This window comes from Trematomus bernacchii, unplaced genomic scaffold (assembly GCF_902827165.1).
Source record: "Trematomus bernacchii unplaced genomic scaffold, fTreBer1.1, whole genome shotgun sequence".
NCBI classification, from domain to species: domain Eukaryota; kingdom Metazoa; phylum Chordata; class Actinopteri; order Perciformes; family Nototheniidae; genus Trematomus; species Trematomus bernacchii.
This window is the reverse complement of record NW_022987689.1, coordinates 2,873,938-3,011,358: the sequence shown is the minus strand read 5'-3', so window position 1 is coordinate 3,011,358 and position 137,421 is coordinate 2,873,938. Positions and strand designations below refer to the sequence as shown.

General features: G+C 40.3%; 5 protein-coding genes across 7 annotated transcripts; 2 read left to right on the top strand and 3 right to left on the bottom strand.

The window, feature by feature from the left end:
* Positions 1–48,904: 48,904 nt before the first annotated feature.
* dsc2l (desmocollin 2 like) lies at positions 48,905–56,922 on the bottom strand. Of its 2 annotated transcripts, none has more exons than XM_034137302.1 (16): positions 56,643–56,922; positions 56,354–56,444; positions 56,010–56,218; positions 55,820–55,924; positions 55,381–55,536; positions 54,997–55,141; positions 54,758–54,912; positions 54,493–54,627; positions 54,119–54,304; positions 53,735–53,982; positions 53,384–53,526; positions 52,656–52,877; positions 51,741–51,962; positions 51,313–51,428; positions 50,885–51,199; positions 48,905–50,484 (listed from the first exon to the last, which is right to left on the bottom strand). In XM_034137302.1, exons 1-16 carry the CDS (start codon positions 56,679–56,681, stop codon positions 50,287–50,289), a joined length of 2,685 nt encoding a protein of 894 aa, XP_033993193.1. In that variant the 5' UTR covers positions 56,682–56,922; the 3' UTR covers positions 48,905–50,286. The 2 variants fall into 2 exon arrangements, with proteins under 2 accessions (XP_033993193.1, XP_033993194.1); XM_034137303.1 differs by having other exon boundaries at positions 55,820–55,921.
* A 3,338-nt stretch (positions 56,923–60,260) lies between these two features.
* Positions 60,261–69,980, top strand: dsg2l (desmoglein 2 like). Its single transcript, XM_034137850.1, has 15 exons — positions 60,261–60,462; positions 61,143–61,265; positions 63,289–63,444; positions 63,553–63,694; positions 63,786–63,949; positions 64,134–64,268; positions 64,363–64,548; positions 64,658–65,010; positions 65,119–65,261; positions 65,343–65,564; positions 65,962–66,192; positions 66,474–66,601; positions 66,721–66,968; positions 67,044–67,101; positions 67,220–69,980. Exons 1-15 carry the CDS (start codon positions 60,409–60,411, stop codon positions 68,237–68,239), a joined length of 3,363 nt encoding a protein of 1,120 aa, XP_033993741.1. The 5' UTR covers positions 60,261–60,408; the 3' UTR covers positions 68,240–69,980.
* Positions 69,981–72,865: 2,885 nt separating this feature from the next.
* LOC117488270 (tubulin beta-2A chain) lies at positions 72,866–77,356 on the bottom strand. 2 transcript variants are annotated; one of them, XM_034137082.1, is made up of 5 exons: positions 77,143–77,356; positions 76,649–76,757; positions 76,382–76,390; positions 75,322–75,432; positions 72,866–74,319 (listed from the first exon to the last, which is right to left on the bottom strand). In XM_034137082.1, exons 1-5 carry the CDS (start codon positions 77,197–77,199, stop codon positions 73,235–73,237), a joined length of 1,371 nt encoding a protein of 456 aa, XP_033992973.1. In that variant the 5' UTR covers positions 77,200–77,356; the 3' UTR covers positions 72,866–73,234. The 2 variants fall into 2 exon arrangements, with proteins under 2 accessions (XP_033992973.1, XP_033992974.1); XM_034137083.1 differs by lacking the exon at positions 76,382–76,390.
* A 1,327-nt stretch (positions 77,357–78,683) lies between these two features.
* Positions 78,684–112,634, bottom strand: LOC117488480 (solute carrier family 22 member 23-like). Its single transcript, XM_034137409.1, has 10 exons — positions 111,696–112,634; positions 105,294–105,397; positions 105,003–105,157; positions 91,079–91,247; positions 89,284–89,411; positions 87,402–87,504; positions 86,466–86,701; positions 85,417–85,449; positions 83,985–84,108; positions 78,684–83,190 (listed from the first exon to the last, which is right to left on the bottom strand). Exons 1-10 carry the CDS (start codon positions 112,131–112,133, stop codon positions 81,639–81,641), a joined length of 3,042 nt encoding a protein of 1,013 aa, XP_033993300.1. The 5' UTR covers positions 112,134–112,634; the 3' UTR covers positions 78,684–81,638.
* Positions 112,635–120,199: 7,565 nt separating this feature from the next.
* Positions 120,200–136,501, top strand: LOC117489015 (desmoplakin-like). The gene is made up of 24 exons (XM_034138239.1): positions 120,200–120,560; positions 121,500–121,587; positions 121,771–121,889; positions 122,185–122,332; positions 124,326–124,451; positions 124,583–124,642; positions 124,727–124,894; positions 125,009–125,113; positions 125,197–125,292; positions 125,387–125,512; positions 125,787–125,939; positions 126,065–126,219; positions 126,531–126,657; positions 127,139–127,313; positions 127,433–127,647; positions 127,794–127,975; positions 128,123–128,261; positions 128,738–128,931; positions 129,069–129,231; positions 129,588–129,671; positions 129,769–129,876; positions 130,108–130,206; positions 130,379–132,193; positions 132,738–136,501. Exons 1-24 carry the CDS (start codon positions 120,325–120,327, stop codon positions 135,954–135,956), a joined length of 8,100 nt encoding a protein of 2,699 aa, XP_033994130.1. The 5' UTR covers positions 120,200–120,324; the 3' UTR covers positions 135,957–136,501.
* Positions 136,502–137,421: the final 920 nt, after the last annotated feature.

Below are 137,421 nucleotides of genomic sequence, written 5' to 3'. Positions count from 1 at the left end.
GAACAGAGCTCTGTGCATTTAACTGGTAAATATCACATTTTTCAATACATACTTTAGGATGTGCCCACTTAGAAACTGCAATCTGTGTCCTTGCATTATAAGTAAAGTGTGAAGCCTCTTATGAGAGGGTAACATATGTTCTGTACTGCTTTATATCGTTGCACCAAACACCATCCATGATTGATGTGGCAGCTTCTCTGGAGCCATTACTAAAAGGACTACAAAGGCTCTATCTGTGTTTCCATCCCGTCCCCCGAGGCAGTGCTTTGTGGATGAACTGAAGAATTATCACTGTGAGCAAAGATGGACACCTGCCTTCACTACCATGATGTCATTGTGTTTTTTTTTAGTATGCCAGTATTTATCCGCTTGAAAAAAGGATATAGAACAAATAATAAATAACCCATTTCTCACATCCTTGAGAGCCTTTTCACATATGGATAATAAGGTTGAAACTAACCCTATACTCTAACCGACACAAACATGGAGGCTGAAAGGATTCTGCATATGTTTTCACACTTGTTTGCCTTTTTTATTTATTATAACACCTTTAAAAGTCTATAGATTATGATGAAAGTGCAAAGATACTCTTGCGTTTTTATAGATTGTAAATTAAACCAGGCTTTTCATGGGACTGATAAATCAGAGGATCAGATGTGGCATTATAAAGGCTAATATTACCAGTCAAAGCTAAGATCTTTTTTCCTCGAGGCAAAAGAAAAAAGAATTTGTTTCATATGAACACTGCTAAAAACATTTTCCTCTGTGTCACGATGATGAAGGCTGACAACCCGGAGCAGATGGATTTCTACTGTTACTGAGTGATGACAAGCACATCTCCAGTCAAATCTTATTTTTGGCAAAATCTTTCATTTCCCTCTGCCCAATCCCTGAAATCAAAGGAAGAACGAATCGGAGAGAAAACATCTGAGCTCTCCTGGCTGAGCCCCCTAATTGTTCTTATGCTGAAGTGACAGAACTGCAGCACCGCGGTCACTGCACAGGTATCAGGGAAACACCTGAAAACACCTAAGAAAATGTGAAACAGGGATTTTGCCAGATTCTTCTTTGAGTAAAAATACTAGTTAGAATAGACACAGACCTGGCAATTTCCTGTCTTTCAATCAAGAGGTGAAACACATCTGCAGCACTTGAGCTGTGGCGCTGATATCTGAAGAGGGCCTTGGAGGAAACACTCCTCTCAATAACAAATTAATATACGAAATAAATTATGCAAATAAATGAATCATTCCCTCTTCATTTAGAGTTGGACTAGCCATCATAAGCAATTCATTTTGAGTGGAAAGCTTCAGAGGTGATACTGTTGCTTATGGAAAGTCATAATGGTGAGCTAATGAGCAGGGATAATATGCTGTTTTGTCTTTTTCAACCATCTGCTCAATATTGTTTTTATGCCACAAAACACAACTTTCTCCCGTTTTATACCCCAACTTTGTTGTTGTTTTTCTTTGAAAGCCATTTATTTGCTGCATTAATGTAGTTAATGAAACGTAAAATGCCAATTTTAATGCAATTTCATGATGGATGACTTTTAACAGTCAACATATTGTGAGTGTAACTGCTGAACTAAAACAGACCAGGTTTCTATACATGGCGATAAAGGAAGGCCAATTACTGTTTTCTCGTTATACACATTGCCTTGTAAATTTCTCCTCAGCATCTTTAGACAAACAGGATTAAACTTTAACAATCCCCGCAGGGAAATTGAGAACATGTTGCATAATGTGGCCTTAATACTTTTTTTTCTACACACACAATTGAGTTTTTATATTAAGATGCGGGGGAAATGAAGTTGTAATCTTGAGAAAATGGATAAACCAAATGCGTAACAAACAGATACACTCGGGTTGTAAAATCCAGAAATGGTACTAATTGTTAGAACAACCTTATAGTAGACAGATGTCATTCTGATAGCTGGATTTTAAAGTGTGATTAAATGCATTTATTGTTTGGTTGTGTCTTAATTGTCTGAACAAAATCATTTTATCAGCATTATTTATAAAGGTTAATATTGCAATCTCTATTGTTCTTTCTATAGATACCGTTAAGAAGTTATTTTCACTTCACTCCGCAATAACTGTGCCTTGAAAGGAACGTTATTTTAAAGCAGGGAGCAATAAAACATCACTAAGACAACAGAAACAACATTAAACATGGACAAACACTGGAAACCTGCCGCTGGTCACTATGAGCACCAGCAGCAGGTTGACGTGAGCCAAACCTAACCCAATATATGAGCCAATGGTGTCTGCGAGATCATTTACCTTTTGTTACTACTTGAAATTCCCCCAAGAGAGAAAACACATCTCACGTTTCTAAAAATAAAATCCATTCCCAGGGGCTTTTGAAAGTCTGAAAGGCATTCTGATTTGAGATTTTAGTCTGTTTTTGGCTATTTTCATCTGTCTAAAAATACAGGCAAATGCAGTTTTATTCCACAAATGTAGCAAAATATGTTTTCATGTCAGCAAGCACAACCTGTTTTGGTGCACATAGAACACATAGTTATTCAATCATAGTTATTATATTCTCTTGTCTTTTGCCAGCGTGTGGTTGGCAGAACAATGGCTAGGAAACACAATTAAGGGAATATTTTCAAGGAGATGGAAATGATGTACGCCTCGGGGCGCTCACACACCGAGCTGTAAAACCCCCCCGTTTGTCCTGTTTTAGCTGCATATGTTTTCATACCCACCATGTCAAGATAATTACAAGAAGTACATGAAAAATTAAAACATTACACTGTTATTCGTGCGGCGTGCGCTGTATGATAATGGTCAACATCCTTGTAATGAATAGGAAATCTGCATATGTGTGTAAGTAGGCAGACTTAAATGTGAAAATAGCGCATCTTAATGTGTTGCCAGATGTCTGTAGTTTTCTTACACCTGTTGTATTCTGGTTACTTCTATCTCTATGCAATAATTAAATGCAACCCAATTCCTCCCCCAAAACTCTGCCTTCAGTAGAGATTGGTTTTACATTTCCTTCAGTGAGTCAACACCCACAATATACTTTTATGTAATGTGTGTTTCTTTTGGCTTTTGTGTGTGGAATAATTGATGGAAAAAATATATTATTTACCCCCTTGACACATGTAATGATATCAACCTTTCTTCTTTTAACCGGCACTCCCTGGCAGTGTTGTCTAAGTCGCTTTATTCTCTGGAAACACTGTCAAATCCAGTTCCCTTAGCTGGCTGTGATTTGTCTAGAGACTTTTATCCATCGACCCAACAATCGGTTGTTTTGATTGGTAGTAGGCCAACGGCACTGTCAGACTCAGGGATATAAAAGAGAATCAGATATCATTATCCCATTTGTACAAGATTTTAAGTTTTGGAAAGTCCTGGTGATTCTTTAAACTTCCCTCAAACGCCTCAGTGTATGCAGAGTATGCTGGGCCTCTTGAGCACAGGGGTTTATGAGCCTGTTATTTGATGTGTTGTTTTGCATATACAAGTAAGCAAGTACAAAGTTCAGGGCCGAGTCAGTTTAAATTAACGCTTTTTTAAGCTTGAGAAGAGCCTTTTAAATTGAGTGCTTCGTCGAAGGAAAGTCATCGGAGAGTGCATCGGTAATGAAAGTGTAATTCTGCCAAAGGTTGTTTTGGTGAACTTTTAATTATTGATATTCAGCATCTGACACTCAACACAATGAAAGCAAGGACAGCCGCAGAGTTTTGGTAAATGTAAAGTGCACAGAGAGGCATCAGCCCTAATCCAAATTGTTCTTCTCTGTGTTTTGTTCAGAGGTTTGGACGCTGATTCCCCCAGTCTCATGCTGCAGAAGACTACAAAGCCTTGGTGGTGAGTAGGAGTACATCAAAGTTTCTTTTATATTTATACATAAAAACACATCAATGGTAATAATACATTTGCCATCTATTGAGTATTACAACATTCATGGACACTTTTTTATTAAAAGAAAAACATCTAACAGAGATATGGTTGGATAGAATAACTGCATGTTATTACTTAAACATATGAACATGGCCTAGATAGCAACATGTCTCCTTCCCTACTATGCAGAAAGTGAGACATATATTCCACTCGCTCACATTTGTAGCAATATGTCAGAGCCAGCGTTTGGACATGGCTTGCCAAGCTCCGCAGATAGGAAATATGAGGACAGTGATTTTATTTAACAGCTCATTTAGCATTCACGTGTAGTACCTTTAGCCCAGGTTCCTAATGGTCTCTATCCCCCAGGATTTATCAGAAGATGTATGAAAATGCAAATATTTCAGCAGGATGTGCACCCAGCTGTCTCTGCATGGAGACAGATTTGATAAAATAGCAGCAAAAACTGTGGCTCAAGAGGGGAGCCTTTAGCTGGTTTTAAGCACTGAACTGTTGTGCAACCATTCATTTGGAGGGGTGTGCATATGGCTGCCATAACACTGTCATAACAATGTCAGGACAACTGACAAGAGCATAAATTAAGCTTTATGAACGTTAAGAAAGAGTCATTTGGTTAATAAGGTCATTTTCATTTAGTCGATTTCTCTGTGACCGATCTGTTATGACATTCGGATGTTTAAGTCTATCATAGCAGGCTTCACTAATAAATATAATACAGTGTTACACATTATCGTGATTGTGTCAGTGCATTTTTTAATTACTTTAATTCATCAACTGTGAAAGCTTTTTAGATGTATAAAAACATGATTGCGAAATGTATCAACAGTGGTACTACAGTGTAATAAAATAACACATGTTTTCACTCTTGAATATTGATTGAAGTAGGTTGAAATGTAATGCCTAAAATAAGGAGTGATTAAAGGATGCAGACTTGGACCTAGTTTACTGTTTAGTGTCTTTAGACTGGTTTTATGACATGGGACAGACCTGTGTGCACTTCCTCAGACTGCTCAATGACCGACTGTACTACTGGGAAGGAATAAAGATTTCGTGTGGGTTTAGGAAAGACATATATTTACCACTGTTAAACATCTGGCTAGCATGTGTTTCAAACAACCTCCAGAGATAGATTTCAATCTGCATGTAATTCTTTTTTGTTGCACTGTATACATTTATTCTTAGTGTAATCTAAACCTGCAGACATGTATAAGAAAGTTTATGCTTAATTTTCTTGGTATTAAAGTATATTTTCATCTCCACATGCATGGTATTACACGCTATAGATGCCACAGTGGGAAATATTTACCGTCAGTTTGTAAACTGGTGACACCTACATTGAGTTAATATCTGTCCATGACCCTCAGAATTCTTACTTTCATATTTAACGTTGAACTCTTTTGAATGCGCTTCTGCTGCTATTTAAGAGCAGTCACTTTCAGTCTAGCGAATGTTCTCTGACTAAATATTGAATACAAATGTTTCTTACAAATTATAGTTTTTGATTTGAGCAATCCCGGCGATGATAATCTTTCAGAAAATGAACTAAATGCGTGTATGCCGAACGCTGGGAAAACGCCGGTAACAACTCCTTCTGGGGAAAGCCTAACACTCCCATTCAGAAACAGTGAATAAATCAACAAAAGTAACAATAAATGTCTCATCCACATTGTGAATCTATATTAATCTATTTAATTACATCTCTATGTCTCCAGAATCTCCGACCAACTGGTGGAGTATTTGGTCCATAGCTATCCATTGGCTGTGTAATGTTGGCTGCACACACATGGACATGGGAAATGAAAAAACTCAGCCAATCCCATTAGGAGTGAACTCCTCCAGGGCATCGCCCTCTATCAGACAATTAGTTACCAATGGCTCCTAATGGGTTTACCACAATGTATCATCTGGCACCATCCTACACTGGCTGCCCACCACAGCTCTAACCTGAAATAAACCACATTGGTTTCCTTTGGACAGTTAAAACTGAGGGTGGAAAAACTCCTGAGCCTTATCAGGTGCTGCAAAGTGCCTTCAGGAAGTGTTGCTGTGTAATGTGTGGAAGTCCGGTGTCAGCTCCAGTCTCTTTGTCAGCAGATGTCTGCTGGATCCCTGCCAAGCAGACCTCCACAAGTGTTTTTCCATTTCATGTCAATGTTACTGTACAGAGCAGCAGCACTGTAGTTGTGCTCCTTCTGTTATTCAACCAACGTCTCGGCTTTTGAAGGCCCACCAATGTAATAGCCTTTGTTTCAGGCCAGTGGTGCATATCACCATATTACAGCAGTTTGAGTTAGTGTCTATGGCTTTCCATTGGATTATTTGTGTTAACTTTCAGCATTGGCAGTGCAATATCGTTGACGCAGCCAACTTACTCTGTATGACACAGCTCAAAAAGAATATATTTAATATATTCCTGAGAGGTAATTTGACACAGTAAGAGTGAAAATACACTTTGAGCCCAGTGCTTGACCCAATTGCAGAGGTTCCCACGGTTCTCAATAGCTGTCTGATAAATGAGAGCACATCGTGGGAGGTATATTAATCACCAACGCGTAGTATTGCAACACAAGGACACACAATCCTTCTTTGCTTTTAAACTGAGCCCACCTGGCTAGTTTTTACAGGATTAAGGGTCAGCCTTTAGTAACACAAGGCAGAGGTTTTTTTTATTGATACAGTGCTCAAAGGATGAGTGGAGATTTGTTTCTGTGTGTGTGTGTGTGTGTGTGCGCTCGTCTTTGTGTTTAAAGTTCAGGCTGCGCCTCAGGTTTGTGAGTTTAAACCTTTTTTCCTTCTTGTGCACTCACTGGCAAAATCCCTTGTAAGATAAACACCTTCCTGCCTGACAGATCCCACACATTCTGTACCACACCTTCAGTTCTTGAAGTGAGACTTTCCTAGGCGAGATGAGCAGTGCGATAGTGTTAAACAGCTCATTTAGCATTCATGTAAAGGACAGTTTACTCTGAAGTTATGCTGCTCTAGGGACAGAACAGATCCACCCACCCCTGGCCAACAATTTTCCATTTGAATACAACACTGCTGTGCTGTTAACAAGGCCGTTTAACTTCTCACCACAGAAACGAATCTATGCCCTCATCATGTTTCATGACTCCTTATATGGTTATGAGCGCTCAGATGCTGACTCCAGCACAGTCAAAACGGACAACTTTCTGTTGCAGTATAAAATGTTCACAGCTGTAAGGGCTGATCTAAAAATAACCCTCTCTTTTTTTCTCCTCCACTTGTTTTGTCAAGTGGGAGGACCCTCTTACTTTTTTTCCTCCGATGCCTGAGCATGGCCTCTGAGTTTGGAGCTTGCTCAACTTGATCCGCTTTTTTCATTCCCACCCGCTTGCCAATTTTCCTGACAACTGAAGCAGAATGCAGACAGAGGGAGAGAAAGTGGGTTCGGGGCTGACACAAAAGCATGACAGTCCGTCTGTGCCCTTTGTAATGGCTGTGCTCACCCTTTAAGCATCCCCCCCAGTCCTCCCCCCCGACCCATCCCCCCCCCCCCCCCTGTATTCCTCCCTCAAGCCTTACCGGAACAGGCTTTATCATCTGTGATAAAGTACCCATGGTCTGGGAGGAATCAACCCTGGATGTTTATTACATTAGGTCAGCACATACTAATGGAGAACCTCCTACGGACCGTGTCATCGCCACAGGGCAACAGGGTAGCGGATACAGAACAGTATTACTTCTTCCTCCCCTTCCCTCTCTGTGGCTCCTTTCTTTTTCACACACACACCCCCACACAGGAGAGGTCATACTCAAAATAGAAAGCTCATTACAATCTTTAGCAAATGCAATTTATTTGACTCTATGTTATTTGAAAAGTAAATAAACAATTCTATATTATTCTTGCTGCTCGTTTATGCAGTTTTGTCAGGTTGCATTTATTTGGCAGCAGCAGAAGATTTGTTGACAACATGTTTTAAATGGTGGTCAGTGAATGCTATTATGTCTATGTGTATGTGTGTGTGACATGAGGATACACCTGCACGTGAGGAGGGGGAGATAGATATTTTCAAGCGCTAAGCCCCTACATTTAGTTTGCAAAGTAGAGGGAATTTAACCCAACCTTCTTCCACTGTACCACTTCAATAAAGGATAAAACATTAACATAATTACGTTATATAAGCGTATGTTTTGTCAGTTTCTCAGTTTACTCCCTATACATTTAGAGATACTCTATTTGTTTTTTGTAAGGTATTAAACATGTTATAATTCCCATATAGAAATAGTTTCGGGTTTAAGATTATACAATCTTAAAATAAGTCATAGGAACTCATTTTGCTGTAGACTGACTCATTTAAAGCTGGTTTATGAGTTTTACTCCGGTACTCTGATAACGACTTTACTTGGGCTCGCGTTGTTCAGGTATCTGAGAAGGCATCAGCTGCCAACTCACCTGAGGCCCACAATTAGCGTCAAGCAGCTGCTGAGCTTTCTGTGCCATAACAATTCACACTCTGTGGACACAGACTGTCAGCCTTGCAAGATCAGCCACACAGAGCAGTAAGCCTGTCGTCTTCCCTTCCCCATCTTTCACACATTGTCCTGGTTTTGTAAATGCATGCAAAGAGACAACATACCTTCTAGTTGGATACAAGATGCTAGCAGTCACCCCTTGTTATTAGAGCAAGCCACATATTAAAGCGACTCTCATTTATATTCATCAATGTGCCATTGGAAGGAAACGGTACTCAAGGTCTCAACTGCTTGTTGACCCCCCGCAGTAAGCAGGCAGGCGAGCGCCTATAGGTAACCCCGGCCAGTGAAACATCAATAGCCATGGTGGCACCATTAATGAGGGACACTCGCTGTGTGTGATGGGAATCATAGAGAGGCTACAGCATCCCTGTGCTGTTCAACGAAAACTGTGTTTGAATGATTATTAGGGAAAGTCGGTGAAGGCTTGAACAGATGGTTTCTCTTGAGGCATTACTGTTAGAAGCAACTGTCACGAGCAAAACCCTTTACCTTAAATTATCTGTTCTACTCTAATCACCCACACAGTTGTCATCGTTATAAAAATGTACAGAATGGAAGATTGGGAGGGTAGATATATTATCTTCTTGCTAAATGCAAATGTTGCCTTTTTAATATATCTGACGTTCTTCTGGGAAATCCATTTGAAGTTAATACATGTTCTGTCCAACCCCGTGGATTAACTGTCAGCAGGGTCACTACTCTTCTGGGATAAGACTTGTCCATATTTTCAGCCAATCATTTCCCAGTTAAAGCTAGTCTCTGTGATATAAATGTAATTTAATATACATTGTTGGAACATAAAATGTATGGTTTTGGTTTGAGGTGTTTTTACAGAAAGCATAATCAGCTTGTTGAGTTATACCCGTGCAGGTTGACAATGCCAATAAAGTCTGCTCAAAACAGCCAGTACACTGAAAGTGACACCTTTCAAAACCCATTTATCTTCTCCTGCATCAAAATAAGCTGCTTGGGCGAAGTAATATCACGCTTTGCTAGCTGGTGCGTCTTTCTTTTTTGAATGGAATAAACGGCCTCCACAAGAAATACTCTCAACAATTCAAACATTGTTTTAATCACTTGTTGTCACAGGAGAAGGTGGAAAGCATAACAATGGAAACATGTTTTAGTGCAAGATCCTGCTTTATTCAGAGTGCATATGGTTAGCACAATACGACAATGATATTCTGTGTGAACATGAATGTACATAAGGGAAACTAGCACATCGGCAAGACATGAACGTCGAGCATATTCACTCACACCTTGCTTGCATGTGTGAACACACCTGACACAATCTAACACATTCACAAACACCGACACATAATAATGTAATAACTTCCAGTGCCACAATCTTACATGAGAACTCTGAGCAGGATGTATCAGTCTTGGAAACTTGTCGGCTCGAGGAGGGGCGGGGGATCGACAGCAGAGTGAATTATTTGTTCTGTTTTTGATCAACGCAACTGACAACTTTTTGCAGTACGCCAGCAGCAACATGTGCTGAGGGTAGCACAACAAGCCGATTTGCATGCGAGTCAGTAACACAATGGCGAGTGCAAATGAAACACCATTGCTGAAAGACCTGTCTGCAGGTATTTGGACGCAAACACATTTCACAAGCAGACACATATTCAGAGGCATCACAATGAAATGCCGATCTCCAGGACGAGGAAATAAAGGAAAGCAATTCGCATTTACAGGGGCATATAGCCAAGGGGATCTGACTTCATTTAAAGACTCCTCGTAATGCACAGGTTTGATTTTGTACCATTCTATTTAGTAGGACTTTTGATTTCATAGCATATTGGCTGCTTTTCGGGTTGATAGCCTATTTTTGTGACCTGTTTCATTTATGGGAAAGGCTTTGTTCAGTGTAGCAGCAGATTGTGTCAATCTTTGACAATCTTTACTGATTGACACCAGGCGTGTAAGAGTGCGGTATTACTCTTATTAAAAAAAAATAAGATTATGGTTTTGTAAGCAGAAAGAGAAATAGGACTCCATCAGTAGCTGCATCCTACTAAGGAAACATGTTTTATTCTTTATACTTTCAATGCAAAAATGGTGCCTTTGCCATGGATGCACTGAATGCACTTTCCTTTCTTTATTCAAGGGCTGGGGGGGGGGGCGTAACCCCAGACCCCCCTGGGGGGTTCACCTCTTGTTACCTTTTCACCCCTGGTGTGTTTGCATGCATGATGCATAAGTCCAGTTGTGCTGTATAATCCTACAGCAGGTGTTACAGTGTACAGAGCTCACATAAATAAAGGTGTGGGGGTGCGTTCAAAGCAGAGCAAGTAAAGAAACACTAAATGTGTTATGTACTGTATCTGCCAGTGAAGAATCATTCCTGGAAGCAGTGCAGGTTCCCGCTTCAGCGCCTCTTTTCTTCTCTTTCTGTGAAAATTGTGTTTTTCTTTCGAGAGAGCGAAGGTTCATATCTGCACAGAAAAAAGAAACATGTTGCTACTGTACCAAAACAAACAGGATAAATCTCACCAGCAGAGGCGGTGGAGCAGAGACGAGCCTGACAACAGCCGCGGGGCCCTGCGATGCTGCACTCTGCCTAATCAAGCAGTCTTTTGAAAACGCTGTCACTTTTATCCAGGCAAAAAGGAGGAGGGGGAGAGGAGGGTTGCAGGTAGCATCGGAATACTTTTTTTTTCATGTAGCCAAGGTAGTCGTTTTTGAGGTGTTGTGCAAAAGGATGTAGCAAAGGAACAAAGCAGAGAAATGCATAGGAAGAGTGCAGGCGGGTTTGCCGACTTGATTTATGGCTCTGGGCATTCTAAGCAGCCACTAATGTTTAATTTCTACTGTGTGGTTTGGCTCTGCTCAACTCACTGTTGTTCCCAGGTGTTTTCTCTATTTCATTTTTCCACACCCTCAATAGAGGCAGGACTCTCTTACATAATTATCAATTACCATATAAAAGAGTCGTGACATTATCTTCAAGGTGAAAATCGCTGAAATCTTTCATCTGCTTTTTGCACTACATTTGTGTTGTAGATTCGGTTCAGGGTACAGACTGGTTTTGCGGGCTGCAATTTGTTTACAATCCCAGTCAGGTGAATACATTTATGTTGCTTTTGATTGTAGTTGGCTCTTTTGAAATTGGTGGTTTCTGCAGGATATCCCAAATCTAGTGATGCTCCTTTCTGACCAATCAGTGGTCTGCAGTGTTTTGACTCCACCTTCTAGTGTCTGCACATTTGCTTGGATCAAGGTGTTACCAAATAAAGAATTGAGATATATTTATTAATATACTATTTACATCTTCTGCTGTGGAGCCGTGCTCTGTATACTGTGAGTGCTCCCACCTAAAAATGTGCTGTTTTCATTTCGTAAGAGCCTTTATTTAGATATTTTAATAAAAATCTCTGAATATGGTCATACAGGCACTGAATTTCAGGTAATTAACATTTTCTCCATCTGACCTTGGCAATGAAAATTGGTCCCTTAAGTAGCTTAGTTAGGATGGACTTACCACCCACCGTATTAAATCTTAAGTGGTGAGAAATCAGCAGCGAAGTACTGTGTGAAAAGTCATAAGCAAACTTGGGTGGCCAATTATCCTCTAAAATCTGACATGCTTTTTTTTCAACAAATGCTTGTAATCATTATATTTTAGATACTACCTAACAATCAATATCAACACATTCCTGTTTCACTTTATACATGTACTGTATTATTGCTATTCTATACTTAAGTCGTCTTAATAGACCATTCTTAAGATTTATTCAGTCCCTTTCTTCAATGGCAGTAAGGCAGAGAATGACCTTCTACTCTTACTCTTTTTTTTCTCTCCGTATCAAGTTAAGGACCTCGTAATTACTGTTCTCAACTGCCACTGCATTTCAATGACTTTCTTCCAAATCAAAAATAATTTGAGGTCCAAGGTCAAGAATTTATTATAAATAATTACATTAGAACCGTTTTCTGTGTGTTTCGCTTTAATTACATTCATTTACAGGAAATGTGTTGAAAGTATTTGAATAACCTGATAAGAGTAGAACTTGAATGTGTTTTTGCGATGGCATTTTCAACGTTTAAAACAACCTCAGATTTGTCCTACTGGGTTGTGCCAGTGTTCTGTCTTTGGAGAATATGGAAAATATTCAGGGTGCAGTACCTCAAACCACATGTTCTTTCATTTAAAAAACAATCCATGTGAATCAAGATGTCATTCTCCTCTTTATAGCATTAGTTATCCAAGTTTCAGATCATAACATAAACCAGCAGCATCTTGCAACGTTTTAAAAATAGAACAGGCAACATGCAAACTTTCAAAAGACACATAACATGAGGGCTAATATACTGCAAGAACAACTTAACTTAGAAATCATACATTTATCTTTTGGCTAAACAAATTGTGATTTTCATGCACAACTTACTTAAAGGGGACCTATCATGCAAAATGCACTTTTGTACGTCTTTTATACATGAATATGTGTCCCCGGTGTTCCAGGGAACTCACCAAGTGTCAGAAAACACAACCCTCTCTATTTTCCTCCATACCCAAATCTCTAAAAAAGGGGCTGCAACGGATCTGATAAAAACTGATCCAGATTTGAACACTTTCCTGACGTCAGGACAGTGGCGCTACGGCTATTGGGCCAACTCCACCAATCAGGAGGAGACAGCCACGGACATTGCCGTTCGAAAGCACTGGAGACGCTGTAGTACATATGCCAGGCCTGTAGATGGTGCTGTTCTGCCCTTATCTGCCCTTACAAACACAGAGCTAAAAAATGTCAAATTGAGCGAAATGAGGCATGGCTAAAATGCATGATCTGTTTGGTATTTTGCAAAAAAAAAAGTATAAATATGCCTTATATAGGTATGGTCCTACACTATATTATTCAAATATAGCATGATAGGTCCACTTTAAGGTGAAACAATGTGTGTTTAATTTACACTTTATTTTCCATTTATTGTCCACTTCCCTTTCGCAACCTTGTGCGTTATAACACCAAAATTACTTTAAATAGCTTTTAACAGTCATCAGCAATCAGCTAGGAAGTAATCCAAAGGAAACACTTGTGTTAGAATAACAGGGACTTTGAGCGAAAGTGTGACATGTGTAAATGAGTTTGCCAAAGCTGAGGACTTAATGGAGGCTATGTTTATAGGTCCCAGCCTCTAGTCTCTGTGGTATCAATGTCTTCATCAGTACAGAGAGGCTGAAGCAAAGACCTTTCCAGCCTCTACAGCCAATCCTTCAATCTCAGCAAGCTTTCCTAAGCAAATGAAACAATGTTCAAATTTAGCCTCTCCTCCCTCCAGCGAGAGAAAGTTTACTTTTCTTCTTTCTCACCGGTGCAAAATGTAGAGTAACAAACTTGCTGTAAAAAAATAAAAATAAGGTTCGTGTGAGGAGATGAAAGAAAAACTTTGGAACATCTGGCAAGCAGACGCTGGCAGGTTAAGGTAAACAGAGTGTCCTTTTATGGTAGTACTCCTACCCTCCACAGAATCAGAGGTATGATGTGGAACACCTTCAAAGGAGTGAGGGGCCAGCACATCTTGTTTCAATTTATCCTCTCACTGGCAGACATGTTCTCCGGCCATAATATACTCCCACAAAGAGGAGACTAGGCATATGCTCGCACAATTGAACAATAATAGTGAGCCATGCTTGGAAAACGGGCGCATTCTCAGACACAAAAGCTTTTGTTAAGATATGCATTTCATACCAGACACACACACACACATACTCAGACATTGAGATATTCACAAACTCACATCTTTTTTGTGTGACCTTCTGTGAAACCAGGGCGGGAGTAGATTAATTAGTTCACGGCCAGCCCTGAAAACTAGCCTCGTGCCAGACCTGCATGTCAGCGTGTACAACATCTGGCAGGGGGCATCTGGTGCCATACATCAAACTAGCTCCTCCACGTTCCACGCCCCGCACACTGAATGTCGGCCTGATCAAACCAACTTCTAAAACTAACATTTGCTTTACAGGGGGAAAAGAGGACAGTGAGTTCCAGAGGCAGAATTGGATCTTGTACCTGCATTTTCAAAAAGGTCACTGCCAGTCCAAGAACCTTTTGGTTGTAGGTGAAATGTAGTAAGAGGGTGGTAAAAGAAAGCCTCTTCAGACATTTTATGCCTGTGTATGCAACCGATTCCAACTTCACATCCCGTATACCCCCCACTGCTCCCAGCATCCCCACCTTGCCGGAGCCTTTGATGTGACTAGCAGAAAAGTCGCGATCCTACAAGCACTCCGACTGCTTAGAAACTTCTAATGAACAGATAAAAACACAACCCCTAAATCAATGAGCAGGCAACGGCAACCCTGTAGCTGTCACACTGATATCACAGCGCCTCTGCCCTCCATGCTGAAGCTGCAGGAGGAAAAGCGGCTTCCCCTGTGATAATAGGTAGCAGGCTTTAGGCTGTTAAACTGGGTCACTTAGTGCTACATGTATCTGTGGAGCTCCCTAAATAATTCCTCATCTCCTCTCCTCTTACATCCTTTGTCTCTTTTCTTCTCTCTTACACACTCATCACCCCGTAGATCTTATTTTAAATGCTTACCCTCCAACAGAGCACCCCCAGTACTCCTCTCTTGCCCTGCCACCCACTCTCCCCCCACCCTGATAACAGTAACTACATTCCTCTCCAGTGATACCACCAAGGATTTACTTGCTGCTGGTTGTAAAGCACATTGTCGAACTGGCTTGTTTGAACGCTCATAAAGCAGCACGGCAGACCTGTTTTTGAATAAAGCGGCCTATCTGTCTGCTCGTGTGTCTGGTATTACATGATCCTGTTCCTTTGAGTTCCAGCTCTCTCCTTCTGTAATGACAGAAAGATATTGTTACCTTTACCACCTCTCCCTGTGTGCATGGGGCCATGCTCGCTGGTGGAGTATAATTGAATGATTTTGTGAGGGATCAATGAGATTAGGGATTGTGTTTATTCCTCTGTCGCTCTGGATTAGCAGTCCTTTTATTTCTGCCTTGAAGAATAACACATACAGTACACGCTCAACACCAACACACACCATGCCGGATACATGGAGAAATGAGCGGATAGCATAGCAAGGTGGTAAGAATGCATCAGTGAAATGTTGAAGCTGTACTGTACTGTGCTCTACAAAACAGCCAGGTTTTTGTATTTTGGGAATTGAGTCATCTTCATGGTTATGTAAAAACATACGGTTTATATACACCTCTAATGTCTTTGTGTTTCCATGCTCGTGTGTATCCTGTATGTGTGTTATCCTTCGCTCAGGTAAGCGAAGCAGCTTCAGTGGAGATTGCTGGGGGGACATTTTTCTCATGGATTCCAAAAGTGGGGGTAGGCTCAGACGTTTGTTATGTAGGGAAAGCCCGCAGGCCTGCCTATCTGCCGTCGTGCGGGTAAAAGGAGAGTTTGCTATTATTAACCTTGCTATGAATTCCGTCCTTCTACCAATCCACCAGTAATCCTAATAATCCAAGCTTGCACCCCCATCCCACCATGATGAGTGCCAGATGCTGATAGAACAGATAAACACCAAACCTGTGTTTTTATCCAAGACAAATAAAGCAGAGAGGCCCACTGGAATCCACATGCTGTGATGAAAGAATGTGAAAACAGTGGTACACATAAGCGGGGAAAATCTCTCAAGCGAACAGATTCGTTTTAGAGCAGCACGTAGAAGTGATTTAAGATAATTCGCGGCATTTTCTAGTACTTGTACATTTCATTGTCTAAATGAAAAAAATATTGTAAGTGGTCCAGACCTGTGGTAGCAGCCATGTACGAAAAGCCTGCCTTTCTACCCACACCCCGAGGACAAACACAATAATAAGAATTGAAAATAAAACACCTCTGAAATACCTCGGCATGTTCTCCCATTTATAATTTTGACAAATAAACTACTTGAATAGGGCCAGAATGAAAATGTTGAACATGTCAGAATATCTTTCAGAAGAGAATGTGAAGTCATCATAAAGGCGAGAAAAAGACAGACAAATACATACAGCGATGTACATTTCTGACAGTTCAAAGGCATTGCTGGCGGCTGCTGTATATGAAGTGTTATACATACACACCCAAAGCTCTCTGGGCCTCACAGAGAGCACTGGAGCATTGTTCAGCCTGATCTCCTCGGGCATTTATGGGCTGTACAGATTGCTTCCACAATTCCTCGGAGGCAGGACAGTGATGCTGGAAGTCCAAAGAGATGAGATCATAGCAGGGGGGGGGGTTACATCAAAATATGAGAGGTTTATCTGTTCATATAACCAACCAAGAGCCAATGAATCCCCTTGCAAGCCACCATTTGATGGTAGCGCTTGAATGCCAAGACAAAGTCATTCTTTTGATGTACAGTGAAAGATAGCGGCAGGAATGTAGTGTTGGGTGCTTTTGTCAGGAGCCTACAAGTGATGCTATTCAAGTTACCGGCTAATTAAAAAATAATTCTCAGAACTAGCACTTATTGTAGTTATCTCAATAGATGTTTCTGAATGCTTTCTTTTGTGACTCCTGACTGTGATTCATTTTTATTGGTTAGGGTGAGTCTGGCTGACCCAGTTGTAGGAATGCTTTGTTTCCTCTTTCCTTTCAGCGGAACAATACGCTGCCCTTGACTAATACTCCTGCACAATACCTTGCCTTTAAGGCTTTTACACGGTCCATGCATGGGCACTATTCAACGCTGTATTGTTATCCTTGTGACATACCAACAATGAGTTGCGGCGGCTTATATCCTTAACCAATTGAAGGTTCAGCTGTAAGTGGAAATGTGCTGATTTCTTCACTGTGGAAAGTATGGCACAATATAGAGAGATTAGCAAAGATATTTCAAAATGAGCTGAAGGCGACTTTTGATGGTAATGATGAGGAGGGTAATGATGATGACAGCGCTGATGAAGATGAAATACGGACACTATAATAGTCTCGATGCCATTTTTATAGCAAATGTATACCACAGAGAGATGACGGTGTGTTTAAGCAGAAACTTGTTCTCCATCTCCCAGTCTATCAGCAGTCTTTAGAGACAGGCAAATAAGAACGCCAATGCTAAGGAGGAATCGATCACAGTAATGTTTTGTTCCCCTGTGGAGAGGAATCCAGTGTAGGTGACATAACCACCCCCATCATACCCAGCACGGCACTCATCACCTCTGACGGTCTGAACTAGGGCTGTGCGATTATGGCAAAAATCCTAATCACGATTATTTTGGTCAATAATTGATATCACGATTATTTAAAACGATTATCCCTTTACTTTGAAAACATCCATTTATTGAAACAAAAATGTGAACAGTATGTTTTTAACAGTTGATTACCCTGAACTTTAAGTATAATTCAACTGAAAAACCAAAAAATAAAAAATAAATAATTAAATTTTTTTTTTTTTTAATACAAATAATAATCGTTTTATTTCGATTACGTTGTTTTCGTAATCGTTGTAAGCCAAAATCGTAATCGAGATTAAAATACGATTAATTTCACAGCCCTAGACTCTGAACTACTAGTGGCTCTTTACTTTATCTCCCTAACCAACCGCTCTGCTCCTCATCCTCTCCTCTCAACCAATGTATATTCTGGCCCCTCACTTTAACCAGTCCCCAGTCCTTTTATCATCCCAAACGGTCAAATTAATAGACACTACTTTTCACATGTGACATATCAGAGGATTTGGCCAGGCAAGAGGGACAAAGACGTGCTCCCTGCTGCTTTGCTTTAATACCTTTATGCAAACTAGCTCCACCACTCCACTTTCAAATCAAATCAAATGAAGTTTTATTTATATAGCACATTTTAAAAACGATTTTTGGTCGAGCCAAAGTGCTGTACATGCAATAAAAACACTTTACTTTGTATCACTTTCAATTTTAAATATGTGAAAAATCCTTCATTTACTTTCTCTTTGTAATCCTATGCGTCACATTATTGCTCATTTAAAACCTGAAATGGTCGTTCATCCCTTTCTCACACATGCCTGATGCTGCTCACTCATGCTAACAAGCTGCAATTAAGATTTTCATACTTCCCGTCATTGGGGGGAAAAGTGTTTTGTTTTCTAAATAAAGAAGTGTTGTGTGAAAGGATGACACAGTGTCTGAAAAGACAACTCTGCTCCTGGTGTGTCTCACCCTTCTTTTCATGTCAAATAATGGTGGCCCCCATTAGACAGACATGCGTAATTGCATGAGTCATGAACGTTAAACAGCTTCTTTTTGTCTCTCTTTGTCAGTCTGCACGTCACACTGCTGAATAAGGGTCGGGGCAGTCTGCCAGCTCCAACTCCTAAATGCTGATTTACTTCATCCGGTGTGAGTGTTTGTGTGTGTGTCTCCCTAATTGTGCGTATATGTGCTAATTTCATGCCCATTTCTTATTTATTGATTTTTTGGTCTCATTATTCGTCTATTTGTCTTCAGTCCATTACAGCATTATTGCCATGATTGCCCTTTGGAGTAAATCATGCAGAAGGCTCCTTAGCGGGCAGCCCACATACTGTACAATGAGAAAAATCTCCGATACATAATGACTAAATTGTGATGCTTTATTAACGCAATAACGATAATTGTTATCGGTAATAGACCACATAGCTACAACTAAATAAGTTAAAATGGCTTCACAAATACTCACGGCAAGCTGAGATGATTTCTGTAAGCAGCAGTGAGAGTTACTTTGCAATGGGAAACAAATGAGCTCATTTGTGCTCCAAAGCATCACTTCAATATTACAAATTGCTAGAGGACAAATAGCACTTATTCATGCATTTACCCCACATGGAGAGGCAATATACATTTACAAACAGCAAGTGGATGAGATGTGTTGCATATAGTTTTTATAAATTATTTAGCATTTCATTTGAATAAAATCGAATCAGCCAATAGAGGCAATTATGACTATCATTAGCCGCTTGTATTATTGTATTAAATCGTATTATGAACCATTATGTTCAGATCTTTGCCATTTGCTGAACATCATTACATATTCGTCAGTTTTCTTTCTCCAAACAAAAGTCTCTAAAGACCATAAGTTACTCTTCACTTTATCTCTAAGTGACAATTCGAATAATAATCAATGTCACTCAAAGGCAAAATGTTTTCACACTTTTTTTGCGAATGTTTTCGCACCATTATTAATCATAAGCGATCTAAACAGGTAGCCTGCACACCTGCCTGGGGGCTCAGCTGTTCCCTACCGATCTGACAGATCAGTCAACAAAGCGGGATCAAACTTGGTCAACAATAATATTCTCTTTCAAAATCTCTCTGCAGTTTATCATGTTACATCCTTTTCTGTCTGTACTGTCAGCAGGTAATAAACGGGTTATATTTTAGGAACCCAGACAGTCATTGAGAGGGTGGTGATATTAAAGGTCCCCTATTATGCTGTTTTTCATCAATATATTATAGGTCTCAGATATATGGTTACACAAGCCAAAAAATCATTATGACATCAGAAAGTGGCCAAAATCTGATTTATATAAATAGATCAGGAAAAGTGAGCGAATCTTTTTTCCTGAAACTTTCAGAATCTCTTTACACGGAGGGGACACATGTTTATGTAAAAGACATGAAAAAGTGGATTTTGCATAATAGGTGACCTTTAAAGGGTCTTTTTGACCCATGGCTGGCTGTCACCCCCCAATACCTATTGATCTATCTAATACACAAAATCACATTCTTCTGTTATCCACCACCACTAATATCCTGAATGCTACCATACCTATCCATTAGGCAACCCTCCAAGTGAGGACAGGTATGACGGAAGTCCCATGCAGTTGGTCCCTCAGCTGAAATAAAAAAAAATTCTCTGTTGTTGCTCATACATTATTAATGTGACGGCATTCCTCACTTTTGTTCTTGATTCTCTCCCTTTTTGGGGCATAATTATAATCTCAGGAGCCCTCTGACTGTGCTGGAGATTAATCTCCCATGGCACATCTCCATCTGCAGCCTGGGGGGGGGGGGGGGTGCACACTTGGGAAAGAAAGGGGAGAGGAGAGAGAGCATAACATGAAAAAGAAGGAGGTGTGTGTTCAAGGGGAGGTGTGTGTTGTGAGTTGGGGGGGTTAAGAGCAGCGATAAATCTTAATATTCCACATCAATTTTTTTTTGCAGAGCTGATTTGAGCCTCATTTTCCCTCAAATGGCCTTTTCCACTGAGATCTGATTGATACTAATAGCTTCTCCAGCGGTTACATTTAGGGAGGGTTAGAGTCTTCTTTATTGGTGCAGTCAGTTGTTAGTGTGGCACCAAGTAAGATTGTAAATTTGCCTCTCTTTCACATAATGTGACTCTTGAGGGTGGTAAGGCTGAGAGCTTCTGATACACGACCACTGTCCATCTTCACTTGCCCTGTGCATGGCAAAAACTAATGAGATGAGTCGTTTCTTAAACCCCGTAAACAGACACATAGTTAAGGTAATGTTGCTAGTGTGCTTGACAGGTGGCCAAAATATAGTCATTTAAACATAGTCATTCCCATAAACTTTGCTGCAGTGTAATTTAGTTTTTGGGGTTTATGATAGTTAGACACCAAAAAGCAGTGCATTCAGCAATGACAATGTGCTGAATATGGTACACTCGGAGAGAAGAGTGTTCTGCAACCATTCAGCATACCTAAATGAGCAATGCAATATGACAGCAGTCCGTCCCACACACCCATGGGTTTATAACTCTCCCGGGCTTTGGGTTGGAAACTGTCCTGCAAAAACGAAACAGCCAAGTATTTGGCCGCCTCGCAGTCCAGCCGATTTAACGGGCCCTGGCTTCCAGCATGCAAGATATGGTTGATCCAATTTAGGCCATGCTCAATCAACCTAATTCTACTGGGGACACGCAGGCTGGGTACTGCAGTGTGTGCAAGAATGGATTGCTCAACAAAGCAGCTTTTAAAGGTCATGTTTTCGCTGCCTCCGTGCCTACAAGATCCTTATAGAGGGCACCGTTTGCAAACACTGTATGTAAATTCATCACAAACCTCCAACTTAACAGTGATTTATGTTCTTAACCTGAGGGGCCTCAATTTTGGCTCAACATTGGAGTGTAAAATGCCTCTCCAAAGCCCTGTTCGTAGTATCTGTACTTTTGAATAAGTTGAGATGTCACTTAAAATTAGGCTGATATTACATGTATCCGAAATGTTTTGGAGTTATTCAGTACAGCCATTCGAACTCTTGTTTAACGGTTTACTCTTGCTTCCTTCTTGTTGTAGGCGCACAGTAATTACGTGCTAACACTGTAACTTGTCACAGATGTATGCATGTGCCCACGTCAACAAGGTTTTGCTACTCCTCAATTTCCTCGTCTTCCTCATGGGGAGCACGGTGTCATGCTTTTGCTTCTGCCATACAAGGAGCCAATTATATTATCAGCATGGGACCTCCGCTTGACATCGCATGTCCTGATGGTATAATGAAATAAAAGAGGTTTCACACACGTGCTCCCACTGTGTCCCTGACGTGCGAGAATGTCTACTTTGCAATTTCCGTAATTTGGGTGAGAGGTATATTTTCGAAGATACCATAGTGCTGAACGTTCTCTACGGGGGATAGGCAACCCTGCCTTCCATTTTAAGGGTTTGACTCTTTAAGGGAAATAGAGAATGCAACAAAGGGTGTTGTGACCTGGCTCAAGGCGCTACAACTAAAGGGAGACACGCAAGGAGTAACAGTTGGCAAAGAATATTTAATTAAATCTAATTAAACCAATTAAAATATTCACAACAGGGGATGTGGAAAATAGTATAGTCAGTGGTCTGTGATGTGTGCAGGAGGTTTGTGTGGGGTTGGAAGGTGCAAAACAAAGCATAAATATTAACTAAGGCAACATATTCAAAACAAAATCTAGTCCCAGCAAACAGAAATACAGGTCAGTCCGAAATACCAGATAAAGCTCTTTTATGCAATTTTTTCTGTACTAACTTTCAATCAAAAGAATCACTGTGGTCGAGAGGAATACTAATACAGGTTGTCCTACAGACAATTGAAGGATGGTTACAGTTTATTACTACATGACTCCTATATTAAGAGTTTTGTTCATCAGTCCCTTTCGTAATAAAACAGCCACTTAGTGAATTGCTGTGATCTAGAAATATGGCATTTTGAATAATCCTTTCAAATATCAGCAAAGGTGGTAATCAAAATGATTATCCTATTCAAAATATACATGAGACACATTACATACCAGCTTCTTGGTTCAACGTTGATCTACCTACTTACCTTCCTTGGGAAAAGTGTGACAACATTTGCACTGGGCACACTTCCCTCACCTATTTTACATTTGTATTGTCCATTTTCGTAATGGCCAACTGGAAACTGTACAACTGCAATGTCAGTCAGTTGTGAAGCAAAACAGCCAAACATTATGCGACTCCAGCTTGTCCAATAGGAGGATTTGCTACTGGTCTTTGCTTTGTTTCCCCCAGAAATGGTATATCATCTGAATAACAATTAATCAATCCACTAATTAGAAAGAAAATCGATAATGAAAATAATTAAGCGCTTGTAGTGTAATTACAGATCCAGTGTGCGATTTAAGGCTGATATATTCTCAAAAATGTTATATTTCATAAATTGAAATACAGTGTCTGGGGAAAATTACAAACATTTTGCCTGAGTGATACAACATGGAGGAAAGGTTGACACAGAGGCTGTGGAGCGTAATCGGCAGCTCTGATGAAGATTTTACTGACTGTTGATATTCATCATGTTTTACATGCAAACTTTTACAGCAGTCAGGAATGTTGGTTGTAAATGCTCTACACGATGCAATAAAATGTTCCAAGCCGTGCTTTATGCTGGGGTTTAAAAGAGCCTTGTTATAATGAGATCTCCCACCAACAAACAGATGTGGTGAACCAGCATTCTGTGAAGTTAACATCTGTAGATAATTGGATGGTGTAGCTATTGTGGAAAACACATAGTGGGTCCCTGTTTCTCAGTGAGAAGTCATTATCAGTGTTTATGTTAATAGCCTTGCCATACCAAGGCTGCATGTGTTCTTGGACTTAAGGGGAATTGGCTGACTGTTTCTGCTTTCCACTTCTTGGCCATGGGTGCTTTGCTACTCTGATTTTCAAGAGTCTTGAATATCTGAACAATCTGTTGTACATTTCCAAACGTAGTGCTGTTGTAAACACGGACTGATGCTCTTCATGTGCTGATTTGCCGCTAGTCACCTGTGGGTTTAACCATAAGCTGTATGGTAACAGAGGGGATGTTGTCCCACCCATAACTTCTGTATGAGACATAAAGCTCAATGTGGGTGTCCGGACATAGCCATATGGACAGTTTTGTCTCTGACTAACTCCTCGCTATTCCGAAAATGGGCTAAGTTGATCCTCGGCAGCCACAACCTTGATTATGAATATATTTTAAACGGGTGGGTTATTAAAAAACTCGCCCTGATGCAGTTGTGGGAAGATAAGCCATAAACACCAAAAGTTGTCTTGTACCAGGCTGTTACATGTTTCTTCCTGCTGTAATGTTTGGCATTTTTAAATGGTGGAAGACAGCATCAAATGGAAATTCGAGTAACTGCCATTTTTGGCTTAGTTATTCAGCACCGTGGTAGCCACTTTGGTTAAACTTCAACATTAACATAATCTTGCTGTGTGTCTGCTTCTGCAGTAGGTTATGTGTAAAATAAATGTATTTTCACATCATATTAACCAACAATAACGTGTTTTTTAAACATATTTGTCTTTATTCGCATTTCTGTAACTTTGACTGTTTGCTTGCATTGGAATAATCTGACATTGTAAACAAGAATTTCATGAAGTATTTAGTTGTCAGTGTTGCTCGATGAAACATGGATGATTTGGTGGATTTTCCTTTTACGTTGCGTAACAACAGATGACCTGCTCGTATTTAGTATTCTCTGAAAACTGTTGAATCATTTGAAACCTACTCTGAATCAAGATGTGCTCTCTGTGTCTGTGTGTGTTTCCCTGGCTAGGTTTTTCCTTGATTGCAATTTCATCGCATTTGAAATTCACATTTAGTCTCGTGGCAATCCAATACATAATTTATACATTTTTGAAATAAGCATACATAAGGACAAGCCAGGTGATGATAAATGTATCATGATGGGCAATTAAAAATGTCTCTCTGTACTGAGCTTTGGATGTTGGTAATTTAGTGTCTTAATCAATGTAAATGACGTGAAGCGATGAAGATTGCAGTAGCTGCTATTTGTTTTCAGTCTCCTTCTCAACACAAGGGACTCCAGTCTGTCACTTCCTTATAAATAAAGCATAAAGCTTGCAGACTTGGTTTGGCCTGTACATTTGCTGCTTCACTAAATGTTAAAATAGGCAAGATGTGATCCACTGTAAGCGATTCGAACTTGGCATGTTGACATGTGGCTGATATGCCTCCAGCATCTCAGAAACCTTGTGACCACAAACACCCCTGGGATTCTTATGCATTATGCTTCTAGGAGTTTACAGAGAAAGAGGCGTTAAAAAACATCCAGTCGGCAGCAATCCTGCTTTAGTGTAAGAGAAGTCAAAGGAAAACGTCAAAAGCTATTCAAGCTAAATGTAGGCCGCAAATAAACAGGAGACGGCAACCTAATCCAACAGGGAGGTTCAGAAAGAGCACGGTTGTGAACTCAGAACAGAATGTCAGCATGTTATTGTACTTCCTCCCTCTCCCCAATTACAAGATGTAGACTCAAAATCGGACTGAATTGCTGTTTTGTTTTACTTCAGTCATCCAGTTTGATATTGACTTACTGTAAAGGTGTCCTATCATGCAAAATGCACTTTGTGATGTCTTTTATACATACATATGTGTCCCCGGTGTGTCAGGGAACTCACAAAGTGTCAGAAAATAAAACCCTGTTTGGTATTTTGAGCATAACACATCATAGACATGTTTTTTTATATATTTGTATATATCTGAGACCCATAATATGCCTAAAAATAGAGAGATATTTAATGAAAGCTTAATGTAAGGGGTGTGTTTTGTTTTCTGCTGCTATCCCATCAGTAGCAAGTGACACCTGACAGCCTGTTTTTTTCCTAAACATTTTTAAGCGACCATAGTGTCTATGGGGCTGTGTAAATGTAGAACCATTATGTCTGTGTTCAAAATGTTAAAATACAGTATATGTACTTTGTTAGGATAATGTGCTATGTTATCTAAAGGGTTTAATTGCCTTATTGCAGTGACTTTGGTGACTCCCATGGCTGACTCTGCACAATCTCAAGCCAACAGCGAACATTTGGATGTAAGCATTAATCAATGCCCGAAAACAATTTGGGCTCTTTTGTAGACAAATGTGTAATAAATAGGAATATGAATAAAATTAAGCTCAAAACTGACATATTTCAAGTTGTGAAAGTTATTCCCATCAAAGTAAATCAACCAATCCAGTCAAATTGAAATTAGAACAGTAGATCCCTTCTTTCACAGGAGGAGCTTCATCATAGCCAGAATTCAAGAGTATGCCAAAGTAGGCTCCATTAAGTCTGATTTAATTACGAGACATGCTTTTAACCACATCCTGTTATACACTCGGACATTAATATTGCCAATTGATGGATTCATGATCAAATAAAACAACACCGAAAAACAACAACAAAATACAAAACTCCCATTAACAAAGGAATTTAGTTGCTTGTAAAAGGTTATAATACTCAGAGGCAGTTCAATGTCACAAGTAACAAATCTCGATGAAAGCAATCTATGAAAGACGTAGCGTTTGCATAACTTATCACTAGTCTGCACATCAGCGACAGGTTCATGTTCAGGTAATAAGATGTGTTTTGGCTGCGTTTCAAGTCAAATGTTTTACTGCTCTGACACCCTTTTTATTACTTTTTGAGCAGAGGTGATATTGAGTTGGCTTGGCAGGTTCACACACACTGCAAGATAACAAATTGATCATGAATTAATAAGGTCACCGCTAATCAAAAAGTCCCATGCTTGAGTCTGGATGTATTAGCAGGATCAGACGACATGTGTTCAGAATCAGGAGTGTTGGCAAAGGCTCCCGACGAATACCAGAGAGACAGCAGGTCAGAAGGTCAAAGGTTAAGTAGGAGAAAGACCAGAAATGTCCGGAGACGTTAAATTGATCACATTCTTGTATTAGTGTTTACTTAAATAAATGGGTTTCTGACACACACATTCTAATTTGTACTAATTTCTACCATCATTTGTTACAGATTTATATATAGAAGGAGGTTCATAGTCAGATATTCAGCATAATATAATTTAGTATAATCTGTCTGGTGTCTCAAAAAGATCCACATACTGGTTTGAAATTCACAAGACAAACCACTGTGCTTTTATTAACAGTTTAGAATGAATCATGTTTGCTCCTGCAGTGACACACATGGAGCTCTCCACATTTTCTAAACAGGCAAATTGTTTATCCTTCTCAACATAACTGATATTGATTGAAGTAGCTGAAGAAGTGTTGTGTACACGCAATGGAGTGCTATGGCATGTAATTATCTCCTACTGTCTTATGCTGATAAGAAGAAAAAATGCCGTGTCTAAAAATGTTAATCCTGGTATTAGACAAGAGAAGATGCATGTCAGGGAATTCATTTGTCAATGCTTTCATTAGAGCCGTGTTATTGAAATAACTTCTTATGCTGAAAAAGTTTTGTAAGACTTACACTTTGCTTTAATAACAAATGACTAGGCAGTGATTTTGTACCGTACTATAACTGCATAGTTGCTGAAAATCGTTCCGACTGCAAATGGAGAGTGCAGCTTTTTTATATTAACAGGCCTTGGTGATTGCTATCATTGGAATATCTGAGAAAATGTAGCTGTTATCTATGAAAGCTTTTAAGCTATTGTCCAAATGCAGAATGTAATGGTCAAATGGAACTGGAAGAACTAATCCACAGATTATTAACATTTTGCAAAAATAAAGCCATAACTCTGCTTTTGTGCTATCACTGTTCATCATGTTACTGTTAAATAATCTCAATGAGGCAATATAAAGTACTTCTCCTAACAAAGAAATAAAAGCTGTACTAACCTTAAGTACAGTTCAAGCGGAACTTCATTTTATTTCACTTACTGAATCTCCTCTCTACACAGTTTCCCCAATGTTCAAACTAATTGAATATGATTATGTTTCTATGTATTTTGGCTACATTAGAATAATAAAAAACATGTTGTCACGTGTACATATTGACAGGCCTTCTCCATTAGAAACGTTTTGACATGTAACAGAAGTATTAAACAGATGCAAACAATTACATTTAGCTGCTTTTGTTTCAGGGTCCAGATGTCTAAAAGGAGGCCTTGTTTTGCTGGTTTGTCGAACACAAATCAAATGTTTACCTGGCCTTGCGTTGATCCACAAAAGGTCAACTAAACTTGAGAAATATATGACAGCCAAGCTCAAATCTGGATGACTTCCTTAAGGCGTGCTCCCATCACAAAGTGCCTTATCAGATTTAAAATATAGTTCTTAAAGCTCAGTGACGTAGGTGTGGCTAAAAGGTAAACTGCTGCAGCTAGATGCTAACACCAGCAGGAAAAGTGGTAGTGCCATGCGGTCACATAGCTCCCTAAAATGTTATCTATACTGGTCTGTTTACTTGCCCTGGCATTTCCCAGGGTCATGCGTCATTTAATTCCATAAGTCAGTGCTCAAGCAAATGCCAGCCTACCTGCTCAGGAGTTGACCTACTAACCCGGCAGTGAGTCTTTGACCCTTGACTCCCTCTTTGGACAGAACCCCGGGCCCTTCTTGAACTTGTTAACAGCTTTCCCATGTCCCTGGGCTGGGCAGTGGTGATTTATTCTCAGTGTCCACACTACTAGGGGCACCGCAGGGTTGAAAGATGATTGTCCTCCTGAGCAGGGGAATAAACTGTGGCATGATGGTGTCAGGAACCCCAGCTGGAGCCAGGAGCAAACTCTATCACCGGCTCAAAGGAGGGAGATGCCCTTTAATCAAAGCAGAGCTGTACATATCGCAGCTGTCATATGAAAACCCTGTTACTCAAATTCTGGGGATTATTATTTGGTCTTTTTTTGAACGTGTGATCTTTTGAAGACATTATTCATGAATGAGGGGCATTTGATTTAAATCCTGACAAAATGACTGGAAAACCACAATTCTCACCTTCTCTATTATTTATAACGGTAAATATATTTCTTGTCAAGGCGACTCTTTTATATATAGCATCTATTTTTATACCAAATAAAAGTAATTTAAAAAATCCTTTTCATGGTTTTAATTGAATTAAAAAAATTGTAAGAGAAATTTAAATTAAAATAAACGAAATGCACAAGTTATTAAAACAATGTTATGGTTTCAGTTTACATGAACAAATATGTGAATATCTAAAATAATTCCAACAATTATATCTGTTACTGAAGCCCTGCTAGTGACCCCTAGAGGCTGCAATGTCCATTGCACCTCACATTGTCTTTGTCTACCACTAACCACTGACATTAACATCAAAGTACAAATAATAATAATTCCAGACATTGTTAAGAAGACAAGAACATATTTAGAAATACAAGAAAAACAATGACACTATTAACAAACCCCTTTTTAAAGATTTAAGAGTTCAAGAAGTCATGATGAGCTGCTTTGTGCTTAATAACAGCTTAACACAAGTCTAAATAAAGACTATTTGAGGATATACTGTCTTTAACTAGACCTTAAGAATTGTCTACTACCTGCAGTGCCATCGTGTCTCACTGCGGTAAGCTTCAGTGTTTTAAATCATGTCCGCCCACACGCACTACATCAACTCGCCCACGCCCACCGCCCACTGACGAATCTGTTACGGCCGCTATCAATGCGATCCATTCGCATTGGTGGAGGAGCAGTAGTCAGTCTTATGTTAATGTAGCATAAGCAGTAGTGTGTGTGTGTGTGCAAGGGTGTCTGTGAGTGTGAGAAAGGAAATGAGCATGCATACATATGCGCGTGTATGTCAAAGACACAGAAAGAGCAATGAATCTGTGTTAGCGTGACACCATAAATCCTCTTTGCTATTTTGATTGCCTGAATTTAATCTAATTTTCTAAATACAGGCCATTTGATTAAATTAAAAGAGAAGGGAGTGACTGAAAAGCATGTGTTTTCCACTACGGTCCATCATCCATCTATGTACTATAATTATATTCCATTGAAGAGCACCGTGGGGTGCCACCAGCCCTTGTACACTTAGTGGAGATGAACAGAGGCTGAAGTCATTATCCACTGATGTCTCTTTTCAATGCTGCGGTCCTTCTGATGTGTACTCAGCGCCCACGCTATCTCACCCCAACTCCTCACTTGCACCACTTCTCTCAACCCCTTCCTCAATTGACTTAATGCTGATAAATTAGAACGTTCTTACCCGTAGTATTTCTCATTCTGAGTGGCTCAGCTGGATTTACTGGTGCTTACTTCACACAATATTTTTCTCCGTGAAAATGGTCAGAAGGACAAAAAGCTTCTGGCAGTGTAATGTTCGTGAAAGTCATCCACTGTAGAACTAACATGTAAGTTGGCAGACCCAAAGGTGCCACTTTTACTTTTGTTTACACCTACACGAAAACAAATGTAGAGATATTTAATGTGAAATGCTCTTCTGCTTTTATTTAATGTCATGCTAACTGTATGCTGTTTTTCAGAAAACCTTCAGAAATGTCAAAAGGAAAAACATTGGGACTTTTTATTGCTTTTAGCGAGGAACACTAGAGCTGCTAATTCGGAGACTTAAAGTCTTTAAAGCATTGCCATTGATGTAAATTAACATTATTATTCTCCCAGTGGTTTTCCTGAACATTACTATAATTACCATAATTATATACCGTAAAAAACAAATTTGCTGAACAACTGGAGCAATATCTCACTGTTTAGTGTACGCTAGCACATTTTTCTTCAGACGCACTAAGTCTTTTAGCAAGTCTCTTATTCTTATTACCCTGGAGAGCATTTTCTATGGCTGGGCAAAATAAAAGAAATTAAACGAGGGAAAGAGGACAAACGGTGAAAGAAAATAACTGTGTGAGAGAGGTGTCGAGCTTTACTGATATTACTGGCTGCTGTGTGTGGCGCCGGGATGCCAGATCTGGGTCAGGCCTCCCAGCCCGTGATTCTCCAGGTAGTGCTCTTTAACGTCAACATGGGTGAGAAAGAGATGGATTTTGAGGAGTATCTTGTTCCGCAGGTGTGGTGTGGTAGATAAAACCCTCCCTGCTAGGACAGCCGAGCAGAGATCCATCAGCAGCACAGTGGGCCTAAAGCATTCACCGCCAGCTGGTGCCGCTCTCACAGCTGTGATGCCACAGAATTACACTTAAGGTCTCACAACTTGTCCCTACCTGTGTCTGGGTTTTCCACTGACATAAACCAGTGTTGAAAAGTAATGGCAAAAAGTACTCCCTTTAGGTGGGAAGTAGTAGAGTACAAATACTTCGTTACTGTAAGTAAATTATTCTGGTATCAGTACTTTACTCCACTACGACGACTTTTTACTTTTACTTCTTACTTTTTTAACACAAATACCTGTACTTTCTACTTCTTACATTTTCAAAATAGGTTTGTTACTTTAGTTTTAATCTGTGTTTGGTGGCGTGATCATTATTATTAAGAGTCATTGCGTGCCTATTGATTTGAACACGATCCGTGTATCCATCATTTCCTGGTCTTCTCTAAAGAAGATGGACCAATGAGAACTTTGTCATTTTGCCGTTGTTCAGCATCGAAACATTCATTAGCTAACAATGACATTATTGTTCTATTAATATAAAGTGAGGTCAGTTACTCTTTAAAACAGATGGTAGTTATGGGTACTTTTTACTTAAGTACATTTTGAAGCCCATACTTCTTAAGTATAGTAGAGTACTTGTATATAGACTCTCCTTGCACTATTTCTATTCTATTTTATTTTATCTGTTTTATTGTTGCACTGTTGGAGGAGGCTGTGACTTAAGATTTTCATTGATATATCTAAACTGTAGCTATGTACAAATGACGATAAAATCCTTGCAACTTTACTTTTACTTGAGTAAAGACGTTTAGTCAGTACTTCTACTTTTACCAGAGTATTTTTAAACACGAGTATCTGTGCTTCTACTTGAGTAAAGAATGTGTGTACTGTTGCCATCTCTGCCCTTTACCCACTCCACCCAGCCATGCCCTTGTGGTACCGCGGGCCTCTGGGGTGCCGGCCTGTTGATGTGCATAGTTTAATCAAACTGGCAGGACAGGGTGTGTTATCTGAGCACATTGTTCTCTGTAGCTGGCCGTCCCACTCTCTGCCTGCCTTATTATTGGAGTCAGTGATCAGCGCTACACAGAACATCAATCGCAGCTTACACAATACTCCTACGCACCCATTGTCTCAGAGCTCAAAGACTCTGAGGGTGTTGAATGAACTGGTGATTTGTTCATTATTCAATTATTTATTGTGATTAATGGCGATAAGTAAGTGTGTCTTCTTCTGAATATCAGGCATGTAGTTGGTAGATATGACCAGGTTTGGAAATGTAGACGAATCACACACCCCCTTTGATTATTGTCTTACATGAGACATCACATGAGACCAAACTACTATTCCTTCAAAAGGAAAGCTTCAGGTTCCTGAAAGCAAATATTCTCAGTGGTACAGATTTTAAGCTTAACAAAAACAGCCTGACATCATTCAGCACAATATAAAGCAATATAAAAATCCCCCACATTTGTACCAAAGGGAAAAAAATACTTTTCCTAGGGTTTGCTCCTCTTTCATTTAAAAAAAAGCTGACAAAATACTGTACAAATGGCTGGTATGCATACAACCAGAGTTTTTCCTCATCTGATTTTACAGCTTAAGTGCCTCGCTGGCATGTTAAAGCATGTGGCTGGCAACACCATGTGTCAATGAGGCCGCCTCTCAGCCCAGCACAACAGCAGTGACAAGTACTGCAGTTTATAGGCGATTAAGATTCCAAAAAATAGAAAGAATGCAACAGAAAAATAAATTCTACACCCGCAGTTTTAGCACTGTAGCCTTTCATGCCGATCACTAATTGCAGAACTCTGTTTTTGACCTTGCCAAACAAAATATGAATACAAAGAAAGATATCTGAGAATGTCGGAGAATGCTGTTCTTTGCTTTTTGAACCAACGAATGTGTGTGGGAATCTTTTCTTCTAAGTTATGTAGCCTTCACATTTCTCTGCACTTTTGAGACAGCCCTGTATGAATTTAGCAAAGTCTTAGTTGTAAACTGGCCAGGAGGTCTGATGGGACTTGGCTCAATGTGCGCATGCTGGTTTGTTTTGTGGATGAGGATGAACAGCCATTTTCTCCCCCTCCCGTTTCAGGATTTCCAGCCGACTGCACGATAAAAGATTCCCTGACAGTTATACTACCAATGCATGTTTTGAATAGAGCTCTGTTTCCAGATCCACAAAAACAAATATTTCCCAACCGTCACTTTCATAATACAAAGAATGTAATAAACACTTAGGCTATTGACAGTTTAACCTTTTAAACAGTCTTTTGATAAACAGGGTTTTGCGAGCGGTTCTTAAAAGCTGATAACTTGCAGCCTCTTTTCTTTTGTCCTTCCTTGTGCTGCACTGAATGCCAGGTCAGAGGAGTTTGTTTCAATATGATGAGGAAAAAATGTGTTTTTTAGTATTTGTACAATGAGCCTAAACAAACCACAGAGAGATTATACAAAGATAGTACATTGCAATTATAATATCACGTTTCTTTGAATCTAAATGTGCCTTGTTTCTGTATGTTCACAACCTAATTTGCATATAAGGATTGTTTTCTATGGCTCCACAACGCTGCCCTCCTTTTTTGGGATCACTCTGGTGGCTAATCTAAAGGTTGGATAGATAGGCTTTGCTTATCTTTCTATTTTAAGCTAACCTCTTTACCGTTGTGCTGTTTTCATTGGCCAGACTATTAGTCCTGCAATGACTGCTAAGTCCGTTTTAACTTGTTTCTTCCTGTTCAGATCATGAGTCACACGGCGTGATCAATGAATCCTCATACCGAGCAGAGCACAATGATTCCAATCAGAGTCAGAAGGCTGAAGGGTTGAGTACAGAGCAGAAAATCAGCTCACCACCACCCACCATGTTGGCCCTATAGATAGCCTCTGAATGCTGGTAAATGGGCATGAGCGTGGTCATCCACAATGTGAGTCAGTCTAATAAGCTCTGCTAGTGAGCAGTCAGGTCATCTCAGCAGGGTCTCAATCATTTGTCTGTACCATCCAACACCTTTTATCTCTGTGTCTCCACAGGGACACTGACAACAGCATTAGCGCAAGGTTTAGTCACTGTCAATTGTAACAGAGCAAAAATGGCAAACAATAAAAAGCAGGTGATAGGAGTAGAGCGTGACCCTGAAAAGAGAGGAAAACATGTATTGTTTTCTATGTCTGGACTAGGGAAAATATTCAGACTGAAGAAATCTTAAATCAATCCTAAATTGGTTTTGCGTTGTCCAATTTAAAAGAAGTAGCAGTTGAATCAATACGAAACTCAATCACTAAATATCTAATAAGTGTCTTCTTATTGCAATCTCCCCCATGCTCTTTTTCTCTCCCTATCTTCCTCCACGGGTACGGAGATGCACACATGCATGCATGCTCGCTCATCCCTGTTCTCCAGGACTAATTACTTTAAGTGAAAAAGGCTCTCCTTTGGGGCACCGATTTCACCCAGTGTCTGATGAGCAGAAATTACATGTCTAATGGAATGGAGTTGCGCAAATTGAAGAAATGAAACACACTTTTTTTAAATCTTGCCTACCTTAAATTAGATTTTAATTTGGACCACACCCACACATAATGGAGTGCAGTAAGCCTTCTTTGGCACCCTTCCTAATTGCCTGTGGCTTTCTTATTTCTGCAGGTTGCCCGCTGTATCCATTATCAACTCCACTGACCGCCATTTTAAGCGAGGTTTCCTTGTGAGGCAGAAACGTGATGTCAAGACAGCTATAGTGTTAATGCTTAGCCGCTTTTTGGTTTCCAAGCCCTTTTTAGGAAATAAAACTTTAGCTAAAACTGTAAAAGAATCAGTATTCATGTCCTGTTGCTCTGCCTCTGGAAGAACGACCTGCTGACCAGGCAGAGTTGCCTTACATGGCGGTAATATTCTGGAAAAACATCTTGCCAAGCAGGCATCTTCCTGCAGCATGGTAGATATATGGCTTGGTTTATGGACCTTCCTACCAGGTGGAATCCCCCGCATGCCAAAGGTCTCGCCCTGCCTCTTTGCAAAATGACCTGCCAACCAGAGCTGTGTTTCTCTGCCTCTGGCTAAACCATCAGCCAGCCAATCCTTCCTCCTTCCTCCTTATCAAGTAGACTGACTTTCCACAGAGAGAGTGAGATTTCAGCTTTGCAGGGTGATACTTCCTGTTCAACTGGTTGCTTGACAGAAATAGGGCAAGCAAATGGGTGCTTTATATTAGTATTACAACTGTATTCTATTGAATCAAGTATTATAATAACTTCATGAATACCACAATAGATGGTATCCCTACCAAAAACCTAAAATGTATTCAACGAACAGATCAGACAAAACAGGGGAAATACTTACAAATAACTATTAGCATGAGGGGGAAACAAAGAATAAACTTGATTAATAAAGTATACTTTCCATCAACTGTACACTGTTGGGAAGAAGTCCCAACAGTGCTAACAGGCTTTATATTTTGTTCATTTATTGTTTGAAGTAAACAACGCATGCTAGATTACAAAAGGAGCTAATACTGTTGACTGTAGCTCACGTTTCAAAGTTACTTGTTACATTACTGCGCTAAGGAAGTAACTTGTTAATTAGAATGTTACCTTCTGACAAAGTGACTTTTGTGTTACCAAAACAGAAAAAACCTCTTTGCGATTCCTTGCACATCCAATCAAATCCAATGTTGGTTTTATTGTCCAGAGAGCTTACTAGCTCTACGATAGCACTGCATATCCTCGTCTACAGAATCTATACTCTTAAGAAAGGAGTGACAGTCGCAATCTCCCCTTTTGTTATGCCGAAGTAGCTTGTTTATTTCAGTTTCCTCCATGGTACGTGTCATAGGGATTGTTTTTGTGATCTAACGAAAAGACAGTGGATATTTGTAACATGTCCTCCACCATTCCCCTCGGCGTGAGTGCAAAAATCAAAGCTACCATTTGCTGTTTTTAAACTGTAGATCTGGCATCCTTCTCCTCCACGATGGGCCTTGCCACCATTGCTGTTGAGTTCGTTTTTTCTTTAAATTGGAAGTAGGGTTCTTTGCAGCTGACGCTCATCCCCCAGACACAATTTGCATTTCCCCTTTGATGTTTTAAAGTAAAATGACTCATTTGTAAACGTAATAAAATAAGTGATTTATTGAATGGCTAACTAAAGTGTTGAGTTTCTCGGGAAAACAAATAAGTAACAAACGGACAGATTCTTTGCTTTGTAGTTAGATAACAACCTTCAACCCCAGCACAACCACCAGTACCGCACACGAGCACAAGGCCATTATAATTTACAGGTTTTTCTGTTCTTCCGGGGGAGGAGTGCATTAAGCTGAGGAATGTTTGTTTTGCCCAAGTTTCAAGAAAGAGTGAAAGAAAAGACAAGAAGAAGCAGCTGCTGGAGTTAAAAATAAACAGAAACTGCTACCCAGCGGCCCAGAGGTGTGTGTGTGTGTGTGTGTGTGTGTGTGTGTGTGTGTGTGTGTGTGTGTGTGTGTGTGTGTGTGTGTGTGTGTGTGTGTGTGTGTGTGTGTGTGTGTGTGTGTGTGTGTGTGTGTGTGTGTGTGTGTGTGTGTGTGTGTGTGTGTGTGTGTGTGTGTGTGTGTGTGTGTGTGTGTGTGTGTGTGTGTGTGTGTGTGTGTGTGTGTGTGTGTGTGTGTGTGTGTGTGTGTGTGTGTGTGTGTGTGTGTGTGTGTGTGTGTGTGTGAGAGAGAGGGAGACTTTCTTTGGAAGGTCTCAGAGAATTGTTCAAGTCCTGCACAAACTTTCCTGTTTCAAAAGGCTTCAGAAGATATAAGAGAAGGAAATAAAATATATAATAGAATGACATTTGGGCTCAATTGTGCTGACTTGGTCAAAATACAAACTTTTGGATATTCCAATTTACTTGACATTGTGTGTTACTGAAAAATGGTGAAAGCAGAGATTTAACTTTCTTTAAAAAAAACATCATTTATTCATTCTTATCTCAAGGTGATGGGAGTCTGGCCCTACCATGCCAACTAAGATTCCATGATAATGAAAACATGTCTTTATCTAGTCTTATTAGGATTGTGCAGCGGCCCAATTGGTGCTGATGTAAAACCAAAAAAGAAAACGCTTTCATGTTGCACATAAGGGTGTTCTGTCAGCTGTCAAGATACCGCCATGATAATGTAAGGCAGAGAGACAAGGCAGATATGTTGAAAGAATTGCAGTAAGAATAGTAACTTATCACAACCCCAACCCCTGCTCTAGGACTCCAGACAGGGCTTTTCAAGTGGATTTGCCACTACTATTACTGCACAGCTGAGTCACTGTCCCCGCCTCCCTGTGCCCCCCCATCCCACCCCCTTTACCTCCTCCAGCTGAAGAAACCTGAACACACACACACGGTCCTGCATGTCCCTATTACTGTATGTCATGAATAACTGACTGATTATTAATACTATTAATTATGCCCTATTCCACTTTTTTGCTAATGAAAACAACAGCTGTGAGTGTTATAGTGAAGCAAGTGTGTGTGTGACCTGTAGTCCTTTTATAACTTTGGGAGTATGTGTAAAAAAGAAATTAATGATTGATGTTTACATGAAAGTCATCATTTTTACTTTTGATATCCTTTAAAATCCAATATGCTGCAGAATAGAGCTAATTACTTTTTTTTAAGTGACTTTTGGGGAAGGGGGGGGACAAACTGTCGTGTTTTTCTGATATCAAAGTTCACTTTAGCGCTAAAAATATGTTGCTGTTAGACCCATGATTGGCAGCTTATGAGTAAACTAGAGCAAAGGTTAACATGTTGTTTGATGTCCTATTCACCTTTATTCCTCATTCATATTTGAAAGTAAATTACTATAAGAACTGTCTGCATCCAACATAACATCTTAACCCCACAACAAACTACTTTGTGCGAGATAATATTCAAAGCTTAACCCGCAAAATAATTCGCCATTACAGACAAGTTTTTCCTGTAATAAGGGATTATACCGCAGCTTACTCTACAGGCTTTTAAAAGCCATAAGCTGAAATAGCTCAAAGTTCTCTGAAAAGGAGAATTACTACTATTACTTTGGTGTAATAGAAGCATTGATAGAAAAACTTCTCCACTACCAGCAACAGTTTCATTGCGATTGTGGCTTGGATGGAAAAAAGAGGCATTAAAATATTGCTTTGTTTCAGATTTACATAAGCACTTCCAACAGCGTTATCAGTAAAATGGGTTCTTTAAAAAAAAAAAAGAACGTTGGCTTTAGCTAGTGCAGATTATTTCTATGTGCTTTATTATGAGAGTTATTTTTCACGATTTACCAACATTACCTATAAGGCCAATTAACCCGTACGCTTTCTGCCTAACTGCATCATTTTTCTCAGCACATTGGGAAACTGCTGGCATCTTTAGAGACACAATGTTTGCAGGATGAATACTGATGCTGCTCTAAACTAGGCGGTCAAGGGACAAAAGAAGAAATGCATTACATTTAACGATATAGCGTGGAGTGTGTTGCATGGAGAATTACCTGCAATAAATGAAAGCACAGGCAGGAGAGGCAGATAAAGTGAGCGGCTAAAAATTGCCCATCGTTTGCAGATTTGTTGTGTCGGCCATTATCTGGACAACCAGGAAGGTTTAGCACAGCGCGAGGAATGCTAAGGTGTGTGTAATTAACAGATAAAACTGTTGGTTCATTAAATGCATATGCAGTGTTATGCATTCACTATGCTAGTATTGATTGCAGGGACATCTCTACGCACCTCCCTGCTCACCGGACTTCTGACACACTACATCCATCACGCCACCTTCCTCCACCATATTTATAGAATTCTAATTAGTTTTGAGCCCAAGCCAACATCATTAGATTTCTTTTTTTTTCTTCCAGTAAACAGTCACGTATGGTAATAAATGTGTTCTCAGACAGAAGCAGTGGGTACTTGTATCAAGGACACAGCTAGAGAGAAAGAGAGAATGCAGGACAAAAAGGTTGACAGTTTTAAATGACAATGAAAAATTGAAGCAGTGGAAGAAAAAACGGAAAAACATGTGGAATGCGGACAGTAATGTCACCTTGGAATATTTTCAGTATGATTAAATGAATAGCTACAGCTATGTATTTGTGATGACAGTATCTGAAAAGAGTCAATATAACAGAATTCCAAAAACGTGGGTGTAAAGTGTTATGCCTCAAACATGGCCACACGTGTGAAAACACTGGACACAAAAACACAAAGGAGAACTTTTTTCCACAATACTAAGGTATGCGTGGCACATGCTGAATACTGTTTACAGAAACTGTTGAGCTGGACTCTTATAATAAAAGAAAATACTCAAACTTGTACCCAGGTATCTGATGGCCGTTTGTTATCTGAACGGACTGTTCTTTAACTGGAGTCACACAGGAGTTAGTCAGAAAACAAACAATATGAAGATAAGCTCAAATGTTCCATTACTAGCGATAAGATGAGAAAGTAAAACCCAAAACACCGCATTACAATACAGCAGTGTCTCAGCAGCCATACACTAAAGTGCTTTTATGCTCAGCTGTGGGGATATTGTAATCATGAGGCCTTTAGAAAAGACAGAGAGTGATGTTGAGGCGTCGCAGACAACAAACAAGGATCAAAAACCTGGCATATAAAGACCCCTCTATTTTTCATGTAAACACCATTTCCCAAAACTGGAATTGACTCTAGGGGTGTGTATGTAAACACACTCATTGCACAAGTATGTTCGACTAGATTTGCTCTCGGCTGAGTGGAGAGGGACTTTTCCGCAGTCCAGTGTGTTCACCCTGGGCTTGAACCTCCTCGGTTTGTTTGGAGATTGCATTCTCACACACACGTTCACTCCCGGGCAAACACACACTTACACTAGCACACATTACTCACTTAAGAGTGACCTAATTAAGCCTGAGGGTAGGTGTAATTACATGCAACCTTCAACTGCCCTACTCTCCATTGTTATGGCTACTTGCTGCCTATGGACTGAGTCACTGTGTGCCTATGCTGCTGTCGCCCAGGGACTTCTCAATCCATTAGCTGGATAACTCCGCAGAGACACAACCATCATTTATAAAGTTCTAAAGAAATACACGTACATGCTGCCTTAATTTACTTTTTCATGGAATTCTATATAAGCTCACATTAAGGCATCCTCACATGGCTCGATAATGGCATCTTTATAATATAGTTATTCAGATGAATAATTGAGGTTGTCTGTTTAGATGAGCAACATTTTCAAGTGCATCTATACAGCATGTGGTTGTGCACTATGCGCTATTCTCATTAAATACAAGAGTGTTGTTTTCAGGTATATAATCTAAATGTGTTTTTTAAAACGAATTTCATTCTGTCTGAGGGCTGAAAGCAAGGGAGCTACTGTATAGGGCTTTATCTATTTTTCTGCTGGCAACAGCCTTGGCCATTAGTCTCCACGACGTTATTAATGGGAAATGTTTTACCTCATAAATATACCGTCTACTACTGGGAACACAATGTAATGTTTTTCACCACATAACACTCGAGCTGTATTAATAGGAGCACTTTCCACTGAAATGTTGATTATAAACCAGCTTTACTTCTTCAATATGCCAACTATGATCGAGTTGACAACTTTACAAAATGGTTTTGTTGATATTTAATGCTGATACATTCTCTTTTGAATAACATATAGATAATGTATTAAGCTAGTTTCAGTTATGTTGAAATGAAAAGCAAAAGTTGTTAAGGTGTGAGTTTATGTGCATACTTTGTGTTAATATAGATTTGTTGGTTGCTTTACTTCACTGACATGCAGGCGACCTTTAGTTCATGTTGTGCGGACAAACTTTGCTCTCCCCCACTGAACATATTTTAAAAGTCTAGTGTCTAAAGATACTACAGATGTAAGGCTTAAATAATACATGAGAAAACTATCACTTTTTGAACTTACCTCACTATAAATACTAACCCTTCAGTGTTATATATTTTAAAACGATCTCTGTGTGAACCAGAGGTGGGAAAAGTAAGAGTAGAAGTACTAGAGTGTAGGAATACGCTGATACAAGTGAAAGTCCTGCATTCAAAAGGTTACTCAAGTAGAAGTACAAATGTATTAGCATCAAAATACACTTAGGGTACCAAAAGTAAAAGTACTTATTATGCAAATTGATCCATTTCAGAATAATATATATCTCGTGTTTTGATTATGATTAGTGATGCATTAAAGTGTTATCAAAGCTGGTAAAGGCACAGCTAGTTTTAATGAGTTTGTATACTGCAGGGTAGCTTATGAATGTTACTCCAGGTGGAATTAAAGTCTTATTTAAGTGTTGAATATATTTCATATTATTAATCTAAATCTGTAAAGTTACTAAAGATATTACATAAATGTAGTGGAGTAAAGTACATGATTTACCTCTGAATGTAGTGGAGTAGAAGTATAAAGTAGCATCAAATAGAAATACTCAAGTAAATTACAAGTATCTCAAGTGCAGTGCAGTTCATTGAGTAGATGTACTTAGTTACTTCCCACCTTAACTTAAGCATATCAAGTATTTGACTTCACCACTGACTTTGTAATGTAGTTTCACTTTTAACATTATGGACATTTTCCCACAAACTCATTTTAGTTGCTGAACATCAACCTTAACTTAACATGATGTTGTCATGACTAAAACCGTTTCCTAATATAAAATCAGATTTTATGCCTAAACCTCACCATACTTAAGTCAGACACAGAAAAAACCCTTCACAGTTATTTAGGAATGCACAATAAAACATTCACATTTAAGGTACAAAGACTAAGATTACATTCTCTTCCATTTCATGAAATAATGCACTAAAATTGCCATCTTAGGTTTCATCATTATATGTAAAGGTTAAAGCCACTCTACTCATCTACCACCGTTTTCCAAAAGGATCTCCGTCCATACTGTACGTCATGTTTCCTTTATAAAATGTTATTCTTTTAATTTGTATGTATCTTGTACCCCTAACTGTTCAATATGCAGTGAAAATAAAGGTTACAATTCTTCTCATGGATTCAATCATTTAGCAACAATGGCTCCATTAATGCCCTCCGTGAAAGAAAGGCTAAATCAGCGGTGTGTGATCCTCTGTGTTATGGAAGGGGTGATGGAGGTGGCTGATAAGAAATGTTATCACACAAGCTGTCATCTGTGGCGGTAATTTGCTGTGGGCCCTGATAGTAATTAATCACAGGCGCCTGGTAATGCATTAATTTGATCTCAGAGGGATTCATGGTGCAGGACAGTGACCCTTGACAGGTCAATGCCCCCCCGAGTGTTGGTCATTCCTGTATTTGCCCGATGCATGGGAGGCTCCTCCAGTCAATACCAGTTAATCACTATGCACATATTAAATGAATCTGTGCCAAGATTGAATTAAAATGTGTTCCCTTAATGTGCAGAGGTAATTTCACCTTGCCGATAAATTATGTGTCCAAAAATACATCGCAATAAATATTCAGTTAGATATTTGACAGCATAAAGAATGTGAGGAATTCACAAGTCGAAATGCTGAAAGAGCCCATCATGAAAGGACATTGTGATTCTCCAATTCTGTAAGAAGGCCACATGAGGTCCTCTTTATTGTCTCGATACATCTTACACTATTGAGTGGATTTCTTTTAAACATGCAACAATTCATTCCACATCTTTAGAATCGCTGATGATGGGGCTCTGATTTGACCTCTCGGTGGAGAGGATGAAAGGTTAGAGGAAAGCAAAGACTGCCAAATGTACTTGCATCGATTTATCCTCCTCCGTCATTCCGTGGCCTGCCACTCACAATAGATGGAGTGATTTCTGGGATGTTGGTGTGGCAATCGATGAGAGAAGAAGAAGAAGAAGAAGTGGTTGCAATGGTGGGTGAAAGACCAGGGGGAAAAAGGAACATGGGGAAATGCATGGTGCGAAGTTGGTCACAGGCAGAGAGATCATACCAGCAGGCAGCATGACAGAAAGGGAACAGTTGATCCTGCATGCAAAGCAAATAGGTCAAGGCCGCCTGTTTGCTGAATGAGGCGTGTGTTGTGAGCAGGTGTTAAAAATCAAACATTATGGCAACATGAGCATGAAGGCTGTGCTATGACTGACAATAGCACTGTGACAAACAGCCCTTTCATTTATTTCAGTGAAACCCATGATGATTCTGACTCAACCTTTGCTCAGCAAAATGCAACATTGTGTTAGCATGCACTCTATTGGCCAATGAAATATGCATTGTTCTTGTAGATAACCTTTTGGAAAGTTAACATGGAAGATCAAATGACTAACCATAGCTTTCTGGGTTTTATTTGATCTTCTAAGTACCGAAAATATATGCACAAACCATTGCATGTATCGCCCCATCTTTTTTAAAGGTTTACTTGCAGTAATACGCTTATTCCCTGTTCTGGCAGCGTTAGATGAGAAGATGGATATCACTCTCATCTCTGTCCAGTAAATACAAGGCTAAGCCAGCAGCCAGATACTGTCCAACAGTTACAAATCACATGATATCTTGTTTGTTTGTCAGTATACAATTTGAAGTATATAAATGACCACCCGCAGTTTTACAAAGGGTAATGTCCCAAAGTATTTCTTGACTCCAGGAAGGAGTAACTAACATAGGCCGATTCCAAATGGCCATTTTTTTAAAAAACACTTTCATTTAAGTACAGACCAAACAAAGAGATGCTGGTATTCAGATTGTGTTACCTTTGGAAAGAGCCATGCTAGCTGTTTCCCAGTATTTCCTGTCGGTGTGATAAGCTAAGCTCACCGGCCGACTGTAGCCTAAACAGACAGATATGAGTGGTATCAATCTTCTCATCTCACTATGTGTCGGATAGAGAATCGGCATCTTTCACGAAATGATAACTTCAATATATTGTCAAATTTGGTATAAATGCCCGCTAAGGTTGTTGAATCCACAGCTTTATGATATGGAGCCCAAGATAGAGACAGTGTGCTGCTGTGATTCATTTTTATGTATTGATCATCTGATTTACTAACTCAGTTAAATCAAGTCTATACTGACATATATCACCCGGCTGCCAATTGTCTGGGAATGAAAACCTAGTCAACTCAATGGAAGCGCTGCAGATGTGTGTGATGTTGCTTCTTTTGAGCCGTCTGTGTGAGATATGGGGTCAACCCTGTGTTTTCAAGTATCCACATATAATTTGCTGGTCTATTTGTGCTGTGCTCGCCTGTCAGCGGCTGTGTTGTTATGTACCAAGCCTCCTGATAGGCTCGCGTTGATCCAAGTCTGACAGCAAATCAATACGTTGTATTCCCTTAGCATCACTGTTGGTGGATATAAAAAATGTCTTTTGAGCCCAGTGTTAGAACATGAAACGGATCAACATGTAAGGAATGTCGGTGCGGTTTAACTTCTCCAGACTTTTGTATAAATAAACAACAAAGTGGTCACAGGGCTTAGTAGGAGATTTGCTTCTGTGCATTATTGGATTTTTTCCAACCCCCATGTCTGTATTTATTCAAAGATAATGAATTTGTATTCTTGTATGACTTTTTATGCATGCGGTGTGTGAATTTTTTGACGTTCCTCCCACTTGCTGATGCAGATCCTTTGTGACAGCTGGGCTTTGCCATGTTATGTTATGAGTAAGTACATATTTTACCAAAAATGCTGCAGAAAATTGAGCTTTCCTAAAAAAAAGTGATGTTAACTTTAAGTCCAATAATCCTTTTGGAATTGTAATGTTTACTCATAGCTCAAAAACTCACCAATTAACCTCATCAATATGCTAATGTGTTGTTATGGCCATTGAGCTCAGAGGGCTGAAGGGGCCGAGATTTTGTTGCTTTGCGTCCACCGCTTCAACCTTTGGCTCGTCTTGTTTTGACACTGTAGGTGTCAAAACATTCCCTGAAGTCAAATGTGCAGCGGGCCAATTAAATTCCTCACTAAGACTGTGTGGTTATCAGGGCATAACCCCTGTGTGAGACGGCGTTTTGTAGTCTGCTGAAGCCTCTGTCCACCAAGAGACTGGCAGTGAGGCAAAAGCAGCAGCTCACACAGAAGGTGGTCTGATCAGCCGTATAGATCTTCACTACGGGGGTTACACTCTAAGAGCCAGAGTCTTAATGCTCAACATCAGTCCCCAAAATCAAGCCACAAACACCCACCTGAAAAACCTCTTGGTGTTTGTGTATGTCAGGCACTCTGCCTCTCGTCTCTATGCTCTTAATCTACCTGTTTATCCCCCCCCTCCTCAGCCTGTCTAACCCCGTCTATCTCTTTCTTTCTACTCCGGCAACTCGCACTCTGCTGATCCTTGCGTGTTCAGCTGTTAAATCCTAGCAGTTTGTGAAACATGACAGTAAGATTTTGCAGAGGGCTCACTTTGATTACGACTCCTACAGAGAAAAACACTTTGTCAGGTCCTTTTGTTTTTCTTCTGTTTCCGTCAGATAAATGTAATGGGGCCACTGTGCTAATATGTGGTGCAGCAACGTCACACTGAAGTCAGACAGAAACTCTTGTAACAAATGTTCTTCTTTTTTTTTTCTGGCATCCACAGCGTCCTTTTGAGATTGCAGGAATCTGTAATAATTTTGTTTGCAGCTGCTCCTTTTTTGTTTTTGTTTTATACGGGTGTATTCATTAAACAGACTGTGCTCTGCAGTACTTCGACGTACAGTACAGTGGTTGCAGAAGTGTGTTTCAACCTCACACCAGCCAAGAATAGCTGTGAACGTCTCTCAGAACATTGTTCAAAGCCTAACCTCCAAACCCGGAGTGTGGTGTTGTAAGACTCGGCTGGATGAACAATAATGAACGGGGGTCGTCCTTTACGCTTTTTGCTTGTACTGCATCTGCTGCTGCACCCTGACGTCTAGAGCATTGCACTTCATTACTTCTGTCGAGACAAATATAAGCAGATATCTCAACCACACAACTAAACCGTCTTTTTGATGTGGTTCAGAGGTGTGACTGCAGAGATGAATGGACTCAGTCGTGGTCAACCTCAGCAATTCATTCGATACAGTAATGAGTCTGAGGCTTTTCTTCCTCGCGGCTGTAACCGTGGTGGACACTCGATGATTTCAGCAGAATGTTTCTCCCCCTCCAATGTGATGTCATGAGATGAAAGTAGAGCTTTCTTCTTGCCATGTTTGTTACTTTCCCTTTAAATGTTGTTGCCATTCACTGGAAGGAAGAGATGTCAACACAAACATAGTTTCAAATAAATGGTGTGTTTTTTCTCTATATTCTCCATACGCTTTTACCACTCATGTCCTTGTGTTCACTGAGTATTACAGCTTACAAAAAGACCTTTGTTGGGTAATTTCCAGATGGACTTGTCATTTAAATCCAAGGAGAATAATGGCTTACTTATTCAGAAAGCGTTTACCAGGGTCAGTCCACTCATTAGCCTTTTAGAGATAAAATGGAATCTCTGATCTATGAGATAATGATCGGATGTCAATGGTGGAAAAACTCACCACAAATCATAAGTTAGGAAAGCAGTAAATCGTTTTTTAAGAAAAAAGATATAAATGTAGAATTTATATTCAGACTGCATGTTGATATTTTCCTGTTCATCGTGGTGAATGTAATTGAATGAGATAATTTAGCATTTTAAAACCTATTCTTTAGTCTGTTTATCACTTGAATCCTTTTGACTAATTAAGACCCAGATGTCTCACTGAGGCTTTCCGCTGCCAAACAGATTTATCTAATTAATATGTAAGCCGCCACATTTCGATTGAGAGTGAGAGATATGGACGGAAGAAACACAATACCTTCAACAAACGGTGTAACAAGTCGCTTAAGCTCTTGCATAGTTATTGTAAAGCCAAATTGTCTGTTATTGTAGGTGTTTTGATGATATTAAAATAGAAATAGGAAAAATCTGTCACCTTTTTCCTCTTAATTATATTCCATATCTACAAGCTATTTATACCAGAATTACCAGAAATCCCATATCAAGATAATGTTAACAGCCTTCACTGTGAAATTGTTATCTTTGCAATCGCTATGGAGGTGCTGGTCAGCTCCATTCTCACTTCAGTCATAATGAGCATGAAGGTGCAATGAGAAGCCTAGTGTTGTTGGATAAGTGACACCAAATTTCAGCAAAGGTGACTTCAAACATGCGATAACTGTAAAGTCGGGCAGATGCCACGTCGCAGAACAGTGAGGCTCCTGCCACAAATGGTCTCATCACTTCACTTTAAGAGTGCTGTCGGGACTTCTCAGCTTAATTGGAGTGATTTCAGGTGTTTGGTTACACATGTGACTGACAGATGAAGTGTCTTGACTGAAATCAGCCACCTTTTTTAAAATATTCCCCCCTGAGCCATCTCCAAACTCAGACAAGAGGTAACTCTGACACCTAGTGGCAGTGACAACAATAACATCTTGTATTCATTCAACAGCCTTTTAAGAGGAAAATGCAAATGAATCATGTTTGATTAGTGACACATAAATAATGTAATTGTCGTCGCTTTCATGAATGTATCAAAAATGATTTGACCTGTTGAATGTACACACACATATTTTGCAATTTAATTAATCACAAACCAACCTAAATTCCTTATAATCATGGCCTGGTTTGTGTTTTTTTCCCCAGGCACACGATGAAGAAATTACTGTCGTGTGCATTCACAGCAAGTCAAATATCTTGCAGATCTCATTTAAAACTATAAATCCTGAGGCCCGAGTCAACAGGGGGTTAAGAAGTTTCTGCGCTCTTGGCAGCTGAAGGCTCCACTCCATATTGAGCTCAGATGGAGCCAAGTGTCCTCAGATTCTCTGGTGGGAGGCGAAAACACCCTATCTAGAGAGATTGTTTTCACAGTATGCCGAAAACTAATTACTAGCAATAAATTAATTTCACGCTACTGCTTTAGAATTAATTGCATCTTTACAGAAGTGACTGGAAGTGATGGCTCAAGCAGCTCTGATAAGAGTGGACACACAAAGTGGTCTATTGAATTATGTTGCTTATCAGTGCCATTGCTTCAAATAGGAACGCACTTGATAATCCTCAAAGAAATGATCCAAATTTGTTGTTTTAATTGCCGCAAAGGTGTTTTTGTCATGAGGCTCCCATGGCACACACACACACCATATGTTATAACAGCTGAGCATGTTGTGTTGTGCAGTAAGCCTCTACGAAAATGCTTCAATTTTGCTAAGTACAATTTGTGTGAAATGCAAGTAAGTGGGTTAAAGAGTGAGGCCAAAAGAGGCATCTTATTACGTGAGATCTGCTACCAGCATGTCAAACGTCTTCCTCCTCGGTGCTCAGTTTGAACTTCCATGATACATTTCACAGCCTCATGACACATCTCTGTAAATAAACTGTGTGTCAAATGATGTATGCTGTTTAACTCTCAAGTCCAAACGCTGTGTCATTACTGTCACCAGATTGTTAGTAACAACACAGCAGAGAGCAGGATCCGTCATACATGGTAAATATCTGGCTCTGTGTAAAATGGTGGTAGGGAGTTCAAGAATGTATTTCCAAATATTGCTAGGAAATTCAAATCCCTGCAGAATAGCAGTTTTGCACAAAAGCGTTTTATTTCTGCAGAGGGCATTAATTAAAAAAAGAAGAAAAGACTGTTTACTAGTAAAATAGGGCTAATAGAGCTCCCGTCTGTGCTTGGAGTGCCTTCTTTAGATATTTGGGTTAACTGCTTATTTTCATTATTTTGAGTTAAGTGACTTTTCAAGATTCTACTAATTGGCCCCGGTGGGATTTTGAGCAAAAAGCCTTGATGTTCCCATCTCGTTCACATCCTCCTGTAATTGTGACAGTATTCTTGTAATCAGCGCAGATAATATTGTTGTATTTTTAACAAGATTCCAGTGTTTGATGGTAGTGAGACGAGTTTCATTCCATGATTTAATTTCCCTTTCCCCCCCACCCCCCCTGCTCTCTGCTGTCATCCGTAATACTCATCAACACAATCACATGACAGATGGTCCTTTCTGGACCCTCTAATTATATTTCCAGCTTCACATGTGTAATTCATCACACTGATGCATGATCTGCATGACATCTAAATAATAGTTGGTGAATTGTTTACGAGGACCAATGCTTTTTTTACATTATCTATAAATTAATAATCCATAGTAAGCCAAAGCTTAATAGCATTGAGAACTCATGGGGGATTTCAATTTGGGTTTCAATACATTTGTAATATGTTATTATTTATTCATGGAGGTCTGTGCATAATGTAGCTAAGCTTGTTATCTGCAGAATTATATCACTATTTTAAATATGAATAAATGAAAAGGGACATTAATTGGACCATGCCGTTCCTTTCCTGTTAATGGAAAATCAGTTTTAAAGATGACAGAATTCAACTGTAAAAAGACGACAGAAGTAAAAAAGCATGGTGCAAACTGTGGGGCAACAGGTACAGTCAGTAGGCATGGAGGAAATAGCTTTATTACAGGGAAAAGCACAATTACATTTACGTGTACTGACTTGATCTGCAGAAAACTGCTGGTAAATATTAGCCAGGCGGTGATAAGCTTTGCAGACAAACTGCACTTTCCATTGTGCGGGTTCAGAGTGCCACACCCAGTAAATCATTCACCAGAGCACACAGAGACCGGGCACAAAGAAACTCTGTTCCTGCTTTTACAGCCTGTCAGACCTTCTGCCAAAGTACAGAGGCCAAACTGTACGAGAAAGCCTCTTTTATTTAATGTTCTAAGTTAATTCTAATATAAAACACACTGTAACATTGGTATGCAGTCTTTAGGGCATATTGTTGAGTTACAGATAACTTTAAAAAACAATTGAAATCTTAAAATTCTATTCAAATAAATTGATATAATCTTTGCTACTGTAGCACCAAGAGAAACATTATTTAATGGCCATGCACAATTACAACTTAATATACACATATGTCAAGATTCCTTTATATTAGCAGGTTCAACGACATTTTTCTGATCTGTATAGCTTTACTTGTCATTAGTCATTCATGTATTTACAGAGTAGCATGCAGTGACAGTAACATCTCACTCATCACATTCACGCCCTTATGCTGACTTTCACAGGATTACCATCGGTATGTTGAACCATCCTCAATGACACACAGGGCTGAACTACGCCCAATGAACAGTCAAGAGCCAGAACAATGTGTTTAGTCAGAAAATTACTAGTATGATTTGGAAAAGCAGTTAATGACAAATCAAACTGATTAATAACTCGGAAAATGTTATTTGAAAGGAAGTATGCGTGTGAAGTAATAAAGAGGTGAGTTAAAGTATTGTCTTATTTCATTTAGTTATTTATTGGTTTTCTTTTTCTTTAAAAAAACATATCAAAACTACATAATTTTGCAAGCAATTTAAAGTCAGCCACTCAAATGCAACTTAGTGTCATAGACAGTGAACAGAGATTATTTACAAATCCAAAATAGCCAAAGTTAGGACTCATTCAACAGATAGAAAAACCCATCAGCCCTGCGCTGCATACATCAATACAATTACCATTATGACCCTGCAAAAGAAGCCCCCCTCCCGCGACCTTTCACAAGGAGAAGCAGGCTAAGCTTATGGATATATGGACAGCACATAACAAACACAAAATATGTACAACTGACTGCATTTGCATAGTTTTCAGTGCAACAATATTTTTCTCCCAAAAAGCCAAACTAACAACAAAAAGCGATAGCATAGCACACAGTGACGCTGCCAGATTGTTCTTTTTCTCATTCATGTTCAGGGGCATACCAAGCGCTCAGGCCTCTCTACATCCTGTAGAGTGAGGCATTAACACCATTCGTTTTTGCGTTCCATTGTTCATGTCTTTCTACAGACCTCTGACAGAGTTTTGAACTTTGGTCCGAGCGTGTTGACGAAGTCGAGGTTATCGTTGTCGCCAAAGTCACTGCAGCATCCCACAGAGCCAGCTGCAGAGCCCACCCCCTCAAACCCGTAGGAGTGGATGACGTCGTCTGCGTACCGCCCGTCCTCCTCTGTTCCAAAGAAGTCCAGTTTCTACAAGACAAAGGGGGAGGAAGAGGAAGCGTGTTATTTGTCAGTGTGAGCGATAGAAGGGGGAGATATTACACCATGTGATAACACAAGTCTGCTCAGGATATGACTGGCAGTCAGATATTACGAAGAGAAATAATATCTCTCGCCAGGAAGTTGAGAAATATTAAAGTTTACTGAGGATACTATCCTGGCTTAGAGAACAAGATTATATAACACAGGGGAGTTTCCTAAGCTCTTACAGATAACACAGAAGTTATTAAACCTGAGGGAAGAAGAAAAGGTGGTCACATCTGGACATATTTAATTCTGCTCCCACTTTCTGTGCTTCCTGACACCTCTTTTTCATATAATAAATATATAATGAACATTTTCACTTAAAAAAACTATGAAACTTTATTACCTGGTCTAGATAGCGGCCATTTGTTTGCCAGTTGTGGAGAAAGGTGGAGTCCTGGGTGTGGAGTCTGCTGTCAAAGGCCATTCCACTACCCTGACCACTACCAAGACCACTACCAAGACCTTGCTGTTGACCGTACTGCTCATACCGGGTGGTATAGAAATCTTGCATATCGCCTTGGACATTTTTCGTATATATCGCCTCCTCTTGCAAGCCTCCGTTCCCTGTCCATGCTCCTCCTGCAGTCCCAAAATCCTGCTGATATGAGCCCTTTGTAACTTCCCCCCCGTTGATGGGGATAGTGATGAGACTTGAATCCTGTAAAAGAAAACATTTGAATGAGTCATTGGAATTTAACTATATGAATGAAGTTTAAAACTTTTTTAACAAGGGTTTGAGCCCAGGCAATGCTTTCATAATGACTTTCTTACCACTTCTTCCCCTGGGGCCTCCGTGTTTGATTTGATCAGGATTCCTCCACTGTTTCCTTCATCTTCCAGTTCTATATTCTTTCTCTTTGTCGTGCAGAAAATGGCGAGCAGCAAGCCTGCGATAACAAAGGAAACATGTTAGAAATGAATGCACAAAGGAATGCATGTTATAACAAACAGGGCTTCCTGTGTGGAAGGCATCACAGGAGTGAGCACACTGTCACATTACCTTGTATTAAACTACCTCACATCATCGCACTGTGCCCAATATACCATGCATAATTCAGTAAAAGAACCTTGAACTTTCTAGTACTCTTTTTGACACTTTTACAAATGCATGAGCACAATTTCCTGTTTCATTATCTACACAGTGTAGCTTCACAATTGTGCTGGCAGGAGCAGAGCGGGGGGGGGGGGGGGCGACTCACCGAGCAGCAGGAGGAGCAACAGAGGCAGCAGCAGAGCCAGTATTCCCAAAGGGCCTAAAGACACAGAGTGGTCCTTGTCCAAGCAGGCTCCATTCTTGCACTCGCAGATCCTCACCTGAGCCACCTGAGTTTTACCAGAGCCCTGCAGATCTGTAACGTGCAGTGGGACTTCATATATCCCTGTAGGCAGGTCTTTCACATGCTTCAACGTAGCTGCCGTGTCTGGGGACCAAAATGTGGAAAATAAGATGGAGATTCTACACATTTGTCGTAGAAATAGCAACGTAGCATACTGCGGATCATTTTGAACATCAAGTGAAGTTTTCAGAGGGTAAAGAATATGTTTTTAACAAAGATACTTCACGTAAAGATCAATTTATATATGCAAACACATACTATAGCACAACTGCTCAAACGTTTAATATGATTAAATATCAGTTTATCATACACATATTGTGTGACCGCTTATGTCGGCTTATTATAAATTGCATTACAGAAGATATCTTTGAACGATTTAGAAAGAGCGTCAGCATTATAAGTTAAGTTCGCAAGATAAATTGTTCAACTATAAAATGTCAGCTATAGTTATATATAAAATGATATATAGCAACTTAGACTTTTATAACTATAAGTACATGTTTTAATGCAGGACTTGCAGTGGCTTATATTTTTATAGTATTGCTAGTTTTACTTCTCTAAAAAAATCAAAGTCCTCTTCCACCTTATATTGGGATCAGCCTCAGAAATCAGTGAAGCTGTCAATAATCAACATTATGCCTGACTCTCACTCCTTCACTAATACTCTGTTGGATTCTGTGTAATAGATTATTCTGACACCTCTCACAAAAATGAAATGTGTTTTAGAGAAGATTTTAATACAATAAAATACAATAAAATCAAAGTACAACCACTTACCATTATATTTAGTCAAAGACCATTTGCCGTCGTTATCCTTTGGCAGACTGAAGCTGAAGGGGGAGGAAAAGGGAGACTGGTCGTGGTCTTCAGCCACAACCAGCACAGAGCCCAGCTGCCCGACCTGCTCACAGACCACCATCTCGCTGGTGGGAAACGTCGGCATGTGGTCGTTGACATCCTCCACCACAATAATGACTGTTCCTATTCCTGTCTTTAAGCCTGAGAAAAGTGTTACGTTAATATTTATTTAAAAGATTAAATGGGGCATGTCGATGCATGAACAAAGAAAATTAGATGGACCAAGTTGGCTGCATTTTGGCTTAGTGTGAGTTTCTATTCAGGTTTTGTTTGGTGGGAAAAAAACAATTCTGACAAGCATCTGGGATATGAGCCCAATTTTCACCATCACATCAGAGAACTGTGAGTCATTGTAGATGACATGTCCCATCACACCTAGTTACAAGTGTTACAGGTGTTCTCAGGATGTGCTGTTTGTTTGGACAGATACTTAGGGTGGAGCTGGTGTTCCTAATAACTTTCGGCTGGTGTGACACTACAAGCAAAAGACATGAAGCCTGACATGATTTGAAATTAAACTGGTACGATACGAGTAAGGAAGTTATTTTTGTTGTGTTATAAAAACAGTTTGGCCTCTGTAAAAAGTCCATGACTCATACTGTAGAAATCAATGACAAGGAAATGTGCGGCATTCACAAGCAACTTACTAGCATCAACAGCCTTCACGGTGATGTTGTAAATTCCATCATGGACATAGTGTGACTCTCTGTCAATTGTGTTCGCCACCCTCAGCTCTCCGTTATCTCTGTCGACGTTGATCCATGAAGCTGGGTCTGTGGTCTTGTAATACCTGAGAGAGGGGGGGGGGGAAAGTCATTGTTTATTAGGAGCACATTATTCCGTTCAGCAGTGAAAGTCTGCCCTCCAGTGTTTAAATTAAGAAACACACACATAAAGTTGGGGTCTTAATCATTGGCTGGAATTGTGTCTATTATGAGTCATCCTTCACTGCAGTAAAGTTAATTTCTCCCAGAAAAATATGAAGTAAGATTGCTTACTTGATGCCGTTGCTGCTCTTGGTCTCAGGATCGCGAGCAATGTAACTTCCTATCAGTGTGCCGTTGGCTGTGTTCTCTTTGACATTGTAGCGGACAGTAGGAGCCGTGAAGGCCGGACCCTCATCTTCATTGACGACTGTGACATCCACAGGGATGGACACCCATGTGGATGTGGTGCCAGCCAGGTCAGCTACATTACGTGCCATAATCTCAAGCTTCACATTTTTGTTCTGCTCGTAATCTAAGGGCTGGAAAAACAGGAAGGGAAGTATTGTAAACAAAAATCAGTTGTCTCTTCACAGGTTACAGGCTTTCCATGTGCAGTAAGTCTATTATTTATTATTACTATCACAACTACATCTTATAATAGGAGATCTCACTCACCTTTGAGACATACAGAAGCCCCTCGTTTGTGTTGGGGTCAGTGTCAATCCTGAAATTTCCTTGTTCATTTCCTTCGGCTATGACAAATTTGGAAATCCAGTTTGGTGTGTTTATTAAATCTTTATCTTCAATGGGAATTCTGAGGATAAGTGTTTCCTTTCCGTTTTCTGGGACAGTGACTGCATACTGAAAGGAAACAAAAAGTGTGTTACTTAAATTAGACAACCAATGTTTTAGTAAGGTTCCAAACACTGACTTTATATAAAACACACCTGTGGTGTTTGATTGTACTGTCACTGTCAAAACATTACGAGTTTGTTTTAAGAACTGAAATATTCAGATTTATTTGTATTATGTATTGGCTTATCACTTACAGAAGTTTCTGTGAAAGTTGGCGGGTTGTCGTTGATATCAGCGAGAGTAATGGTTGCTGTTCCTGTGTTGGACATACCTGTAGTTGCACCGTCCATGTCTTTGATTTTTACTATCACCAAATACTTGTCTTTTACCTAATAAACAGGTGAGAAAATGACATGAGAAAAAGGTAAATAACATGTTATGTTGAGGAAAGAAACTACCAAGATAAAGCATTTGTAGTAGTTCAGTCTAAATATAAAATAGAATGGTGCTTGTGTTCACCTCTCTATCCAGGGTGTTAGTGGTTGTGGTGATGACACCAGTGACTGGGTGAATGGCAAACCGGTTTAATCCATCCTCAAGAGTGTACTTGATCTTGACGTGGAGGCTTCCCCCTTGGTCTATGTCGTCAGCATCCACCTTCCCCACAATTGACCCTGTAGTGTAAAACAGAATCATCCAGTTTATTATCTCCCACACTGAAGACCAGAATTAACTGCTGTGTTGTTCATGTTCCTCACCTGCGGGGCTGAGCTCAAGCACTGTGAATTGTAGTGGGTCTTTGAATGTTGGAGCGTTGTCATTCACATCATCTACTTCTATTTGAATGGGCAAAGGCAGGTCTGTCTCCTCGTTAGTTATTTTGTTGAAAACTCTGGTCGTTAACTGTAACAAAAAAAAAGTGAAGTGCAAGTTAGAAGTGCAAAGTATGTTATAGGATTTCATTTATTTTCAATGTCAGATTAGCCTTTTAAAGTGTGACCGAATGCAATGTGAAATTTGAATTATTTAAATTAAGGGTTGAATCTAAATGTTTGACTTTGGGATCAATTGTTTTTTAAGATGATCTCCAGATGAATCCACCAAGACATGTATCATATGTTGCAGCCCAATTTTACACTTACTTTAAACCTTGGGAATTCCTCACGATCAACAGGTTTGTGTATAGTCAACATCCCAGTTTCCCTGTTAAGAGAAAACACTCCTACTGGATGCTGATTGACACCCGGTCCACTGATGGTGTAGTACACGTCATGCTGGGCTTCAGAGTCCGACACAATCTAAAACAGAAACCCAAAATGATAACACAATTAAATATGTTTCAAGAGACAATTTCGTTATGTCTAGAGGAATAAATCACTGCATAAAGACAGCTGGAAGTAATGTGATAATAGACTTTTCTAGGTTGGGGGGAGGGGAGTGAAAAGGGGCAGGTAGAGGAAAACAAAGGAAAACAAAGTGAATACTTGGACATGTATTGAAAATGCGGCCATAAAGACTTGAGAGGCAGTGTTTAAGCTTATAAACACTACAATGCAAATTATATTATATTTTCAAGATTACCTTTTCAATGGCTTTTGGATAAGGTCCCTTATCATTCTCCAATATGTTGAAGGGTGGTGGACTCCAACGTCTCTTGACTCGCTTCAGATAGTTTGAGGGACTCTGCTGTAACACAAACAGGTAAATCACGTTAATGTATACATGTTGTATAAAAGGATACACAAACTCGGAAAGTCTTGCAACAGCTTACCTTTTTTCCCTGTATTGCACTGTGCACAAGGTGGACAACCATCTCACTTTCCGGTCCATTGTTGTCCCGGGCCCACACAGAAAATGTCCGCCCTGTTCCCGACACTGAAACAGGCCTTACAGCTTCTATTGCTCCATTCTGTCTTATTTGGAAATTGGGGTCGCTCAAAGTAAAGATCATAGAGTTGGTGTCGCAGTCGGCAACTTCAACTAAAAAAAGCGAGAGAGTGAATGGGTAAATGTGAAGGGCGGCTACTAAACAGACAGGCAATACTGGAGGATATTATTCGAGCTGAAATTGATATAAGGTGTTCTATAAAGAATTTGTGGAGAAGCAAAAAGTACCTGTAGTGATCTTTCGCCCGGTCTGAATTGTTCGTGGCACAATTATGTACAGAGAGTCCGGAATAAAACATGACTCCACACCGGACAGCACCTGAAGTACAGTAGAAAGTCGGTCCTAAAGTGAATTTCTAAATATCGAACCAAATACCGGTGACAATCCCTTTGATAGCAAGTAATTACATTATAACAACATTCTCGTAAATATAGTCGCTTAACACGATAGTCCTACGTCACATGTGTATCGATAAAATTGTTCGGAGAGGAATTAAAAATAAACTGGATCACTTACCAACGCCAAACAGAGGTTGAAAATTAAAACATTCGCCATTTTTTAGACGTTCAATGCACTTTGCCGTAAAGCGGAACTCGTCCGGCAGTTGACCGTCTAAAGACTGACAGAGGATATATTTCTCACAGCGTTAAAAGAAGAAGAAACTCGTCTGATCCTGCACTTGTTGTCTGAATGGGACGTGCAGACTTTAGTCTAAGCCCTGGTATCTGACAGTGAGTCAACACACAGACACACCTTGGCTGCCACACCCAGACTAAGATCCTCCCTGGTGAGATCCGCAGGCGAGGCGAATGCACCTTGTTGCTAGGAGCACACGTCAACTTGTAAAAAAGTTTGCCCTTAAACATAGTTTTTTTCTGCCAGCAGGGGGAAACATTGCTCAAATAGTCTGCCAACTAATGTCATTCTGTAATAAATTATACAACGTTGCAAGACATGCAAACAAATCTAAACACTATAATATCAAATGGAATGATATTAGTGTAGGCCTACCATATGTGGCATAAGTGCATATAAAATCACTGTAATGTTTTGCAGGTACATTTCATGATTAATATTGATGCTGAGCAGGTGGTTTTAGTGGTGTTAGCTTTAAAGTGAATGTCAAAGTGTAAAACATTAAAACCTTCTCTAAAACACTTCTTTTTTTAGCCATTCTTGGGAAAATGACTTTTTGTTTGCTTGTTTTTCTGGTCTGAGAAAGCTGTCACAGGTCTCCTCGGAGAGTGACCTCTGCGTGCCCCTCCTCTCCACTGGAGCATTCTGGTAGGAGGAACTGAATTGCACTCCTCACTTAACGCCACAGGAATGTGAGCTGAATGAAGCCTGGTGTGGGGGAGGCTCTCTTCCCACAGTGAAGCGTTCACTATCTGTATAAACTGCTGATAAAATTGAGAGTGGTCATAGCCAGCAATATGTGTAATGGGGTAGGGAGACTTGTTTAAAAGTGCATAGGGAAGTCAGGTTACGTAGGAGTTGCAACAGGAAAGGTGAGAAAAATGTCAGGAAGACTGCTCTGTTGTGACTCATGGGCGTAGACATAATGAAAGGGCTTGGTGCTGTGTGTCTTAATATGCAAAACAGACTCAGCAAAATACCCTCTTGTGTCACTCCCAAGCTAAAATGAAAGTGAGTTATAGTTGCACTCAGGCTTCTGTGTGTGTATCGAGTACAAATCTTACATATGTTTGGACAAATCTACTGATTTTGTCTCTGCTTATTCTATTGGTGACAGGATGTCTGACCTCTCACTCCGACACTCTCCACTCATTGTGATATACTGTGGTAAAACCAGGTGTATTAGGTTCTTTACATAACCAAAGCAATACTGAATAATGGACTTTCGGCTAATTAGTACAGATCAATAAAAGCTAAAGATGATACATTTTTCAGCAGTCTCCATTTTGAACTTTAAAAGATAGCAGGGGTTGTTATGTCTTTTGAACACATCTGTTTGGTACTTTGATTAGCTTCCCAGGTATGACACCTGTATCAATAAGATGTTGTGAAACCTAGTTTGGCAAAAACCGCCTGCATGACGAAAGAAATCGTGTGTGCTGCCAGGAATCATTGTGTACTCATATGTACGCTTCATAATGTGTTCAGGCACATTGACGTAATTAAAGGCTAAGACAGATCCAATTTTTTTATTTATGATAGTGACATATTTGTGCTGCAATCAAAACATTTGTTACAATGCAACTGCTCCACCCTTTTCACCACTCCTGTTGGGTGGGTGCCAGTGAGAGGCAGGGTGGGAGCGTTCACGTCAAATATGATGGTTAGTATTTGGGTGAGACAAGTTGGTCACTGATGATTCTAGACGTACAGTATACGTGACTAACAACTGTCTGATTATTAGTGTGTCATTGTCACATTGAAATGCATGAAACTTTGTAATCAACCATAAAATAATTGTGCTTGCCAGAAACCACTTATGTTAGCAGATTATTAGAGCCAGGCACACCCATCTGAAACATCTACAGCTATTGTTTTCACCTCATGAGTCTGTGTTGGTAATTTGTAAACTTAATAGCCTCCCAACCGTTAGAGATGAAGTCACCAAACTTTACAGGTGTGTTGATGGGATCAAAATAAAGGCTGAGTTCGAAGTTGGATGTGACCCGAGCAATGGAGTCAAAATGCCACCTACCCCCCCACAGGCCACCGCTTGGCCCCCTCTCCACTTAAAGTCCCTGACCCTATTTGGCATCACAGCTTGTGATCCCATTACAAAATGTTCTCTCATGCTCAAACTGTTTTGGAAATGTTTCACTCAACTTCATGGTAATGTTTACTATTGAATTGTACTGAGATATGCTAAGAGATGTTTACATATGTTGTATACCCTTATAAATGATGGTTGAATCAACTCCTCTCTTTAAGAGTTTCAACAAAAAACTAACTTTTTGAAGGTATGATGTAATATAAAGCTGCCATTAGTTGTGAGGTGTACCTACAGGGGAAAAAACTGCAGTATAGTGTTATCTTTCCAAATATGAAAATATGACATACATTATATTATAATTCAGCTCGCAAGATAATGTGCATGTGTCTTCTGAAAATTGTTACACTGTTTATTTTTGACATATTACATTGCATTAGTGCAACTAATGCGTAGATTATAGCCTTACTGATAGCAAATATACCATAAAAATAGCCATATTCACAAACAGGAATGTGTTTTGTTGGGGGCAATTTAGGCAGAATGTAATAAATGTGGTTTGGTCACTCAATCTGGACAGGCATGAAACGCAATACTTTTAAATTATGATTAAGGAAATTGATATCTACAATCTCACACAGTGCAAGAATGTGCAAAAATGTTTTTCTGAGGTGCAACATTTTTTTATGTATTTGACTCATATCATATTTAACTGTCAAAACCACCCATTCACCTTTGTGCCTATGTTTCTGTTAGAAGCTGATAAAGATGAAGCCAATGAATAAAAAAGTTTATTGCTCCAAAAGCAATCACTCTCTCACTACCATCAGACAAATTCATCAGAATTTAGTTGTAGAAACGATTGGCCTAATCAGGCAAGATAATAGCCTACCGATACTGTTTCTTCTCTCCCACACACCGTTGACCATGAGGATTCAATGTTTCATGTATCCTGGCAACAACAACTTTTTTCCCTCTGTGTTTCCCTGTTAAACAAACTCACCAACGCCTAGATCCACACACATTTACACAGTCCAGTGTGCAGCTCACCGTTTATGAGTGCTGCACTCTGGGAATTTCACAGGCACAGGTGATGTTTAACAGATGAGTGGGAAAGTTGGTCTCTGAGGAATCCAATACTTTTTAAATATACTAAATCACCATCAAAATCAGAAATATGAAAAAGTAGATTTAATCACATGATAATCCCACACTGCAAAGTCAAGGTGGACATTTATTGTATATGATTGTTTTTATAAAACAAGCATTATCTAAAAAATAACCACTTCAGATTCACATATATGGACACATATTTTTCCGATTCTGGAAGGATTTCCTCTCAGTCCACTCTTTTGTTCTGAAGACAATAGACTGCACATGCATATTACAGCTCACCGTGGATTGAACCTCCTCCTTTCTCCGCCTGTTATCAGCAACTGTGAGCAATCAAACGGAGAGGAACCGCCTCTCGCTGTAAAAGTTCTTCCTCCCCTCCGGAGGGTCAAAGTCTGTACGAAACCAACGCCAGACCACGGAGAGTCAGATTGACAAGATTTCACTTCGAGGAGAGGATTAACGGAGTTTATATTTCTGAAGGCGATGGCTACACTGCTGAAATGCAGCATTTGTATTCTGCTGGTGTTCTTCCTGACTGTAAGTAAACAATTTAATAGGCGCTTTACATTGTTCACATATCCATTATCGGGTGTGTACCGGGTTTAAAACAGGTATGGGTGTTCTCTGGTGGGACTTAAACGTTTAGATACAGTTGTTCAGGTAGTTAAAGTAAAAACAACGGCTTTGCTGTTAAAATGCGCTTTCTCCATGGACACTGGTGAACAATGCTGGGAGTTCACGGAACCGTTCTTTTTTATTTCCTACAATAACTAACCATAACTTGGTCTGGCAAATACGGTAGGCTATTGATCAAGACGTTGTCGCACATCGATTACCCCTGATGATTTTTTTTACGTACAAGAGCCCTTGAGGCAAATAAGATGTTGATTTTTTTTTAAAGGATATTACCATGTCCCTATTATGTTGTGTAAAGTTATGCAGTTTTCCTAAGAGACGATGACATACTGTATAGTTAACATGATGATTGACAGACCATATTTCTGTTGACAATGAAAGAATCAATTTGCTGTGAGGATACATCTTGGTGTTTTCTTTAAGAACCCTAATGAGCCTAACCTCTCAAGATAATACATTATTTGTAAGTTAATGCCATATGTGTAAAGGCCAGGAGCAACAATAATATGCAGTTTTGACTTTTTTTAAATGTATTTTGTACACATTAATCACGTTTTTCCTCCCTGTTTGTTTACCTGCAGCTTGTTCCTGTGTCAGCCGAAGGAAAAGGGCAGGAATTACGCAGACACAAAAGAGAATGGATCATAGCTCCCAGACAGTTGAAGGAGAACCATGATTACACCGGCCTGCAGAGTATTGCTAGAGTGTGTAACCTATTTTTTTATTAATTTCTAAATAATTATACTAAAACTAAATATCCCAATGAGGTATTTATGATTGTTCAAACATGTTTTCACAGCCCTGCAGCTATTGAATGTAGTCACAGCAACTTTACATGTCTTACAATAACTATTGTCAGTCATGGTATTTCCCACATTAGTTTTACCTTCATGTCACCTTTGTATGCGCTAAGCCTAGTTTAATCTCTGAGTGTGTGTGACAACAGTACTCCCATGGTCATGAGTCATTATAGGACACACAATAGGCGCGTTCACACCGGAGTACTTTTACCCGTACTTTTCCCGTTTAGTTCCGATAGTGCCTGGAATTTTGCGTTCACACCAAAAAGAGTACTTAGTTCCGAGAACTTTTACCCCCATTTTTAGTGCCTGCTAGAGAGGTGGTACTATCCTGGGGAGAAAAAAGTACCAATTTCGATTGGCTGGGCGAGTTGCAAACCACGCCCCGTAAAACTCTGAAAGGTTTTGTGAAGCCGCCATTGTATTTGCTGGCATTAGCATTATTAGCATTAGCCCTGCGCACCAACGGAGAGAGAATAACTTATGGCAACACAAAAAAAAACATGGGAGCGGTGGAGTGATGAGGAGGTGTTGGCGTTCTGGCGACACATGGGAGCAGGCATTTTTAGTGCCTGCTAGAGAGGTGGTACTATCCTGGGGAGAAAAAAGTACCAATTTCGATTGGCTGGGCGAGTTGCAAACCACGCCCCGTAAAACTCTGAAAAGTTTTGTGAAGCCGCCATTGTATTTGCTGGCATTAGCATTATTAGCATTAGCATTAGCCCCGCGCACCAACGGAGAGAGAATAACTTATGGCAACACAATAAAAAACATGCAGTGGAGTGATGAGGAGGTGTCGGCGTTCTGGCGATCAACTCCGGGGACTTCCGGCCGGGAACTTCGGGTGGCAGTATACGCCGTGAAGTGGTTTGCGGCCTGCCAGTAAACCCAAAGCAGAAGAAAAAAAACTGACGTCAGAGGCTTAATTTGCGTAATCTTCCCTCAGGGAATTTATTCCGGTGTGAACACGATCTGTACTTAGTTCCATGGGGTACTAAGTGCTGGCACTAAGTGCAAAGTACTTGGTGTGAAAGCGGCTAATGAGACTATAGGCGCATTCACACCGCAGTACTTTTCCCACAAAGGTTCATGAGAACTCTTTAGTTCTCATGAACTAAGTACAGATCGTGTTCACACCGGAATAAGTTCCTGGGGAAGGATTAGGCAAATGAAGCCGCTGACGTCACTTCTTCTTCTTCTGCTTTGGGTTTACTGGCAGGCCGCAAACAACTTCACGGTGTATACTGCCACCCGAAGTCCCCGACTGGAAGTCCCCGGGGTTGGGGACTGGCTTCAGTAGAAGCTGCTGGGATTCCCAGCAGCTTCTACTGAAGCCTTCCGAGTAAATCGCCAGAACGCCGACACCTCCTCATCTCCACCGCTCCCATGTTTTATTTTGTGTTGCCATAAGTTAGTCTCTCTGCGTTTGTGTGCTGGGCTAATGCTAATACTAATAATGCTAATGCGAGGATAATAAAATGGCGGCTTCACAAAACCTTTTGGGAGTTTTACGGGGTGTGGTGTGCATTCCACCCAGCCAATCAGACATAGGAACATTTTTCTCCCACGAAAGTACCTGCTCTCTAGCAGGGGGTAAAAAGGGTTCTGATGAACTCATTTTAGTTCCGGCTCTTTTTGGTGTGAACGCGACATTTCGGAAATATATCGGAACTAAAGTGGGAAAAGTACTGCGGTGTGAACGCGGCTATTGAGTACATCTTTGTCTAATGTTTAGACAAACACTCACCTGTCGTCTAAAGACTGTCTAGTTTCATTAATAAATTCTTAGATCTCTTTGTATTCGCTGATCATATGTAAAATCTTAATTAAAAAAATGAACTAGAACATTGTTCACAACAGCATATCATAAGGTCTAAGATTTCAAGTTAAGTTGGATTCATTTTGTGTTTGTGTATTTCTTTTTCAGATTCGATCCGATAAGGAGAACTACACAAGGATAATGTATTATCTATCAGGGCCTGGAGTTGACCAGCCACCTGTTGGTGTATTTGGTGTGGACCGCAACACTGGCTTTGTGAAAATCTTTTCTGTTCTGGACCGAGAGGAGACCCCCTTTTTTCATGTAAAAGCCCTTAAAAATCCTATTTGTAAAATGTAAAGAGTTTACCGTCATAATATCAAGTTGTACATTGCGCAAATGGTAAACCAGTTCTAATGTTCCTTTTTATAGTTGAAAGGTGTGGCGAAATACGCTGACGGGACCTTAGCTGAAAAGGATATTGACCTTAACATTACTGTTTTGGATGAAAATGACTGCCCACCGATCATCAAAGTACAACAAGTTGGATATGTCAATGAATCGAGCGCAATAGGTAGTCATCTACAGTATTTTTGTAGAGGCAACTTTCTTTAACCTGCACTCAATGATGTGATACTTAATTGATTTCCTTTGGTGATTCCTAGGTACTGTTGTGATGAAAGTAATTGCTACGGATGCTGATCAGAAGAACACAATCCACTCCAGGATGTTCTACAGTATTGTGGAGCAGAGCAGCTCAGCTGGGATGTTCTTCATCAACTCTCAGACTGGAGAGGTCATGGTTCAACAGAACAGTCTGGATAGGGAGGTGAGGCTTTTTACTGACTTGAAATTCTTCTTTAGTTGTCTAGTACAAACAATTGTTTTCTATGGAAGAGCTTTCAAGTTGTAAAGCAGTAGTAGGAGATGAACCGTTTATATCTTTCACCATAAACATAATTCAACAAGTTTTAATGAAAACTATAATATGTGACTTGGTGCATTTTCTTTAGAGACAAGATACATATACATTGACTATACAGGCTACAGACATGAATGGACAAGCTGGAGGAAACATTGGAAGTGAACAAATTTCGGTCAAAATTCTGGACATAAATGACAATATTCCAACCCTTGAAAAAGAATCGGTAGGTGTGAATAATTTATCAATACATTAATACATTTTATTGTCTTTTCCTAATAATGTTCTAAAGCAACAGTTTGCATGTATTTTATTTGCAGTATGAAGGGAGTGTGCAGGAGAACAAGGTCAATATGGAAGTGATGAGGGTGAAAGCCCTTGACATGGATCTAATTAACACTGCAAACTGGGAAGCTATGTACACAATCATTTCAGGGAATGAGGCTGGCTATTTCAGTATCACTACTGATTCCAAGACCAATGAAGGAATTATCATGATCAATAAGGTAAGAGAGTAATTTGTAAACAGTTTCATTTGACCTAGTAGGAGTATACTGTACTTAACTATACAAGATAATCTCACCAACAAACTGTGTAATATCCTCAAATCTGCAGGCTTTGGACTATGAGGAGATTAAGTCGCTTAACTTGGAAGTAGCTGTTTCCAACAAAGCAGCGTACAGTTTTGGCAGTGGTTCTGCGACAGGGGCTGGGGGTTCTGCGACAGGGGCTGGGTCTGGATCTGGGTCTGGATCTGGGTCTGGATCTGGGTCTGGATCTGGGTCTGTAGTCTCAAAAGCCTACCCCGTTAAAATCAATGTGGTCAATGAGAAGGAAGGTCCCCGATTTCAACCAAGTGTCAAAGTGGTGACTCTCTCTGAGGACCAAACTTCCGTCTCCATCAACAAAATCATCGGAAACTATGCTGCTATTGACAGTGATACCCTACAGACAGCCACCAACGTAAGGTATGGCCACAAAGTGAAAGACGAACAGATGTAAAGATATCTCTAAATGTATGGGTTTTACATGAATAGCTTGTTTTTCTGTCCTCACATATATGGTTTTTCGTATAGGTATGCTAAAATCAAAGATGATGACAACTGGTTGATTATTGATGAAAAGACAGCAGATATCCGGCTGAATAAACTGCCTGACCGAGAGTCCACTTTCTTGATCAATGGGACATATTATGCCAAAATTATATGCATCACCGATGGTTAGTTCTTCAAAATGTAACACTATTCTCCAGTGGTATGTTGCAAATGTAATATTAATCTCTCTTTCCATTGGATTTCAGATAATCCCTCAAAAACAGCCACGGGGACCATAGCAATTCAGGTGGAGGACTTTAATGATCATTGTCCAACACTGATCGCTACAACGCAAACAATGTGCCTCGAGCATAAAGTGATCTACGTCACAGCCGTAGACCAAGACGAATTCCCCAATTCTGCCCCATTTGAGTTCACTGTGATTGGGGGGAGCAGCGAGGGGAAATGGACTGTGGAGAGTCTTAATGGTAAGATTACGATTACGACTTCTAAAGTAAATATGTAAAATAGGTATTTGGCTTTAGTGTTCTTTAATAATTACATAAAAGGGACATGTTTACACCATATTCCATATTCAGCTATAGTTTTCGGCTTCAAAATGTTAGAATTCTATAGACTTTCCAGCATATGATCATTTCAATGCTGTATAGTTCTTTGATTTGTTCATTTCCTCTACTAAACAGACAATTGGCAAGCATTTTTTTTTCTAGTTTTGGGGCATTGTTTTTTACAGCCATGACAAGTTCATGTCAGTTGTTAAAAAATGGTCCATCTTTCTTTATAAAGAAATGAATCCATTACTGTAGACACAAGCAAACACACTCATGCAGTACATTTTAAAATGTGAGTTTCCTTTTTCTTCAGCAACGACATCCATTCTGCGAGACCATGCCAACTTGTGGCCTGGCACTTACAAAGTGGCAGTGGAGGTCAAAGACCAGCAGGGAAAGTCCTGTGCTGATGTGGAGATTGTGGATGTAGAGGTGTGCAGTTGCAAAGACCAAACCAAAACCTGTAGGGAGCGTACTCCAAAGACAGCCGATTTTGGAGCTCCCGGTATCCTGCTTATGCTCCTAGGCCTGCTGCTTCTGTTGTGTGAGTATTTCTTGTTTACTTTCTTTTTCTGGCTGGTTATTTTGATAACAATCATTAACTTTACTCTACAAGTTTGCCATACCTAACTAGATAGCGTGGCAGATCAATAATCTACCATGCATTTCACAATTATTTGTTATGTCTATACATGAGTTAAAGCCCTCTGTTAAAAAGTAAATAAATGATAATTGGTTGGACCTTATTTGAACTTACTACTTTACCTTACTACTTCTTTTTTTTACCAATTTCTGTTGACATGGTGTAAAACGTTTATTTTTCAGTGCTGCCCCTGTTGCTGCTGTTCTGCCTGTGCGGAGGTGCAGCAGCTATTGGAGATTTCAAGGCTATACCATATGATACAAAACAACAGCTCATCTCATATCACACTGAGGGACAAGGAGAAGACAAGGTGCTTTGATTAATATACAATACTTAAACAATGTTTAGATATATTTAGTTTAACAAAATGTGTCAACCAAATTTGCCTAAATGTTGCATCTCTAACAAGATCTCAATTATTTCTTGCAGGAAGTTCCGCTTCTGCTTGCACCATTGGATCATGGTGGAAGCCATGTGAATATCAAGGACATCAACAACTTTGGGGATAACATGTACATATCTGGGGTGACTGGTGGAGGAGGTTTAGGCGCTGGTCACACCTTGACATCCGAGAACATGCAGAAGAACATGTACAACCGTTATAATAGCGGAATGGACTACGTTGATGGTGGGATGATGACAGGACAAGAACATAGTTTCTCTCGTTACGGGGCTGGGGCTGGGGCTGGGGCTGGGGCTGGGGCTGGGGCTGGGGCTTGGGCTGGGTCTGGGGCCGGGGCTTGGGCTGGGTCTGGGGCCTTTGATGGGATGGCTCTGTCTAACCAATACCTGGAGGAGTATTATTCAAGTGTGAGTACATAAAACCCCAGCCCAAAACATAGAAAATACCATTTAAAATATACAACTTTAAATTTGATTTTTGTTGTTATAACGAAAACTTATGATATGCTTATCTTCTTATTTGCAGAAATACAACCATGCTGCTCAACAATCCCAGGGGAAGGACGCTCTGCTCGCCTATAACTATGAGGGTCAGGGGTCCCTGGCGGGTTCTGTAGGTTGCTGCAGCCTTCTTGAGAATGACGATGACCTTGCGTTCCTCAATGACCTTGGGCCTAAATTTAAAACCCTGGCTGAGGTTTGTCATGGGTCAACCTTTGTGAGCAAGTCAGTGGATGCAGGGGTTTCTGTCTCTCCACCCAGACCAGTTTCTCCTGTTTGGCCCTCCCCCTCCACCCACACACATGTAAGCACTCACTCAGAAACAATCAGGGACAGGGACCACGTCAACATCAGCACTCTCAACACCTCTAATTTAGCATCTGAATCCTCCACTTTTGTGCAGGAGGAGCGAGTCACTGAGATAGCCCAGGGTTCAGCATCTGTTCCCACTGTACATGTCCAAGACAAGATAATGATTCCCAGTCAGACGATGCTCATACAGCAGCCCACTATGTACTATGCCGCCACGCCCATGTATGTAGTTGAGTCCAATCCCCAAATGCTGCTTGTGACAGGGGGAACCCACAGGGCAGTGGGTCAAGTAGGACAAGTTGGGTTAGGTCAGGGGCTGATGCAAGTTGGTGGTCTACAAGGTTCTCAGGGTATGGTCCTTGTGGATAGACAAGTAGGAATGGGTGGAATGGCAGGGCAAGTAGTACAAGGCATTTCACAAGGAACTCTCTCCAGGTCCAGACAAATGTTGGTGGTGGAGAATGCGTCCTCAGGTGGAGAGCAAGGAGCACACATAGCCCAGGGCTTTATTCAGACAGGACATGGGTCTGCAGGGCAGGGTTTGGAGGTCAGAGGGCAAGGTTTGCAGTTTCAAACTCAGAGAATTTCTTCAAATTCTCACGGCTCTACAGGGTCAAATGAGGAGACTGCTCTGAAAGCCACACCCAAAACAAAGGGAAGCCAGAAAGTGGTTGTGCAACGTAAGAAGATCTCAGTCACTGAGAGAAATATTGAATCGAATACAAGAGCTTAAAGCAGCCAATATTTTATTTGAGCATATCCACTAATTTCATGCTTCTTTTTAAATATACTCCGGTACATTTTAGTAAACTGAACTATACCGGGGTATATGTACATACAGATGGACAAATTGTGGTAAATCTGGTAAAATAATAGTTTACTCTACTTGACCAAAAGTGCAATACTGTATGTCCTCATCTAGTGATAACACTGCTGCTCAGTATAGCTAACTTGACTACATGACAGTGTTAGCTATAAAATATATTTGTCCATACTAAAACTATTAAAATGATATTTATTGTTGCCAAAAAGTTAATCGATTTATTGTATGCTACCTGCTAAAATTAGGCTCTGTCAACATTAGTGTAAAGTATAGAATTTGGCAAACCCTCTGACATTTGGAGGCTCTGTCTTCACTTCTGTACTTTCAACCCGGCAGAGGAAAAACCTTGGCAAGTGTGATAACTCTCTTAACTTGGTCTCAACAATGACCATTTAGGCACCAAAGAACAGCCATAAACGCAATGTTTATATTTCAGGTGCAAAACTAAATAGCTTCAGGGCAGCAACAGCCAAGTATATAAAATGGAGCAGTGTTTGACCTATCTCCTATTGCAGTTAAATGTCAATTCCCTGGTTTGTCCTCCTCAAGTCTCACAAGGTTATTATTAAAATCCAAATATCTCAGCATCTGACAAAAAGTTATGTACAGTAATTGGTACAGTTATACTATGATTACTATCTACTGTGGGACAGTTAAAATCTAAACTGTTTAACTTATTCTTGAGTATAACAAGACAGAAAGTTAATAGAATCCTAAACTTTAGTCGCTTACTGAAAGTTGAAATGACTATAATTAAACCGTAAGTTGTTAGCATTTAGCGGTACAACTACTGAGAGAAGGACTAAGGCAGAGGTAAAACAAAGTTTTGTAGCTACTGTAATTTTTCATGTTTCTATATATGCTTTGAACACTAGATTCCGTTCTCTAAGATCTGTATTTTGATTATGTGTTGTAATTCTAAAGATGCTATAGTTACATTTTGTAATAGTTTAGCTTTAGCTATGCCTGATGCGTCGCTGACCTTTTACAAATTGTTGAAGTTATTTATATTAACTAATCTACAAATACTATATGGGTGGCCTCTGTTTGGGAGATAGATAAGGCTGTGCTTATTGTAGACCGGAGAAAAGTGTGTGAATGATGTAATGTAAAGAGAGCAGACTGTTTTTAACATTAGACAACACACAGAAGTCAACACAGACTATACACCAAAGAGAATACTGCACACATTCTCTATTTTATCGTTGCACTATTTGTATTATTTCTACAGAGCATGTGGTTTTTCTAAATTGTAAAGACCCAAAATATTTTTGTGCCAAATCTTAACAAAAATAATGTGTACAATAGCTGATGGACCTATTTTAACAAATGTATATTGTGCCATACTTACTTAACTAAGACAGGCTTTTGATTGTTTTCATTTGTTGTTGTGTGCTGTTGTGTGTGAAAGGGACAGGGTGTTGGGTGTGTAGATAGGTAACGTGGATGAGCTTGCCAAGCACTGAAAACATTTGGTTAAATTACGCTGTTTGATATTGCTGTTCTTGCTATAGATTTGCAAATGCCATAGATGCTATAGTTTCATCAAAGCAGTATTGGTCATGATAATGAGGATGTTTCTTCTTTTTTTTTTTTAAGTTTTGCACCTTCTGTCGTAATAAAATTGTATTAAAAAAAGCCATTGTATTGACCTGTTTGTGTGTGTTGTAACAAGTGCAGGGAAACTGCACATTACATTACTCAGTGCCTTAGTTAAGGGACATTATTTTACTGTTGAAATGTTCCCGTCATTAAGCTTTTAACAGGAACGGCATCATTAATACAAATTGAGTTTGGATTTTCACCCGCTAAAAACACAAAAACACCCTCAAACAGAATTGTAAAGTCCTCTTTCTAAAAGTTTTTGAAAAATATATATAAATACTACATTTTTTAATTGCTCATCTTAATGTATATATAAATCCATTTACACATTTGCAGTCATCTTTTATACCTAAACCACAAAACGTTGTAAAATGCTTCATTGAGGGGGGGTTTCAAGAGAATATAGCTTCAAGCTCTTCCAAGTAGACAATTGGCATATACATATTTAGAACAAATACAACTGGTTTCTTTGTAGCTGACCAAAAATGATTCAGTCATGCTTAACATAAACAAAGAAGGGAAAGTAGAAAAGCAGGTCTCCTTCATAGTATCCAGGTCATTTACAATGCAGGTAGTCTGAAAATGGCTTAGAGTTGATTTAAAGATTTGGCTGCATGAAAGGCCTGCGTGTAGTTTTCATCTTTTAACCAGAGCTTAGAGCTGAGCTATGAGAGGTTTTAATTTCAATTGTAATATGTTTTTATGCAGTTAACCAGTCATGCTTTCAACAGATGGGCGTATGGTATTGGTTAGATGGTGCACAAGCTGCATACTGTCTCTAAGGTATGTATCCTTGTAGGCAAATGTAAAGTATAAGATACAGCAGGAAAGAGTTTTCCGTTGAGTTGGGAAAAGTTAACAATGTATCTTTTCAGGTTGCCTATTAAAGAGTAAAAACTATTCTAAAGGGACTTCTGTTTGTTCAGACAGTTTAACACTCATAAATGCGTATTTTTATTTGTGTGTATTTGATGTGTAAGCTTGTAATAAATCAGAGCGGTAACTCAGTTCTACTTAGCAAAGATCTTTTTTCTTTTTCTCTGCAAGTTTGGGATCATTTAATTCAATTCCATATTTATTTTATTGCGCCTCATTTTCCCACAAAAAATGTGTTACTTCTAGTTCATTTTTTCACATATAAGGCCCATTATGATAAATGTTTTTCCCTTGGGTCCAGGGCAAAAAATGTCAAGTACTCAGGTTCGTGTTTTTCTTGGTGTTGCTAAAGCCATCAGTCATTTTAATCTGTTTCACCACATGTCAAATGGAACATTCTTGCTTTCACAGATATGACTGGGGTGTGGAGGGACGTAACATTTTGGTTTTGAAAACCTCAAACCCCTTGGAGAGTATTTCAACAGCCAGCTTCTACTCTAACTTTTTGAAAGGCAAAGTATCTTGCCATGATTCCAAGCGTCATATCAGCAAGTTTCATCATGTCACTTTCATCGTGTGCATTTCAAGAATGTTATGACGTGTTTTGACATCAATTTATTTACTGTCACTATGGGATCCTCCCTGGTTGCTTGGAGTGAAGATTTCAAAAATAATTTTACAATGGCTTTGACACTTTTAGGCAATTCAAATGAAGCAAGGCTCTCTCTAGTAAAATGTTAAGCCGTATAACTCTCCACTTTATATACTGCAAAATGGATCTGATATGAGGTTGCTAATCGATGTTCCTTTTACATTCCAGTACATTAAAGGATAGGGCTAGGGAATTCTATATATTTATAATTCCCGACAAATCCCCAAAAGACAAAAGCTATAATGCAGTTGTCCTTTAATACTTAACATAGAGCCCCAAGCACATTCCTTCGATGTTTAAACAGCTTATTCTGTTGTACTGGTCTGGCACCCCATATAGTGGCCAAATTAGGTGGTTTTGCACCACAAAACCTTGAAAAGGGATGAAGCAGGTTGAAAAGCAGGAGTTGTGCGAAAAAAGTGACAACAATTTATTTCGGGAATATCAATAAAACTTAAATATTCTGAAGCAAAAATACCCCAAGCAAATCAAAACAGCAACCTCACAGTAATCTGCCAACACCCTTCCTTTCTAAGATGAATAACATTTCACCTTCTCAGCCACACCTACCACCATATTAGGATAGGGTGAGCTGAACTTAGTAAGCATCCAAAATAGTAATAAAGTAATGAACCCACCATAAATACAAGACATTTAAGTTACTTCTGACATCATAATTCATTTTTGGCAATCAGTACATACAGATGAGCACACCATATATAACATTTTATCAACTGAAGAACTACGTGACTGATCCTCCCTACAACAGGAAATGATGGGGAAACATGTTTGGACTTTTCTTTTGTATCGCATCATCCCAGTCATGCAAACTGATAATTAAAAGTAATAACACTGTTAATGTTGTGGAACAGGAACCAGGTGAAAAGGCAACCTTTTCACAATCACACATATTTTCCTCAATCTTTAAAAAGTTATTTTCTCAAAAAGCTCTGTACTGTTTACTGCACTAAGAATTCTTATGTGAACTCAAAATAAACAACATTGCCCAGGTTTATTGTTATGATGGAGCAGGTCATCTCGGGCGTCTTTGCAGTTTATTAATGGGTTTTTAATAGTTTCTGGGCAATAATTGTTGTCTTTGGCACAAATTAATAATCTACAGGCAGATATAGCTAAACATATAATACTTTATAGTACATGTATTATTAGATTGTGTGCTGGTTTTAAGTTTAATGGTATTTATTGACAAATAAAAAATATAGAATACCATCAGCCCTTAAGAAAAGGACGTCTTATGAATAATATACAGAGTTTTATGGTTAAAATATCAAACATTATAACACAAAACACCTAAAACAAGGAAATATTTATCAATAAATGCAGAGGCAAGTTTGCCCTTATTTTTGCACCTGTATAAATATTAAATAAAAAGACTACAAGTATTGACAGGACTTGAACTTTATTGGAGACTTGAACAGTGAATGCACATTGGAGTATGTTACAAAACTGTGTTTGAGAACAAGACTGTACTTATTTTTAAAACTGGCAAAGCGTGACTAAAACCTATTATTATAGTACTTGCACGTTTTCTTTGTTTCTAGCACCACTCATGATTTTTGTCAGTATAAGCCATATGTTTATGCAATATTATTTTAAGCTTAATAGCTATATTTTATTGTGATCTGCACACTGCAATTTGTATTTGTACACCTGCATCTCTCAAGTACCTTATATGATCTCACTGCGCTGTCCAACAACAATTCATATTTATAAGGGATTCTTCCACTCAATGTCATGTTAGTGTTTTACAATCAGTGGCGAACATCATGACGGACCTCTTCCTCGTCCTCTATTTCATCTTCTTCATACTCGCCCATCTCATCAGCCGTCGCATCCTGGTACTGCTGGTACTCAGACACCAGGTCATTCATGTTGCTCTCGGCCTCAGTGAACTCCATCTCATCCATTCCCTCGCCGGTGTACCAGTGGAGGAAGGCCTTGCGGCGGAACATGGCAGTGAACTGCTCAGAGATCCTCCTGAACAGCTCCTGGATGGCTGTGCTGTTGCCAATGAAGGTGGCGGACATCTTGAGACCACGGGGTGGGATGTCGCAAACAGCGGTCTTGACATTGTTGGGAATCCATTCAACGAAGTAGCTGCTGTTCTTGTTCTGTACACTCAACATCTGCTCATCCACTTCTTTCATTGACATACGGCCGCGGAAGATGGCTGCCACTGTGAGGTAGCGTCCGTGACGAGGGTCACAGGCTGCCATCATGTTCTTGGCATCGAACATTTGCTGTGTGAGCTCTGGCACGGAGAGGGCGCGATACTGCTGACTGCCCCTGCTAGTGAGGGGCGCAAAGCCTGGCATGAAGAAATGCAAGCGAGGAAATGGCACCATGTTGACAGCTAGCTTACGGAGGTCAGCGTTGAGTTGGCCAGGGAAGCGCAGACAGGTGGTCACCCCACTCATGGTGGCCGACACCAGGTGGTTGAGGTCTCCGTAGGTAGGTGTGGTCAGCTTCAGGGTGCGGAAGCAAATATCGTACAGGGCCTCATTGTCAATGCTGAAGGTCTCATCCGTGTTCTCCACTAGCTGGTGGACGGAGAGAGTGGCGTTGTAGGGCTCCACCACAGTGTCGGACACCTTTGGGGAAGGCATGACGCTGAAGGTGTTCATGATGCGGTCAGGGTACTCCTCGCGGATCTTACTGATGAGCAGCGTACCCATACCTGAACCTGTGCCTCCACCCAGGGAGTGGGTGAGCTGAAAGCCCTGCAGGCAGTCACAGTTCTCAGACTCCTTTCTCACCACGTCCAGTACCGAGTCCATCAGCTCAGCGCCCTCGGTGTAGTGACCCTTGGCCCAGTTATTTCCTGCTCCACTTTGACCTGCATGATGCATGCAATGTTTAAAGACAAATCATTGGATTGTTGGATAAATGATGGTGACACTTGTCTTTATTGATGAATTGCCATAACATTGTGTACAAACATTAATGATACCCAAAGGATGGATCTTAATGATTGACCCCTGCCCCCTTTCAGAAGAATATTGCCTAACTTTGTGTAGCGCCATCATGAGATAACATTTTGAATTTGCCTAATACATTCCCATCAGCCCAGCTGTACTCTGTATTAAGTGCCTATTGGGAATTGTAATATCCGTATAGGCTTAACTACATGGTGAACATGTTAAACATCATATCTACATGTTTAAATGTTCATGTTACTATTTAGCTCATAGCAACAGTATTCCTAAGGACAGCCTGACAGCCGCTTTAGATGGACACTCTTTTATTTACAACCTTGCAACCATTATGTTTTCTAATGCCTTACTGATAATCTACAGTATCAACTATTGCTAGATGTGTTTTAACGATTCATAAGGCAATTTTTTATATATGTTAAATATTCATCTGAATTCTTGTAAAATATACGTTTGAAACAGGCACTCAGATGCATTAAGTTGTTACATGAGAAAATGTAAACAATTAAAGCTGTGTAATCATTCATAAATTAGCTCTTTAGCTCTATTGAGATCTGATTAACTTAAACATCTATAATGGAGAGTCCTCCTGTGTTGCAGTGTATTGGCCCCTACATGTGAGCAGCACTGCAGCATCATCTCCTTGTAGATTTATTTTTCGCTGAGTCACCATTAGAGCTGTCTAAGCCCTTACTCAGCTGCACATGGGCAATGCATCACAAAACTGGCACATCGCTGAGATGCTGCAGAAGCTACATGCTGTAAATAAACATTGTTGTACAATGCTAGCAGGCGACACTAAGCAAAGCTTGACAGGATATGACGGTGGCTGCTGACAGACACACTTTTTGTTTGTGCAGTTGATTCAGAGTGAGTGGTGACATTGTCTCGTATCGTCCACTCACCAAAGATAAAGTTGTCAGGTCTGAATAGCTGTCCAAATGGCCCGGAGCGAACCGAATCCATGGTTCCTGGCTCCAGATCCACCAGAATGGCACGAGGGACATATTTGCTGCCTTTGGACGGAACAGAGAGGTAATGGATGGAAGGGTGGAGTTATATATCAACAGTCTCAATCGGTCAGAACATTTGTGGTTAACTATTGCAAAAACCTGACCTTGTATTTTAAAAAACGATTTCTTTCAAAGTAAGCATAACGATCTAAATGAATTTTAATGCAGCAGTTCTGTTGGCTTATGTTATCTTTTTAGTCAACAACCTTTTGTTGGATGTATACTAGAACCTGTCCATCAAGCTGAATATGATTGCATGGTGCTTTCTTTTGTTTGTTTGTTTGTTTGTTTGTTTGTTTGTTTAACTTTACTTCCCTCCCTTGTCAACTGTAAGCGTTATTGCGGGCAAACTGCTGCAGTATGCTGCACTTCTTATTCTGGACCCGTGGAGCTTGAGAGTGCTGAGTTCTGCAGAGTCTATTCAATCAAAGGTGCTGTCTTTCTTACCCCACTGATTTATTTTGCTTATTTTCTGTGTATGTTTTAATGATGCTTTATCTGGAAGTCCATCCTCTTCATTATTTAAGGAGAATATAATGCATGTGATGCTCAGTCAATTGTCATTCAATAGTGACCCAGTACATGACTCTAATGCCAGCATGCGATGTGAAAAAGGATCAATAAAGCTTGCTGCTAGAAAACAGGGTAGTGGTAGTGAACATTCTGTTTAGGCCGGCGCATCCTGTACTGCCTTAGATGTTTTTTTAATGACAATGAAGGACCAAACCCTTCCTACACATGGAATGAGATCTGCACTGACTTGCCCTTCTCTGACACTCACAAGCTCACACAGAGCTGCATGATGACTGAACCTCGTTTTTTGTTTACTTCAATGCAGAGCAGCTGTGAAATGACATGCAATGACCTTGAACATGCACATGAATAAATCAGATACTGAGGTGGGACTAAGGCACAGAGGGCTCGGGGTCAGCTATACAGAGAATGCAGGTACCTGTGCTCCCTATAGAGAAAGACAAAGAGAGGGAGAGAGACAGGGAGAGAGATATTTTAGCAGATTCACTGGCCTAATTTTCTTTGCACTCATAGTGGGACCTACTTTCCCCTTGCAGCTAAATTAGTGACATTGGCACACTGTGGCATTCAAATTAGGTCTATGTAGCATAAGGTCATGCACGAATATGAGTTATGGAAACAAAGCTTTATGTATATTATTAGTCTGATGCAAACATGTGGTTTATTTAAAACCAACTTATTTTACCTGATGCCTCGTTGTAGTAGACATTTATCCTCTCCAGCTGCAGGTCACTGTCACCTTGGTAACTACCGGTGGGGTCGATGCCATGCTCATCACTTATCACCTCCCAGAACTGTCATGGGACACACAAAATCATATGAACTTCAATTGTTGTGGTTATGGTGCAACATAACATGGTAGAAAAACGGGTTAAAGCGCGTGCGTCAGGCCTGCTTTTAGTAACTGCGCATCTGTCTGTTGACAAAATGACACGTAGCAGGCAGCAGGAGCACCATCCCTGCACTGCCCGGCCGGACCGCACGCTGCACATATATAAACAATTAATGATATCTGAAAACTTTTTCAACAGAGATATGTATTTATACTTGCACATGAGAGGACCAAAAAGTGGAATTTATTGATTCGAAAAAGTATTCAACAGGAATTAACTCATGGCAGGTTACGCATTTAAATCACGTTAATTATCTCACTTCCAAAATTAATGGTAATATTCATACCTTCGCCCCAATCTGATTACCACACTGTCCAGCCTGGATGTGAACGATTTCCCTCATGGTGAGCTGCAAATGCGGGCAGAGATGGTCTGTTGTTGTTACTTCACCGGCGTCCAGTCTTCAGTCTCTTGTCGCTGTGTTTCCTCTCTAAATCTGCACTTGCTTCATTTCTAGAGCGAGTGTTGAGCCGGTGAGATAGATAAACGTGCTGCTGGTCAGATGACGTGACACACAGCGCAGCATCCCAATGTCCCCGTCAGCCAATAGGAGAGCTCCAATTTGATGCAGTGGGCTAGCCGATTGTGCCGCATCATCCACCTGACATCACCCTGTCCCATGATGAAGGCCAAATGTTGCCTTTTCATCGCTGGACTGAGGCTGTTCTATAAAGACAAGGGAATTATATATTCGCTGTCATGAATGCTAAACTTTATAGTGTAATATGTATCCTAATGAAGGCTGCAGTTCTAAATAAACTGGTTGATTTGGGGCTATGTGAAAACATTGTTCAGAAGCAACTTTTATTTACCTGTATGAAAAAGTGTCTAATATGCTGAAAAATCTAATTTCAATTTCTGATTATGTTTTTAACTCTGTCTATGAACTTTTATGGATTTGAGCTACTTCTATTATTAAGAAAAATACAACAGCCATGGCTGCATGCCCTGTCCTTATTTATTGAGCCCAGTCCCAAATGCTCATTTTGGCTGGAGATCCAGAAACAGACCTGTATTTGCATGCTGCTACCTGGCCTCAGATTTGCTGCAGCCACTTTTGATAATTTGATAGCTACGTAAGCGTATGATAAACTGCAATATGAAATATTTTTAAACTAGATTCTAAGACAAAGCCACTCCATAAGACAAGTCAGGATTGGGTAAAAAGCAATATCCTCCCTGCAGAGCCACAATACTATGGCAGGGCTTCTTGTTTACAGTTGATAGCATTGCTAGCTGTATGCTATAGGGAAGGCTAACCCTGCCATGAGGTACATCCATACATCTCCCATGAATGTGTTATTCCCCTGACTTTTCTCCTAGCCCCACCAAAGAGGTTCACAATTGTGAAGAGAAATGTGTCAACAACTCTCGAATGGATTGTCACTAATAATCATGTTTCTCATTGTGTATTGTCTTATTTTTGGGGATACCTTTAGCATCAACATCAGGACGACATTTGAATGTGTCCAAAATATGGGTTGATGACTTAAAACCTAGAAAACTAATGACATTCGCCCTGTGTTTAAGCAAATTTGGTGAACATGTTTAACATTAGACCTGCTTAACGTTATAACTTAAAGCATATGATGATGCAAATGTAAGTATTTAATTCAAAGCCTTTCTGAACTTAAATATATCCAGACTCTTCACCTTTGTAATTGTGCTTTGGCATATTTATATATTTAAAAATTGAAATTGGTGTGCCTCAAATGCAGCACGTGTACAGCCTCTTTAGTGAGGCAGTGCTAATGAACTCTACTCATATTTGTTAGCGTGACATCTATTAAATTCATGAAATGTTACAAAATGAGGCACTCACTGATATCCAGTTGATCAATAAATAGTGGTTTATTTTAACAACAGGTATGGCTTATATACAAGTGCATTATGTCTGTTAAAACAAAAAACAAAATGAAACCAAACAATCAGAAATTATAAATGGTACAATCCATGGTTTTTACATTCATTCAAAACTCCCATCAGGAGATTCTGGTCGCACGGTTGAGAGAAGCAAAACCTGAAATGTGTACACTAGGAACTTCATGTCACTGAGATTGTTATCTATGTTTGAAATCTAATAATCAGTCCATGTTATCTTCATCCTGGCGACACTGGGAGTTTCCACACATTTACTATTTACAAAGGCATAAACCACTCTTCCTTTTTTTTGCTTTTCTGCCTGTCACTGTCTCCTAGTCCACCATATCGCTGGTGCTTACATTGCTTTGGATTGCTTTCACTGATTTTTCTTACATTTTACCCCAGATAAATTACCACCATCAGCACCGTGTAGCAATAGCTGCATGGGAGTTGTGAAAATGGAAGCAACTGATCTTAGAGAAGACACTAGCTGTGTGTTGCTGTGTCACTGTCTTTACACTGGTGTTGAATGGAGGTTTGGCAATACAATACACAATACCTGCAATACGCATACAGAGACGAGAGACCAACAACCTACAACAAGCATTACAGAGTAATGTGAAGCCACTGACCACTGCAGTCAACACACAGTTTACTGCGGATGCCAAAAATTCCTTCTTAAATCCAGTGTCAACACCCTCTTCCGCAAAGTGGATTACAAGTGGGTCTATTGCAAAAGTTATTGGGTTACTTGTCATTTCTGTTTTCAAAATCCCACTTCATTTTCCCTTTTTTTATACCCGTGAAGACGCCATGCTCCACCTAATTTGACATCACATGATTGCAGGGCATTGTGCTTTGAGGTTTAGCAGCATGGCATGTAAGACATTAAATGTTCATATGAATCTTTCACTTAATGGAAGTTTGTCGACTTGAGGATCTAATAAAGATCAGTGGAATAATAGAAAAAAGCTGCATCTGATGGAAATCATTCAGATACCAAAAGATATCGCCTTGTCAGTGCACATTAATCTCAGATGAAAGCAAAAGAGGATTTTGATGAGTAAAGTACCTGTAAGTGTACCACAACATGGTGTGAGTAACACAAGTCTGTTCTTGTATTTGACTCCTTAATGACTTATATTTATAAATCATCAGTACTCCCTGGATTAATGTTACATGATACCGTGAGAGTTTTATCACAGTCAAAATTACAAGACATCATTCAGTTGGCTCTGTTACAGTAAAGATTAAGATTATTATTTATCATTATTATTATTGTAAACAGTTATCTATCCGTAATCATACACATTTCTCTGACAAATATTACAACTTCCATCCATGAAGTGTGTAACAACGACTGTCAAGTTTCACACAAGTCAAGTATAATGCTGTCCACAGACGGACACAGGCTTTGGAAGAGAAAGTGCCTCCTTATGCAAGAGTTTGTCAAATGTAAGATTATGAATAGGTTCATCTACAAATAAATAAGGATTTGACCTGTATTTTAAGATTTGTTTTTGACAAATATGATGTATTGCATTTCTTAAAAAGGTAAACTTAGTTGTGCATGTGAATATATGAACACCTTGACATACATAAACTATGTTAATGCCAGAAGAGGATTTGGAAAACACATTGAACATTATGTCATCCATTGGTTTCATTTCAAAAATAGGTTTCGTGTCTTTTTAAGATTTGCATTTAGGGTTTGTTTTGCTGACACATTCACAATTATTTTTCATGCTTTGTCCCAACTGCAAAGAATAAGATGGCACCACACTGAGGTGCCACAAATACTGTAAGAATGTAGCATAGCTTTGTACAATAAGGGCACGCCATGGGAGATAAATCTAAATAATACTTTGAATTAAAAAAAGACTGAATCAAGCCCAACAACTAATTATGCATTTACTTACAATATCGAATTTACAGATAAACGCAAATGCATACGATAAATTCCATTGACTGAATTGATTGAAAAAATAAAAGTTTCTTTAGACCGACAAAATATGGGTCATCCTTTCCTCTAATACCACTGTTCATAAAATGAACCACATGTTGATGAAAGCAATGTTGCAATCTCCATCTCTCAATTTCGACTTATCAAATGATGATATAGCTTTCAGTCTTTTATGAATTTGATTTAAATATACTTCTTCTTTTGTATGTCTTTATTTTGAAAAGGGGGTCATCTGATTCACTTGATTCTATACACAGTCTATGGCAGGGGACTGTACTAAACAGTATTTCAAGAAACAGGAAAAAACTGTATTTATACTAATTTCTTTTGGCACGGTCTACATTTAATTTTGTTCAGAGTCGTTTTTTGGCGTATTTAGAAAAACCCCTCCAATTTGGATTGTTTACCTCTTTAACGGCAAAAAAATACATTGTAACATTCAGATTTTCTTTTTTAGGTACACAGGTAAGGCGATATTTCTATACAAATATGTTAGAAGGACATTTCATTTAAGCAAAAGTACCAGTGATTTCATTTTTTTGTTTTGCTTGTATCTTCTTTTTTTCACCAGTACTCAGTGATTGTGGGTTTTAGTGGTAAGTCTTTTTAAAATAACAGACAGTGATTTTCCATTCATTTACATTAAAGTAGTTTAAAGGCTGGTGATTTCCAGTGACATTCAAAAAGAGCAGATACTGTCACATTTTCACAAACCAGCCTCTGGCACGCTCACTTGCGTGGTCTCATTTATTGGCCAAATGCAGGAAGGGGGGGACATTGAGAAACATACAGCATCTCCGTAAGACATGTCCACTCAACTCCAGGTGGGGACAATCTTCAGGAAGTGCCTGAAGTCTGAGTAGGACATTTCGTGTCCCCCTCCGTGCCCTCATCTGGGTTATTCATGTGGCGTGGGCGTCTTCCTCGTGCAACTTTCTCCTGGCTGCAACACTGGATCATAACGAGTCCACGCCATTGACAGTGTTGTTTTCTGTGCTGGCACTGTCACTGATAAAAAGGACGCCAGAGTCTATGGGGGAGGAAACGGTGCAGTCCATAAGAGAAGACGGAGCTGCTTCTGTAGATCCTGAATCTGGGATGGGAGTTGGTGCTGAATCTACAGAAGAGGAAGCTGCTGAATCCTGCGTGGGCTGAATAGTCAGAGTGGTAGATTCTGGAGTGGAGGTGGGCACAATGTCTGGGACGGGGAGAACGGTAGGAACTTCTGCAGTGGTGCTGACAGTATCTATAACAGGGGGAGTGGAAGAGGCCTCTGAGGGTGTATGGCCTGAGTCAATGGGGAGGGGAGTGGGTGAGGGGAAAACAGTGTCTGGGCTAGGGGGAGTAGGGGGACGAGGGGATATATCATTAACACAGGGAGATGTTGGGTCTAACTGTAGCTGTTCGGGGTCTATAACAGGAGGTATGGGGGAGTCTCTATTTGAAGGAGTGGATGTAGATTGTTCCACTATTTCTAACTGGGTGGGAATGTCAGAGTTTGCACTAATAGAGGGCGGAAGGTCAGTGGAAATGTGGCAATCTGGTACTGGAACTGGGGAGGGGGTAGGGGATGGAGGGAGGCTGTCATGCATGGATGGAGTAGGCGATTCTGCTCGAGGTGACTCAGGCAAAGGTGGGTCCATTTTCAGGGCGATATCACTGATCTCATTTTCCATTGGGTTGGGGGATTCTAACGCGGAGCTAGGTGGGGGCTCGATGGTGGGTGTGGTGCAGATCAGGGAGGAGGCAAGCACAGTTTGGGGAAGGGGGGGAGTGGAGCGGTCTAATGAAGGAGTGGGGGTCGCTGCTGACTCTTTTGTAAGGGAGGGACCAATGCCTTTCATTTCAGGACTGGCAGAATTCATCAATGGCTCAACAGATTCCACGACTACTGATTGAGGTTCTTCGACATGGGCTAAAAGTGGGTCTGTGGCGCATGGTGGTTTGTGTACAGGAGTGGAAGACAGCAGGCGCTCTTTACTGGCATATATGACGCCATCTTTACCCAGGGTTGGGTTGATGGGAGTTTTGGATAAGGATGGAAGTGAGTGACCGTTGGGGTCTTTAAGCACAGGCTTGCTGGGGTTCAGCTCGATGAACACTGGAGCGGATATATCTCCCACTGACAGAGCGGTCAAATCAACAGCCGAAGAGGCCGTGGAGTCCATGGTGGACACGGCAGTGGCGGCTGCTTCGTGGAGCGGCGTGTCGTGCACCCTGGTGTAGTCCCTGCTGCTCTCAGACTGAGCCAGCAAGAGGCGCTGTTCTCCAGGTTTCCTCGGGGGGAGGAGAGGTTGACGGGTGTATCCCTCGCCGTCAGCCAGGGTCTCTGGGAGTGGCTGGTAGCGTGTCTCGGGCAGCAGGAGAATGCAGATGATGCAGATGAGGGTGCAGCAGGCAAAAATGATGTGGTGAAGAAAGTAGCCCTTCTGATTGTGGAGCTCCATGATGGGCGCAGTCAACATGCCAAAGCCTGCGCTGGCTAGGACCAGACCCAGCCCACCACCCCTGTGATGAGAAGGAAAATGTTATCAAATGGTTTTATTTATGATCAGACACCCAAAAACCTATAATCTCCAAACAAACCATTGAAGGAGAAGACTGTTTACTATAATTAAAGTAATTCATGATCTACACGTTGTACTGAACTTTCACCTACTTAATTTGCATAAAAGGAAGGATCTGTTTTCTCTCTTCCGTTGATGGGTGATTGCCATTTGAGCAAACAGCAGTAGAGAGTGCTGCAGCACCATTAAACACCCTCCTCTAAAAGCATACTAATTCCCTTCCTGTAGTTGCCTAAATTCACCACCAGAGGTCATCCTGGGAGCACTAACAGCACGACGACACCGTTTACATAACCCCAGATAATAAACATCCAGTGCTGTGTCATATATTCTCAAAGGGGATGGCTAATTTGTACAAGATGTGGATTACATTTGACACTGAACTGTGAGAGTCTGTTCAATGATTTCATACCCTCCTTTAACAGGAGGTGGAACCGCTAATCCATCTGCAGGAACAAGTGATGCTATGGACACCAATGATAATATTAACTGAATTATAAATTAATCAGGACATTAAAACAGATCTTTCTGCAACGCATCCAACCAGATGGCTTGACAATGCACAAATTAGAGCAAACATGAGTACAATGTGGACTGTTCCTTCACATTTGTAATGCCAAACGTTGTCTAATACAATAAAAACACAGCTGTTTCCCTCCTTAGGGTAAATTCACTTTTGCAAAAATTGTTGTTCTTTCTCTAATCGTACAAGTCCCATTGTTTTAGTGGGCCTACCTTATCACAGTGGGAGTGATCTCGGCACAGAAAAAGATGCTCAGGTTGCTGACTGCGTGGGAGGAGAACATGCCGATGATAGAAAAGGCGACGGAGAAGTTCTTATTCAGCGTACCTGAGTTATCTGCAGACAAAGCAGGAGACACATATGGCAATTTGCACTCTGTGTAATCAGTAGAAAACATAGGTAAAGGAAGCTGGGAAACATATTTTCAAAAAGCACAATATATAGTTTAATATTCCTAAACAACATACGGAGATTAGACAATGGGTTACTGTGAATTAAACTGGTGAAAATTAAGGATGTATGGAAGTAAAGAACGGCCATAAAAACTTGAATTTGTACATGCAACTGTATATCTGATTTTGAATGATCCAGTATCAAATACTTCCATTGTACTTTATTAGGGTGGGGGTTCTTTTTTCTAAGTTGTGACATATAAAAAATTCAGTTCCACAAATTCAAGTGAAAGTTCAAGTGTATCAGGGTTTTCAGTTACTCATCTAAACTTCTTTATCATACTGCGTGACTTTAGAGGATGTGACCTGATAGGAAAGCTGTGATTGATTCTTTTTAGACCTGATTTGATTATTTTTTTTTTTTTTTTTTATTAAAAAGGCGCTTGACGTTTTGAAATTGTTCAATTTCAAAGCACTCAAACCCCATGGATGGAGTTCAAGGTAAAATACTCCAATGCTACAAACCAATTGAAATGTCAACAACTAACTATCCAGTAGTGGTCTAATAAATACAAAAAAAAAAACTGTTGTGGCATTGCTTTGTTTTCGTGGCATAAATGTAGTCTGATTGTAGTCCATTCGACTGATGAATGTAGAATGAATGTGTCTATTATTACTCGAGCATTTAGTAAACCAAAATGAATAATAAATAAAAATGGTTTGCCAGACGCTAATGTGTATTTCCTCAAGTTATTAAAGATTGGGTTTCATACTAACAGCCCATTCAGATCAAAGATGGTTTGAATACAGTTGATATCTGTTGAATGATTCATGTTCAAGATGGCATAAAGAAGATCAGAGGAGACTGCTCTGTGATCAAAAGAGGGAATAGTGAAGGAAGGCTGATGGTGAGATTCACAGCTCAATAACAAAGAAGCTCACCCTCTCCAACACAAAAGGGGCTAAATAAGTGAAAAGCTGGCCATAATCACATCTAGGAGTTCATTATCTATCTGCAGGGCTTGTATACGCCTAATGAAATACTGCAGGATGTCTATGCAGCACATTTCCAAAACCTCATCAAGATAATGGAGCAACTTAAGTGATGAGTGCTGTAAGAGGATTACATTCACACTTTGAAAGAATGTGAAGCAGATACAAAATTATATTGGAAAAACATCTGAGCAAGACTACTCAATACTTGATCAGTTTATCTGTTACAAAAAGAAAAGAAATGAAAATATTGGTTTACCTATATTCAGATGGTCACTGTACTTCCCCACCACTAAAGGGAAATAAGAGATAAGCAGATATTTATCAGCCAAAGACACAAAGCAGATCATGAAATACACTCAAGTCAAACATTAAAAACAAAACATGCACAAAGCTTGTCAACACACACACCCACTGTTACAACATAAAAAGCTCTGAAGAAGAACATGAAACAGGAGCGTAACCTTGATGTGTTGACTCTGGTTAAACATTAAAGCTTGCTCATTTCTAACTAAATAAACTGGTACACATTGACCAAAACAGCAGTTTGAAATCTTGTTCGACCACTCCATTAGAAACAACTGACCTACATAGTTCACTCACCACCTCAGGTTAGCTTGTATGTATGAGCCACATGCAAGATGGGGTCGGATAGGGGTTCCTGTCTGACAACAGAATCATTTTGTCCAAAACAATTGGTTTTCATTTTTATGTATTCATTCAGATTTTTAAAACTGAGTTCCCTTTTTTTCATTATTACCTTACTACCCTAAGATCAAAGCTTAAAAACCTGTGACCCAATTATATTGTTTCATTAGGTAAAAAGGCAAAAGTAGAGGAATTGTTGATTGTAACACATAGTATTGGTTGTTTCTGCCATGAATGAAAACACATTTTGTACACTAGTGAGTATTTTCAGCAGCAGGATGTGTGTGTGTACTCAAAACAACAGTGCCCATGTTCATTGTAATTAAGTCATTGGAAAACAGTGGAGCATTGTGGCACAGAGGAATTAGATGTATGTGGCTTTGGGTACACAGAATATAGTAGATAGTTTGTATCAGTTCATTGTTGGTTTAGGTCTTCTCATGGGATTTGTTGGCAATCAAAAAAATATAGAACAGAACCAGCAAAAAAATGACATTCTTCTTCACCGAAAACCAAGATACGATATATCCTATAGTTCAAAACATGTTACAGAGCTTCTTTGGATTGAGTGATTGAGAGTGCCACAGATATTTAAAGCCACTAAACACCACCAGTGTGAAATCTTCCTAAGTGGACATGTGTCCCTCATAAAATACTCACAGTTAAGCAGGCCCAACTGCAGTAGAGATGCCAGGGCAGTGATGATCATAAACATGAGAAGGCCCCCCCTCCGGCCCATCAGGCCCACGGCCGGGCACAGGGCCATGCAGGAGGCCACCGCAATGCCCGCCATGGTGTAGTAATCTGCATAGAAGTTATGGAACATGGTCGTCTCCTGAGCCTCAGGGTCCATCATGCTGCGGGCGAAGCAGTGGTGGATCCCATAGCCTGTTAGCCTGGGTGAAGAGCAAAAACAGGGCTAAGTAAGGAGATACTAGTAGATCAGAGAAACCAAAGAAGGAAGGGGCAGAATTGTAAACACAACAAAATATGGAGAAAATAGATCCAAGCATAGTGTTAAAGATGAAGAGGTTGGGAGGAGATGGAAGAGGAAGAGGGATAATTCAAGGTTTATCATGTTTTCTCCCAACATATCTAAAAAAAAACATCAAAAGACATGGAAACACTGAGTCATTGACACACAAGCACACACACACCCCAAAGCATACACAAAAACAGGAGTAAACATTCACACACCCTCTCTGCTGGTTGTCTAATGTTTCATAAGGACACAGCTCATGTAAAATTCATGCTGACTTGGGGGGTTAGGGATACCGTGCACTAAAGCAGAGTTTAAGCTGGGTCAGCCTCGCTAGAGATTAGTTCTCAGATGGAGAGGGGAGATCCCACCGGAGATGAAAAGAGAGAGCAGCACAAATATGGAAGTGAAGAAGCATTCAGGGCTACTGATCAATGCCGTTTTAAGCCTCAAGGTTAATAGTGCCATCTCGCCTGCACAAAATGGCGCGTCTGACTGGCATTGCCTCGCCCCACACAGACACACACACGCATTCCCGTTTCCTTCCACACACACACACACCTTGAAAGTTATTGCTGCTGTATTTCTAAGTGCTAAAGCAAATGGCAAACACTTACGAGTTGACACAGAGCACAACAATGTTCTTCCACAGGTTTCTCGTCCCGACCATTTTCACAATGCACGTCTTCTTGTGTTTATTTTGAAGAGCTCTCTGCAGTTCTGTAAGAAAGCAAACATGTTAATCTTAGCACCTTACATTGGAGGGTCATATCAATATTTGAGCATAACTTTAACTGTAGCAAAGGGTGGTAAGTCTTAATTGCAAGGTCTGCCTTGTTTTCCCCCCACAAAAAGATAGTTTGTGTAATGTGACTGCTATGTAAGCTATGTATTGCTAATTAAAATGTGTTCAACCTGTTATATATACACACCTAGTAGTTATCCTTTCCTTTGCCAATTACCTGTCATATTTTTCAAAGGGCTGTGACTAAGACATGTTCAACAGATGACAACAAATTATAAGCAATAAAGTTCACTGTAAATCATTAAACATTAATTTAATAACATGTCTAACAAGTATTTAGGTCATTTTAAATCATGGGTACAACCCTTAAATGCAGGCTATAAAATACTGTCTGCATATCAGCCAACATTTCCACTGATTCCAATAAAATAATTATGTGATATGGGTGAATATCAACCTGCTCACAGTATAAATCCATCAGGCTTTAGTTAATATAAACATATTAAATTGAGTTGTCAGGTCAAAGTAGAATTTAACTGATTAATTTGCAATGACAGAAAAATACAAATTAATTTTTGATGAGCACATTTGAGCTCCCGCTGCTTTGTGAAAAACACAAATAACTGTTCTCACTGTAGAGCAGGAACAGTTCATGATAAATATGCTGGTGATGTGTGACATGCATACGGTGGATGTTTTGGTATCAGATTGCGGGTTGCCACAGAAACACACCTCTGCTTTGTGCTACAGCATGTTCACGTTGACTCAGGCATGTGACAAAATTCCACACACCGCCTCAAGGTTATCTCGGCTGCATTACTCAGGATTTCCTGTGAACCCCTGGCCAGGCTTCAAACAGGGACTAAGACTCTCCCCACCAATTCACATGTTTCCGCTCACTATCCAAAGATGACCTAATCAGCAGTTACACATGCATCTGTCATGTCCGAGCGATTAAAAAAAGTTGCTGCGCTATACTGGAAGTTTGTACATCCAGTGCCCGGTGTTCTATTTAATGCTGAGCAGTTAAAAGTAGGAAATATTACAGGAAGGGTTGAGGACAGCCAGTTACTATTAAAAAAAAAAACAGACGATAAATTATTGTCTGTGGCAATGTACTTTACTTAATGCTGCCTCAGCACACAGTTCTTAAAAAAAGTGCAGTCAATTTCACACAGAGTAGTTCCTCTTTGAACCTTTTCCCAGCTGTGGCACTGTTTTATTTTTGTATGGATTGATAAATACAGTGAATAGAAGTAGACAACATTGACAGCGCTAACGAAGGCAATCTGCTATGACGTTAAACAACAACACAGTTCACTCTTTCCTGATGGCAGGTCTTCTGAGTACAGAGACAGTTAACCCAGAGTCAGAGTGCATGACTCGCGTCCATCTGCCGTCTGCACACCATCCTGTCAGCTCTAACTGAGGCTTTAACGAAATTAATGATCATTGTAGAGTGTCATAATGTAATGTTCAACACCCACTGCTCTCTGGACTGGCACGTAACTATGGTAACGTGGCATGAAGCAGATATAACCTTGTCAATCTGTTTTATTGAGGAAAGCACAGCTGGAGATACTACCACTCAGCCAGCTCTTTAAAAAGGAGAAAAAACTGTAAGCTTGGAAGATGGCACTGACACAATGACTACTTTTACATGAAGAATCCATCGACATACATGCAGTAATCATAATATCAAAATGTAAAAAGCAGCCTTTGATTTCAGATTTCGTAAATCAGTATTTTATTACCTGTGAGGATATTATCCGGGTCCAGCTCCATGTTCACTTGGTTTTTCTTTGCTATGTGTCCCATGATCCACTTGGAGCGACAGTACTGCTGAGTGGCCAGCAGCCAACGCAGTGACTCAGGGAAGATCCTGCCAGAAAGATGGGGATGTCCTCGTTAATAACACATCCAAAATGACTCCGAAAGAAATCAATCTTGCTTTTAAAAAGGCAGATTGAATGCTCTATTATCTAGTATAAAATCTGGATTTTAGTTAACCAGTGTGCCATTTCAACACATTTCGATTTAAATGCAGAACAACTATGTAATGGCAACCTACAGAAAGATTAGAAACTGTATCATAAACAGGAAATCCAGCTTCACAAACAAACACTCGCATACCATTTACAGGTGGCGGGGCCTCAAATGTCAACCCAGATGTCTTCACAGGGGGAACAACAAACAAACGACTGTCAGCCATTGTTATCCCTGTCCCTGTTTTCATTTGCTATGCTCTATTATCTTGGATTTGTATTGCGTTATGTCAATCCTGTGAGCGATCAGGTTTCTCCTCACAGAAGCATGTCGATGTGAAGACAGTCAGCAGAAACAATGCCTCATTAGCTTCAGCTAGTTGCATTTCTCTGGAACAGATGTCTATGTGCAGGATTAATGACATTTCACTGGTGTTGTTTTAACTTTTTTCCCCCAAATCAGCAAACTAAAATCACCTGCAGAGTTGAACTATTCAGCCCAATCGGCTGTTATTTCTATATTTGCAGACTCAGCCACTTGATGAATCCCATTTGTACCCATAAACACTGTCTGGCCTATTCAGTAAAGCCAACATGGGTCCATAATGTCCCAGAAGAGTCAAGCTTGCTGATTAATTAATTTATCTCAGTAGTTTGTGCTTTGTGGACAGCTCTATTACATCAGTAGAAAAAGGCTACAGTGTGAGCTGGTTTGCCAATAAAAGCTTGCCCTTCACCCCGCAGAACAAATTCACCAACTGAAATCCAGTAATATATGTGAGATAAATATCAGTTTCACAACCCACTTCTGGTAGTTTTTTCAATCCACCATTGCCATGATCACATCAAAGCAGACAATGACAAATCCCTTTCCACAGCTTAGTCACCTGACTGCTCGGTTATTGTTGTTTGTTTTCACTCACGATAACAGTGACTACCCTGCCAAAGGTTACTGACTCATGCTCTGTGTCTGTATAAACCACCATCTATCTGTGCTGTTCCCTCTGTCCTACAATTATTGAAGTGCATCGTATCACTTTTGGAGTACTTTTGACTTTTCCTGAATGGAAACAGTTCATTCTCAAGGCTCACCATTGAGGAAAGCCAATGTCTTTGATAACTTGAGATAGAAATCTCTATTTTTTGCTGGCTTTGTACACATCAGCCTTGCTGTGGAGCACTTTGCATTGAATACATGGTGGTTAATGCAAGACTTTATACTGCCTGAGCTTAAGCAAAAATAAATGTTACTGTAGAGATCCCTGCAAATGAGTAAACAAAATACATTACATTTAATTCAGCTGGGAATTTACTGATAAGCAAATGTCCTTGCAAAGAAGACTTTCTTTGTTTGAACTATGTAAATCTCCTAGAGCATCTATGGCTTAACAAGGTCTTATTGAGACATTGGTCGCTTAGAATCCAATACATGTAGAGTATGATTGCAGATGGCGTCACATATTTCAGCTTCTTTTTAAACTGATAAACACCTTTTAAAATTCAACAGAAAACAAAAAGATGGGTTGGTGCCAAAGTGCAGCAGATGCCCAGGTATTTTCCTTACCAGATGTAGGACAGCATCAGCAGCAGGGGACAGATGATGACAGCTTGGAGGACCTGCCAGTCGCGACAGAGGTACGCCACTCCAGGCATCAGCAGCTGACCGCCCAGCACCACAAAGCTAGCCACCATGGTCATGGAGAAACGCCATCCTGGTAGGCAGAGCTCGATCCCTGGGGGAGAGAACAAAGAGGAGAGAAAAAGGAAGAGGGCAAGTGTTATAGGTGTTCTGCAACACACAAAGACACAAAAAGTGGCATGTTCAGCAACAAAGCAACATATATATTTTAATAATACAAGCACACATCACCATTTATAACTGTTTCCTTGCTATCTGACTAATGTTAGCTTGCTGTATGGAATATGGTTGGCATATCTAACTCCATGAGGTAAAGATTTGAAATGACATTTGACACAAATTTCACAATGGTATGCCAATGATGTAAGGGTATGACAAAAAGTGTCAGCTAGGTTAGTACAAATGTATATTTCCCAAATATTCTCAACTGCAAGAATACTACAACATTTACTAAAATATATACAAAACTAGACGGACACTTAGAGAGCGCCGACCTCCATCAGGGACATTCATATGAGTGAGAAATTATGTGTTTATTCACCCAGGTAATACGTACATTAACAAAGTATTTGCAGTTACCATTATTGTATAGTTTGACCCCTGTAATATGTGTAAGTTATGCTACAGCTTGTGATGCTTGAGTGACTTTGAAAATAGTAACTTGCTGCTAAGAACTCAGAGAGACTTGAAATGTAAACTTGGCTAGAGATTGAATATCTACCCCGTCCAGTATTTATCCTAAGTCAAATATGGGATCTTCGCTGATGCTAATGCTCACAGAAACAGGTCAAAGTTAGTAAATACATTTGTTGGTATGATACAAGACAGACAACATTTAACGTTTGAATACTGAGACTTTTAACACAAAGAAACACCTTAAACTAGTATACAGCTTGGAAGCCAGTTACATCCAGAAAAACATGCAAGAATGGCCTGGCAATTAATGCTTCTATCAGTATAAATTAGAATTAGAATTCTTTTGAAAGTGGACTGTTCTTTGAAAAAAATCATCCATATGCTTAAACAATTATTCTCACTTTTACAGCTACAGCGCGTGACAAATGTTGAGACATTAGATAAAGGCAATTAATCAGCACATACAGTTGTTGTTCAGAGGCAGCAGACAGACCAGGACAGTAGGCTGCTGTGAGAGTGAACCAACTAGAAAGAGGTTCCTTGTGCTCAATTCTCCTCTATCAGAATGGCACTGATTCATGCACCCAACCATTAGCATGCACACCACACTGGCAGCCAGCAACCACAGACAGTCCAGCCCTTCAGTTACTGCAGTGTAGAAGATGGCTTCACATCACCATAGAATAGTGACCAGCACAGTAATGCTGCTATTCTCGCAAAGCCAAAATCGTTTGTCCTGCTTCATTCATCCTTTTTTCTTATACTTCACTATATTTTTCCCTAATGGGCCATTGCTGCTGCCCAAGAATGTAACAGCCTCCAGATGGGCCTTTCAAGGTGACAGGGCCAGCATAATACAGTGGGTGTCTGCGGGCTTGCTTCATTCCAGTGGAAAGACCGGAATTTCAATTAGGACTTGCCCCCTTCTGAGGACATGAATAATGCTCTCTGTTCACAGACGCTATCGCAGCTGGAATGACAAAGCCAATGAGCTGAGAGCGGGGCGATCGGTGCAAGACCTGCTGAGTTTGAACCAAGTAACCTCGAGACCCCTTCTCTGTGTACTGCTGGGAGAAAAGTGACGGTTCACTGCTCACAGACTGCATGGGATTTGAATTCTTCGGTTATGTATAAAGGCGTCATGTGCACTGAACAGGCCACTGCATTGTGACTGGGAAAGTACATCCTGTGGTTGGCTATGGAAAAATGCTCACATGCACATATAAAGAAATGACAGAACAAACTAAATTACAAGTAAAGAGATTTTAGAATAAATGTTAATACATATAAAAAAGGAACATGTCCTGTAGATGGAGCTGAAGAATGAGAAACCATAGTTTGATGAAAGGAAAAGAGGCCTGAGCTCCTTCCTCAATCTGACCCTAATCCTCCACAACCCACAAGATCAGCATTCCCACAATGCCCTGCTGAAGCCTGTGTTCTACTGACATAAATCTACCACTAACTAATCTGATGAAACATCAAATAAACTTACCACAGATGCTATCCAAGGGACTCTGGGGTGATAAAACAAGTAGGACATACAAACTATTAAAAATAGCCCCATTGAAATGAATTTTCGACACACTATACAAAGTGGAAATGACATCATCATTGATCAAGCCAAATAGCCAATTGATGATGATGATAATCCCCAAAGAAGCTTTGGCAGGTTTGCTGAGGTTGGCAAAACCAGAATATATAAATACCAGTCTCTAGTAGTAGTAGCTACCTAGCCTCATGTCAAGTACACAGCTAAAGGAGGCCCATTGTTTTACAACTGAAAGAGATTAGTTGACCACTAAATGCACTCAGTGCAGCCGCGCCCTATACCCACAGGCTATCATGACCTTTCACTGGTCACATGACGTCCAAGATTCCACAGCCTATCTCGGCCACTCGATCTGTTAAGCGTAACTTAATGATGAGAAGACATTGAGGCGTACCGTATATCTGCACTGAAAGATAACAAAGGTTTGATTGAGTTCGATTTTTATGGCATAATTAGAACCTTTTCACAAGTGCTGCAAGCAGGTGTCACAGGTGAGGAGTGGCGTGCATCTGTATTTTAGTCGCTTTGGATTCTCATGCCTCAGGGTCAAACGTACCAGATGGTTCTAGACCACTGATCTCCTCCCATATATCTGATTTGTTGAGCTTCCTAAATAACTCTAATGTTGAGCTAATTAACCAATGTTTCCTTTAGTTGGAGAAACAATCGACTAATCAAGGTCTTGTCAATACAATTGAAAAATGGGATTCGCTACTTTTCCACATACATTACAAATTGTGAGCTCCCAAGTCTCCCGTGTGTGTGTAATTAAGTTGAGATGTGGTGACTGTAAAGGCCAATGATTCGCATCATTTAAGCATTTTCAGGCTCATAAAACCAAGGACCGTTTGTGCCCACTTGCATTTGTTGAGGCCTTTAATTTGTCGTCTGTTTACTGATGCTAACTGTTCAAGTCTCCATGTTCATGTGGGTGTTCTGCATGGGACCTCATTGGGAAGGTGTGGAGCTTTATCAATACATTGTTAAAGCTCCACACACTCAAAGCTGTGGTCACAGATGGAAATGCTTGGCAAGACCAAACTGGATTCAGGCATGTGCAAAGCTGCTGATTAGTTTTTGGAGTGCTTCCTGTGACTGACAGGCCAGTGCAGCATTGTCAGCAAACAGCACTTCCCTGATTAGGAACCAATGAACCTTGGTCTGGGGTTACTGCAGATCGAAGAGATTTTTCTTGGTGAAGGCAAATTGCATCCTCAGTAGAACATAGTGACCACGCAGGAAAGGAAACCAAACAGTGTGGGGGCGAGTGCACACTGTTCAACCCACAGTTTACAGGCACAGTCTCTGAGAAGAGGACACATTTCTCTTAAGGTATCCCTCACATCTTTATAGAATTGAATCATCCAAAAGCTGTGGCAGAAAGGCAATCCTACTGATGGTAGATCATTAAGCTTCTGGGTATAAACTGGTGAAAACAAACTGTAGTTATGTGACGTTACTCTTCAAACCAAACAATGCTCAAAGGGGAGATTCCACAGTATTTTTCTTTATCACTTTGTTTATATATTGGGTGATTGTGTTAGCACACAAATATCCTGAGGCCCCCCCGCCCCCTTTCTTCAAGAACTAAAGAGCGGCTATTGACAAAATGCTGTCATACTCATTGATTAGTCCCTTATCTGGGAGCAAAAAGAATGCCACAGGCATTTCTCTTTGATCTGTTTGTATTGAAATTCTCGTTATCAAACCACAAGTAACAACCCACCGGAAGGGCCTTTTTCTTTGATATAGTTTGTGCTTTAGTGTGTTTTTATGTCCTAACTATCCCACCACTACGCCACAGCCTCCTCCTTCCTCCTACACAGTGAAAAATCTGCACAAAACAGAGCTACTGGCTCTTTGAGAGATGCAGAACACAGTAACTGATAGCACTCTTGACACAAACACAGCTGAAACGGCATCAAAAGAAAGGGCAAAGGGGGCCCCTGCTGATTTTGACAATCACTGGACTACACTCGGGAATTTGCGACATGAGATAGCTTAAAGATGTCTGCAATGTCTCTCACAAACAACAAAGGTTAAAAAGTAGACCATGACAATTAGGCCACTCGATGTGCCTTTTAATAGGGAAGCAGTCTCCTTAAACAAAGAAACGTTAAAAAAAACAGATGTAGGATTATTTCCATGTAACCTAATGTGTTAGCAGAGGAAGTCTGCTGGGCAACCAAAAATGCAAGCTCTACACAAAAGGAAACTTTAACCCTGCATAGAGGGAAAGAGAGTTTGCACCTTGACCCATTTATCAGGAGACAGCTAGAGCGTGGAAGGATGAGGAGGGGTCATCCTGTGTATCGTGGAAAATACCTTTCTTTGGTTAAAATGATTGGCTGCCTGTACACAGTCTACATCTATGTCCTAGCCTCTCTCTCGTTATACTTCATCATCCTTTTCAAGTATTTTTTTTACAATTAAATTAAATAAAAAGTCTCCTTAGTAAGGTCCATCTTATGGCAGCACAATACTTATGCAGTAGTGTGGGGCGAAGCTGACTGCTGTCCTCAGGGAGGGATAGCTATAAGATGGGAAATGAAAAGCAGATCTGGCACGCAGTTCTCAAGTCAGGCCAGATTGAGCGATATCCATCAATGCCATAGGCACAAACAGTTTAAACCCTGAGATCATGACAGTCTAGGAAAGGAAGGCAAGCATACAGGCCTTCTGTCTGTCAGAATGTACCAACAAACTGGAACATGACATTTCCACAATAAGCCATTTCCACAGATAAATAAACGTAGATCTTCTGCTGTCCCTTGTGCCTCACCTACGCATAGAGAGATTAATGTGTGTGGTGACAGCAGGGCACCCCAGAGTAAAATAGAACCTATTACAAGCAACTCAGGAAGTGTGAAGACTAGGCGCGTTCACACCGGAGTACTTTTCCCCGTACTTTTCCCGTTTAGTTCCGTTAGTGCCTGGAATTTTGCGTTCACACCAAAAAGAGTACTTAGTTCCGAGAACTTTTACCCCCATTTTTAGTGCCTGCTAGAGAGGTGGTACTATCCTGGATCCTGGAAGAGATCCGGATCATACGAGTCCTTTGAGTCATATGAGTCAGCATCACCAAGAGCATAGAAATCCAACCGGTGAAACCGAAAAGTTGTTGCATTTCACGAACATATTAAACTAACGTTACATTAACCTCTGCTCCACAGTGTCTTTTGCTTTAATAAAAAATGTTGATCACAAAAAAAAAGGGTTATTTTGCGATTTGGGGAATCTGAGTCTGCTGTTGACTCATGCATGACGACGAGTCTGCTGGATCTCTGGATCTGCTGCTACGGTTACGGCTCTGAGTCCGCACGAGTCTGCTATGTTTTGCACAGTGAGTCAGGATTTGCGAATCTCTGAGTCTGCTGTTGACTCATGCACAATAGCCGCGGGAAGTAGGGGTGCTGGAGGCGGGGCTGCGAATGGTGTACATTTGAAAAACTTAATGTTACTGTTGTTGAAATCTCTCCCCACTTTTGTCCGCACCCCTAAGTAAAATGACTTTGATTCTTTGATTTGCGAATCTGAGTCTGCTGTTGACTCGTGCATGATGAGTCTGCCTGGATCTCTGGATCTCTGGATCTGCTACGGTTACGGCTCTGAGTCCACACGAGTCTGGCAGCTATCCTACTTGCTAAAGGCTAGGCAGATGGACTGGGGTACGTTGTAATGTGATTTTACATGTTATAAGGAGGGTAGCGAGTGACGCAATTTATAGTTTTAATTTGTACGTCACCAGGTGTAGGACTCAAAGGACTCGGGTTAATCGAGAGGGGAGACTCGTCACAACCAGCTCATTACTAGGATCCGGGTTAATGATCCGGATTAATCAGGTCTCACCCATCTCTATTTCACACCAAGTACTTTGCCGTACTTAGTGCCCAGCACTTAGTACCCCCATGGAACTAAGTACAGATCGCGTTCACACCGGAATAAGTTCCCTGAGGGAAGATTACGCAAATGAAGCCGCTGACGTCACTTCTTCTTCTTCTTCTGCTTTTGGTTTATTGGCAGGCCGCAAACCACTTCACGGCGTATACTGCCACCCGAAGTTCCCGGCCGGAAGTCCCCGGAGTTGGGGACTGGCTTCAGTAGAAGCTGCTGGGACTCCCAGCAGCTTCTACTGAAGCCTTCCGAGTAAATCGTCAGAACGCCGACACCTCCTCATCTCCACCGCTCCCATGTTTTTTTGTTGTGTTATTCTTTCTCCGTTGGTGCGCGGGGCTAATGCTAATGCTAATAATGCTAATGCCAGCAAATACAATGGTGGCTTCACAAAACTTTTCAGAGTTTTACGGGGCGTGGTTTGCAATTCGCCCAGCCAATATAAATTGGTACTTTTTTCTCCCCAGGATAGTACCACCTCTCTAGCAGGCACTAAAAATGGGGGTAAAAGTTCCCGGCACTAAGTACTCTTTTTGGTGTGAACGCAAAATCCCAGGCACTAACGGAACTAAACGGGAAAAGTACTCCGGTGTGAACGCGCCTAGTATTTGCTGGCATTAGCATTAGCATTAGCCCCGCGCACCAACGGAGAGAGAATAATTTATGGCAACACAAAAAAAAACATGGGAGCGGTGGAGTGTTGAGGAGGTGTCGGCGTTCTGGCGATTTACTCGGAAGTCCCAGCAGCTTCTACTGAAGCCAGTCCCCAACTCCGGGGACTTCCGGCCGGGAACTTCGGGTGGCAGTATACGCCGTGAAGTGGTTTGCGGCCTGCCAGTAAACCCAAAGCAGAAGAAGAAGAAGTGACGTCAGCGGCTTCATTTGCGCAAACTTCCCTCAGGGAACTTATTCCGGTGTGAACGCGATCTATACTTAGTTCCATGGGGGTACTAAGTGCTGGCACTAAGTGCTGGGCACTAAGTACGGCAAAGTACTTGTGAAGGAAACATGCAAACAGGCAGCTAGGAGGGAACACTCATGACCACATACGTCACTGACCACATGAGAGCATTCAAATCAGTGTTGTCAGATTACCAAACACTCGTTTTGCATGCTGAATATGATTCTTTAATTAAATTAATTAATGCTTTTACTGTGCCCTATTCCTTTACGTTTTCCTTGAGAACATTCCTATAAATAGTAAGAGTATTGCTGTGTATAGAAATCCTTCTGTAGATCTCTATGATGCTCGTTCAATCAGTGTACAGCAGAGCACTGGTATTACACTACTTCATCGCAGGCTGTGCCGGAGGGGTCACAAGCTCAGGGACAGACTGTGTCGAGGGAGATTGGATTTGTTCTGAAGCATCACATGAGCAGAGTAATAGCGGCAGACAATGAATGGCATATTAATGTTGCAATAAATGATTAAAACCTTGAAGAGAGTAATAACTAACACACTTACACTAAGAGAAGTCAATACAAACCGTTTTGGAAATCTGCAGCAGAGAATGCTATTCATCATGCCATCATGTACTTCCCTTCTAGTGTTGCTGGTAACAGGTTTTCTGTATGCCTGTGTGTACATGATCACTAGTCATACTGGTCCAGATAATGTACAAAAGGAGTGACAGCAAACACCACCTACAAAATCAATATTGTCTGAGTATCTGGGCAGGTCAGCAGCAATAGTACCATATTGACATAAACACAAAGCCTTTCCAATACGCAGCAACAGAAATTGTTAACAAAATTGTAACAAAAACTAAACCAGCTTTTGAAACAAGGCAATTTTAACGCTGGGAGTTGTTCCATATTCAGTACTTTGTGGCACATAGCAGCAGGTGAGGCTTTCAAAATCAATCTAGATCAAAAGAAACCAAATCTGACAGAAAGACTCAAAGCATATCGTTGAAGTAACACATCACAAATCCTTAGTGTGTAAAAGTCAAGATGGCGGCAATCAAAGCTGAAAAGAATAAACCATCCCATTATAGTAATTAATAACATTTGGAGCTGGCCATTTACATTTTCATCAATTTAAAAAAACGACTTTCACTTGAAGACCATTACACAGAGCAGTCATGAGCATGTATGCCAAAGGTTACGACAGGGAAGTTATAAAGCTCTTTTTGATGCCTGACCCGAGACAATGAACTATGTGGAATATCTGTTGCCGTCCTGCATCTGTTTTTATTCCACTCCCTCTCTACTCTTTCTCACTTTACAAGGCATCTCTCACACACACACCCATGACATGTATTGGCTTGCCTCTTCTGATTCAGGCAAGCAAAGTGAGCAGGGACTCCACTCAAGATGAATTTAGAGACATTTGCTCTCTACTGTAGGGCCATTATAAAGACTTCTCAAAGTAAACATCCTGCCTCCTATTAACATTTAATAGTTGCTCGGGAAATTAAAGGTGTGAGATGGAAAACACTTAACTCAAGCACGCATACACACATATGATGGCGTATAATGAAACCTGACACTATTGGGTGTCAACTTATGCCTTTGTAGACCTACTGCTCAATTGATCATTTCTTTAAATGCATATTTCAGGAAAAAAAGTAATACATGTCCAGAAAAGCATCCTATTTTAACCCCACTTAGCTGATGTGGATGCACAAACAGAAAGTCAGATATGGCCCACTGCTCCGATCACCTAGTTTAGAGCTGGTCACAATATCCTCTACCAAACCCCCAGTGCAGCGTGTGTCTGTATGTGGGGGGGTAGCAGGGTCGGGGGCGGGGTGTTGACGATGTTTACTGTGAAAACACTTTAGTAAGCAGCAAGAAGGAGCCACTACAGGCCTCGCCTCTGCCTGGGGCTGTGAAGCTAAAAAGGATAGCACACACTGATGGAGCACTCTGGTATAAATAGCAGCGCTGCCTCAGATGCATTTCTATAGGTATAGCTATAGATGTTTTGGAGTCAACATATTATAGATCAATGCACTAGAACGATGCATTCGTCTAGTTTATGAAAGGAATTCCACGTGCAGTGGCGGTGGCAATGTATCTTGACTCATAGTCTATTATTCTTCAGAATCAGAGATTAAACATTTAGCATTCTCTTTCCCATGTGCGCGTTCAACATTTCTCTATGTCTTTTTTTTTTATGCTGGTAATATTTGCCGGCCACTATTCTCTCCCTTTTGTCTGAAAAAAACGGCCCACCAATTGTTTTCTCGTTGTCTCTGTCTTTTTTGGTAGTTAGCTTACAAGTGTCACATCTTATCAGACCTGTTAGGCCGTGCAATTGGCCTGACATTGACAGGCCATCCTTGCGGAAAGGATAGTAGGGTCGCACAAATTGCTTTACACTCTTCAAGAGGCTCGCCCATATCCTTTAAAACTCAATGGATTTCCACAGTGATTCCTCTAGGGCGCTATAATGCATAGTAGATATATATATATATATGTATATATATATATATATATATATATAATCTGTACTATATATATAGATATATCTCTTATATATATATATATATATATATATCTATATATATATATATATTATATATATATAGATATATATATATATTATATATATCTATCTATTATATATATATATATGTAATGTAGATATATATATATATATATATATAATATATAGGGAGGCCTGGAAGTTGTATTTGAATTACGTACATTATTATGTAGAGGATGTAGAATTTATTTTAAAACCAAACATAAAGATTGCAATCAAAGCCTGATTACTTTTCTATAACAAAATTGCAGCATACAATGCTGCCCAGCTTTCAAGATCCATGAACTAAGACTTAGGCTGCAGCCACACGGAGACGATACGGGTCGTATCCGCTACAGTTCATATAGACGGTTCGGCCACACGAGGACGACAGGGAAACGCAAAAACGATAACGATAACGGGTCCCAAGGTGGGTAGATCTGCAGACGCAACGCTCTGGGAGGCCAAACGGCTCCGTGATTAGGCCCTATACGATCATTTCCTGATAACGAAAATACTGACGGGCTGTCAGGAGAGGGGGAGGAAAAGAGAGACTCCGTATATTATTATTATATTATTATATAGAGTCGTTATTCATTTGTTTTAAAGCTCAATAAATAACAAAGACGACCTTTGACTGGCACTTTTATAATTTTGTCCGGAAGATTTAAACTTTAACGGACATGTTGACCGGTGAAAAAAAATGATAACGGAAACTCTGCCGCACGGTTCCCTCGTCCCTTGGAAGAGGCGGAGAGGTGGGTGTTTTTCATCTGCTGGTGGACTACCGGAGAGATTTACAGCAGGAGTACACGCTTGCCTCAGGGGGGGGGGGGGGGAAAGAGCCAGAGCCCTGGCCCCTGCCTCTCCCCACCTCTGCTGCTAAATCCACCGCGGAGAATAAACAGAAGGGCAACCATGGCAACCATGCATGCTCGTGAAGTCTTCTTAGCTGCTTTTGGTGTATTTTGTGGCGGAAGTACAGCGCCACTTACAGGCCCGGCATATGTACTACAGCGTATCCAGCGGGTCGAGCGGTCTCGTGTGGACAGACACGTTTCTGGTGCCGATTGCGTGGGGACGGAAGACTTTTTTGATATCGAATTCGGTTTGTTTTCTTTACCGTCTCCGTGTGGCTAGGGTATTAATTGCTCATGGATTGATGAGAAAGGGGGGATTAGTGTAATTTCTTTAGTGCAAACACAGCTGAAGCTGGGATTTGGCTCCAACTTTCCTCTGTAAGCAGAGTCAAACAAAGCAAGCCACAAAGGAAGGTCATGTGGTTACAATGTTACATGCAGAAGTGTCATATGATTGACACAGTGTCAGGACTTTAATGAATATTAGCTTTTTTTAAGCATGTGGCCTCATGTCATGTAAATGGAAAGAATACCCTAAACAGAAGGCCTTGAAATAAAAAGGATTGATTCACTCCAGTAATGTGTTATTGAACGACTCGTCTCCTTCTCTTGGAGCAGCTCTGGTGGAGTGTTGTCAATACAGAGTAGTTGCAGGGTAAATATCATGTGACAGAGGGCACGCATGATCAGAAATAAGGGCGGCGGTATTGCAATAGAAAACCTATACAAATAGGCAGAGCTCAAACAGTCTTCTGTCTTGCTAAGTCTGCTTAAGTTGAAGTCACTAAATACTAGTTATTAGTTAATATTAGGTTGTTATTATGATCTATGTTACCCTGAAGCAAGGACCAAGCAGTACTTGTGTTTGGTGTTGATACAAATGGATCAATATGGGTTAAATAGCCACACTCCAAATGATGGCCATGGTGGTAAATGCTCGACCCATCAGAGGGAACAAGGTTAAATCAATTCTACCTCTACAGTTCCTTTGAAGCTTCAGAAACGTTAAAGCTATAACTTTAGATGTGTGTGTGACCCTTTTGCAACTACAAAGATACCTGAATATGATTGCAGAGGGTAAGGTGGTGCCTGAATAAAGAGAATAATGCCTTTCAAAATTAGACAAATAATGGCACGTTATATAAGCTTGTGTAAAGACAAATATTGACCCCACTATCTTCTATTGGGTTCCAACCACCAGGTTGGAACCATTGATTTACTGAACCATAAACAGTGGGCTAATGTGAAAACAATGAACGCAGATGTCAAGATCATTTATATTTGATAAAATGCCATACAGCTAAACTCCACCCTCTGATCCACCCACGTTCCTTTGTCCTGAGAACAGACTCAACGTTCCTTCTATTTTGGGAGCACGTTGAAGCTTTACAAGGTATACAGTGTGGAGTAAATGTGAATGAAAAGGACACAGAGGGCCCCTTCCTTCATCCTCTCGCCCTTGCTCCCTCCCTCTCATTTTCCTCTTCCCTCAATGTTTGCCACCTCCCTCTGCACTGGTCAATTACTGCAGCTAAAGAGGCTTTTAAGGATCCATCGCTGTGACCAGAGTGTGCATCAACTGCATTGCCAATTATCAGGGCGCTAACAAAAAGTCTATTTTCTTTTGGACTAAATGCTACATTCCCACAGAAGTGATTATTCAAAACCTTTACTATGCAGATTACTGAGAGAAGGTCATATCAACAGAGAGGATTCATCTTTGAGAAAAATACACTCTTCCCACACCACCCCCGACCCCTTCTGCCGTTAACGGATTATTGATTAACAGTTACAAGGTTTAAAATCTCAGCAAAAGACATATGCTGGTTCACCTAAATCAAAATTAAAGAGTTCATTTCAAGGGCAAGTTGGCTGGTACTGGTTGTTGTTCTGGGTGTGAAAATGTATCCCTACAATGGCATTAAATGTAATACATGTTAGAAGGCCATTGCAACACAATTACTCTTCTATCCACTGAATGCTACCCTCAGCTTAAGACAATAATTAAAGTACAAAAGGCTTTTGATAAGACGCATCAGGTCAGAAGGACTCACAGCATGAGTGGGAAGATACCACTGGAGGAGTAAGAGTGAGCGGTATGGGTTGAATCAATGTAGCAAAAATTATCACAGCATTATCACAACACTAATATGTTGCAGTACTAAACTATTCAAAACCCACTTGATAACAACACATATTCATCGCATTGATTTTAATGTTTTTTTTGTCTTTTAGTGGGCCACAATTTTATATTTTAGTATGTAAGATTTAAGCTGTGCCGTTTGATTAAAATTCAACTTTAGAAGGAATGATATTGTGACATTTTTCTATCATGATGTTGAAATATTTACTCAGCCCTAACAGTGAAAACTGATCGCTACAACTTGCATTGCAACAACTGCTGCCAATAGACAAAGAGCCACGTTTCAAACAAACCAGTTTAGCCCACAAGGAAATCGTAAAGTGTAAATGGAAAAGGCCTGCATTTTCAACAGTATTACTACTGCTGCGCCATTCCTCCTCAGCAGTTTTAATTTAGTGTTAAAGTGAAACCCAACTGTCTACACACTTTAATCACAGTAACAAATAGCATTCAAAGGTTTCAACTGTGCTACCATAAAGGCCTCAAGCTAAATGTGTCAGCAAAAATATTCAATGTTCACAGTTTCATAGATAAGTAGCCTCCTCGTGTTACAAACCCCTCCCAGGACCAACAATTGTCCAACAGAAGCATACAAGTTTAACCAGGTCTGACTAGATTTGGATTTCTCAACATACTGAGGTTGAGTGCATTGGTAAACCATTAAGAAAAATATTCCCTATTAAATTAGTTTGTAGGGTTATGTCTTTTATATAAACCTTGCCAAAAAAAAACCCACAAGAGTAAAATGGAACACAGTGTTACTTCTAAAGCTAACTACATTATTTTGTTGGATTTTGGTACTGGGACAACTGCATAGGAGCCAGGATGCTAATGCTTATCAAAGATTAGAGAAAGGTTAGCGGCTGTGTCTTGCACTTGATTAGATTTGGAAATGACGCTTTTTCTTGTACTAGCTTTAATACTTTTTAAGAAGTGTTAAAATGACTACACATTAATTAGTTATTCTTGTAAATATGGTTCTCTAGTAAAATGCTGACTTTGTCCTACCTGAGCTTTATCATCAGTCTGTTAGCATTAGCTTTAAGACTTTTAATACGGCTCTCGGCTAAACAAACTGGAAACATTTAAAAAGGACCAGTGCAAGTGTATACTTCTGAGGGCAATCTAAGACTAACTGTTTAAAAAAATGACTACAACTGTTGTGTGATAAATGTGGTCAACTGCACATGTGCAGTTCTACTGTATATTGTAAAGCGTACCAACAATAACAAGGGCAAGGCTTAGCAACAGGTACATTAGCACAGAGTATTTAGTTGAGAGATAAGACTCACTGAGGACATAGAGGGAAAGGTAGATCCCCGCCAGGCAGAAGCCCTCAAAGAAGCGCAGGGTGCTGAACATGGGGACGTTGACGGAGAAGGCCACAGTCAGACCAAACACCAGCATGAACAGCACCGAAATGATCAGCACTGGGTGGCGACCAAACCTACAGGGAGAGGTAAAGAAATGTTAAGACAATTGACACCTTCAATGTAGAAAATAGAGTTTTCAGTATTACACAGCTGTAAATGACACTTTAGGTTGTTTTGAACAACCTAACGATTTTGTTTTGAAAATCTTACCAGTCAGCCAGGACTCCAAAAGTCAGGTATCCAAAGATGGATCCCACCAACAGAGAGAATTTGGCGATATGGACTTTCCATGCTGAATCACACACCAGACTCCACTGTAGAGACAAATAAACACAGGCATTAGTTCAAATACATTTATGCTCGGTACAAAATGGCCTTTTTATCTATTGACTAAGGTCTGTCAAATTTGATGGGCCATTATGACCACTCAAAACATAAATGATTAAAATATGAGAAGGATACGTTCTGTGACACGTCTTCCTGGTATTGCGTCCAAAAGGAACATTGTTATAATATTCATACAACAATGACCTTTTATATGTTTATCATTCCAGACATTATGTTAAGTTATTGCTAATTGTTTAACTTTTTGTGATTAGACTCAATGATTCCCTAAAACAGCTTTAAACCAATCATTTATCCAAAGGAAATACTAATAGACTTTGTTATCAGATAATTCAGCACAAGATAATAAGTGGTCTGCAAAATAGGATTTCTGCAAGTATCAAAAAGCTATATCAATTTGTCAAAATGTTGGGTTGATATTTTCCTCTATTAGTACATTTAGCATTATATTGAAATATTGGAAAGGTATCGTTTCTCTGCAAATCAAGATCAGGGATTAAATCATGTCTATTAATGACAGAAATCACAAAGCTGTCATTTCTTATTTATTTTGTGCACGCCTCCTTTACTGTGGCGAAACGGTGTACATTATTACAGTCAACTCTGCTTCCACTCATTTTCTTTGCTGTCTGAAACTCTCAGAGGAGGGATTCCTAGAGTGCAAACAATGCAGTGTTTGCCTGCTTTCACGTGAATCAATCACGCCCAATACACAGTGGCTTTTGTCACAAGGTGTGACAAACAGACCTTGTATACAGCGTAAAACCGTAGAGAGGTTCAAAGGGAAATTAAAAGCCCAGTGGAGTATGAGCATGTGAAGTGCTTGTAGGAAAAAACTCAATACCTAATCAAATCTACCATAACCTGCAACTATGACTGCCATTGACATTATAATTTATTGATCCTAGTAAAGTAGTTTAGCCTGAAGATACATTTCAGAGAAGATATGGATTTTAGGGGTTGTTTTGGCAACATGTGCTGCACAGTTGTCTGTGCGGACAGTAGCTGCAAGATTTGGCAGACGGGCGTGGCAACAGAGCAGGTGCAATTCTGCCTCATCTATTCACCAGACAATTGCCACTATAGGGAATAAGTAACATTTACTGCCACAGAAAATCATATTCAGCGTATGTCATGTAGCAGCTCAACCTTGTCTTGAAATACAGAGTGTAGTTTGTTCTTACAGTTCTTCTCTGAGGGGCTCTAACCTCTCTTAACCTCTGCCACAGTGACCTGTTTAGAATGGAACGCTCCAGGATTACCCAGAGCCACCCGGCCATCACATGATCCAAGCATGCAACTCACTCATGGTTTCAGTATCGATGTCAGCAGAGGAAAAAGACAGAGGGAGTAAAACAAGTTCCTGTTGCACAATTGCGGCACAACTAAGGTACTATGACCAACCAAAATGAGATGAAAGTCTGAGTCTGCAAAAACAGAGGAATCAGGCACTGCACAGCTGGAAGACAGTTTGGTAATGGTTTGGTATTCTGTCTGCTGATCACAGACAAATTACCAATGTTTTAAAAGAACCAAGTCACATGCAAGTGACAAATCAGCAAGTCAAATGGAAACACAGACATTGGTATGGCTAAGGTATCATAATGGGTTTTATTTCAAAGCCAATTCGCATGTTTATTAAACAAGTCTTTAAAGGCCAACTCTCTAACTGGGCTTATACACAATCATTAATGGGCTTCCACACTGCTATTAACACAATAATATAAAGATGTTTAACTATAGCAGAGCAAAGAAATCCAAGAAAACTTGTATTCTGTCTGAGCACGAGTCAAATCCTTGCAGCGTGTCTGCAATGGCCTTATTAATTCTGCCAGTTGCTCCCTTGCTGTTGTCTTGCTCATTTGGGAGTAGTGATTAAAGTCAGTGTGCACAGTCGGGTTATACTCGTAAAAATTGTAACTGCTGACAGAAAATGCAGAACAATGAAGGGCCAAAGGGAAATCAGTTAAAATCCCCAGGGTGTCTGTCGACCTCTCTCGAATGACCGGCCACCAATGATCGGTCCACACAAGTGAGTCTCATTAGCCAAGATGAAGACGCTCTCAACTACAGTTGCAAAATTCTGCACCCGTTGAACTACAGAGAGGTGGGTGGGGGGTTTCAAAGGAGGGGGAGAAGAGGAGGGAGGGTGGTGGAGGAAAGCACAGGAGGAAGGAGGAATAAAGATTATACAATGTAGAAACAGAGCATACAAAGAAATGTAAAGAATAAAAGGAACGTATGGGTTAGAATAACAGGCTAAAAAGAGAGGGATAAGAGATGCTTAAAAGCAGTTGTGAGGAGAAAACATAGAGACTGCTGCATAGTTACTGCCTAGCAACAGACCATCATGCTGGTTATCAGACTATTTTCTGCTTCCAAGTGCAAGTTTTAGCACCACTGCTGCACCAGAGGGTTTAAATCCTGTAATGTGGTGGTAGCTTAGGTAAGGGTAAAAGAAAATCACAAAAGAGAGAGCTGAAATATACATTCACGCCCTGAATACTCTCTATCCTTGGCAGTTTGGTTGTAAATGAAGTCAACAAGGAAACTACACAGATATGTGACATTGGAGGTGTAGCCTGAGGGACACACAGCCTGAGAGCAGGTGTGACGTGTTTAATATAACTGTCATACTACTGTAGCCTTCAGATTATGCTATACATGAACTGATTACAACTGACATGTTTGACAAGTTAGCTGATGGCATTTATGTTTCCCTGCAACCAGCAGTGACAGATGGTGAAACAACAAACCTTTTTTTGTCCATCTATTATTCATTGCCTAATTTTGTCGAAAGTTGAGAAACATACGTAGACATATCTGTCACCAAAGCGACCTGATATGCATCAACAACCGACCAACACTCCTACAACCTGAATTCCATTACACAACTCTATAAACAAACATGCACTACAGCGGAGTGTGAGACACCCCACCATGTTGAACCCTCCCTGTTAGGAAACTTATCAGAAACTAGCCGGCAGCACACACGCTGAGAGCCTCAACACAGCTTTATCTCTGGGTCACACCAGCGTCTTTCCTTCCAGCTGACGCTGTGAGTGGCTGTCATTGTGTGCTGACTGGGTATCTGCAGTGGGGTCATCACCTTTCGACAGCTGAGACTGTTTCAAAGTCCCACACTGATCCAGGGTCTGTGGAAGGAGCCGGCCAGCTGGGTAAACAGTATGGAGGGACACAGAGCAGAGAGGCCTGCATGGGTGTTAAACTACAGTATCAACTTTCAGATCTATGGGTGTGCGACCTCCAGCACACTGATGGGTCTGGGTGTACCCACCAATATGCTTTTACAACATATCATTCTTATCGCACTCATACAAAACTCCAACAGAAAAACAATACACAACTGACACTTACTGAAGTACTAAATCAATTGCTCAATACATTTCTCATCTAGAGCGGCATCTAATAACTATTTCCACTATTGATTGCCCAATCGGCCCATTATTGTCGATTCAATAATAAAAATATATATATTGTTGTAAAATGAAGAACATACATAAAAATGGTCACCATTTTTCAGAACCTAAATCTTTAGTCTTGTTGTTTTAACCAAAGATAATCAGTTTACAATAACATCTGACAAAACCGAACAATTTAGAAGCTGTTGACTGCGAGCTGCTTTCCTGCAGTTTTTAGACTGTTGATCAGACAAAATATAAATCATAAACTTGCAACTCGCATCTTATTTGTTTAGACATTTTCTGACATCTTACTGGCTAAAGAGGAATAATTGTGTGTTCCAAAGGAAAACATAGCTTGGCCAAATGTCATACTTTTGTACCAATTGAAGTTTTAGAAAATAACTATATGTTGAATTCATCAATCTCTTAATGGCTAGTGTCTCTTACATAATGAACAAGAAGAGGGCTTTCACAGGGAATCAGCATAGAGGTTAATCTTTGCTTTGAACCAATTCTCAGCCCACTATTTCGGGCAGGCGTGTGCAGCTGCTACCCATCTGAATGGGAGCTGAGTAGGATAGGTTGCAGAGAGACTCTATCTGTTTCTGAGTAATGATACATTCTCATTTCTAAGGCTCAGTCCAATTAAGACGTACCCTGAGGAGAGATTTGACTCAATTAGTACGGGTCTCCACATTAACCACTCTGGATCTTTCTCCACCACCTCAACCACCTCCATCAAAGCTATCTTTCTGTGACACCATGAGACAAATGGAGTGAGCAGAAATGAACTCCTGTTACTGAAACACAAAATGTACACCACACAAGGTGAAATAATCTCCATATATTTACATATTTTCCTTGCATGATATGGAGGCCTAAATGGAGTAACACGGAGTTTGAATGTGCTGGGACATTTTGACAGAGACACTACTGCATAACGTAGGTGTTGGCCGAGTTTTTTTAGGGATCCAGTTTCACAGATAGCTGAGCCCAGTCATGTGCAGTTATGCCTACAGTATATGCAATCCAAACACAGGGAGAAATGCCAAGTCATCACTTCCTACATCCTAGATTGTACATCCTAGTGTCTGCACTGCTGGTAGGAAACAACGGCCTTGGAAGAGTAAGGGATTGGCCGTCAAAATAGACGAGGCCAACGAGAAGCGATGAAGCCAATTCTGCATCACTTTTGGCTCCCATTCAGGATCCGTCATCCGATTCAATTTCTCCTGACGGTGACCTTGTCAGAATGTGGACTGGGTCAGGGAAGACGAGACACTTCACCAACTGCTCAGGGCCGTCAATGACCTGCAGTAGTGGTAGTGTCAACATGACATTCTCCTTATGTGTGCAAAGGCAACATAAACATTAGCATCTACAGGTTAGCACCAGCATTCTAGGAGAGCCGCAATTGTTTTTGTACCAAACCTCTTATATCAGAAACTTCTCCTTGTTTACCAAAGAGAGAACAGACATTTTTAGATTGTTAGTAATGGGGATCCACCCAATCGAGTTTCATCCCATATGACTTCATATCCAGCTGCAGGTTATGAGTATTTTAGAGGCTTCAATCCGTATAAAATGCGTTTTCAGCCTGGCTTTAGGACATGCAACCCCACCCCCTAAATTACCCTAAAATAGCTGGATTTAAATGCCAAGGTTATATTTTATTTGTTTATTTAAATGGGGATAGTATCAGTCATAAGCAGATGGGCTGTTGGCATCTCATTGGATGCAATCTCAGAGTGCCTCCCACTGCACAGAGATGCTTCAAAACCCATCTACCTGAACCTTTTGATTATGGAATACATGCTATATTCTTTAAAGGAAAATATATTGCAGAAGATAAAGTGATTACAAGGGTATGTGAGGTTATTATTGTGTGTATCCACATTTCTGAATTTTGTCTAGCCAAAACAGATGTTGTAAAATGATTATCGATCTGGTAAGGTTTCTCTTTCAAGAGTTTAATTGTGCAATCAGTCTTTTCTCAGAAGATTTAACCACATTATTCCATCAATCATGATATCCGTTTTGCTAATAGAGCCCTGTGGATCAAAACATGCTTTTCAAAAATACAATTAGATCATTTAGTGTAAACATGCAACATCTCCACAATGGGAGAAGAGCTGATGTGCGTAATGAGGTATCAATCTCTTACCCCCAGACCCTCTATGATGACTGCAGGCCAGTGCAGATAGGAATATTATAATACAATGGTAATGTGATAGGAGGTAAACACATCACAGACATACTTAAAGTGGCCAGAATAAGAATATCTCCCTGCTGTTTGGTTAGTGCAGTGATAGGGTGTGATGTTTGGCCAGGGATGGGGTTGCATTATTCTAGAGAGAGCAGTAATGACCTTTGCTCCAAATTAAATGGCTCCACGTCTATTATGTCCAGTACGACGACGACGACAAATGACTACAGCCCTGGCAGGTGCAGTATTGCCCAATGTGCCAATAATGGCGTCTCTCTGCTTTGTGTCAGCACCGTGCATGCTCCCACATAAACAATCCTACCACTTTCAGGTCCAATGTGAACCTAGTCTGTGAATCTCTACAGAATATAAAAAATGAATCAGTGCTAGATGGCCCACTGTGGAGAAATACACGCCTTTGATGCTCTTTTGAGGCACACCTACTATCCAGAAGCTGTCAAATAATGTATATTAACACGACTGCTGCTGATTGAAAGATGGGTGTAGCGTTCATAAGTGCCAGAATTTCCTCTGCTAACGTAAATCGATCCTAATGGGATTGAGGCGGATAGGGTGTCAAAGATGCATCAAACAATATGATAGAGAGTATGTCCACCCATAAGATGAACAGCTTACCTTGGTAACCACGTTCTGTACGAGCCCAGTGTGCAGCTCGAAAGTCCACTCACTGCACCCACAGTGCATGTTGGCCGTGTCATTGTGGATACCGTAACTTCCATTGGCATACATACGAGCTGCCCGCGCACTGATGTTTTTTGGACCGTCCAACAACGAGGAATGGGTTGCATTGTGATAAGTCAGGTTTGCCAAAGGCTGGATACATGTGTTGTTCGGCTGGGCAAGGAGGAAATTATCAGAGTACTGGCTGAATCCAATGAATAACGCCGGGATCCATGTCAGCACGATCAGCTGTTTCTGGTACTTCCCAAATCCCCCGAGAAATGGCAGCACGGAGCCGTCGGTGAGTGTCAGCAGCCCCGGCGACGTGGTTTCGGGGGACACGAAGCCGTTCTCAGGTTGGTGGTCCTCCCTGTCGAGCTGCACCACGGCCATCGCGGTTCCGCCGAGAGATGCCTCCGTTGTGAAGCGAAGTCCTGGTTGCAGTGCTACCCCCTGTCGACTCCACAATGCGTCAATGCCCCCAGCTCCGCCGGTGAAAGCCGTGCGCAGTCAATCACTGGAATGGAAATAAGACGCACCTCTTTATTCACCCCGTCTGCCAGCAAAAACCCCGTGCGAGACTCACCGCAGGATCACGCACCGATACAAAGGCGGATGGCAGAGAATTGGAGCAGTGAAGAGGGGAAATACTTCATGATCTTGTCCCTCGTCTCTTTTCGTTTTGTCTGTGTCGGTCAGCCGTGGCAGCTGAGGGAAGTGCTTCCTGCGGGAGCCACAGGTAGGCTAACACACCTGCCCATAAAGGTTGTGTGCATTTTGACTCTTCCCCAACATGGCTACCTGTAACCACTACCACTTTGAAAGGAAAATGCTAATTCTATGTGTAGCATTTTCAAGTCAATCCCTGAAAACAACGTTACATAAACTAAAAAGACACCAGTGCTTTTAATTCCAATTATTTGATATATTAGACTTATTAAAAGTATTAAAACATGTTTGTATAAATAACATACAGTTGAATATGTGCTTTTATAGTACATATTTTGCAACTCTGTGTAGTAGCCTATATATTCTATATATTCTAATGGTGCAGTATATTGGGTTCTTCCAAATAACATTGTCCTTAATATTGTAGTTGATAATGAATGAATTGACATAAATACAAATATTTTTAATTGCACAGCACGTGTCCTATTGACAGAGGAGGAACTAGCTCTGTCCACACCCACACAATATAAACATGCCATTTGTTGCAGCATACACCTCTTTATTATACAAAAACAAAGGTGTGTTTACAGCATAGCAGCACCATTTCACAGGGGTTTACAGTAACTAAATATATTTACCAAAGTAGGCTACTTTACCTAAACACAAAATTTGAGGTTCTTATTATGCTGCGTTCACACCGGACGCGATGCGATGTTTGGGGGCGGCGCGATTACATGTAAAGTCAATGCAGAGACGCGGACAGACGCGAATTCGCTCCGACGGCGCGCATGAAGCGGTGGACGCAGCGCAAATCACGCGATTGAGGCGATTGAACGGTGCCGCGTTAAACGCGAGAGTTCAATTTTTTCAACTCGAGCGTCAAATTCACGTGGCGCGTTCTCGCGGAAGCCAATCAGCGGTGAGGATCTCAGCCTGCCGTCACTGACGTTCAACCACACAACATCAGCCGTTAGCTGTTAGCAGTTAGCACACAGAGCTCACAGCTCCTCATATCTGTTCAGAAACTGGACAAAAGTTAAACAAGTACAAACCACAGACTGTCTGTGCCATGGCGAATACAGTCGCTGGTTTATTTATGTCTGTAGGTCGTTGTTATGAGTGTGGAATGAGCATATACAACGTTAGCTTAGCCTGGTCGACCCGATCTTCATTCAGAAAACACACATTTTAAAAGGTTTTTTGCCTGCCGTCTTGTCTGCAGACTTGTCAAGCATTAATTCATGGTTTTTATTAACCGGTATCAGTATGTTGTTACTTCGGCATAATTTAGAAACGTGTATTACAATTTAATCACGGTAAAATATGTTCATTTTGTTGTAGTTGTAGCTCCCGAGCCAGCGCGTTTTGTTTGAATGATGCGAGTAAACACAGCTGGCAGCCGCGGTGAAACTCGAGCGTTTAGAGCGATGCGATAGGAGCGATTAGAGCGAAGCGAATATTCGCATCGCGTCCGGTGTGAACGCAGCATAATGCTGCGTTCACACCGGACGCGATGCGATGTTTGGGGGCGGCGCGATTACATGTAAAGTCAATGCAGAGACGCGGACAGACGCGAATTCGCTCCGACGGCGCGCATGAAGCGGTGGACGCGGCGCGAATCACGCGATTGAACGGTGCCGCGTTAAACGCGAGAGTTCAATTTTTTCAACTCGAGCGTCAAATTCACGTGACGCGTTCTCGCGGAAGCCAATCAGCGGTGAGGATCTCAGCCTGCCGTCACTGACGTTCAACCACACAACATCAGCCGTTAGCTGTTAGCAGTTAGCACACAGAGCTCACAGCTCCTCATATCTGTTCAGAAACTGGACAAAAGTTAAATAAGTACAAACCACAGACTGTCTGTGCCATGGCGAATACAGTCGCTGCTTTATTTATGTCTGTAGGCCGTTGTTATGAGTGTGGAATGAGCATATACAACGTTAGCTTAGCCTGGTCGACCCGATCTTCATTCAGAAAACAAGCATTTTAAAAGGTTTTTCGCCTGCCGTCTTGTCTGTAGACTTGTCAAAGCATTAATTCATGGTTTTTACTAACCGGTATCAGTATGTTGTTACTTCGGCATCATTTAGAAACGTGTATTACAATTTAATCACTGTAAAATATGTTCATTTTGTTGTAGTTGTAGCTCCCGAGCCAGCGCGTCTTGTTTGAATGATGCGAGTAAACACAGCTGGCAGCCGCGGTGAAACTCGAGCGTTTAGAGCGATGCGATAGGAGCGATTAGAGCGAAGCGATTAGAGCGAAGCGATTAGAGCGAAGCGAATATTCGCATCGCGTCCGGTGTGAACGCAGCATTAGAGCGAAGCGATTATTCGCATCGCGTCCGGTGTGAACGCAGCATTAGAATATAGAATATTCGCATCGCGTCCGGTGTGAACGCAGCATAATGCGAGCTACAACTACAACAAAATGATCATATTTTACCGTGACACTGTATTTTGACTTAAAAGAAAAGCGAATCAATAATTTTCTAGTTTTATTGCAGGTTTTAGCTTTTTGTGAAAGTGACTGTTGAAAGTCAGCATTATGCAGTCAGCCGTAGTCTGAAGTTGTAAATGTTAAGAGGTTTTTCTTCCAGATGATCTCTAGCTCTTTCCAGCAGCTGAGTGGTTCAACTAAACATTGACATTTGTTGAACTGAAGAATTAAAAAGACAATTTATCATGGAGAAACTAAGAGCACCAGACCTATGGATATGGATTATCCCAACCTGGCAACCCATAGCTTTTCTTTATTAATCTATAATACATTAATCAATTATATATTACCTTTCAATAAAGTCATAACTTACAGACCTTTTATAAAGTGTATATTCTATATAGCAACAAATCACATGTCCACCACATGCTGTGTTACACATTTTAATCAACACAATCTATCTGATCATTATCAGAGAAGATTATTAACAATTTAAAAAGCTTATTCCTCTTATTTACTCAAATCCTACATTGTTTTTGCGAGACATAATTACAATGAATGTATCGTTGGGAACCTTATTAAACATTTTGTTGCAAAACTACTCTCTTATCTCTTGTTTTTTTTTTTTTATATATATATATATATATACATTATTATAAACACATACTGTATGTTTGGAATTATTAACATGAGAGTTTTGTGTTGTAATATTCACTGTAAAATGATTTAGGGGAAGCTTAATCGGATACAGATTTAAGAATAAAGAGTGCAACATGAGTCAGGTATGATTTACACCCACTAGCTTATTAGTCTATATTTATCTGACCATGTGATAAGCAGACTCCTACTTCATGTTCAGAACATGTGTTTAGCAATGCTTCACCCTCCTGGCCATGATGTGCTATTACATACTGTTTTTGTTCACTCAATGGTTGAATAGATCTCATTTGAGTTTCACAATAACATGAGAGGAGGCATTTTCGATTTTTGACTATTCAAAACTGCAATTCTCAACTGTGACACATTACCTTGAGGTAGAGTTTGATGAACGTCGGACATTAAGAATGAACAACCAGTGCTCAGGCATTCAGCATGCATAGCAAACATGTTGGATCAGGATCCAACAGGAACCCCAGGAATCTTAAGGGCCCTCAAACGACCTGATCTGTCTTGTTACACACTGATGCCCCCTGCAGGCAGACTGGAGCAACAGCAATGCTTTCTTGACATTGCTGCATTTTGAATCTCAAAACTATACTGCAACAAAACCTTTTTGTGTTTTCTCACATTTTTTATTTTTCAAAGTTGTGAATGCAGTTGGGATGTGCAGAAAAAAAAATCTCACTTAAAAAAAGACAGAATAAATGTTGGATAAAAAAATAAACACTACTTTTTTTTCTTTGCCCACTTCTATTATCTGAAAGTTAATGATTGAGAAAAAACCTGAATTGCCGGGTTTCTTTTATCTGCATCTTCTACAAATCTGTCATTCAGACGCATAGCTGTAGGCCAACAGAAACCAGTTGACCGTTGTACCGTCAAACTATCACACTGTGCTGTTTGTTATCATTCAAACCTGCTTGCCACTCCCTAGCAACTCATTCAGGTGTGTCCAGGACCCGCCCTAGACGAGCTATGTGTGTGTACCTGTGTGCATGTTCTATGTGATTGTCTGTGTCTCATAATTCAACCGGTTACAGGTGAGTGGTAAAACTGAGAAAAACGATTTCAGAGGTGTGACTGAGCTTTCACTGAGCAGTCAGTGAGTCAGATTTCGTCTGCTGAGAAAACACAAGTGTACTTTTTCAGTGTGATAACGGTGTATCTATGTGTTTGTGTGTCTATGTATCATAATGTTTTGTGATAAAACGAAATGCTTCCCGGGACAATATAACCACAAATTCCTTTTAGTGCACTTCAGTCCAAGAGATAGACTAGTGCAATCATGTGGGATTTATTGCTATGGGGTTAGTATCAACTTAGGTAAGAATAACAATGGGCTGGGTACACGTAAAGTGGACTGTGCACGACCACACAAAGATACACACACACACATACATACTGTAAAAAGATTTCCTGCAGATAAGCAAATATTGTAAAAGGAAAAAAAGGTCAACACAAAGGTTACTTTTCTTTTTTAGCTCTTGATTATTGCGGAATGGCCTCTGATGATTTGTACATCCGTTTATGACTGAGGCCTTGGGCCTTATATTCTAAGGAATAGGGAGGGGGGGGTTTATGACATGATGAGGAGTTAATATTCTAAGATAGATAAGGCATTTAAAGGCCGTTTCTGCTTTTGTTTGTATAACAAATTGCTTGATATAAAGATTACATTTCACCAGGAAAAAATGCCTTCGAAATGAATTTATATTATCATGTAGTGAGGTCAAGTTAAAGTCAAACATTTCTTGAAGACGGGGGTTTCTGACCTCAGTGTTTATAAAACCATGGCTATTGCACCCTCTATTTTTTTGTTATGTATTTGCTAAATTCCTTTTCATTTATTTAATGTGACAACCTTGGTTCTATCCCCCCAGTGGTCCTGTGAAGCAGCACTGAAGACATGTCTGAATTTCAGTATATGAATCCATGAATCAGTGGAAAGTCTGAGGAACCATCTGTGTGTTAACAAGCTGCTGGGGAAACTCAGATCACAGTGTTAATACGTGAGACAATGTTAATTGTCTACGTAATTTAATAAACCAGCTGTCAGGGTTGACTTTTTACCTCACTGTTTACTCATGAATGATGTCAGTGTCAGTGTCTGGAAATTATATCATACGTGTGTCTACAAGTGTCAGTAGGTCTCGCCTCTACTGTGAATCACTAGACTTGATTCTTCAGAGTAAACCTGGTGATACCCTTGTATTGTTTTTTATATAAAATCAGACACTTTGGTGTGAATACGTGTAGTTTTATATTCCAGATGTCAGTTTGATGATGACAACACTACATGAGTGACAAATTCCCCATTGCAACAAATCTCCTCTTCACAACCAGGAAATATTGCAGTGACCCGCAGTGAGAGCAAACATCAAGTTAAATATTTACTCCCAAGCTGTAAGCTGACAGTTAACTTTCCCCTCAAATGGCTCTGTGTATCTGAATGGACAATGCCAACAGATAGTGAAGGTTAAACACAAAACAAGGATTAAGGGTGATAAACTAGAGGGTAGCTCCAGTGCATGACACAGGTATTACAAATTATGACTATAACTAAGAACTATACCTGCATTATTTGGCACACCTTACCCGTCATGACATTTGAATCTCCCAGAATGATTATTTTCTTGCAACAAAAAAAAGTGAATGCTGTGAAAAAAAATCCCTGCACAAGAATCTCAGAAACAACTCTTAGGTAGTTGTGTGACTTATGTTTAATGAGGCCAAACCCTTTTTATTGCAGAGCTTATAATTAATGGCATGCTTCCAATTATTCCTCATTATCTCATTATACAGCAATGTTCACTGTCCCACTGTTCAGTCCGTCTCTCTTGGCACGAAAGCTGTTATTAGACAGAAATTTGGAAAATTGTACATGTTCAGTCTTGCAGTGTCTTTTGTTTGTAGAACATGTATTAAGAGTGAGGAAAAAAGTGAGTACGTAAAGCAAACCCACCTTAGCCAATAGTGGTAAAAAAAAATTCAGGTGTGTCTTTAGATGGGTGTGTTTGGCGTTTGAGGCTGTTTTTTGTTTGAAAGTCAAAATAATTACCAGATGAGGCACTGTGTCATATCAGGGACAGACAACTCATGCCAAGTTTTGTTAATTAAATGCAGTTAAAAAGTTTGACTGTGAAAAATTAAGATAGTAATGCTTGAATGGCTGGAAAATTCCAGTTTAGGGTGTTGGTTTCAATGACTGCCTGCTATCTATCTCTCATTCTATCTGTTCTCACACTTCTATGTGAGTACCTGTGTGTGCTTAGTAACACTCACCAGAGGGCACAATATGTCACCCAAGTCAACTTTAGTTTTTTCTCTATTGATCCTAGGCTTAGAAACTTTATCATGATGAACTTAATTAATAAAGACCAAAGCACTTGAGACATTGTGTGCATGTATATTTTATGTATTTTACATTTTTTATCTACCAGAATGTGATGGGAAATAAAATCCCACTCAAGTTACGTTTTATTTTCAGACTTTTCATTGACTTTTAATTTTCTGGAACTGCCTTCACTCCCTTTCACTTTCCAAATGATGTCCAACAGTGATTTTTACATTTTGATATGTGTATTTGGGTTGTATATATTGAAAAAACATAAACCACCTGTGGTGTGTGTGCAGAGGAATGGAGATGTAAGGACATAGTGACAGAAACCAAATGGAAACATAAAATAAATACTTAGTGAACTTGGTGTTACTTGTTTGTCAGCTTCAAGCAGCTACACCAAACACGCATCAATCAAATGGACTCCTTCTGACCTCAAGAATGTTATACCATGGATGAGAAATTCTTTGCACAACCACTATCTCTACTGACTCTAATGTGCCGGCTGCTGTATTTTTCAATTATCGTAAACTGTTTATAAACAGCACTATTACTTGCCAGGGTTTGAATAAAATAAAGCAGGTCAAAAAATAGCAAGAAACCATAGTTTGAATCTTAAATCCAAACATAAATCACATCATGAATTTAGATGAAGTGATAACAAAAAAATCTATAAAAAGACCGGCAGTCTTTAAGAATACGTTATTTTTATTTTTGTATTTATTACATGAAAAATGTAGAGATGGATATATCACAGTGGAGGCTAATTTCCAACTGTTATTCATTGACAAATTAGACATTCCAGTAAAAATTAAAAAACATTACGTTCAATCATCAACAGGAAAGGCAGAATTTTCTTTTGATGCAGTCAAGAAGATAAAATTACAAACAAGCTACAACTGAGAAAACATGTTTTATCTAATTAGACTTAAAAGTAAATAGAAATAAAAATGTAAACAACAGTATGAAGTACACCTAACCAATACCTAATCCAACAAAGCCTGTCTCAAATTCATCATTTAGACATTAAGCAGAAAGTTATAGGATATGTTATCCTTTACAATTGCCAAAACAACATAGAGTTCTAGTTTGAAGAACAGTGGCTAAGTAGCCCATCTCATAGGCTTTTAGTCACTTTTCCCAGGAAAGTCTATTAGCTTACTCAAAGTTAAACACATTTTGTTTCATGTATGCATGTTGAAATCAAAAGTTGTGGTTACGACATGCTTAACAACTTTTTAGAAGAATGAAAAGACAGCCCGAGCAATAATCTTCCCACACAGACCAGAGGGTGCCAGGAGTGTTTCGTAAACATAGCAAGGTGTGGTTTCTGTCCAAAAGCGCCCAGCTTCCGTCTATTCACACAGAGCAGAGCATTATCTGCGCAACAGGAGACAGGAGGGGAGCGCGGTATGTCCTCTGTGTGTACGACACAGCACACCGACATTTTAAGACTTTGTTCAAACTAACTTTGCAAACATGAGTATGTACGGCTCTAATACGAAATTGCCCACCTTGGGCCCGAGGAGTAATTCGAGACAGGATTTGGCGAATGCAAGTTTCAGAAGCGACATGTTAGCCGGGGGAAACGGCTTCCAAGGAGAATACCCACCCGGGGACGGCGGATACACCTACGCCTACTCCAGGACCTCCTTGCACGGGGCCGGGGGACCGAAGATGGCCGTTAGCATGGGGGCGGCAGGTGGGGGAGTGAGGTAAGAAATCACCTGTTGCCTGAAGTTTTGCTTTAATACGCCTTTACAGGTCGTTAAATACGTTTTTTCCCAGCTTCCAGATCGCTGAACCATAAACTACACATTCATTATTAATACATGTTTTGTCAGCCGCGTCCATGTAGCTAAAGCCATAAACCCCATTTGGGAATGTTTAATCGATAATGTTGTTTTTATTGGCACCATTAAGATTAAGAAAGGTAATCAAACAGGTTCCATTAACACTGCTAGCTCATCTGAAACTGTCGAGCCAAGTATTTTATTTATCCAAAATCTAAACAGGATCCGTGTTGACCTACATTGCTAAGAACGTAATTTCCCTAGTTTGTTTTTCGTTTCAAAGTAATCATTGTTGTATCAATCTTGATTGATTGCCAAATATTCCATATAGGAAATAGCCTACGTGCATATGCCCCTTGAATGTCTTCCAGTTCAGTCATTCATTATGATGTGACTGCTAATGTTTGTGATGATTTCTGTGACAGAGCTTTTCAAACTATTTCCTTGCTGTACAAACTATTTCCTTATATAAAAAAATATTCTTAATGCTTAACTTATGGTGAACAAAGGTTAAGTAAAACATGAATGGGGGAGTTGCAATCTTTTTAAAGAGAGAAAGTCAGGAGTTTGTTCATTTTTTGTATTGGCGAACTTTTGATGACCTTTTCCTTGTCTGTTAAAAAAAATTGTTTAAGGATTAAACTGCAAGTTTATGATTTTGAAAAGGATTATTCCTCACCAGAAATGTCCTGTTGTCACGCAGTTTTTTGATTAAAACCTCTAACATCTTTATAGTTAGTATAGTATAGTAACTGTGTCTAAAACTTCTTTTTAAAATATGCTTTTTACATTGATATTTTTTTTAAATTATATTACAAACTCTGAAAATGTGTTGTTTTGTTTTTTTCCCATCATGTGTAGTGCAGCACAGGCAATTCAGCACAAAGCTATGTACCTGACAAACCAGTGCCAGAGCTTCCTGCAGAGGGCCGAAAGGATTCTCCAGGGTGTAAGTGAAGCATACAGATTACACTGAACTGAAGTTATAAGGTTTTCTCTTCATGCAGCAACATGGCAATGCTTTATCATCAGATATGATTTTAAAAATAGATAATATCATCCACAACGATTCAAGTGAAGTATAATTTGGCAGGAGTAAAGAGCTTAGTGTCTGTACTGTGTGATTCTATAGGGGGGTCAAGCTGCAGAGGCAGACAAGCAGTTGATGATGGCTGCAGAAACCATGGAGCAGATGATGGTCTGTGGCAGTGACCTGCAGAAAATGCGTATACCTAATGACGTCTTCGGAAAGTAAGATAAGATGCAGCGTGATAGTTTGCTGTCTTTGCATTTTTGCCACTGCATGCATACATTCATGAATACATATTACCTACTAAAGGTTAGTAGATACAATATTCTAGGGTTTACAGGATAATCTGAATTTCATTCTGTAATGGAAGCTTTTAAAGACAAAGTATTTTGAGGAGTTATATGCCTTCTTAATATTGTTTTCAGCTGTATTTGCCCAGCAGATGTCTTTGATGTTCATGGCTCAGTGTGCCCTCTGGAAGATTCACAAATATTCCTTTTTTTTCTACAACTACAGCGTAGAACAGTTCCAGCACATGCATAGTGCTATGCAACAGCAACTAGGCAGTAGTGTGACGACAATCAGACGGAGAAAAAGCAGCGTGGGTTCCCAGGAGGGGGGGAGGATCTTTAATGACGCCATCGCCTGGATTTCTCAGCAAAAGGTGAGCACTACATTCATTAGAGACATCTAAGATCCCAATCAAAACAATCAAAACAAATGTGGGTAATACAATTGAAATGAATTTTATGATAATATTCCTCATCAAAACACATCACTATATATATATATTTGTAGAATCAAATATAAAATGATGAAATACAGGATAAAAGTGTACTTAATCATCTGTGTTCCCCTTTAATGGACTAAACCCTTTACACATTATATATAATATAATGCATTTCTTGTTAAAAAAGAGTTGTAATTACTTGTTTTCACTAAATGATACAGAATAGTCGCTAGTAAGAGTGAACTTGTCTGATGCATTGTGTGACGGCACCCTACGCACAAAACGCTTTGTCTAATAGTATTTTAACCTGTTTGGCAGAATGAAAAGTAGCACCTGCATGTGTGTTCATGCCTGTATGCCAGAGTGAATGCGTTGCACCATTTTTTTATGTGAAGTGAGGATGACAGAAAGGAGGGGGATGCACTTACACTATCACTTATTCTGACCTCCTGTAACTGAAACCATCTGGACAGGCTGCCAAAACCTGATCCGTGAGTGAAAGAGGCCAGGGGGGGGGGGGGGGGATGAGGGAGGATTGAAACAAAGAGTTCTGCCATTTCAGAATGAGACGCCAGAGAGGAAGGCAGAAACAGAGAGCGGTGCTATATAGTGATAAAGGAGCTGCGGGAGCCAAAAGAAAAGTAGAAGTAAAGCAGTGTGAAATGTGACACTTCCCAACGAGTGGGATAGGGCAGTTCAGCACAACTTTGACATGCTCATAGGAAAACGCCCGTCTACTCTCTACCTCCCCAATCCTCAACCCACCCAAAAAACACACCCTGTTGTTCTTTCACCACTTCAAGCCTCACCCTGTTTCATCATTCAGCCCACCCCCCCTCCCCCCCTCCCGGTCGTGAGATTTAGAAATACTTCTTTGCATATTTTTCTGTCTCAGTTAATACTTTAAACTCCTTTATTTAAACTAGAAACTGGAAACAGCACTTGATGACTTACTGCTTACATCCCCCCCCCCCCCCTCTCTTTATGTACTTCCAGTCATCAGAATCAAAAACGGGTTTATTGCCGAGTAGGTTAACACATACGAGGAATTTGCCTTGGTGTACCTACATACAGTCCACTTTTGTTGACCTTTCTACTATAGATATTAGCTGGCCTGCTGGCAGTCTCTTAACAGAGAAAGTGTGTGTAGCTTCAGCCAAGCAGTCATGAAGGAAAAGGGAGTGGTTGGAGAACAAAGCTTTGAGAGTGAAAAAATGTAAGTGAAAAGCAGGGACTGGCTGAGGTTGGTTTTTCTGGCAGAGCTCTTATCAAAGCTGAAAGGTTGCTAACAAGGGGGGAATAGTTGGGATAGTTTCCTGCTTGACAACCAATGTAATGATTAAATGCTGACACCTGGAGGACAAAGAGGTGAAATACGTCAGGGAATAAAAGTCAGGGAGAATAGTGTTGAGACTAAGAATTAGGTTGCCTTAAAGAATAAAGAGCGCTCACTGTGTTATTTATTTTTATTGCTAAAACAATTAGTTGATCTTACTTAAAAGCATTGCCTTTTTACACTAAAGCGGATAAAGATAAGTCCTCTGTGCATTTTTCAAAAACCCTTAAATACACATGAACCACACCCACACCTTTGCAGTGATTGACATTTTGCAGCAGTTTGTTTTTTTGTCTATTGCACAAACACTGCATCATTTAAAAAGGGAAACAATGCATTGGTGACACATTTTTAGAGGTTAAAATCTATCGGAAGGGAGTCCAGAAAGCATCAGTTGACCGATTATTCATTGTTCGTAATTCATTCATTATTTATTCAAACTTGTATGTATGCAGTACTGGTATTTCATAAACCATTGTACAGTAATGTTCCAACTAAATGCCATGTCAATTGAAGTAGATTTTGATATTGTAATTGTGTGCAGCACTTATTGCATTATAAAGTAATAAACTGTGATTCTGTGTCTTATAGCGGATGATTGAGACCGCTCCTTATGGAGATGACTCCGAAACCATAGAAAAACAAATCACAAGCCACAGCAGAACCCACAGCTCTTTACAGAGGAGCCAGGAAGTAGACCGTGCCAGAGATGATCTGGTAAGTGGTTGTTTGGACCGGATTCTTTAGATATCTTATTTGTTAAGTACGATTTTTGACTGTGTATCATGTGTACAACAGTTTTGTAATCTTATTCAAGACTGAGAAACAAACACAATATCTTTCTTCAGAACTCGAGGGGGGACAAGTACAACCTGGCAATCATGGAACAAGAATGGGAAAGCCTGCAGGTAAAACCAAACTATTTTACAAAGATGTTTTTTATAGTTTGTCAAAATCCTTTTTTTTTTAATACATATTCCTGTCTGTCTCAGAAAATGTCCCACAACCGTGTGGATCAGCTGCGAGAGCTTCAGGGCATCATCGATGAAATCTCCAGAGCCATCATGTGGGTGAATGAGAGAGAGGAGGAAGAGCTTATGTTTGACTGGGGAGACAAGAACATCGACCAGTATATCCCAAAAAAGCAAGAGAGCTACTCAGTAAGAATTTCTATCTGAACCCCTCTTTTCTCCTGGTTTGGTGTTCCTATCATTACAATCTTAGTTAAGTATGTTCTGTACATCTTGGTCCCTTACTTCCTGTTCTCCTGACAGGGGCTGATGAGAGATCTGGAGGAGAAAGAGAAGGACCTAAACAAGCTGAAGCTGAAAGCGGATGGACTCCTGAACAACAACCACCCTGCTTCAGATAAAATTGAAGTAAGGTGTTTTATTTTATTCTGGGTATTTCATCATTATAAAGAGAAAATGTGCTATGTACTGACAACTGTGTGTGCCAACAGGCCTACATGGACACCTTACAGACCCAGTGGAGCTGGCTTCTCCAGATCACCAAGTGTATCCATGTTCACTTGAAGGAGAATGCTGCCTACAGCCAAGTAAGTGCTCAATCCTGTTCCAGCTGGTATGAAAGAATGCCCTGCTGGTCTGTGAGTGTGATTACTAATTAAAGCTTTTTGCTGCCCTCTTCAGTTTTTCAAGGAGGCCAATGAGACCTCTGCAAAGCTGCAGAAGGAGCACGAGACTATCCGAAGCAAGTTTACCTGCGACAAGAACACCTCACTGGAAACCCTCACTGAGCTCCTGAGCAACCTGGAGGTATCACTATACATGTACATTTAAACATCTAGATGATCATTTTCCTGCTGGTGTGAAGTACAAAGCATGCTCAACTATTTGTTCTGTCAAATAATTTGGGTTTAAACTATTTGCATGTCTGTTGAACTGGTTTTGCCAGTTTCTTAAAGGACTTAATGGAATTCCTGTGCATTGTGTCTGCAGTTTGTTGTCTGAATTCACTGAACTTTGGTTTACAGTTCCCGTGTACAGTGGGTCAGTTAATAACACAGATGTGATGTTTGCATGTTTACAGAAAGAGAAGGAGCGAGTCATGGACAATAAGAGGCAGGTCCACAGTCTGGTTAACAAATCTAAGAGCATTATTAGGCTGAAACCTCGCAACCCAGAGGAGAAGATCAGCAGCCCCGTCATGGTCGAGGCCATATGTGACTTTAAACAAGACCAGGTGGGATATTCTTTCTCTCTCTCACACACAAATACACACCCACACTGAGACCCAGAGTAATAAGTGGAGCATCACAGGAATAAATCAGCATTTTCTCAGTTGGGATTTTCTGTTTTGTGCTTCAGATCGGGATTTTGAAAGGGAATGAGGGCATCCTGAAGGATAACTCACAGCGCAGCAAGTGGCTTGTGACTGGACCTGGAGGTCTGGACATGTTGGTTCCCTCTGTGTGTCTGCTGATCCCCCCACCAAACCCTCTCAGCATCGGCCTTGCCAGCAAGTAAGAACCATCCAGTAAATGTACGCCAATGTAGGTCTGAAAAAGCCCTGGTTAGATGTTGGTTCAAATTTGAGTTTTTTTTCCTTTAATTACTATATTTGAAACATCACATTTCCCTAGAAATAAATGGAAAAAGCTTCCCTTTTGGGATGACTATAAATATGTTGTTGTTCAATATGTTCTTAAAGGTTTTAATAAGCATTACAAATATCCTTCACAAAGAAACGAGTTAGCAAGTTAAAATGACTATGACAATATATCATAATGTTTATTATATAGTGTCTGATTTGAATGGCTTGTGTTTTTTTTAGGTATGAGCAGTATTATGAAGCCATCATGAGCCTCTGGAATCAGCTCTACATCAACATCAAGAGTCTCATCGCATGGCAATACTGCCTCAAAGACATGACTTATATCAACTCCCTCACCACCAGCATGGTGAGATATCACAACGAAGGCAATACACTTAAAGGGCAACTACACTAACATCTGTCTCTCAAATCTAAAAACAAGAGAAAGAGCTAAAACAAAAATGTATGATCAAGTATAAAGTCAAGTATAAAGTCTGGATCTTATATATATATATATATATATATATATATATATATATATATATATAGAAAAAGCTCATTTTAGTATAAAAAGGAAAACAAATGTTCTATAAGCAGCTCTAGACTTATACTTGATGACATCACAAGTTTGAGAATTACTTCTGACTAGATTGAACTTTACAATGCTATAAAATAGCTTCTTTATTAAACTAATTCCCAGTTTTACTGTTTTATAATAGCTTAACTGTTTTTATACCAAGCAAAGCTAGATAAAACCCGGTTTCCATCTTATCTGGAACACGGTTTGCAGAAGTCTGCTCACTTCCTGTGTCTTTTCCTTAACCTGACCCCTGTCCATTGTCTTGCAGCTGTCTAAGATGCGACCCGATGAGTACCGCAGTATCTTCAAAAGACTGGAGAGTCATTACCAAGAGTTCTTGCGTACCAGCCAAGGTTCTGAGATGTTTGGGGAAGAGGAAAAGAAAAATATCCAGGGCAACTTTGACAAAACCCAGGCCCACTATGATAAAGTGGTTAGTCACAGTAAGTGTCAAATATCCTTAACTTCCTCTTAAATTGTCAGGCCACTAAATGTGCAAAAGTACTGCTGTTTCTTTCGACTATACATTGACATTCTTCACATTTTCCTGCAACCAATAAAGGGACTGCTCCCGATACAGCTGCCCCCCCGGTCATACCCCCGGTCACACCCCCGCCTCCCACAACCAATTCTTCCCTCAGCGTCCTCCTGCTCAGAAATCTGCAAGATATTCATCGCAGGCTGGAGCTGGCTGAGTCGGGGCTCACCAGCCATCTTCATATTCGCCTGGGGGAGAACAGCGTGCACGAGAGCTCAGTGCATATCGAGAAGCTAGAGGTGTGTATCTTTTCTTACAGTTCTGTCTAAGTATAAGTGAGATGCTCTTTGATTAAAAACACTTGCAAATATATAGGTAACACACGATACATTATAAAACAACTGATTATGCTAAATGTTAATTATCATACAATATTGAAATCCAGATTGTGCACCGAGAATTGGACTCCATTCATGATGAGTACATGCGACTCAGAGAAAAGATTCTTAAACAACTGGAGGGGATACCTCGAGAATCTGAGCAAGCCAAGTTCCTCCACTCTGAACTGAAAATCATCAACCAAAAACTGGGTGGCCTGCAGGCTCTCTACCCTGCCTACTTTGAAAGGTACATTTTTTTCTCATCACATCACTTTTCTTTTCTTTTTATGTTAATAAATTATTGATAAAACTCACTTTGTTCTCTCATTAAAGGCTTTGAAAGTGATCTGCAAGAACCAGTGCATTTAACATGAAGGCTTTGTGTCTTTGACAGGATGTCAGCTGTTCAGGCTTTTCTCCAAAGCCTCCTTCAGGCTGAAGACATCATTAAAGTCCACGAGGCCCGGCTGACAGAGAAGGAGACTTCCTCTCTGGACCTCGAAGAGGTGGAAAACTATCGGAGCACACTGAAGGTTTGATACACTTGTTATAGATATGTATTTTAATAATGAAGTACTTAAATAAGTATTGTACTTCAATACAAATTTGAGTTACTTATACTTTACTTGAGTATTCAAATGTAATGTCGCTTTATACTTCTGCTCCGCTACAAGTCAGATGGAACTTGTTATTCTGGCCAATTTTTCTGCATTATGAGTACTTTTGAGGCCTTTTGCCAATGATGCTTGTGTATTTTTTACTTAAAGGGACATTTTCAATGCAGAAATGTTACTTTTATTGGATTCTTTTAATATTACAATATTGCCATTTTTTACTTTAGTTAGCAAACTTAATACCTTTTCCAAAAGTCACAAAATGTAAGATTCTCTGATCAAATCATGTCCATATTGTCAGATTAAACACCTCTTGATGTAAAAAAGACTTTATAATTATTATTATTATCATTATTGTGGAAATTTAAAATCCACTTTGTGATTTTCTATTCAAGCAAATGAAAAGCGATCTGGATCAAAAAAGAAACCTTCTGACGGCAATGGAATCTGACCTGAGTAAAGCAGTGCACTGGAATGGTCAAATCACTGAGCCCTACCACAAGTGTGACGTAGACTTGGCCAGGTACTCAGACCAGGTGGGCCAGATGTCCGACCGCTGGCGCCGCATCCAAACCCAGATTGACAGCAGGTACATAGTCTATGCATTTACACACATTTCTTTAATACCTGTGAATATTTCTCCACATCCTCCCTCCGTCATTGCTAGTAACTGCACTAAGAATATCCCTCCATCCCTTCCCCTGCCTCCTACTCTTTCCTCCTCAGAGTGTGGGATTTGGAGAAGCAGGAGAAACAGCTGCAACATTATCAGCAGAGCAGCAATCTCCTGGAGCAGTGGATCAACAATGCCAGGAAGCGGCAGGACACCCTTCAGACGGTTAAGCTCAACGATGTCCAGACTCTAATGGACCACCTTAACCAACAGAAGGCACGTCTTTACATGTCTTCTTTATACCAATAAATTGTAATCAATAATGATATTTGAACTGATTTGATTTGGTATTGGAAATATCCACCCTATCCATTTTAATTGAGACAGCTTGAGCATTTGTGTAGGTGTGGATTTTTTACATTGTACAACAGCAAAAGAAAAGTTTGAAAACACATAAAAGTTGACTTACTATATTAACCAAATATATTTATTAATTTAGGAACCACTTATAATAATATAATTATATATATTATTGTTTGATAAAGTAATAGCTCTTAGAAGAGTCACAGTCTGGACAGTGTTGTGTTCAATTAAATCAGTCAATGTAATGCCACCTTTTGCTCACTGTACAGGCTCTTCACACTGAAATAAAAGGAAAGAAGGAGAAAGTAGAGGTTATGCAGAAAAACGCAGACACCTGTGCGTCCTCCATAAAGGTAGGTGGTCAATAAATCTCCCCCATATTTAATATTATTTTTAAATACAGGAAAGAGATTGTGGTGCAAAATAATGAAGTCCATGTTGTGTTTTCAGGACTATGAGCTGCAGCTGGCTTCCTACAGTTCAGGCCTGGAAACACTGCTTAACATTCCTATCAAGAGGACAATGCTGCAGTCCCCCGCTTCTGTGGTCAGACAAGAGGTTTGAGTCCCTCCATTACGTCATATGGAACCAATTTTCAGTTAGATATTGTGTTCATCTTCTGTTTGTCAAATTTCAATTAAACAATAATTATCGCCTTTGTATTTTAAGCTTATGCAATACAACCTATTTAAAGGTTAATCCCATAATTGCATATATCATTTAATGATATCACTGGTATTCATTTAACAAATGAACATTTTTTAATCCTCTTATTTTGACTCCCAACAGGCATCTGGCCTCCAGTCCAACTACATCGAGCTCCTGACCCGCTCAAGTGACTACTACAAGTTCCTGGGGGAGCTCCTGAAGAACATGGAGGAGCTGAAGGTAGGTTTCGGATTTGTAAGATGCCTTTAAAGACATTGAGTCAAGTCAATATTATTATCTTAGTAAAATAAATAGTATGATCAAATTAATATATATGAACAAATAAGTTGGTTTTAAAAATATAAAAGAAGTCACTGACGCTCTTCCTGTTTTTCCAATGCTCTCTCTACAGATCAGGAACACAAAGATAGATATGTTAGAGGAGGAAATGAGGCGTCTGAAGGACGAAATCCAGGACCGTAATCAGAAAAATAAGTCTCTGGAGGAGGCTATGGCCCGCTTAAAGCTGGAGCTCTCTCAATCACAGGAGAAGCTCATTTCTATGGACGAGATTAAGGTGACCCACACGATAGAAGTGAATGCCACCAAGGATAGCCTAGAGAGCACACACAGCAAGCTTCAAGATCTTAATGAACAACTGATCCGAATTAAATACGAGCTGGATGAAGAAAAGAGGAAGAGAAGACTGGCAGAGGAGCGCTACACCAGCCAGCAAGAAGAGTATGAGGGGGCCGTTCGCCGCAGACAGAAAGAGCTAGAAGAACTCAACTGGAGCAAGATTGATTTGGAAAAGTCGGTGAAGGACAAAGAACGTGAAGTGGAGAGGATGAAGATACTGTTAGATGAGGAAGTGCTGCGTCGACGAAATGCTGAATCCGATATCTCAAAGGTAAGAACAAAGTACACACAGGAGCTTAGTGAACTCAAGCAGACATACGAGACACAGATCCATGTTACCAAGACCACGATCCTGAAAACCGAGCAGCAGAAAGAAGAAGACACAGCAGATCTGAGGCTGCAAGTTGACCGACTCACTGCTGAGAAGAGAGATCTGGAGGAGGAGCTGAGGAGGCTCAGGAACTCCATTGATCAGATGGAAGAACAGAAGAGCAGAGCAGAGCAGGAGGTCAGCCAGCAGAGGGCCTCACTGGTACAAGAAACAACAGTGCGCAGTGAGTTGGAGATTCAGCTGAGAACACTGATGCAACAGGGAGGGGACAATGACCTCAAACTAAAGGAGGCCACCAAAAACATTCAGGAAAAGTCCAGGCAGATCAGTCTTCTAACATTTAACCTGGAGGAGGAGGCGAAGAAGAGGAGGAACTTGGATTTGGAAATCAATCACCTGAAACAGGCTGAGGCAGATTTGAAGGCAAAGAACGCCTCCTACCTGGAGTCCATTAACATACTTAAAGTGTCTGAGCAGGAGATCCGCATCACCCGGGTAGAGCTGGAGAAGCAGACCAGCGAGAAAGCCAAGGTTGAGCAGAGTTCTGCCAGGCTGCAGAGCCGTATTCGGGAACTTCAGTGCTCTTTGGATGGAATGGAAGCTGAGGTGGAGAAGCAAAAGAAAGCAACCCAGGAGGAGTTCACACGTAGAAAGAGAATGGAGGCAGAGTTGGAGAGGATGACACATACTTGCCGAGAACACACTACCACAATAAGCACACTGAAATCCATCCAGATAGAGACTTCCACCAGTGGAAGAAAGTATGAGCAGGACCTCAGCGCCCTCCAGGAGGCTCTGGACAAGAGTCTGAGAGAGCATAAAGTTACCAAGCAGGAACTGGCGGCTGTCACATCTGAGCTGAGGTCACTTAAACAGAAACTCCAACAGGAAATGGCTCGTATTGATGAGCTCAACCAACGTAATGAGAACCTGTATAAGACCATTGAGGAGAAGAGCCTCCAGCTTAACAACTTCACTACAGAGATTGAAAAGCTAAAGACTCTGACGCAGAACCTGACGAAGGAAAGACTGAGGTTGGATGAGGAGCTGAGGAAAGTGAAACAGCAGAGGGATGAGCTGAAGCTTAACAAAGACGCTATTGATGGAGAAACTTCCACTCAGATCTCAGCCTTGCATGTCCAGCTTCAGAGTAGCTCCAGCAGGACCACGGAGCTCCAAAGCCTCATCAATGACCTGACCAGGGAGAGGGAAAAACTTAAAATGGAAATAGACAAAGTCCAAAAGCAATCACTTGAGGTATTTTCGATAGCATTGATGGATCAACCCCCACATAATAACTATTTGTGTCCTGCTTTTGCATGAACGCTTTAGGTGCTTTAAATCTGAGTATTTCAAAGTGGCCCTGTTATATTAGGGGCACATCATTAATTTTTTTAAAGGTTTTGGCATGAAATTCACTCACTTACTAATGCTTTTTCTTAGACATGCATGTTGTTCACCCATTCTCATTGTACATTCTGCCGTTCAACCTCAGTTGTACGAAAAATAACAATCACTTGATTCATTACTGCATACTAATTGATGTATATATAATAATAATATATTGATGATATATTGAACACATTTATTTAGATTAGCAATTAGTTTAATCGATACTGATTTGGTTGAGATACAATTGGCCAGGTGCATCACAAATTAAATCGATAAGCACTTACAACATGCTGCCAAGGAAGAGCACATGTAATGAGTTGTGGCTCTTTACATATGCTGCGTTTTGCTATGCATCATTTCTTGGCTTTTCTTTACAGAAATAATACTGTGTTTTCTTATCTCTTCGCAGACATCCATGATGGTGCATAGTTCCCAAAGCCAATACAGTGAGCTGCTGCTGGAGAGGGACAGTTTGCTGTCTAGGCTTAAACTGCTGGACCAAGACAAGAATCGTAATCAGCGCATAGAAGAAGAGCTAACCCGCATCAAGATCACGCTAGATACTGAGCTCCGCAACAAAAAGCGACTTCAGGATGAAAATAATGGTATCCTCAAGGATTTCAACCAAATGAAGAGCCAGTATGAGTTGAGAGAAAGCCACATTAGGCAGTTTGAATCAGACCGAGACAAGGCTGATCGAGACAGGATCTCCCTGAAGAATGAGATAGATAGGCTCACGAGGGAGCTGAAGAGTATTGAGGAGAGGTACAAGAGCCGTCTGACGATCTCTGAAAAGGAGGCAGCAGACCTGGCTCTCAAGAGAGCGGCACTGGAGAAAGAGATACAGAGGCTGCAGCAGAGACCCAGCACTCTGAACAGGCAGACCCAGACAAATGAAAATGTCCCAACAATCGATCCATCCAAGCTGATATTTGATGGGGTGCGCCGCAAAGTCACAGCCCACCAGCTTTGTGACTGTGGCATAATCACTAAAACCACACTGGACCAGCTCCTAAATGGAAAGAAGACAGTGGATGAGGTAGCCATGGACATCCAGCTTAGTCTTAAAGGCACTGGCATTATTGCTGGCATGAAGGCAGGTTCTCAAGGGAAAATGCCGTTCACTGAAGCGAAAAACAAGGATCTCATCACTCCAGAGAGCGCCCTCATGCTCCTTGAAGCTCAAGCTGCAACAGGCTACATAGTGGACCCAGCATTGAATGAGAAGATGCCTGTGGATACTGCCTGCTCAAGAGGGATTGTAGACACAGCAGACAGAGACACCTTGCTGACAGCTGAAGCAGCCAGCACAGGTTTTAAAGATCCATACACTGGCAAATTGTTATCCGTGGGTCAGGCTTGCAAACAGGGCCGTGTAGACAAAGACACAGCCATCCGCTTGCTCCAGGCTCAGGATTCTGTTGGAGGCATTTTGGACCCAGTTCTGAGTGTGTTCCTTCCCAAAGATCTGGCCTTGGATCGCAATCTTATTGATGAAGAGCTCTACAGGGCTTTGAACAAAAACCCCACCTGCTACCTGGAGCCTACAACAGCAAAGAAGATCAGCTATAATGACCTTCGGAAGAAGGCCAAGGTGGAACCTGTCTCTGGCTTGCTTCTGCTCAGTGGTCCAGAACAGCCCGATAAAGTCCCAGGTATCAGAGGGTATGTCACAATTTTAGAGCTCTACTCCTCTGGACTACTGAGTGAAAGTGATTGGGCAAGGTTTAAAGCGGGCGACCTCACCAGCAGTGAAATTCAAGAGAATCTAAAGTCCTATCTCCATGGCTCCTCCTGCATTGCAGGGATCTATGATGAGGCCAATGACAGAATAATGCCTTTCTATCAGGCTATGAAGGAAGGCCTGCTCATGCGAGGAACTACCCTGGAACTACTTGAGGCCCAAGCTGCTTCTGGCTTTATTGTTGATCCAGTCAACAATCTGTTCTTGACAGTAGATGATGCCGCAAAGAGAGGCCTGATAGGAAAAGAGTTTAAGAATAAGCTGTTATCTGCAGAGAAGGCAGTAACTGGATACAAAGATCCATCCACAGGAAACAAAATCTCCCTCTTCGAGGCTATTGACAAAGACCTTATTGAGAAAGGTCATGGAATCCGTCTTCTTGAAGCCCAAATCGCCAGCGGTGGGATTATTGACCCCAAAGAAAACCACCGTATTGATATCGCTGTTGCCTATAAAAGGGGGTACTTTGATGAGGAAATGAATGAGATCCTAACTTATGAAGGTGATGACACAAAAGGCTTTTTTGACCCTAATACTAAGGATAACCTGACATATCTTCAGCTGAAGGACAGGTGCATGACAGATCCCAAAACAGGCCTAACACTCCTGCCAATCGATGACAAAAAGAAGGCCAAGAAGTCACAGGAGAGCCGTACCAATATCCTCCGCAAGAGGAGGGTTGTGATCGTTGACCCAGAAACTGATCTGGAGATGTCAGTGAGGGAGGCCTATCACCGAGAGCTTATTGACTATGACACTTTCCTGGACTTGTCGGAGCAGGAGTGTGAGTGGGAGGAGATAACTATCACGGCGTCTGATGGCTCTGAGCGTTTGGTGATAGTGGATAGGAAAACAGGAACCCAGTATGACATCCAGGAGTGCCTGGAAAGCGGTATCATTGATCAGACATATATCGATCAGTATCGTGCTGGATCGCTGACCTTGACACAGTTTGCTGACCAAATCACCAGCAGAACCAGCAGTACAGGGATGAAAATTGCAGCAAGCAATGTTGATGACATTTTCACCTGCAGCAGTCCCACCCAGGCCGCACCATCTTCTCCCACAGTTCGTAAACGCTTCAACAGTGTTTCTATTACTGTTTCTCCCCCTGAAATGTTTGATGACCACAGCCCTGTGGGGGCTATATTCGACACCGAGACCTTGGAGAAAGTAACTGTGACTGAAGGGCTCCGAAGAGGTATAGTTGACACTATTACAGCACAGAGGCTACTGGAGGCCCAGGCATGCACAGGAGGTATTATCAACCCTGCTAATGGTGACAGACTGTCGCTGCAGGATGCTGTCCATCAGAGTATCATCGACGAAAGCATGAGTGCTAAGCTGAAAGCTGCCCAGAAAGCCTATGTTGGTTTTGAGGATGTGAAGACTAAAAGAAAGATGTCCGCAGCAGAGGCAGTGAAGGAGACGTGGTTGCCCTATGAAGCTGGCCAGAGATTTTTAGAATTTCAGTACCTGACAGGAGGCCTGATAGAGCCTGACTCTGGACGTCGCATCACCATTGAAGAGGCTATTCGTAGAGGTTGGCTGGATGGTAAAGGGGCCCAGAAGCTTCAGGATACAAGGAACCACCAGAAGAACCTGACATGCCCGAAGACAAAACTAAAGATCGCCTACAAGCAAGCCATGGACAGCTGCATGGTGGAAGAAAGCAATGGTATGAAGATGCTGCAGGCCTCCTCAATATCCTCCAAGGGAATCAGCAGCCCTTACAATGTCTCCAACCCAGGATCTCGCTCCGGGTCCAGGGCTGGTTCCCTTGCCGGCTCCAGGAGTGGATCTCGTAGAGGAAGTGTGGATTACTCCTCTAGCAGCTTCACATTCAGCTCCAGCAGTACCACCTTGAGCAATTCTAAATCTTAATACACAGCATAGAAAAAGGAATCTAGACCTGTTTTTAACAACAGTCCATATGCAGTTTGAGTACTCTTTTAACAGTTTGCTTTTCTAAATGCTTTTCTGCTACTACTGATGATATTTTGGGAAATTAGTTATTTTAAATGCATTTAAATGTTTTGATAGTTTGCAGATTTTGGTAATTTTGTTTTCTAATATTTACATGTATGCAGAGTATAATTCATATTATTATTCTAAACCACACAAGTTAAATGAACATATTTGTTATAGCTCATTTTAATACATGGCTTATCTTCAGAAATTAACTATTTGTTATTTGAAAGTATGCTTCAAAATTAAGTTGGCTATTTTATATTCTTATTTTTTTGCAGCTAGACTTGTGTATGATTTAATTTTTTTGTTGAAAAACAAACCAATGCATTTTGTTGATTGCAAATGCTGGTTAAGCTTAAAATACTGACTTGTATGATTAATGATCAACTGCAAAAATCACTTGCCACTAACATGTTATTCTCACAAAATTGAAAATAAAATGTTCATAACAATGTTGATTCATTCCATTACTCATTAATTATTTTATTAGCTTAATATTTCTTTGTTGTGCATTAATAGACAGTTTTATAACCGTTCACTGTTTAAGGAGAGGCTCAGCAGTATCAATTTTAACCAATGAGTGGCGCTAATTGTCATACTAAAATAGTTCAGATGCAAGTCTGATTAAACCTAAATGCCAGTCTGTTTGCCACTACTGTTATATATTATAATATAGCAACACTGTAATGTTGGATTGACGAAACAACTAGCAATGCATAACCTGATATTTAAAACATGCTAATCATGCTCGATATAAAACTATATACATGAACAAACATGGTTTCTATGGTTCAAGGCTTGTATTAGTCATACGTACATAGCTACAGTGTAGTTATGACGATGAAAATCTTAGGTCACAGGCCTTGTTGGGTTATAAACAATGAGTATTAATGATCAAGCTCTACTTTGGCCTTATTCCTTAAGATAATTTAACTGCGTCAGCAAACTCCACTGGAGATTGGGATATTTTAACATACTGTAGTAGATAGCTCTCATCATTAAGACAAAAATAATACCTTATTTACTAATTCCTTTCACTTGGAAAGTGCATTAGAGCAAAAACTATTGTTGCCAATAAATATACGGAATGTACCCCCCTAAAATTGTCATTAAGCCTACCACTGAACCACGATAATTATATTCACAGAGTTTTTAACATAAACATTAAAGATATTTTAGGTAAATTGTGATTTTGGGCTTGATGAATAAAACTGAATTGACATGTTTGTTTGCTGTACTAGACACTGTAGCGTAGGCTATAGGGGGGAAAGGCACTTATTAAAATATAGTACATATTTCCATACCAATCAGAATCAGAATACTTTAATTATCAAGAGATTGGATTTTGTGACAGTTGCTTCATTTTAGAATACAATAA

Coding starts and splice junctions, on each gene's coding strand:
- dsc2l (XM_034137302.1), bottom strand. CDS start 56,681: ATGGCGAATGTTTTAATTTTCAACCTCTGTTTGGCGTTG. Junction 56,219..56,353: donor CGGGCGAAAGATCACTACAG/GTACTTTTTGCT, acceptor CGCTTTTTTTAG/TTGAAGTTGCCGACTGCGAC. Junction 52,878..53,383: donor CGTGAAGGCTGTTGATGCTA/GTAAGTTGCTTG, acceptor CACTTTTCTCAG/GCTTAAAGACAGGAATAGGA.
- dsg2l (XM_034137850.1), top strand. CDS start 60,409: ATGGCTACACTGCTGAAATGCAGCATTTGTATTCTGCTGGTGTTCTTC. Junction 64,549..64,657: donor GAATTATCATGATCAATAAG/GTAAGAGAGTAA, acceptor TCAAATCTGCAG/GCTTTGGACTATGAGGAGAT. Junction 65,262..65,342: donor AATTATATGCATCACCGATG/GTTAGTTCTTCA, acceptor ATTGGATTTCAG/ATAATCCCTCAAAAACAGCC.
- LOC117488270 (XM_034137082.1), bottom strand. CDS start 77,199: ATGAGGGAAATCGTTCACATCCAGGCTGGACAGTGTGGTAATCAGATT. Junction 76,758..77,142: donor GTAATCAGATTGGGGCGAAG/GTATGAATATTA, acceptor GTCCCATGACAG/TTCTGGGAGGTGATAAGTGA. Junction 74,320..75,321: donor ACCTGACAACTTTATCTTTG/GTGAGTGGACGA, acceptor TGCATCATGCAG/GTCAAAGTGGAGCAGGAAAT.
- LOC117488480 (XM_034137409.1), bottom strand. CDS start 112,133: ATGGCCGTGGTGCAGCTCGACAGGGAGGACCACCAACCTGAGAACGGC. Junction 86,702..87,401: donor GTTGTGCTCTGTGTCAACTC/GTAAGTGTTTGC, acceptor CTCTTCACCCAG/GCTAACAGGCTATGGGATCC. Junction 85,450..86,465: donor GCAGTTGGGCCTGCTTAACT/GTGAGTATTTTA, acceptor ATTTCCCTTTAG/TGGTGGGGAAGTACAGTGAC.
- LOC117489015 (XM_034138239.1), top strand. CDS start 120,325: ATGAGTATGTACGGCTCTAATACGAAATTGCCCACCTTGGGCCCGAGG. Junction 120,561..121,499: donor GCGGCAGGTGGGGGAGTGAG/GTAAGAAATCAC, acceptor CATCATGTGTAG/TGCAGCACAGGCAATTCAGC. Junction 127,314..127,432: donor TGATAAAGTGGTTAGTCACA/GTAAGTGTCAAA, acceptor CAACCAATAAAG/GGACTGCTCCCGATACAGCT.